Raw genomic sequence first — 121896 nt, forward strand, 5'->3', positions numbered from 1 at the left:
AAGTCTCTGTGTGTGTGAGTGTGTGTGTGTGTGGCAAATGTTTGCCTACAATAATGAAATCTAAGCATAGATTTTAATATTGATCAATTATTTTATGCCATAAAAGCGATATGACAAAATAATTATTATATTTATATTTTTTTATTTATATTTTCTATTTATATTTATATTTATATTTTTTATATTTTTTATTTATATTTATATTATTTCATGCTAAATTTAAGTTCACAAAAAATGCATTTATATTAAAATAAATTTCAAATATTCGTATAAAATTATTAGTTAATTTCGAAAAGAATATTATTAAAAAAAATACATTTAATTACTAAAAGAAATTGTTATATAATTAAATAGCACGTACATGAATTTAACGAGCCTTGAATTGTAATTTTTTTAGCAAAATAAATCAAAATGTTTATGATTTTTGCTGCTGCCAACACTAATTATGCATTTTTTTTATGTTTAATGTTCTCAACGTTGAAATCCTATATCTCATTAATTAAGCTACAACTAGAAAATGGGGCCAGCGTTGGCTATAGAGTAACTAAATCTTTTCAATGCTTCATGCTACACACACACACACACACACATACATATGTATGTATATGTATTATATATAGACGGCGCCTGAGCTCTGTGCACGGCGTCGTTGGCGCAGCTGGAAACTTGTATTATTATTATATATTTCGTATTTTTTTTCTCTTTTTTTTTTTGTAAATCATTAGTCAACAATGTGTTGCAAGCTGCTTACCCAGTCTGACGCGCGCTCGCTCTTGCTGTGAGTGTATTAAATTAGCAGCAGATCAGCAGATCCTCTGTGCGTGGAAGGAGCTGCAGCTAAATGCGAGGCGTGTGTGCTTTAAGGCCGGGGCAAGGCTATATAAAGTGAGATTGTGACACATTCAAGAGCCAACAGCAGCAGCAGCAGCAGCAGCAGCAGTGAAGCAACGCTTTTTGCTGTCTAATGATGCCACTGCCAGTTGCCACACAGACACAGCGAGCGAGAGAGAGAGAGAGAGAGGGAGGGAGAGCGAGAGCTTCTCTTTCCGTTGGCAACATTAGGCGTAACGCTTTTATGTGTGTGCACGTAACGATGCTTACACAACGTTCTAAGGCAGCAGCAGCGGACACATACACACACATACACACACACACACACACACGCACACACTAAGAGACACACACATACATACGTACAATGAATGTCAAGGCAGCAGTCGTTGCGTTTTGAGCTTTGCGTTTACGTTTTACGTTGCGTTATGTAAGCGACGCACAAATGTATGCTACGCTTTTTGATGGCCACACGCAGGCTCTGCCCACCAACCTCCTCCCCCACCCACCACCCGTACAATGTTATTTTTGGCCACGCAACTGTAGCGCTCGCTCGTTTGGCTTGGCTTCTGACTTGCCCAACCGACCGACTGACTAACTGACTGACTGACTGCCCGACTGACGTCGACCCCCCGTCAAAAAGCCATGAGCGTCGCCACTGCTGCTCCTGCTGCCAAATTAACATGACGAAAATGTGACAAACAAGCTAAAAGAGATGCCGAGATAGATGCCACAAGTTGTGCTTAAGTTGTTCAGGCCAAAGGGCCAAAGCAGCGAGCACAGTGAAAACTTGTGCACCACATTTAAAAGTAGATTTCTCTACTTAAAATATGCATGTTTATAAAATATTAAATACATAAATTTTTTGTTTGTTTGCAGCATACTCAAATAGTCATAGTTTAATATCTGTTCAAAATGTCTGTTGTTTTGTCGTTAGCTCTTGTTGTTGTTTTTGTTTTGGTTTTTGTTTTTGTTTTTGTTGTTGTAGCTGCTGTTACTAGCCACAAAATCCCTAAAGTGATTATATTAATACAACATGAGCCACAAGTGTGCTGCATATTGAGGCCCAAAAACCTCAAAAACTATAACAACTTTACACACACACAAACGCAACAAATGCTAACAAAAGTTTTGGCATTGTCTGTGTGTGTGTCTTTGAAACAAATCAACATCCAATATAAAATATACAGCTTGCTTTAATACAAAATTTAAGCAGCAAAGAAAATGTTTTTCAAAATAATATACAAAATTATTTAAATATTTAAAAGATTAAGTTAAACATGAAACTTTGATAAAATGTGGCATTCGATACTTTTGCAAATATGCGTCGAAATGATCCATTTAATATTTTTCAATATTTTATAACTTTTCGGTATTTAATAACTTATTTTTATATTATTAGCTTGCTGTTTGTAAATTTGATAATGCTTTTAGAAACTTATTATTTTGATTTAATTTTAAGCTAGTAAATAAATTTTTTTAGACTTGAAATTTTTTTATATTTTTTTTGGTATTTTTTTTTTAGATTATATATATAATCAGCATATTATTTATTTATAAATTAGACTTACCACAAATTGAGTAAATATTGAATATGTTGTAATATATTTGAATATTGATATTGAGTAAGTTAAATTCGTCAAAGCAGAGCTGCAAATTAATAAAATAGTTAGTTAGTTAGTTAAAAGTTATAAATATATATCAGTCAGTTGAGCTTTTAGTTGAGTTGAGCAGGCAAAAAGAAAAGAATTTTGTGTTTGGCTGTTGGCCTTAATTTGGTAAATCAGGCAATGTTACAGATGTGCGCATAGATTTTTTTGTTGCTTTTGCTCTTTTGCTTTATTTATTTACTTTTTTTTTTATATATATATATTTTTATACTTGTGTGAAGGGCGTTGTTGCTGCAGTGCAAATGTTGTCTGCTCTTTTATACGCAACACATACAAACAAACATAAATGCATGTTCCAATGTGTGTCAGTGTATATGTGTGTGTGTGTGTGTATGCATAAAGAAATTGCCCCATAGCTGTGCCTAATGAACTAAATTTCCATTTCTTTGCTTCCCAGTCGTCGCTTTTGCGCTCTCTCTCTCTCTCTCTCGCTACAACTCTCGCCTACAGTTGCCGCCTCTGGAGCCTACATCCTGCTTATTCACACACATACACTCGCACTCGCACTCTATCTCTATCACACTCTCTCGTCCTTTTTGGCATTATGTTTTCTGGTTGAGCTGCTTTTGAGCCGCTGCTGCTGCTGCCAGACCAAACAGCCTGAATGCTTTGATAAGCGCCAAGTGGCGAGGGCGAGGCAAGAGGCGGAGGCGCCACTAATGCGACTCTATGCCACACACACACACACACAGTTGGTGTTTCCCACATTGCTGTTTACTGCGCCCACTGCGGGGCCGTTGTGCACATTAACCTCTTTGTTAATCATTTATAAACAAATGCAAATAATGAAAAATACAGAGACAGAGCTTTCTGGGCCCAAAACCTACCAGGCCTGTCTACCAGGTAAGCCAATGCTGTCAATCTAGCGCTTTTATAGCTACTACAAAAATAAACAAACAATAGCTAAAGCAATTGTTAAATAATAAATACAAGTTAAGCTAGTTTTGAAAAGTTGTATGCATTAAAATAAATAAAAATAATAATAAAAATAAATAAAAAAAAGAAAAAATAACTTATAGACAAGTTGCAGTTTGTTATCAAAAGCTAACACTTTTTTTTAACAGCAACTTAGCCAAATATAAGTTATAAACAATTACTTAAGCACTTAACGGGCAATGGATTTAATTTCAAAAGGTCACAATGCACTCAACGAAAGTTGCATCGTTAGTCGTGCATTAATTTCAAATAAAATATGCATTGATATAAAGCTTTGTGTTCCATTAACGTTAAGAAAAGTTAAAAATACAAAGTGCTTGGCTAATTAATATTGTAAATGCTGCTTATTTTTTTAAACTACACAAAAAGCTGACAGCACTGGCAGCTTGGACGACGACGAGTCAGGTGAAGTGAGTTGAGCTGCGCTAAGCTGCGACTGAGGCTGCGGCTGCGGCTGAGGCTGAGCCGTGTTGGGGGTCGGTGATATGGAAATAAACAGCTAGCAAATGAGCAGCAGGCGAAACACAAGCGAGTGAAAAGCATATAACAACAGCACAGAGAGAGAGAAGAAAGGCTTAAAAACGGCAAGGGCAAAGCCGTTGCAAGCCCAAGGTGGGCACACGCGATGGCCAAAGAGTTGTCATTGCAATTTGCAAATATAATTTTTAAGATATAAATTATTATTGCAATGGCAACTTACAGAGAGAGAGATAGAGCGCTCTCTATTGAGAAACCTGAGCATAAAACTAATTAAAATTGCTTTTACTATTTATTCATAGCTCTTGCATTTGCTCGAAACTAATCTGCAAGTCAAACTATTTTCTAATTGGCAGAAGTCAAGAGCAAAATATAATTGCAATTAATGAGTGACCTTCGCTAGAGATTGTGTTAACATATATATGCCATATACTGTAGGTAGCCATAAGCTGGTCACGCGCTCTGATTCTGTTTGACAAGGACTCTCCTCTCTGTCAAGCATTTGTGACTTGACTTGGCTACAACTTTTAATCAATGCTTAAAAAACTGAGTGGCTCTAACAATAGCAATGGCTGGGTGGGTGGGTGTTGGGCGTGTTGCGTAGGCTGCTCTGCTCTGCTCTGGCTCAAGCTTTGCGCTCTGACCTCTCCGGATAGTGATTGGGGGCTTGTGGGTGGCTGGGCGTATCTCAATTACACGACTGCTTTCATATGCAAAAGATTCCAGTGGCGCTGAAGCGCATAATTAGTTTGCCTGTTGTCTATTGACTTGGCTTTGGAAATTGCCTGGCTCTTGGCTCTTGTTGTTGTTGTTGTTGACCAGTTTACGTCCGTTCGTTACCTAGGCCAACATTCTACGCTTGGCTCTTAATGATATTTTAATTAATTATGTGTCGTTCACAAGACTTCTGATGCAGAGAGAGAGAGCAAAGAATTTATAATTTATTGAAACTACAATTTAAAGTTTATGTTGATTGCCTTAACATGATTAACGTTTCCCTTTCTTGACAGCTTTCTTAACAAGTAGGTTAATGAGATATAATATATATATAATTTAAATACAGTGAACAACTAGTTTTTTCATAAGTTTATTATATACAAAACGGGAATCGAAATTGTAAACAGCTTGGGCATTTCTTCAGTTTTATTAGTTAAAATATTAAAATAAATAATTTAAGCAGTTCTTGTAATTCTAATTTTAAGAGCGTTGCTTTTATACAATGTTTACTGTAAATTACTTATGCACTATTTCTACTCTGATCTAAATAGGCATTGACTTTTTCTATAAATGCGCTTGACATTTTTATAATAGGGCAAAGTACAATTTCTCAACTATTTTTACTCACTCTTCGATTTTGTACTTTTCACAAATTATAAACAAAGCGCTAGATTTTTTTTGATAATTGATCCAACAGTAAGTAACTTCTGCATACGCTGCTCCTTTTAATGGCTTATGCTAATGTTTGAAGCAAGGTCATGCCACAGCTTAAAGTCTTAAAGGACGACCAAGCTCCTCTGCAGCAGCAGCAGCTATTGCCGTCTGCATTTGCTCCACAATGCGAGACACAACTCGAGAAGGACATTAAAGATCTAGACACTATACTCCAAATATTGCTGAAGCAACCTTACTCAATGTCCATGGATGAGCAGCTGATAGATGAGCAAGACACAGAGCAGCAGCAGCAGCAGATGCTTGATGAGAAGAGCACGCTGCATGGTAGAAAAGTTTTGAATGTCCTGCTCAAACGACTTTGGCGTCGTCGACGCGCCGAAGCGCTCATACTGAATTGTCTCCTGAAGAAATATAAGGAGAAGGTATGTCCATATCTCTTTTTGCACAAATCGAAAGCTGAAGTCAAGACAAGCCAAATATCTGCTGAGACTATCGACTCTTCCAACTTCCGACTTCCGCCTGTCTAACTTGCCTATTCTTCTCTTCTTTTGGCAGTCACGCTACTTACTGGATAATCTCTATTTGCACAATCGATGGATTTGGCGTCAGCAGCAACGTGCCGATCGTCTAGCCCTGAAGCTGAGCAAAGCGCAGATTGTGGCAACTCAAGCTAAGCTATTCAATGAGACTATGGAACGCCAGCGTCGCAAGGAGCTGGACGCCCTCACGCAGGACTTGAATAACAATGCCGAGGCCTTGCTGCTGTCGCGACGTGAAATGTTTCGTGAATTCGCCAAGTTTCGTGAGCTGGCCAAGCAGTTGGCCGATCTGCAGCGAGAAAATACTTGCAATGAAATCTACATAGAGGAGCTGAAGGAACAAGTAAGCCAAAGACTTTTATTTCAATGCCAAGTAGTCATGATTTCCATTTCAGTTGCTGCTTGCTGAGCGAAGTTTTCCGGCTGAGCACATTGAGCAGCTGCTGCATGATATCAGGGAAATCAAGCAGTTGGCCTATAGGGTGATAATTGAGCAGGCCAAGAACTACGATCAGTCAATTTATGAATTAGAGCTGTAAGTTGGCTTACTCATATATTAACCAATCTATATATCTATATATCTGTTTAATTCTTAGAAAATATACACAGCTTTTGGAAAAGCACCAGCGATCCCAGCTGAGCATAATAAAGCGTAAGCTGAACGCTTTAGGGAATCTACTCTGTTGTTTATTTGGTGGTCGATTCCTGCGCATACAGTGGCCCGACTTTCGATTTTTATTATGCAAACTTGTTGGCAGTTTTCTGAACTATATGTGCGGGAATTCAGTCAAAATTAAAACTTTAATTGTGAGCTTGCCACTGGCATTGGTTCTTATTGGATCCATATACTTTGAAGGCAAACTGTGAGGACTTAAAAGTGATGCAGGTTATGCGATTTTTATGCAATTTCAAATTTTAATTAAAACAAAATCAAAACGTAAAATAAAAAATATATATATTGTATTAGAAACCAACTGTATAACTTAATATTTTTTCATTCTGTTTAGATGTGCTGAATGTGCTGAATTTGCTGCCTAGTGTTATCGATCGACCAATCGACGACTAACAATAACAAATGCAATCATTCTGTATAGCGTTTTGTTTTTATTGTTGACTTAATTAGTGCATAATAGGATTGTTAATAAATTATTGTCACACATATGGCGGTGTGTAAACCACAAGCAAACAGTTTGTGACATTTGCACAGCTCGTCGCACAAATCAAGCTAGGAATGAAAATTGGAATTGTTAATGAAATTGCCAACAACAACAAAATAATAACAACTAACACACACACACACACACTAACAGACGTGAGAAAATATGGCAAAAGGTGCAAAACCGCAGCGAGACTTTAATTAAACAAAATAATTTGATGCATTGTAACTGAATATAGTGTACATATGTTTGTTTGTTGTATATACATATATAAATACATTTACGTGTGTAAAACTATCAGCAAATAACAGAGTCAACTGTTTGTTCTGTGTATGCTTGTGCTCATATGTATTCCAAGTACAACTAATTAAATTATACAGTTATAAGCAGCGTGAGCTCATGGAAAATGTCGGAAGTATTATCAAGTATTATTAGTTGTTGCACAAGCTACAATTGTAGATACATATGTAAACAGTGGCTTAAGTTGAAAAGGTATCCTATAGAACCTTTATACTGATAATTGCTCACTTTTTATAATAAAAAATTGCAAATAAAATTAGAATCATCTGCGCAGTGCTTTGCAAATTGCAAACTTGCAGTTTGGTTTACAGTTAAGCAAGCACTGCATATCGAAAATACACTCACCCGCTCTCGCTCTTTCTCTCTCTCTCTCTCTCTCTCTCTCTCTCTCTCTCTTCGCGCTGCGCTCTGCGCTTTTACTCTCAGTACAAACGAACCCCTGATTGTTGTTGTTGTTCTTGTTGTTGCTTGCTGTTGTTGTTTGCCTGATAATCTGTTACACATTTGTCCAAAACGCACACACCAGAAAAAAAGCGCACATGCAAAAAAAAAACAAAATATGTTTAAAATAACGCACACAAAGGTGCGATCATCTCATTGAATTGTATTTATGCTGCCGTTTACTTTTCATTTCATTAGTTTAGTTTAGTTGTTTGCCTATTTATTTATTTTCTATTTCAATTAATTGTAGTTTGTATTTATTATTTTGTTTAGCAACGCTCGCGAGTCTAACGGCAAAAGCTCTGGCAAAGCAACTGGCCGGCAAGCGAGCGAGAGAGCGCACGCATTCTATTATCAAAGAACTCAAGTACTGAGCGGAGAGAAAGAGAGCGCGCGCGCCACTCTCACTCTCGGCAGCGAGTGAGAGTAAGAAAGAGTGCAAAGCAGGTATGCGCTAAAGGCGATACAAACATATGCGTGGGTGCCTGATCTCAACCAAAGACTGCAAAAATTTGATTATTATTCTGTAATGCACACACACACACACACACACACACACGCACACATAGAACATAATTTGTTTTCATGCTGGCGATTGTGTGAGTGTGATTGTAACCGATGAGTGTGCGACCGCTGTAACGGAGGCAATTGTTTGTTATTGTTGTTTTTATTGCACAATTCCACACACACACACACACACATGCATATGCCGTAAGCATTTCAGAGGCAAACAAACCATAAGAATGTGGAATGTGCTAACTATGCTCGACTATTAAATACCCTAAGTGCAAGCCAAAAAAAACTTGCAAATCAAATGCGCATATTTGCTGGTACATTTAATTGTATCATAACTAATTGTTAGCTTAGATTTGCTGTAGTCAATATACCCGCTGCTAATATGTAAATTTACTGCTGGGTAGACGTGTTTAAGATCAATGTACAAAACGTCGAAACAAGTGCAAAAAGGAAACAAGTGTCTGCACTAGTAGAAAGCAATGCTACTCAAACTGTTTAATGCAGCTCGCTCTGTGTCGTCGCCTCCTCTCTCTCTCTCTCTGGCTCACTCGCTCGTTTGCACACATCGAGCGAGAGATAGAGCGGCCTGTTAATTTGTGCTTTAATTTTATGGCCTTTTGCACAATTTACTATAAGATTGCCAGGCAGGCAGGCAGACAGGCCGGAGCTAACACCTCAAGTCTCCTTTGTAATGCTCCCCGCCTGCTCTCTCCCTTTGCCAATGCCTCGGCCTCTGCCACTGCGTCGCGCTCTACTCTATATATCGTCCTATTGTATTGTCGGCGTGCGCACAAGTAAATTTCTTCCAATTTAATATTTTGTTTACATTATTTATTCATTTACTTATGTATGCCAGCTTCAGCATCTCAGCTATACACAAACATTTGTATGTATTAAGATTTATGTTTGCTTGTAAGTTATAGATTTGTTTATTTGCTTGCAAAGAATTGATCTTGATTTACAAATTCGAAATTAATAACAATTGCATTTAAGTTTTAGTTGCACACTTTTTTTTTAAATTACAAACTGTGTTTTTACGTGCATTACAATATTGTAAATATTTAAACATAATAAAAAACAATTAGCTTTTTATTTTTCGAGAGCTCTAAACATAAAAATTGTGTTTTCTTTTATTATTAACATTTGTCGTTCTTAATAAACCCAGATGCTAAGTGTGATGTATTTTAGAATAATACTGGTTGAGCGAGCAAGAACAAGAGACAGAGAACGTTGGGCAAAGACAAATGCGAATGAATGCAACTACTAACTGTAAATGCAGCTGCGTGGGCGCATGGCCAAGGACACCGTTGCCTCGAGAGTAGTCGTAGTATGATGATGAGGTAAGCGCTAAAAAGGAGGAGCGCCAGTTGTTGCCTCTCATTTTAATTAGTTGTTTTAACGAAGGTACTTAATTTTTTTTTTTCTTTCACTTTCTGCCCTGCAAATACTTCAATTGCGACAATTCACACGCACACATAAAAACACAAAACACAAGCTGCGTGGGAGAGGATAACGGTAACGGTAACAAGACCGCCATAGAACGCTTGCTGGTGCTGGTGCTGGAGCTGGAGCTGGACACTGCATTTGGAATCTTGTGGTTTGCTTGTTTGTCAATTAGTACTTACCGCTACTTTTTTGCCACTGACTGTAACTGTTGCTGTAGTTGTAAATTTTGTAGTTTTGCTGTGTTTTTTTAGTTCTTGCTTTTTGTTTTTGTTAATTCTGCTTGTTTTTGGTTTTGTTAATTTATGTAGATTTCTGCTAGGAAGCTCTACACTTCAATTCATTTGTTGTTGAAACTGTTTATAGTAAACACATGAAAAAAATATGCAAGAAAAAAGAAAATGAAAACAAACAAAATGAAAACAAACAACAAAAAAATGCTCCACGCTGTTATTTACACGCGCCGCGCGATAATGTAACTGTCAGGAGCAGTAAGAGCAACAACGAGAACAACAACAACAACAACAACAACAGTAGTGGCAGCAGCCTTATTTTTAATGGCAGTTGCCGTCGCCGTTGTTGTTGTTGCTGTTGCAGCAGGAGCAAAGCAAAAGGCAGAGATTGAGAGTTTTTTATTGTTGCCGTTTTTGCATTGCGCCTTTTCACTTTGGCACAGCCTTTGCACAGTTGTTGATTTTTTTTTAGTTCTTACTTCGCCTGGTTCACCACATTTAGTTTTTATTTATTCTCATTGAAGTTTTTCTTTGGTTTTGTGTTCTGTTTGGCGCTTTGCAAATGGTTTGTTTTGCGCTTAGGCAACCGCCTCGCTCGACTATCTTTGGTGAACTGAAACTTGCGTTTGCGTTTATTTACACGATGACGATGACGTTGTCTTATGTGAAAAGCTTTCGGCCCGCACGCCCACCTCGCATTCGCAATAAAACCACCACCGCCACCACCACCTGCGGGTATACGGCGAATAAAAAGCTCTACAAGTGCGACGAAGCAGCAGCAGCAGCCAAACATTTTATATGTTGTGCTTGCTGTCTGCTTTGGTTTCTGAAAAACAGTCACGTTCAAGCAATTAGTTCAGGTTTAAATTTAACACAAGCATTATATTTTACAGCTAAGTGTACATGACTTTTCTAAATTATGCCTAATTACAGCTGCTTATATTGTTTTATCAAATTTAGGCATGCATTTTTTGAAAAGCTTTTCTTACAAAATGCACCCCGAGTGTGCGAATGTGTGGGAGGATGTCCTATGCGCGTGTGTGTGTGTGTGTGTGTGAGTGCCTTTGCTTGTTTTTGTTTGGTTTCTGAGCTGGCGCTTTAGCCAAAGCTTCAGCTGCATTTAACGCAGCTTTTGAGTGGGTTTCGGCCACAGGTGCGAGCGAGATGCGTGCACGTGCTTTTGTTTTTCGTTTTAGGTTTGGGTCTTAGTGTTGGGCAACGAGCGAAAGCACGTCAGGTCGCAATTACCAGGCATATAACGGCTATTTCGCCGCTTTTACAGCTGCTTTGAGCAAACGAGCTTATTTATGTTATTTTCTCATATGTTTGTACATACAAACAAATGTAGTATCTATTGCTTATGACTGCTGCTGCTGTTGCTGCTGACCTTACCTTCAGCAGAAACCAGCGACCGGGTGACCGGGTGGTGGCGAGCCCAGTCATCGGGCAGCGCAGATTAGGCGCCTAAGCTTTTGTTTGAGGTTATGTATTGTGGCCGATGCACGTTCGTGTTTACGTACCGCATCTTTTGACCCTGACAATGAGCAAGTGCCCCTGGGTGCATGGCATTACTCAGTATGTATTCATTTAATTTAATTTGCAGCTTAAGCCATTTAACAGCCAATGCAACAAAACCGTTACGGAAAACAAATTCACACGCCCATCCACCCCCCAGCAATAGCTGGCGTCTAAAGTCTTTTGATGTACTACGTCAACTATGTAACGCTGATTGTCTGACTTTGTCCAGTCAGCGTCATTCGAGGGCACGGACAGCGGCAAGCGCTCGCTATAAACTACTTATATTGTTTGCTTCGCTTTAAGTACACTTAAGCCGGAGCTTAAGTGGATTAAATTTTTGCTTTTTCCATGGCTTCAGGTGCAAAACAGTTGCCGTAAAGGCAACAGTAAATTGAAATGTATTTACATTTATGTTTCTAAAAGGCAAAGTCAACACGCAGGCAACAAGCTGCATTTTAAATTAAGCGCCCAGTGCTGCGACTATCGATAACATTGCTATCAAGCGCATTAGCTGTCAGCCATGAGCACATATCAGCTGGCACTTGCACAACAAATTTTTGGCCGTATTTATTTAACTCCATCTTGACATCAATAACTTAAAATGCGTTTAACTAGTGTGTTGTTGAAGAAAGTCAGAAGCAAGTAAGTAAATCTAATCATATAGCTATGATGATAATCTAATAATTAACATATCTGAACAGGCGTATTATGGTGGTGCTTGAGAGCGCAGTGAGTGGCCATCAGTTCAATGCGTTCCGGGAGCGACTGGCGGACAAAATCGAAGTAATACGTTTTGATCCTTATAGTAAGTAACTTTAAGATTTAGCTATTGCAGCAACTGTTTAAAATTTCTTATTTATTTGCAGTTCAGAGAGAAAGTCTATATCGCGAGCGCAAGAAGATTCGCAGCGCGGCTTGAATCAAACGTTACGTTGATCAGACTTATCATAATTTGTTAACAATAGATTCCTTGCATTGGTTTTTTTTATAAATAATACATAGCTAAGTCACATACAAGTGTCTCTATATATACAAAAAGTGCTAGAGCTTAAAGTAAATAACACAACTTTTGAGCACATGTGTTGTATTTATTTATGATATAGGAACAGTCTGAATGGATGTATGATACATAATGAATTACAGGAAGTATGAAGACGATATGATTACGTGCACTTGTGGTACATGACTTAAGTCTGTTTACATTTTTTTGTGTATTAAAATTAATTTTGATTATGATCAGTGTACTAGAGTAATTTAATTATTCAATACAATCAAATTACAGCTTGTTGAATGGCTTTTCGGTCATGAGCAGTCCACGCTCCCAGAGCGCAGTGACGACCTCAACACGACGCTCGGCGCTGCGAAGCGGCAGCTGTGACACTTTGATGTATTTGGGATAAGTGGTCAGCAGCAGCTCCACGGCGCCAGCCTCTGTGGGCTCAATCTCCATAAAGTTCGCCTCATATTTGCAGTACTCCAGGGCATTATCCACGTAGTAATAAATGCGCAAACTACTATCCTCGGCCATCAAGCGCAGTATGTTGGCGCGCAGCAGACGCACGCTGGTTTGCTCCGTGATCTCGTAGTCACATAGGCATTGGCCCAGCGAATTCGTTTCGCTGCGTGAGCCAAAGACAGTGCGGCACAGCTCCTCTGGCAGTAGGGTGGGCGGCAGTGCCTCGTGCTGGTAGCGCTTCGCCAGCTGGTCGACAGCATTATCGATCTGAGAATCTGTTGGCATTAAATATTGTGTCACCATGCGCTTAATCTGGGCCTGCATTTCAGCACGCTGTGGAGTTTTCTTGGTGCCATGTGCTAGACCCAAATGCTGCCAAGTATGCAGCGGCAGTCCACGACGCAAGCTCAGATGTTGCTTAACAGCACGCTCCAGCACTGAGGGCATGAGGTGCTCCATTAGATTAGCATACGCCTGCTTCTGATAAACGCTCAGCGTGATGTGCAGTGAGTGATGTTTCTTCTCGGTCAACGCCTGATGCACAGTGCCGCGTGGAAAGTAGAGTATATCGCCGGCTTCTAGCACACCATCGAAAATAGGAGGACCCAGCTGCTCGGGCTTTAAATTGGGCGACGATACCAATGCTAGCGTCTCGCTGGGCGTAGGCGGCGAATACAAACGCCAGCGCTTGCGTCCCTCTACCTGCAACACAAAGGCCTCGATGTCATCATAGTGCGGCGCAAAGCCTTGACTCTTGGGCGGCGTAAGGTAAACATTGGCGCCAACCAGACAATGGAAGTATTCCTGCAGCACGCTGCACACCTGACGCAGCTGCGTCAAGTAGCTACTTGGGTTGAGTATGCGCACGCTGCAGCCATCGCCATAGAAGCCCCACACCGCTGGCGGCATGGCGCGTCCATCTGGATTATGCGTTTCACGTACGCCATCCTTGTAGCTAGTTATGTCAATGTTGGTGGTGAATTCCAAATGATTACGCAGCAGCATTTGGTCAATCATTTTAAAGGAGATCAGCTCACTGAAGTAAGTCGGATGTGCGCGTTTTATATGCAGAGCATTACGCTCCCAATAGTCCGAAAAGAACTTGGCAGAATCCACTGGATTTAGCAACCAGCGGAGCACGCGCTTGCCTTCCTCCAAGCTGTTGAGCTCATGCACAGCTGGCCTTGCGCCATTTGCAACAGCCTTAGCATTGGGAGCAGTCTTAGCATTGGCAGCAGCCTTAGCATCAGCAGCAGCTTTAGCATTAGCAACTTGCTTTTCTTGTTTATTCTTTGCTGGCAGCGGGCATGATTTGGTCGCCATTTTGTTGGTCACTGCTGCTGCTGCGCGCGCGCCCTTCAAAGCTGTAACTGGCGCATTTTCTTTCGACTTCTTTGACGGCATCGGACAGCTTGGAGCTGCACCACGCTTTGTAGGCATTGGACAGCTAGGTGCTTCTGATCCTAAGCTCTTACGTTGTGGCGACTGCGCCTTGGGCTGCTTTTTGTTGTTGTTTTTATTATTATTCATATCACCGTCAAACATAGTCTGACGTCTGCCTTGATTTCGAATAGCCGGCATCTCTGCTTCAATGCTAGAAATTGTATTATCGCTGCTGTTGATGCTACTATTGTTGATGCCGCTGACGCTGCTGTTGCCGTTACCGCTGACGCTACTACTATTGATGCCGCTGCTGTTCTTGGTGCCACTGGCGCTGCTGTTGCCGCTGACGCTGCTGCTATTAATGCCGCTGTTGCTGCTGAAGCTTTGACTATTAAGCGTATACTCCTCGCTGAATTGATCCTCGTCGCTGTTGTAGCTGTCAAAATCGCCGCCAGTTCCACTAGTGCTGTCGTCACTTCCACTGTCATCTGCAGTTATATTGCTGCTGTCATCTGCCGTTATATTGCTGCTGCCACCTGCCGTTATATTGCTGGTATCAACTTGACTGTCGCTGCCTGTGAAATCGCAGCCATCTTGGCTGCTGTCGAAGCTTTCATCGCTGTCAGCGCTAGTGGCGGCGCTGAGGCTGCTATTGTTATTGCGACGTTGACATTTATTGATCAATCTCCCCATTTTGGCAGCCAAATCAGCGGTTGTGTCCATCTTGGGCTCTTTAGTTTCCTTTTTTTTCTAAATTTATTAAATCAATGCTGCTTTAGGGATATCTCCACACACACTGTCTAATGCTTACCTTTTTCTGCTCTTGCTTGCCCTTATCCAACCGTCCTTTTGGTGAGACACCGTTAATTTTTTGCTTTGGTGCTGAATTCTTCATTGGCTTCTTTGCAGCCTTTTTCTTCTGTTGTTGAGCGCGTGACTTAGAGCCGTAAGCCGAGAATGCTGATATATCGTCCGACATTTTACGATTTTATTTAATATTATTTGCTTTATTTATTCTTCTTAAAATGTTATAAACGAAGTTATACGCACGACAGTAGTTTTAAAAGTAATTTATTTAACAATGAAATTCCTACACGTGCCTTGGTGATAACAGCTGAGCTGTATCTAACTATCGATATGCATATCTCAACACGATATTTTGTGCACTGCTTAACGATGTATTCCAATTGCGTTTGAAAATTTACAGTTTAATATGTTTATTAAATACAGCACTGCGTTTTATATTATCTGTATTTAATTAAACGAGCTTACTGTGCATGTAATTTCAAAATACAGTTTGGCGCCCACAGCTGCGTGGTGGTAGGCAATAGCAACGTGTTTACATTTCAGGGGTATATCGATAGCCGGCGTTTTATTATTGTTTTGTTTGTTGTGAAATTGTTGCGCCATGTCTGACCAGGAGTTGGCCCCTGAGTCAGGAATAGAAGTTGCTGAGAAGGAAGTAACACAGCAGGAGGAAACAGCAAGCACATCAGCAGCCGCGGCGGCTGCTGCTGCAGCAGCTGCCTTGGAATCACAAGAGGATGAGGAGTTGGCCAATTTGGTAACCGCTGAGGAGTATCTAATGCGCAAGGATGTGGTCCTGCTGGAATATGAGAAACAAATGTTTTTAGATCTCGTGCATACCGACGGTCTGCTTGTGTGTGCCAAGTAAGTGCGAGTTTTAGTTAATAGTTATTAATTAATTATTGATGCTTTTTGTAGAGGTCTAAGCTATGAGCGCGTGCTGCTCAACCTATTGAACGTATACAGCGATGCGGGCAATCTGCTACTGGTGATCAACAGCTCGGACATTGAGGAGCAGTACTATAAATCCAAGCTGGAAAGCAAGTTTGTGCATGAGGTGGCCAATACGGCACAGGAACGGTTAGTAAATAATTTCATTGAACACAGTATTGAATTTTATACTTGCTTTATATGCAGAGAACGCGTTTATTTGGAGGGCGGCATACAGTTTATTAGCACACGTATTTTGGTTGTGGATCTGCTAAAGCAGCGCATACCCATTGAGCTTATCACTGGCGTAATTGTGCTGCGTGCCCATAGCATCATAGAGAGCTGCCAGGAGGCATTCGCACTGCGCTTGTATCGCCAGCGCAACAAAACAGGCTTCATTAAGGCTTTCTCCAGCAGTCCCGAGGCCTTCACCATTGGCTACGCACACATTGAACGCACCATGCGCAACTTGTTCCTGAAGCATTTATATATTTGGCCACGCTTCCACGCCACAGTGCGTGCTGCCTTGCAGCCATGGCAAACCCAAACCATTGAGCTGCACGTGCCGCTCTCCGTGCACATGAGCTCCATACAAACGCACATCTTGGATATAATGAATTTTTTAGTGCGCGAAATCAAGCGCATCAACCGCACCGTCGACATGGAGGCGATCACCGTGGAGAATTGTGTGACCAAGAAGTTCCATAAAATATTGCAGGCGCAGTTGGACTGCATTTGGCATCAGCTCAACTCACAGACAAAATTAATTGTTGCTGATCTTAAGATACTGCGCAGCTTGATGATGTGAGTTTTACTGCTTGTTAATATAATTTAATAATTAATGTTTGCTTAGCTCGACCATGTATCAAGATGCTGTGAGCGCCTATGCGCTGATCAAACGCTATCGTGGCACAGAGTACGCCATGAGCAACTCGGGCTGGACGCTGCTGGATGCTGCCGAGCAAATATTTATGCTGTCCAAGCAGCGAGTCTACAATGGACAAAATGGTAAGCACCAAATAGAGTGAGAGAGAGAGAGAGAGAGAGACATATTAATTTGGATTTGTTTGCTTACAAGAATTTGCGCCAGAGCATTGCCCCAAGTGGCAGCCACTGAACGAGCTGCTTACAGTGGATATACCAAGTGATATGCGTAAACGCTTGGGTGCCAATCATTTGCAGGCACCCAAGGTGCTGATACTCTGCCAGGATGCGCGCACCTGCTATCAGCTGAAGCAGTATCTAACACAAGGCGGTGCACGCTTTCTGCTGCAGCAGGCGATGCACCATGAAGTGCACGTGGGCAAGCTGAACGAGGAGTTTGCGCGTCAAAGTCAGGCCAATGCCATGGCAAGCAATGCAGCGCAGCCAAAGTCGAAGCCGCAGCAAGCAGCAGTGGCGCCAGAGCAGCCACAGCTGGATGAGCTGACGCAGCTGCTGCTCGACAACGATGCGGAGCAACTGCAAATGTTTGAGGAAAGCTATATGCTGACCATGACGCAGACGCAAGCGCCGCTCAAAGCGGAACCAAATGCAAATGAATCTATTTTTGAAATCATACCCGAACTGGAGCAGTTCGATGTCTCAGCAGCGCTGCAGGAGCAGCGTCAGCCTTGCATTTGTCTGCAGACCTTTAAGACAGAGCGCGAAGGTGCTTTGGCATTGGAGCACATGCTGGAGCAGCTGCAGCCGCAGTATGTCATCATGTACAATACAAATGTGACGGCCATAAGGCAACTGGAAGTGTACGAGGCGCGTTGTCGCCGCCCGCCCGCTGAGCGATTGAAGATCTACTTTTTGATACATGCACGCACCGTGGAGGAGCAATCATACTTGACTAGCTTGCGGCGTGAAAAGTCCGCCTTTGAGCTAATCATTGATACCAAAAGCGTAAGCACACATTTGTTTAATAACTAAAGCTTTATATATGACAATTTATGATTTGCAGAAAATGGTCGTGCCTGAGTATCAGGATGGCAAAACGGATGAAGCCTTTGTGCTGTTCAAGAGCTACGATGATGAGCCCGCTGGCAATGCGCAGACACGTCAAGGCGCCAATGCAGGCGCTGCTCTAACCGCTGCACGCATTACACCCAAGATTATTGTGGACATGCGTGAATTTCGCTCCGATCTGCCCTGTCTTATACATCGACGTGGCCTGGAGGTGCTGCCCGTCACCATTACCATTGGCGATTATATTCTGACGCCCGAGATTTGCGTTGAACGCAAATCCATATCCGATTTGATTGGCTCACTCAACTCGGGGCGGCTCTACAATCAGTGCGTCCAGATGCAGCGCTACTATGCCAAGCCCATTCTACTCATCGAGTTCGATCAGAATCGTCCGTTTCATCTGCAGGGCAAGTTCATGTTGTCACAACAGACAACGGCTACAAATGCGGATATTATGCAAAAGCTGCAGCTGCTTACCTTGCATTTTCCCAAGCTGCGTCTGATATGGTCGCCCAGTCCTTATGCTACGGCCCAGCTGTTCGAGGAGCTCAAGCTGGGCAAAGAGGAGCCAGACGCACAGCTGGCCGCCAGCCTGGGCAGCGAGGAGGCGCTCACCGACGCCGCCGGCGACCAATTGCAGTACAACAATGCCATACACGATTTTCTGCTGCGTCTGCCCGGCGTGCACACGCGTAATGTGCACGGCTTGCTGCGACGTGGCGGCAGCTTGCGTCAACTGCTGGAACGCACTCAGACAGAGCTGGCGGATCTGCTGCAGTCAACGGAGAGTGGCAAGTTGCTGTGGGATATTCTGCATGTGGCGCATTTGCCGGAGAAGGATGAGGTGGCCGGCTCGACGGCGCTGCTCGCTGCCAGCAAACAGTTTGGTCATGGTGCACACAATCGTTTCCGCAAGGCCGCCGGAGAAGCCAAACGAGGCGCCAGGCGTTGAGACGTCTTATAGTTTGTACTCAATTTGGATTTTGCTTATATGCTGCAGCCTACTGTGAAATTGTATTAATATATTAAGTTTATAGTAATAATTAATATTTATAGTGTAAGCCAAACTTTTTTTTTTTTGAGTACAGTAAACTTTGTTGTTTATTTTTTCAATCCTCAGATTAGCATTAGACCTTTAACTTTCATATGCAGCTTTTGTAAGAAGAATTTTCTAAATCAAAGTCAAATATTTTTGGCAAAATATAAGCAACTACTTGGCTTAGTCTCTTACACTTCACCAAATTGGATGTAAATATTTATTATAAAATGCTCTAATTTATTCTTTTAACACTAGCAATGGAATACTTGAGTTATTGATTTTAGTATTTGATTATTTTTGAAACTTTGCAATTGCCAATCAAAGTAACGTATTAAGATTTACACGGACAACTTGCGAACTGCTTGGTGACTCGCCAAGAGTTCAGACACAACTGACCTACGTGATGCCTGGCAGCCTCACACAAACTTCGATGTATGTGCAAGAGCCGTAGGTGAGAGCGCAAGCAGCTCAGAGAGCGTGGGCGACAGTCAATGCGCGGGCTTAGCTTAGCAATAGAGAGAGAGAGAGAGAGAGAGAGAAAGCAGCGCTGCTTTCGTTCGTATGCAGTCGATCGCTCTGAGCTGCAGCTGCGACTGAACGAGAGCGTCGCCATTTTGTTGCTTAGAGAGCGCATCGTACGATTGTGGGTGGGCATGGGAGGTAGACTGTCTTCAGGCTAAGCTAAACTTCAAGTGATTTATTGATATTGAATGCCGTGGTTATTCATATTGAATGTCGTGCGTAAATAAATAAATTAATGTAATTAATCAATAAAATTTAAGACTCTAAATATTTTTGTAGGACAAAAAAACTTGTAGTATAACGTTTATAGTTAAACACTTACAACTGGCAAACAACGATTATTGTTAGTTAAGTAGTAAGGAAAAGTTTTCAAACTTACCAGGCATAGTAAGCTTTAAGTAATAGTTATATGTATCCAATATAACAGAATATGGAGTATTATAATTTATAGCACTGCAGCTGATCAACATTACGGATACTTGTTATTAATTATACGCGCGTTATTTGCTTTAAAAAATGCAAGCAACTAAATATTAAAACAAATTGCTTAGTTTTTTCAACTTGTTTTTGTAATACGATTTAATTGGAGCCAGCCTGCAAGTATAAAATATTCATATATATATATATATATTTGTTGTTTTTCTTTCTTTTTTTTTTATTTTGATTTTGGTTTTATTTGAAATACGCAGACACAAAAATTATTAATATGTGAGATTATTATTTATTTACTATGTATTTGTTATAACAGATTTGCTTATTTTATCCTTTTTTGTTTCACTTTTTCATGAACTCGTGGCATATTCTTTTATTCTCAGAGTTTAACTAATTAATTTATTTTATTTTTTTTTATTTTGGGTTTTTGTAAAACACACAATACAACTTTTTGTATTTGTTACTTTATTTGATTTGAGTTTCGATGTTAAAGCTAAGATAACTGATGTATTATATCGGTTTTAATTTTTTATATATCCTATGCTTTTGCTATAGTTGGGCTTGTTTACTTTGCATGATTTTGTTCACTTTGTTGAGAAATTTCATTTGTTTCGTTTCAAGAATATTTCGATACATGTTAGTTAAATATACTTGACTTTGTTGTTTAATTTGTTTAAGTTTCTGTAATTCTGTATATTCAATGTATGTATATTTGTAAATATATATTTATGTAGATATATAAATTTGCATGTGCGATTATTAAACATTAGTATATATGTATGCAACTGCTAAGGTATAATTCATTATGAACGCGTTTCCTAACGGTACTATTCGAGTTCGAAACACACACATACAATTTCGAATATACATATATATATATAAATATACGCGTTGCGAAAACATTTAATTATCTGTACTGAGAACTTATTGTTGCTGCTAAGCAATAATTATGCAATTGATTAATTATTTCATGTTGTATATGCTTAAAAAGTTTACCTACTAATGTTAAACAGGGCTGCATTAGCAAATGCACTAATACATGGCATTTACTATTCGAACTAACTGAGTTACGCATAAGTTTATAAAAATCCCTTTTGTTGGTTAGCTAATTGCTAATAGTTGAGTTGGTTATAAAAAAAAAACTATTTAGGCAGCCCTGTGACATGCTATAACATTGTTAATTTATAATTAACTATAAAGTTCCATGCTTAAAGTTTTTTTTTTTGATTAATTACTAATTAAAGAATTGCTAAAGCGTTTTGCCTTCTTGGTGTTTCGGGGTTTTTTTTTTTAAAATAAGAACCCATTTGTATTTTTTTTTTTTTTGTGTGTAGTAAACTATTTGTTAAGTCTAGTTAAGTTAGGTTTTATATAAATGTTTTATAAGCGTTTGGTAATTGGTGTTTTTTGATTTAATATGAAACTTTAAACTGTAAGTTCAACATTTTGCTGTTTTAAGCTATGGCATACTTAATGCTTGTTATCGGTTATCGGTAATCGTTTGTGCATTTGGCAATCTTAAGAGCGAAATTTAAGTATTGTATTCTACGTTAATGTTTATGTATATATCACTTTACAGCGCTTACATAGAAAGAGAGAGATATATATCTTATATACGATATAATGAGGTTTGTTTTTAAAGTATTTCGCTTGCTTGTGTGTCGAATGTTTATTGCTTATTCAGTTCGATTTTGTTACGCATTTGCTGTTTCAAATATATTGAGGAGATTGCAACGGAGGCTGAGGCAGGGGCAAAGGCAGTTATGAACTAAATAAGGCTACAACTGAACATCAATACAGCTCTAATACTCTAAATGCAAATATGTTTGTATGTGTTTAACAAATATTCGTTCGATAGTTTACGTTTCGGTTACTTTCTTTGTTTTGTATTTGAAGCCAGGCTTCGTTCGGCATTATATTATATAGTAAATAGTATAATTGTTATAGTTCTTCAGTATAGACTAGCTACAGTTTTTTTTTTTTTTGTTTATATAATCGTTTCCGTGGGTGTCTGTTCGCATTTACATATAAAAAGTTTCTGAATTGCTAACAATTTCGAACTCGAAAAACAATAATTAACGATAATGGCCTTACAAAGTACATTACCAACACATGAATACACATTTGCTTGATGCTTGGATGTCTTTTGTCTGTTTGAACACGTTAGAGTGAATGTTTATTGTTATATCGTTGCATACTGTTTAATTGCTTTGATTTTGATTTTTAGTTCGGTTGTGCGATTTGTTGTTCTTGTCGTTTTTTCTCTCGGTTTTAATTAAGGCTTTGTAAATTGGGTTTACAATAAATCTAGTGAAAGTTAAAAAAAAAAAAGGAATGGAAATCAAAATTGTTTGTTTTTCTTTTAATTACATTTTATAAAATTTTATATTTTTTTATGCTTGTATACAAATATAATTTGTGTGTTTGTTTTTTTCCATGTATGATAATCAATAACAATTTAAAGCACTTATGAAAATCATAAAATAATGTATTAAGTGTATACAGTTTAAATTTAATATGTACTATAAAAATGTTAATTTTCTTTATGTGTGTGTGTGTTTGTGTGTGGGTGTTGAATATTGCAAAAAAAAAATAATAAGAGTAATGCTTATGTTTTATGTTTATATTTTTATGCACACACACTGCTGCATAAACTATAACTTAAGAAATTGTTATCAATCATTTAAACTTAATTATTTGCTTTAACACAATTAATTTGTTAATTTACATATTCGTACTTTGTGTGTATCAAAAAATATTATAAGTGTTATTAAATGAAAAATTAACACAATTAAGATAGAGAGAGAGAGAGAGAGATAGGCGACTAACATAGAGAGATAAATACACGTTATGACAATGAGTGTTACACTATACGACAAAATTTGTTTGTTGTTGTTTTTGTTGTTTAAGGCATTTTACAAAAATCAATTAAGATATTGGCGTTGGGCGTAGTAGGAGCATTTTGAATACCTTAGCTCACTTAAACTATTTATAATTTGCCGTTTGCATTGCAGACATGAAATAAAAATAAATTAAAATGCTTATTAAAATTATAGATTATCGTTTTGCTTAAACATTTAAAAGCTGTTCCGTACATTTGAATTCTGTTCGTGTTAATAATTTTCTTCTCTTTTCTGTTCTGTTCCATTCTACTTGACGCCGTTTATCTTGAATCACATTCAATGCTTATTTCTTTGTTAAATATATATTTTTAAAAAATTTTATATTTTCTTTCTTTCTTTGTTAATCAACACTTAAAACACTAAAAACAATATGCTCGTTTAATTTTAACACCTGTTTGCTGCGCATCATACAATATGATTTATCTTCATTTAGTTTTCATACATTCATGTTTACAATTTTATGCTTGGCTTAGTCATTTGCTTACAACAACTAATTTGCGTACTAAGGGCTAGAGGACTTGGCGGGCGGGGCTTATAAAACAAACAAAAAAAAAAGCACATATTTAAGGTATTGTTTAACAGTACACACAACAAATAAAATTAAAGGTACAACAAAGTTAATTATAAAATTACGAAAAAAAAAATCATATCAAATAATAATAATAATTAGTTAGAAATGTTGCGCTCTTCGAAAATTACAATCACGATTGCATACAAGGTAAGAGAGTGCGTTGATTGTATGTATGTGTGTAGGTGTAGGTGTGTGTGTGTGTGTGTTGATGGGTTTAGAAATTCATTTGTCATGTTTTGCGCGGCGGCGTCGGTGGCGGTGGCAGCGCAGGCGCAACGCTAGCAGCAGCAACATGCGGCGATTGCCTCAGGCTGTTGATGTCTTTGGGAATGTTTTTGTATTTAACTGCAAAATGATAAAAATACAATTATATAAATGCATTTAATTTGTGCTTAGAGTTGTTGCCTTACCAGCTGCTGCAGCTGCCGATGGCGATTCGCAGTAAAAATTTGATTTGCGCATGTTGCTGCCGTTGCTGCCCAGCATGTTGCCATTGCCATTGGCATTGCTGCCGTTGCTGCAATGATGACTGTTGCTGTTGCTGCTGCTGCCATTGTTGCTACTATTGTTGTTGCTGCCGCCGCCGCCAACAATATGTGGCGTTGGCAGCGGTTGCTGCAACTTTGTTGCATGTTTGCTGGCAGCGTTTGTTGCTGCTGCTGCTGCCGCTAAAATTGCCGCCGCTGATGCCTCCGCGGAAGTTTTAGTCGCTATTAAGCTTAGATTAGAAATTGCTGGTGGTAGTGGAGATCTTTGTGAATCGCTGCCAATTTCGCCGGTGTATCTGCAAATTTAGGAAAACAAGCATTAAACTGTTGCTTACAATTTTGTTTTTCACACTAATTCAACTCACTTGATGTTGGTGTATTCGCGTCCAACCTGTATGCTCTGCACCTCGGCCCGCTTCCGTGCAATCAGCGTTTGTATATAATGCTGCACGGCATAGTAAACAAACTTGTATTGCGCCTCTGTCTGGACCATGCCCGAGCGCTGTGATCGCACCATTTGAATTGTGCGCTGTATATCGATTTCAGTATCCAAGCCTGCAAGAAATAGAGCGAGAGAGAGAGCGCATTGCATTAGCTAACAGTTTTCAATAGCTTAACATAGCTGTTAAGTTAAAGTTAGACGCAAGCTGTGCAGCTTGCACTGCTTTATGGATAAAAAGTTATCACAATCTAATTTCAAAGCTAGAGTGCTACAATTTAATGCATATATTAAAAGTAGCAATACATAATTTTATTTTTTTTATTTTCTGTTTAGATCAAGTTTTCAATCCCTCTTCATCAAAGATTATTATAGCATTACAATATATTTGTTGATCAATTTAATTAATTTGCTAGTTATTGAAATCATTTTGAAAAGAACTTGATGTTGTTCTATATATAATATAATATATAAATATATAATTATTTATTGTGCTCATTAAAAATCCACACGAATTTCAAATATTTAATAAAAACCAAAGCAACAAAATAATTGAAATTTTAGCCAATGTGCATTGTTAAGCTCGCACTGTTATGTTTAACACAACTGCTAACTTAACATGCACTGCTCTGTTCTGTTTAACACAACTGCTAACTTAACATTCACTGCTCTGTGCTGTTTACTTCTGTTCTGTTAACTTACCATGGCGCTCAATTTGATCGAGTATCATGTCAATGACAATAAAAGTGCCGGTGCGTCCAATGCCCGCCGAGCAGTGGACACAAATGGGACCCTAAAGTAGCAGATTGCATAAATTAACAAAATAAATTCAAAAAGTATTTGCTGATTGATTACTTACGGGCTTCTCGCCGGCTTGCACCAGATTGCTCTGCCTGCTGTTGACGTCCTGCAGGAAGTTGAGCACGCAGCCGGGATCGGCGGGCACGCCGTGATCGGGCCAGACTTGAAAGTGATAGTGGTAGATGCGTCGCTCGGGCTGGTCGCGCCACGAGAAGAGAAACTCGCGCAGCGTATAATCATTGGTGGAGTTCTCCTTGATGCACTGCACCTTGGCATGGCCGAACTGCGTGCACTGACCCTCGTCGGGCCAGTAGCGTTCGCACTTGGTCTTGCCACGCTCCATCTCCTTGGTGGTCATGACAATGACGCGCGTGTTCTCCTGCCAGATCATGTTCCAGAAGTCGGTCTTGGTGTGCGTCAAGCAGCCCTGGGTGGCAATATAGGTTTTGAACATTTCGCGCTCGCTGTTGAGCGTGCCCAGCGAGATGAGACTCGACGAGGCAATGGACAGCGGCGGTGGTGAGCCATCGCCGCAGTGTTTCTTCAGCAGCGCCGCCAGGCAGCCGTTGATGGCCGCCTGGGCGGACGATGAGGAGGAGGAGCCAATCGAGCTGGAGCAGGTGGCGTTGGTGGGTGTGCCGGGTCCGGTGGCCGAGCCAGATGTCGAGAGCGATTCGCTGCGCTTGTGCTTAAGCGAGTCCGACTTACGCATGCAGGTGGGGCAGTTGGTGTAGGGCAGGGTGGCGGACTTGACCGCACACTGGACACACGTCTTGTTCTGTTGCTGGCAATTGAGGCAATTGCGTTGAGTTATCGCCGCCGTGCAGGCCGGACACGAAACGCTCGACGTGCTGTTCAGGCTCTCCGATGAGCTGCTCATGTTATAGGCGTCGCCATCGGTGGGCAGACGAATATAGTTGGCATTTATGTACTCCGCACCCGGCACACTGCGCTCCACATCCTGCAGCTTGACACGCGTGTGATCGTCTAAGAGAGCAGAGAGTTAGATTTGCATAGCTAATAACTGGCAGCTTCACTTACAGGGCAATATATTGCGATAGCGATTCTTTTGCCGATTCTCATCCTTGTAGCCCTCGTGGCGCGAGAATGTGTCACGACTGTCCTGCTGCAGCGACTCGAACTCCTCCCAGAAGCCGCCCTTGACCAGCTGATCCACGCGCGCATTGATGCCCGCCGCCGTAATCCTCGTCGCATTGAAGGGCTGCCTCAGGTGCACCACAGTGCCGCAGGTCTCCACCATTGGATTGCGCTTGTAGTGATCGATGAGCTCCGATAGCGTTGAAAAGGGTTCGCCACCGCCTACGTCGTATTTCTTATCCTGCAAAAACAACAACAATATAAAATAAAAATCAATGTGCTTACAGCTCGGCAGCAGACCAAACGTGATTGAAATGTAAAATCACCACACACACATAAAATTGAAGTGAATTGAAGTGTTTTTCGTTGCTGGGGATTTACTTGGTGCGTTAAATTTATTTTATTTGACAGCAATGCATAAACATTAGGCTGGCTCAGCTTAGTTCATATTAAACTTTTCTCAAGCATAGCCAACAATTCTCAATGTCATTTAGTATTAGAATTATTTATTTATTAAGTTAAGGCAATAAAACAAAGCAGAGCAAGCCAACAATACGAACTTATTAAGTGATTATCTTTATCGTAAATGAAATCAGCTTGTCGCTTAATTATACAAATATGTTTAAAAAATTTTAATATTTTTTTTTTATAATTTTTTAATATATAAAAATTGTAAGGCAAATTCCTAGAGCAACCCAAATTTTTTAAATATTTATAGTAATGAAATTTAAAAAAAAATCACGCAAACAAATTTATATTTTTTATTGGGTTATTCACCACAGCCTACAAAAACTTTTGCTAAATAATTTTGCAGTTAACAAATCGATACACCCTAATATATTTATATATATAGTTTATAATTGTTAGGTAAATGTAATTTACACTAAAATCTCATTAGTTTTACTTTTTCTGTTAGGTTTCATAAATTGGCGAACTGCTTAGCATTGAGAGACTGTTAAGCAGTTGACAGTCTTTTAAGCAGTGCATTTTTATTACGCATACGCGGCATAGTCACATGCATTACAAATATTGCACGCCAAATGGATAATAGTAAACAAATATATGTGCATATAGCAACAAATGTGGAAAAAAAAGAACATATAGTGAGTTTTTATAGTATATGCGCATTTAAATTGCCAACAACTACTAAATTCAAGGTCAAACGATGAGGAACTTTATGAGCAGAGCCAAGTCGTTTGCATTACTTGCTGCAGCACAATATAACAAATCAATTCATATATTGAGCGTGTGTATGTGTGTCTGTTTCATTGTCACTTACCTGCCATCTAATCATGACATGCGTCACTTTATCATCTGTGCGCACGGATAGAACAAAATCACCTGGTTTGCTTTGAGATTCACGCACAAGAAACGAACCATTCTTGCCACGCTCCAGTATCAGTTTTTCAGCTTCCTTGCCAGAAAGATTGCCATGAAACCATCTGCAAAAGAGAGATGCAACTAGTTGTTTAGTTTAAGGTTAACTTCCATTGCATTATATGTGAGAGACTGACTGACTAATTTTTCAGCAGCTCTGTTGTTTGTACTACGTGCGCGCTTGAAATGCAACTATGAACTGCTAAAAAAAATTGCAAACACACACATTGGGGCGAGAGAAGCGCGCTAAATGACAAGCAACAACAATTACGATGACGATGACGACAACGCCAACGACAACGACGACGAGTAGGAAACTAACAGGCCCAGGCCAGGCCAGGCCAGAGCCAGGCTATAGTGTAAATAACAAATACGAATACGCGCACGAGCTCAAAAGTGCACAGCACGAAGAAAACAGACAAATGCAAGGCAAACAACAACAACAGCAATAGCAACACAGCACTTACTTATAAGTAATGCATATACGACGTGTGGAAAGTGCAAGTTGAATTTACAATTTATTTTGTGGTTGCTGTTGTTGCTTGAACTTGCTTATAAGGCAATGGCTGTTGTTGCCCAGGCCAAGCTAGTTATACAAATAAAGACATATATATACATATAACTACTATATACGTTTATTTGTCTAAGCAATTGCCAATCAATAGCTTGACACAGTAAGGCAAAGTAAACGCTTTGAAATTTGCACTGCACTGCACTGCTTAAGCAGTGCGCACTGCAAGCAAGCAGTCACACAAGCAGTTATGCCCGCCAAGCTGCACTGCATGCAAAAATTCAAATTTAACGGCTTAAACAAATTGCAATTGCTTGTTTTTTTTATTTGCTTGTTTTTTTTTTTTATTTTGGCGTGAACTACTTAACATAAATAACACTAACTCAATAAACTTGCTTTGAATTTCAAATTTTTTGTTTTGTTTTCATAGTTCGACTTGACAACGAACTAGTTAATAGTTATAGAGTTCGACGGCATCTTTGCAATAAAAAGCGTAAATCGAGCATAGACATATATAAACAAATCAATCGCATTAAATTGTACTTAAGCCGGTTTTCATATCTGCTTGTTGTTGTTGTTGTTGTTGTTGCTTTTGGGGTCATAGTTATCATAAAAACATGTCGCTCAATGATCACACACATATATAACATATATATACTATATGTTTATTGATTGAAATTGTTGTACGATTTATCTTCCGTATAAGTTTGCTATTTATAGTTACAAAAAATCAAATGTACACCTGACTCAACTTATTACGGCTCGAACATTAGTCAAAGCGTGATTTCAATGCTGATCATTACTTTGTTACATATTCAAGGTAAATTTGCCCCTGCACCCCCCACCCTCGCCCCTTTCGATATGATAGTTGTGATAAGAGTTGAGTTGAGTATTTTTAGTAACGGAAGTCAAAGTCGCATATCATAGATTTCTTATCGCATTATAATTTAAATAATTTGCTAAATTCAAATTAAAATGTTTGTCAACGCCATTAAAAATTAATTGCTTTGCATATTTTTAATTTTATTTATTTTTTTTTTTTTTTGTGTTATTTTAACTGCGCAGTGAGCTTTGTTTGCTCTTCTTTCTTTAGCTTTTCTTTAGCTTTTTGCATAATGGAAATTGACAGCAGCTTGTTTATTTAACCAACAATTTTAACAAATTAACACCTCTCTTAATCATTCTCTCTCTTTCTTTCTCTGTCTCTTTTGCTTGGCAACTTAATCACTGTACATACAAAAATGTTTAATTCAACTTTAGGTGAAATTTTGTTTACATAACATAAAGTTATTAATTGTAAACTCAATTTATTACACATGTATCAAATTGCTTTCAATTAACTTGCACAATTATGCGTAGTTAATATAGAAATTTAAACAAATTGCGACGAAAACAAAAAAAAAACGTCAAAACACTGCTTGGCATTGTTTTTTGCCTTCGGATTCAAGTGCAAGTCTCAGTTTTATGCCCTTTTGCAAATATGGGAGCAGTTACAGTTGCTATGCATATATAAACAATAATATACACATGTTAAAGCCTTATAGAGCAGAGAGCTGCAATTCATTGCAGTTAAATAAATTGCGCTGTCTAAATATGCAAGTTGCTCATTAATTGTTGCGGTTTTTGTTTCGTTATGAATTTGCACAAATTAACAAAGCTATGCGAACAACAATAACAACAGCAATAAAAAATAATAAAAAAAACTATTAAAAATATGCAAGTAGTTAATGCAAAAAAAAAAACACAATTTACAATTTGACAGAATGCACTTGTATTAATAATAGGTATGCGCGATATTAACGGTAAACAGCGAAATGTGCAACGAGTGGGAGAGCGCGGAAGTGCCAAGCAGTGCGCAGTGCAAGCAGTTGACAAGTTCAAGTTGGTACATTGGTTAAATTCTTGCGAAAAAAAAAACGAAAAATACTTCTAAGAAACTCTGATGATAACGATAAAAACAAAATTGCAGACCGACAGACAAGGCAAACAAGTGATAAGCAAAGCATACAGTTGAGCTTGTTGCTCTCTTATCTTTGGACTACTGTATTTATGATGCTGAGAAAACATGAGTGAAAATAATCTAATTAGTAAGCCAGACGCCGCTAGTCAAGGCACTAAGTGCTAAAATCAATATGCCAACAAACAAATATTGCACTAAAGTAAATCGCAGTTCACAAAGCTAACTTGAAATTTTATAGAAATTGGCTGAAATGAGTTCGGAAGTTGACATTTATGGTCAAGCTACGCATAAACAAGCAAGAGAGCCTCAGCATTATAGAAAATGCCAATACGAAGGCGTTTGTTTACCCGCACGTTGACCATATAAACAAATATATACATATATATATGCATATATATTCAAAGTAAAAGCCATATGTCATTCTATTAGAATGTTTCCCCCTCTGCGTTTGCTCAATCATTTTAGCCTCATGTTTTGCTTAAATATTTACACATTTGCGTGGCAATTTTGCGTTTTTTTGAGGCACATGACAATTTTTGTTATTGTTTGGCTTATTAGGCGCTTGTTAATGCCACCAAAGCAACTGCCACAATGGAGAGTGGAGCAAAAAACAACAGAAAACAGTTTAATTTGCGTAGCGCACGCGCCAGCAAAAAAAAAAAATAAATAAACGCACACTAATCAATTTTTAGAGCAGGCACAGCTTACTGAATATAACTCAAAATCTTATAGAAATATAACTGCTATGTGCATTAAATATTATTACATAAAAGAAGAGTCGAATTATTTGAAAACTGTGCGTGATTACTAATTAAAATTACTAACTAAAGCTGCAGTTTTTTGCTATAAAAATGTTAATGAAATTTAAATTAACCCTTGGAATGCCTAAAAGTATTTAACGTCACATATTAAAATTTATGTAATTTTAAATAACATTTTTTACATCAAAAATATATATTAATTTAAATTATTTCAGAGTTTTATTTTATTCAGTATATCGAAATTCATTTAGAATTTAAAAAAGTATAACAAAATTAATTAATTGAACGTTACACTATTTTTGAATTTAAATTATTACGAAATTATTTATTAATTGCACGATTAGAATTATTAATTTGCTAACTGTAGCAAAGAATATTTTTTTTTAATATTTTTTTGCCGCTTTTATAAATTTAATTTGAATTATTATTTAACTGCTTCATTAAAGTTTTTTTTATATATTAGAAAAGTGTATATGCTAGTTGGTCTTGGGCTGTGAACTTACGTGTAACCGTAAAGCTGGACACGCATATTGGCCAGCAGCAAAGCAAGCAGTTTATCGCTTGCGCCGCCGACAAAGCTTTGGGCAAAGCTGGGCGGTGATGCTGACCAGGAGAGGGGCGTGACCGGATAGGAGGCGTTGGCGTACTCATTGCTGCTCTGACTCAATTGGCTGGTGCCGCTGCAATTGCTGCCTCTTTGCTTAGAGGATAGCTGCAGATGCAAGGATTCGGTGGAGGAGCAGCTCGAGGAGGCGGTATCGCCAAGTGTGGGGCGACGGCGATGCAGACGCCTGTGCTTGTGTTTATTGTTGAGATTGTTGTTGCTGCTGCTGCTGTTGTTGTTGTTGTTATAGTTGTGTTCAACGCCTCTGATGATCATTGCCAGCTCATCGTTGCTCATGCAATTCTCATTTGTTGCTGCTGTTGTGTTTGCTTGGGATGCATCGGTGTCCGCCTTTGTCTTTTGACTCTTGCTGAACTTTGACTTTGTGCTGCTCGTTGTGCTCCCGAGGCTGTGACGCGTTCTCCCGCCATTGCCATAATGCGCCTGCATCGCTCGTTCATATTCGAAATTGCGCTGCTTGTTGTAGCAATTGTTGTTGTTGTTATTATTATTATTGTTGTTGTTGTTGTTGTTGTAGACCTGCTTCTCCTGCAGCTTGTGGTTAACCACATTGCCCAGCGAGTTGGACAATTTTTCCAGGCACTTATTAAACAGCATTGTTAATAATTTTTAATTCTTGCTTGCCACTTGATTAACTTAATCGACTTTTGCGTAACTTGCTGCACACTTGTTTACAATAAATAAATAAATGTGTTTTATGCGCAAAAAAAAAAATAATAAAAAAAAAAGTAATAACTTGCAGCTTGTTAAAAACGCGTTATATAGTTTTTTGTTTTATTGCATAAGAACTTGCTTTGAACTATGCATACAATAAATTGTTGTAGTAATTGTTTTTTTCAGCGTATTTATTGCACAAACTTTTTGAAAACAGTTAACAATTTGTTATCCTTGGCAACAGTTTTGCTGACAATTGTTGTTGTTGCTGGCTTGTTGGACAATTTCTTGGCTGCTGCGGCTGCTTGATCGTCCAGTCGCGTTTGTGCTGCAATCAAATGCTCCAAAACGAATGTAGCCGAAGGCATAATAGTTTTAACAATTTGTTTTTTAAATTTGTTTAATGTTGGGAACCACTGTTAAAGCCGCTCACGCACTTGTTTAATTCAAACTGCTTGAATGCGTTGCTTTACTTTAATTTACTTTACTTTGCACTGCTTGCGCGCACGCGCTTTACTTTACAGTTTACAGAAATACTTTTTGCGCTGCTTTGCGCGCTCTGCTTGTGACGCTGTTGAAACTCAACACGAGAATGAAGCTACAGCAGCCAGGTGCTAAGCTTTTTGCTCAAGTCCGTTCGTTAACGTGCTGAGAGCGAGACAGAGAGAGAGATAGAGAGAGAGAGAGAGACTCGTTGACTTCGTATTTTGCGCCTCGTTAGCTGCTTCGTCGTTAGCTACGAGCTGTTGTTCTTGACTCGCTTTGTCTCTTTTATAGTTGTAGTTGTGTTTTTTTTTTTTTGTATAAAATATTTGCTTTTGTTGCTCGTGCGTGTGTAAATTGCCGCTCTGCCGCTCGGTTCTAAGCGCTCAGATCGTGTGCTGTGCCGTTGAATGAATGAATGTTGTCTGACTGCGTGCGCGGCTTTTTGTTTTAAATCGCAAAAAAAAAACAACACACACACAAATCCTCCAAAAGCCTCCAAAAGCAGCAACAGCAACAACAACAAGAAAACTTGTCTTCAAGCTGCCGCTGCCCCACGCCCCTGCCAACAACTGAGTACGTAAACGTAAATGCAATAATCAAAGACATCGCCTTGTTTATTGTTGTTTGGAGGCGTTGGCGTCAGTCAATTGTTATTTGCTAATTGCAATGCCTTCTTTCACTTGAGGCGACCGTTGTGTTGTGCACTGCTTGCTAAAGTTCAATGCTTGCAGCATTTGAAAGTTTTGTATTGTAGAACTTTTACTTTCACTGCCACATTCTTTAAGGCGCACACTAAAGTTTAATTTGTATTTATTGCTTAACTTAGTCATACTATAAGTTTATTTTGTGTGGCAGCGGAAATGAAATTGCAAACGCTTAACGAGCAATTTGGCGTGTGGGGGGCAACCCCCCCAAAGACACAGTTTGTAACAGAGCGAGACAGAGAGAGAGAGAGAGCGTTGGAGTGAGCTACGGCGCAGACGCAGACGCAGACGTCAGCGCCGACGAACGTGCAACGCATAAAATTTGACAAAAATCTTATGACGACGTGCGACCAGCTTAAGGAACGCTCACCAGGGTTGGCAGCAGGAGCGGAGCGGAGCGGAGGGTTGTGTGCTTATGACTATTAAACTTGTGGGGAGCCGACGACAACAAAATTTTGACGGCTTTTCGCGCGCCGTATCTGGAGATTTGTTGGCGATGACAAACCGACTCAGGCCTCATCAGCGAATTTCGTTGGAACAGCAGCCATACGTCAAACTCAAAAGTCTCAGCCACAACAAATAAAACAAATATTCAATTGTAACTTTGAGCAACTTACATTTATTTGAAAGTAAATCAAAACTCGTGGGAATATATTTTGAAACAACTTATTTAAAACAAACTTGAGATCACCACTTTAAATTAGAAATTAAATGCGCAATTGTTATGAGTAATGCAGAATTTCAAAAACTCTGTGTCAACAACGATTTTGGAAAAGTTTCAGTGCAGGTTCAAAGAACTTTTAAATTTGTTTATATTTATTTCAAATAAACGCTGCTAAGGGCTCATCCATAGAACGCGCAGCGACCTTCGCTAAACAACAACAATATTAATTAAAATAAATAAAAAAAACAACAATAGCAGTAAACAGATTTGGGCACGACAAGCGACAACAACAACATGAGCCCAAAAAAAAAAACAAACAAGCAACAAAAACAATAAAAAAAAAATCAACATAATTTATTGTTAATAACATTGCGTTAATATGCAAGACGCACAACTATGCAAAAGACGCTTACGTCCCGATTTTTTTCAAATCTGCAGCACTTTGTTTAGTGGGGCGCGACATTGAGGCGCCACCCCCAAGCTGCAGGGCTAGTAACTTTGACTTTAAATCAGTTACTATGCACGTATTTGGCAGGAAACTAAAGAAAGAGGCGGCATAAGCATGAATCAGTCTATGATTCATATTTACAAACTGTAGCATATATTTGCATACTACCTGGAAATCAAATAAGTCTAGTGATTCAACTAAATCAGCAAGACTTGACAAGCGTATTAAACAATTGTTGCTTAAGCTTCAAAATAAAAATACTACGCTTTATAGTTGTGCCTAAAAATTGAGCAGCAACGACTGCGTTGATAGTTGCAATCGATAGTATCGATATCATTAAATGATTGTTTGTACATTTAGGTTTAAAATTGTTTTATTGACATAACAAAAATCTTTGTAATCCAACGCAACAATGTTATGCTTAAAATAGTATTAAAACTGTTTTTGTCGCTTAAGAACAGCCAACAATAGTTGTAAGACATAAACATTTACAGCATCGTAAGACATTCGATATTATCGATATAATAATTCATATTTTCTTAATCATACGATATAATGCTAAAAATAGTATTATTTGCTTTCTGAAAAAAACTTTTTTGTCCATGTGATTCGCTTGACTTGACTTTTTTTTCATGGGTAATTTTTGTACATAGCATTTATATTTAGCTTTAAATTTTTAGACGGTATATTTCCGCCCATAAATGTTTTTGTAGCCGCGTACTTAAAATATAACTTGTATCTTCTTATTGATTTATGTTTCTTTTGATATATGCCTAGAGCTATAACTGTCTCTAGTTTACATTTTGAATGTACGTGCATAATATAAATAACTACTATATATAGTCGGTAGTAATAGTACAATGGGTGAATGTAAACCAGGTCATTGCAGTCGAAAAGAAGAAAAAGCTGTTAATGCTTTCTATAAAATAAATTGCGCGTTGCCATTTTCCGGGTTCTCAGTTCAGCGATTAGGGATATGTCGCCGTATGTGAAGGACAGTTATAGCCTTTCGCTTAAATTGATTTGCACGTTTTTCCGTTTTGAACTCGTGCCGAGGGATTTACCTGAATCTATAATTTGTGCATATACAAAAAACTATATATTTATATATATATATATGTATATTGTAAGTAATAAACGCTGCGTTTCGTTTTGTTTCGTTTCGTGATTTTTTGTTTATTTGCGGTTAGGCGCACGTTCCGGAGCTTTTCGTGTGTCCGTAGACCGTTTAGGATTTATGGTTTGCTACACGTACGCCCTATACACGTCTATATAATATATATATATATATAATTGTGCTCATTAATAAGCTTCGTGCATACGCATTGCAGCTAACAATATACAAAGTTTTAGTTACAACTGAACTAGTTACGATCGGTTGCTATATAGCGCATGATCGGCTCATGACTTGTTCATGAAATTCAAATGTCAGTCTCTTTAACAGCACAGAAATTTACAGATCATCGTGTAGATCACTTATATAAGTCAGTCAAACTGTAGTAAATAAAAACTGCGTCATTTTCGATAGACAGTCGAGTAAACTTGGCTTATAGCATGTGATTATTTCAACAGTCGCTTAAAACTTTGATCTTTAGCTGATGTTTATCAATACATTGATACACTTTGATGTAGACAAAATTGTTCTAGGGCTAGCTTAGTGCTAAGCAATAGAGAACAGTTCGTAATTATAACTATAGTTGTATTTAAGCTCATAGCGCCATCTAGCGGCAATACAATGAAGTAGAAGTATTTCTATGTATGCTCTGATTTTCTTGTTTATTGACTCAAAGTGTATCTACAAGTTGTTGGCAGCCAGCTTTAGCTTGCTTGAAATTGCTTTATAATTAGATAATGAAAATCGATTTGATGCTTAGTGAACTCAATGGCAATTTTAATTGCATATATTTATACTGCTATATATGATCAAATTTAGCAGAGTTTGTTACATTTTCTGGACACAAAGTGTATAAAGCAGTTGGTTGCCCTATAATTATATATTGTAAACTGCACGGCAATTCAAAGTGTATAAACTAGTCGATCATACAAGCAAGCTACGCCCATTATCTTGCTTTGCCCGATATGTAAAATAGTTCATACAAATATATATATATATATATTTATACATTTCTGAGTATATATGATAAAATTCCAATGAAATTTTGACGTCAAGGCAAGTACAGGATGTCGAAAAACAGTTTGAGTGGGTCTATGTGACTCTTGGCACGCACCACACAAAGCACAAAAGCGGGGCAAACTGCCTGCATTGAAATTATATGCTAGATGAGCAATTAATATATATATATATATATATATATATATACGTACGTATACCGTTTACGGCTTTAGTAGAAGCTGTCGACCGACGTGCACGGCATAATTGAAATTGAAATTAACATTTTCGTTGTAGGCTTGTCTTTAATGGCAAAAAATTGAAAACATTTAAGAGCAGCGAGACAAAAGCGCCTAAAGTGGGTTCTAAACGGGGTGGTTTACATAGTGTTTAGCTGTTCTACGCCTACGTGTCGCTCCATTATCTAACACATAAGCTGAAAGCTTAATTGATTATTGTCAGATTTGTTGTTTAGCCAGGCACTCGAGACTCGAGACGCTTTAAGTGTTAACGCAAAGAAAGTAATGCAATTTAACAATTATCAGTTAGTAATTGCAGCTATTAAATGTTTGCGACTCTCGAGACGCAGAGTTAACAATTTAATTGCTAGTACGTTTAAATTTATTTCAATTTGTTTACATTGCGTTTTAGTTGCATTGCATTGCGTTTGTTTTTTAGCTAAGCTACAAAGGTCAAATGCAACAGGTGTGGGGGGTTTTTTTTTATGATAAATGATGCAACAAAAAAAATCTTGAAAAAATTACTGTACATTTTCCAACAAGTTTAGATAGACTAAAAACAAAAACAATGATTTGCAATACATTAAAATGAGCCTAGACAATTTAAAACAAGCTGATAACTTAAACCAAGTTAGTATTAAGTTAAGTATATTTTATTAGAATTATGGCCAAACATACTTTGGCTACATAGTTTAATTAACAAACTTTCTAAATTCTTCCTCTACAAATTCCTAAAATTAAAATAACGCTACACTATTTTCAACAACAACAATTCAACAATTTATCCAAGCGTTATAAAAACTATGGCTATAAAAAAATACGCTTTGATCTATAAATTCATTGGCTATATAGTTTAATGAACAGACTTTTCAAATACTTTCTCTAAAAATTCTTAAAAATATTTGCATTAAAATTAAAATAACTTTACACTATTTTCCACAATTCAACAATTTATTCGAAATAAAAATACGCTTTGAGCTATAAATTCTACATATTTAACCGTTACTGCCTCCCCAAGTACTTTCTATATAAATCCTCAAAAGCATTTCCTAATGGCAATTTATCTGCTTACTTAGCTAACATATTTTCGATATGAATAAAAGACGTCATCTGAAACTTTACGAGGGCGTCTCTGGTGACGCAGCAGCCGCAATTGACGCTGAAGATCACTAATCAATAAATTCATAATTAAGTGTACGAATTACGAGCGATACTGCATTATACAATCGACTTTGGCGATTTATAAATATTTATACGTCGCTCTGTTCGATGTTAAAAATAACCAAATAAAAGAATTACAGCTCAGCTCTCGACCCAGAGAACGTCACAAAACAAACCAAAAAAAAAAGAAAAAAAACATCAACAAAGCCGCAGATTGTCGCAGATTTAGTGGGCAAGGGCTGGGGGTTGTTATAAACATATAACTGAGTGGTGAGCTGGGGGGAGGGGGTTGCACAACGTCATTTGCTGATGCTTAACACAGTTAAAAGATTTTTTTTTTGAAGCGCTGCTTGCGCTTGGGCTGATGAGGCGTCTGTGTATTTTAAGTGGCGCGCCAAAATTAGCCAAAAAATAATAACAATAACAATATGAGGCGGTCAAAGTCGCAGGGCGTGGCCGCGTGACTGCAAGAAAAGGTTGCTGACCGTTAGGATGCGGAAAACGCAACAACAACAACAATATATGACACAAAGACAACAAAAGCGAAAGATAGAGAGAGAGAGAGAGAGTGTAAAAGACGGAGAGGGACGAAGAGTGCAGTAAAGTGCAGGCAAAGCGAATGGAATGTAAAAAAAAAAAACATTTGACAGGCAGTCATAAAAAGAAATAAAAGAAGAAAGCAAACAACAAAATGTTAATAAGCAATAAATAACAAAGATGCTTTTTGCAATTGTATTTGTGTATGCCAGCGTATACATGTGTGTGTGTGTGTGTGTGGGTTGCAAACAGACAAGAGCGGTCGCGACAACAACAGTGCACTGCTTGGTATGGGCATGGTGGGTGTAGCTGCGTATATTCATATACGCAACAGGTGTGTGCACATGTGTACGTGCTATAGCAGTTAGACACACACACACACACACACACAAGCAAGCAAGCAAACAAACGCACGCACACATAAGCGTTAAGTTTCATTTGAATTTGGTTGCCAACAGCATTTGACAAAAAAAAAAGGGGGAAAAAAACAAGCAGCAACACTGATAAGTGTGCCTGCCTTAACAGCTAACAGCGCAATGTTTATGCTACGTTTAACAGTCGCTGTAAGTGCGCTGTTAACGCCAGCAGACAGCGCGTCGCGCCTCTGCGCTTCTTCCTCGGCAATTGGTCAAGGCAGCGGAATTTGCAAATTGTAGTATTGTGTGTTTATTTACTATTTCATTATTTTGTCAACAAATTACATGCGATATATACATATATGCATATATATTTATATATATATATATAGCACTGTATGACAATTTGATGCGTAGCTTTTATGCTTAACGAGCCGAGTGCAAGTATTTGCTACACGCTGCTTTAAATTAGCCACATCTATGTATTATCTGTTGGAACTGATAAAAATATGCATATATGTATAATGATAATGCAAATCAAAGTATATTTATATACAGCAGACAGTAAATATTATGGTTGAGTACGACAAAAAAAATTCCGTTCATTAGATATACTTAGTTAGCTAAACTAAGCAAGCCCAGCGATAACGTTGCCCAGATTACGCATAACTGTACAGAATTAATTCCAAGGCTAAAGCCAAAGCAGATGTAGGCTCATTAACATAACATTGGCTTTAAATTCCTTGCACATTTCCTTCTATTATGCCCCCTGCATAATGATTTGCTAGCTCTAACATAATTTATAGCAAAATTTATAGCATGTTACTTTTTTTTATTCATAGCTCTCTATTGATTCGATATCTCATGCCAATGATAAGCTCCTTGGTATCTTTTATATTAAAAGTCAGCAACGTTCACTTATCTCAACATTTGCCTAAGCTATCAAAATATTGCAAAAATAATATTCGCAAGCTCAAATTGCATAATTCACTTGTTGATTGAATTGCATACATAACTGTATATGCATGTGTATAGACTGCATGGCGACAAACGCTACAGATATGATTATATACACACATACATTGGCAGTCAAACTATCTATCTATCTATCCAGCTGATAAGACTGTAACAACAATTGTATATGTTTATAAATAAGTGTCCTACCTTTCTGTTGTGGGCTCAGCGCATATGAGCGGCTGTTTAAGCTCTATCACCTGCCCATTCTTCTCCTTCAGCTCACCGTTCTTCTCATAGTACTGTACCAGCTCCGGCAATGTGGCAAACTTTTCACCTGCAATTTGTGTGTTTACATTTTACAGCATATTGACTTTTGTTTTTTTTTTTTTGCTACCATTACTTACCACCATAGAGATCAAAGAAGTCACCATTATTCTGTATTTTAATGTGTGTTACTTCGTTGCCCCGGCGCACGGAGAGAGTGAATGCGCCGGGATTTGATGAGGATAGACGTGCTAGATATGAACCGTCGAAACCTTGTTCCTGCAGCAATTTTTCAGCTTCGATGCCCGTTATCGTTGGGTGGAACCATCTGTAAATAAGCATACACATATAGTATGTATATATTAAGCCGATTCCCATGCATGTATAGACAATATACAATGCACCATATGTACACTGGATACACGCACATGTACATCTGTTAGTATGGTACATCATTTATCACGTGCATCACATCATCATCATGTACATGCAAACATACATACATATGTACATATGTATGTCTGTCTGTCTGTATGTACATAAGCGGCTGTTGCTGCCTTCATTTACTTTTTAGCACTTTGTTGCACTTCGTTTTTATCAGACAGTGTTGTCGTACTCTTCTTCTGTATTTTATTTAATTTTTTTCATTTTTTTTTCTTTTTTTTACTTTGCTTTTTTGATTTTTGTATATACTTATACATATGTAAATAGCCTCAAAGCGTATCTGTCGGTATGTGTGCGTTCGCTGTATAATGTGTGTGTGTGTATATATGTGCTTGCAGTGCGTGTGTGCGAGTCTTCAAGTCTGTGTGTGTGTCGTTTTTCCTATTGGATTTACCTTCGCGATGACATTTTCTTATTAAACGCGCACTTAACTAACAAATAAATTTCACACTTAACGAAACAAAAAAAAATAAATAATTAATTTTTGTGTATATGATTTTGTTGAGACTTATTGTTTAGGATACAAAAAAAAAACTATTTTTTGATTTTAATCACCGCCGTGGATGACAGTGAGTTGGCCGCAATATGAGTGAAGCAAAAGAAAAGAATAGTCGACAGCAGACTATCGAAGAAAAGTATCGTACGCTATAATTGGCTGTTAGGTTAACATAATCTGTAGTACTATCGACTCTGCTGATGTGGCTACATTGTAGTGCGCGCTCAATTTGAATTCAAAAATGCTAGTTCTTTTTTGGATTGTTTTGTTTGTTTTATTCAAGCAATTTAAAAGTTATTCCTTTTTTGTATATAGAGCATTGCATTGCAAGTGTACATATACTTATAAGTATGTATATATGTATAATGCATTTTATTGTTTGCCTTTTACTAATTTATCAAATAAATATAACTTCCATACCTTTGACTTAAATATGGACATTTTCGATTAATTTACAAATACACTCGTTTTAGTTTTCGCTGAGAGCTTAAAAAAATTACGCACTTTTGCTATTTGAATTTGCATTTTAGTAAATACTATATGTGTGTGTATATATATTTGTTTTCAATTACAATTGATTATAAAGCGCAATCATTTTATATTTGTTTCGTTACTATATATTTTTATGCAGCTTATATGGCTTATTAATGTCTTTTTCATATATGTATTTTGTTTGTTGTGTGAATTTTGTTATGAAAGGTACCTAAGATTTGCATTAAATACATTTATAATAACTTTTCCAAATAGCGCAAGTCGACACTTGATAAAGTTGCATCAAGTATTTGTTTTCATGGAATATATATGTATATTGCAGATTAAGCAAGCTTCGGTTGCCCGAAGTTAACAAATATTTATTATAGATTTGTTCTTTGTATGAAATGTGAGAGATGATATTAATGTTATTAATTTTGTTGTTGTTGGACTGTAAAATGCGCGCTTAAGTGCATTAAATGTAAGTGGTATATTCATTTGTGGCATAAATAAATAAATAGCAATGTGAGCCTCACTGAACTCTTTATATTTTTGCTTTTAACTATGTATTTATTTATGTATGGTATTATTTTAATATATAATTGTATATATAATTGTATTTAATAATGTTGCATGTTTGGTAAAAGTAAATAACACAGCGTTTTGTATGCTAAATTAAAAGTATGCACAAGTTTTAATTCGATTTGAACAAATATAAAAAGAAAAAAAAAATAAACAAGAACAAAAGCATTTTATGGCCTTGAGCTAAAAGAAAACATTTACAAATAAGCATAAAATATAACATAATAAAGCCTATGCGTATAAATAGAAATTAAAAAAAAAGAAATTTTTAACAAATTGCAAGCATATTAATATGTAAACCTGATGCTGTGAGCATATAGCGCAAAAAAATATGTAAGACACACAACTTGCAACAAAAAGATGAAACTTAAATTACATTTACATAGAGACTTCAATTACTTTGAAACTTGAAGCTGCGAAAATATACAATCTGTAGCTTAAATCGATAGTTTTGCTTAATTTGTTTTGTTTTGTTGCATGGCAAGTAAATGTTTTGTAAATTTCTAAATTCTTATTTATAGAGCTAACACATACATTTATTTAATTATTTATGAAGCTGCTGCTGATGACTGCGTTTTAAACAACATTGACTATGCCATTATGTTACATACATATGTTTGTTTATATATTAATTATATATGCGTGTGTGTTTGTGTTTTGCTGTTAATAAGTATTTCAAATAGCTTGAGTATTACGTTTTGGAAAATGCGTGCTCTAGTTACAAATCCAGACAGCAATAGTTAAACGTTACAAATATATATATCTGTTGTTGTTTTTACATACTTTAACGTTAACAGTTACGCAGTTACTCGACATAAAAGCAGTTTGTTTTCTTTTACTTGTTGCTATATTTTCATACATTAAATCGAATGCTGTATTTGAAGCTGTTTCGCGATTAGTACAACTAGATAAAATTAAAAACTAATCATAAAGTACATATATAATGTATATACTCGTATAAACACAGACAAAGAGATAGAGCGTAGTAATGTAATGTTTGTTGGTAGTTTTTGCAGCTTAGTTAATCATCAACTAGTTTTTCATGTTTGCGTTAATTACTATATAGATGCACAAGTCGCTTATGTAGGACAGAGCACCTTTAATATATAATCCGTTAATAGCGCCGGCACTGTTGGACTATCCTCATTTATAGCTTTGAGTACTGCAAAGCAAAAAAAAAAAAAACAACAAGAGTTTAGCATTTGTTATAGCAAAAGGGGAATGCATTACTTACTTTTGATCAAAACCTGCAGCGATTGATTGTTGGGTGTGCCATTCTCCAGATGATACGGTATGACTGTGGTCAAGTACTTAGGCTCTGGACCTGTGTGCATCGAAAGCTGCATTAAGCCAAAGGAGCTACTTTTGGTATTTAATTTGGATTTACCTTGAAACTTGCCGCGCTTCTTCTCCACATGATACTGACGACGCTTGTTCTGCACGGCCAGCAGCAGTGAAATGAATGAATTCTTTAGCTCCTTTTCATATTCGAGCTCATCGCGCAGCGCCAGCTCATTGATGAGCGTCTCGCTCAGCTCCTGTATAAGCATTTCCATATTCATGTGCAGTTCGTTTAGCTGAGCGCTGCTCAAGTATTGCAGCTCTAAAGAAACAATCATCAATTAAATATTTATGCGAATATATATTTGACCAGATTGTCACTTACTCTCAGCATAGAGCGGAGCGCCCAGCACTTCGCGCGCCTTCTCAATCGCCTCCGAATCGCATGTCTCTGGCTCCTCCAGTGGCGTTGCCGCCTCATCCATAATGTCATCGATCTCTTTGATCACCTCCTCCACCGTTTTAATGGGCTCCTCGACATCGCCATCGGCATGCATATCGTTCAATATCAATGCATGCATATCCAAATCATTGGCCACCGCCTCATCCTCGCTGGTCAAATCGTTAAACTCATCGCCAGGCGTTTGCCCATTCAGCTGCTGCTGCTTTGAACGATTCTGTCCCAGATTCAGTGTCGGCATGTGCATCTGACGTGTGTACGACTTGGACCAATCGATGGGCAGTATGTTGCCAAAGTTTCCGGTTATGGTCCACCACATTCTGCAAAAGAAAATTCACAAATATTAATATACAACATGCCAACGCTCGTTCTGACAAACTGTCTGACAGCCAAATAAGTCAAAATTTTGTGTTAGTTTCAGTTTTTGTTTTTTTGTGAAAATATTTTACACCATTAGCTATATAAGTATTTATGGCCTGCACATGCAACAAGAATTTCTCGGCAAATGTTTTATGTGCCACCCAGCACCAGCCCCTTTAGCCACCCACTGGCCCCATCAAAGCAGCACCCCCTCAAAAAGGAGAACAGCAACAATCAGCAGCAGCAGCAAGTGCCACTCGTTATGCGAGTTTTGTGTGTAAAAACAGAAATAACAACAACAGCAACAACAAAATAGCAATGAATAGGGGCATGTTTAAATGTGGTTCGGGCAAACTCGACTAACAAATACGCTTTAAGTTGCAATAAAAAAAGAAACTGAAACTTTTAGTTAAGTGAGCTAATAAATTACTTAAAATTTAATAGTTGCAATTTTTATATTTCATATTTTAATCTTTATTAATTATAATACGCACTTATTAATTAAATTGTAAGCTTTTTAATAGCAACTGGTTTTCAATAATTTTTTAATGTATTTATTTTTTATTAGCAATAACTTAAATTAAAAGACAAAAATTGTAATCTACTGTGCTTTGTATATTTTTAATAAATATTAAAACTAATTTGTTGATATATTGCAACATTTTTTTTAATTTAAAGTGCAAAGACAAGCCATAGTTAGCATATATATTTAATGCCTAATATATGCATTAGTCGCACAACTACTTCTTAGTTGCAAGCTGCTCGCTCTGCCATTTGAATTTTCATAGGGTATGCCAGGCTGGCAAAGTGGCACAATAAACTGCCGCGAAATGTGCTTGCTGACCACTTAAGCGAATAGCAGCAAATGGAAGCCTCCACCCTCCCCTGCGTTGCATGTGGCAAACGCAGTAGGAGGCACACACACACAGCTACAAAATGCCTCATTAGACAAGTCGCCTTATAAGATGAGCGGCAAATATGCAAATTAGTGGCAATTATTTAAGATTGCAGCGCAGAGCAGACTTTTCTATTTTTTTTCTGCAGTCGACTCAAAGACAGAGGCGCAAACTCATTCGTCAGTTGATTTAGATTTTGAAGCACAAAGTCAGTGTCTCAAATTGCCATTGGCATGCTGCCCAAACTACACTGCAAGAAACTTTAAGCGACAAACAACTAAATTTGAAATTACAAAAGTTGCAGTTATTTTTGTTTATAGTAGAAGAAGCATAGCAAGAGCACAGACGTTGCTATAGTTATGTTCGTCTGTATGAGCAACAATAACTCGGACACTACAATAGCTAAAGCAACCAAATTTGTTGCTCCTAATTTCAAAGCAATTTGTTTATAGTTTTGCAGCATTTTTTCTTTTCCTACTCCTCAGCCAATCGAGAAAAAAACCGAAATAAATTACAGTTAGTCTTTCAACTTTTCTTTTTAGCGCTACCAAAGTCAAAGTGTATCTAAAAATTGTTTTAAAATTTTTTATTCTGTTACATATTTTCTTGCAGTGCATTGTTGTCTATTTGTTTTTTTTTTCGCAATAGTTTTTCCAATTAGTTTTTACACTGTGGCTCTCGAGACAGTTTGTCTGCGCTCTCGCATGTAAATTTATTTATTTTTTTTATTTTTTGTTTTTCGTTCATTTGATTGTTTAGTTTTCTTTGCTATCAAGTTTCATGATCAATGCCAATTCATTTAATTGCCTTTATTTCTTGCATTTGCGCTGTTTGTGGGCTTATATTACAACAATTTGTTGTTGTTTTCGCTAATTATGCGCGCTCTAGATTTTTGTTTGTGGGTGATAATTGCCTGCATATGATGATCAAGCAGATGATGATGATGTTGATTGAGATGAACATTTTGCACTTGAACGATTTAACAGCAGACAGCAAATGCCGTGGCGCATGATTTATGCAAATTTCGGAGACTCTGTAGAAATGCACAATAGGTCTTTTAGTTTAGGCACCACTACAATTAAATTGTTAAGCTGCTTACAAATTGTTTGTTAGTTTTGCTTAACGCTGCTAATGCTTTTAACTTTAAACTTAAATTCTTTGCTAAGCCAGCTGAAGTATTGAAAACAGTTTTCAACACAAACATGTGCGAAACATGCGTTTTTAAAAAAACGTTTAGTCTTGTTGTTTCTTTCAGTTTGTTTTGCGCGACACTCGACAGTCGCATGCGTCAGGTAAATGTATATAAATAAATATATGTACATAATATACTATGCGTATACGTTATATTTTTATATGCACACTGTAAATGCTGCATGGGCTGTGCGGCATGTTTATATAGAAGTCGAGGCCGTACCAATACATTTAATTTATAGCGCTTTACAGCTGCACACATGTGTATATTGATTATATATATATAGCAATAAATATGTATAAATTGCTGCTGCTTTGTGGGCAACACTTTTGGTGCGACACGTTGCGGGGCCTTTGCTAATCTTTAGCAATAATAGTGGCTTATAAACAAATAGCTATGAATGAATATGCAAAGATTTTCAGCTTAAATAAATGTTTACCATTGCATTTAGACATTATGCATTAAAAAATATATACATTAATTAATTTTGCAACACAAAAATTTCAATTAGTTTCTTGTTTTATATTTTTTTCAAATTAATTTCACCACAACTTTTAGCTTAAACAATGACAGAAAAAAATTACTATTTATTATTAAAAATAAATTTAGCTAAAAATAATTTAGTTGCAAATTTTTTTAATTCTTATTGTATATGCTTATTATTATATTATTATTTATAAATTCAAATTCAAAAGTGCATAAAATATTTATAAAAATTAAAATCATTGCAACATTTTTTTTTTATATGTAATGCGTTGTTTAAGTATTACTGCTTAAAAAAATAAAATTGCTTGTTGCTAAATATTTGCTACGCCTTATTAAATTCATTTCATATAACTGCAGTTGAAGCATTTGACAGTCAAGTCAATAAAATTGTCGCTAAAAACATATTTGTAGCCAAAATCATTAGCAGGCCAAAAGGCCATTAAGCTTAAGCTGGCTAAAATACAAAAGAAAAAGGTTTCTAGCACGGAAGTTAAGGCCATTTATGCATATGAGGGAAAGACGCATTTCCGCTTTGTCATAAACACAAAAAGAAATATATAAATATATGCCTAGAATAACTTACAAAGCTTGTCAGCTATGATATCATTAATTATGACGCTCGACAAAAAAAAAAAGAAGCAGCAGCGCTGAGAATTTTAATACAAATTGCTGCAGCGCACAAATTGAAATTTCCATCAACGAGATGCTGGGCAATTAAGCAGAAAGAGCGAAAGAGAGAGGGAGAGCACAAAATTCCAATAAAAACGAGCGCCGCCTGCTATAATAATAATAACAAAAGACGAACAATTCAAATGCTTTTGTTGTTGTTTATTGCTGCAGCAGCTTTGGGCTATAGCCAACTTATCAGTTGAAGAAGAAGAAGCAGCAGCAGCAGCAGCAGTTTGAACTGTGAACTCTTTTATCGCCCCAGCCCTGACCGCGTTGCACAGTTTGACAACAATTAGCGGCATGAGCTCACTTTTGCCACATGCGGCAAAAACGAGCTGCGCATATATTTCCATATGAAATGTATTCAACTTAATGAATTTTAATTGCTGCGCTTAGAGATAACGCAATCAATTTGTGCCCCAAACTGATGAATCAGTCGCTATATAGCTAATTGTCTGTCTCTCTCTCTCTGGCTCAGCTATATGATGAATGCCACAACATCAACGTCAACGTCAAAGCCAACGCCAACACGCGCTGCCCACGCAACGTTGACGCTTTTTTTGTTTTTTGTTTTTTGTTATTATAATTGTTCATTGCTTGGTCAGTAGTTTGGTTTCTCTATTATGCTTATTATATATATTTATTTGGAATTTTTACTTTGCTGCCTCGACCGACTCTGAATTGGCATTTGGAAATGTTTTCCTGGCTGCGGCGCAGACAAACGCACAAACAACTTTCTAATGCGCTTAACAATTGCGCGATGGCACCCAAAGAGATAACAAGCGTTTGCATAAATAACAACAACAAAAAATACAATATACAAAATAAAAAGTAAAAAGCGCTAGCGTACTGTAATTAATAATTTGTAATTAGTAATAACTAATGTTTTTAGCGTTTTTTCTATGCTTATATTTTACTATTAATTGTGTTATATTTTTGTTTTAATACTATTAATTTAGTTAAATTGTTTTGCTTGTTATTGTTATGTTTTTAATTTAATTTTATTTTTTTTGCATTTTTTATTTTTTAATTTCAATACTAATAAAGAATTTCTTTTGAATTTCTGTTGTTGCGCGAGCTGTTATAAGCTATAAATAGCTAACAAATGCACTGAGCGAAAAGCTTAGCCATATAACTCTTTTTAAAATATGTAAAAATCTAACGAAAAGCAATATCAGTTAAGCAATTGAATTCATTTTGTTAAATATTTTATTTAATTAAGCTAATTGTTGATTCAAACTTTTCTTAACTGACATTTAATAATTGATTTGATATTATTTTATTTAATTTAACTTTTTGTATAATTTATTTATATGTTTACTTCAATAAATAATTTCTTTGCACTTTTTTCGCTAAACTAACACATTTAATAATTGATTTATTATTATTATGAATTCAATAAATTAATTTTTTTATATTATTATTATTGCTATTAACTTGACATTTTTTAATTTTAATTTATTTCGTAATCTGCTTTTCATTTCATTTAATTTTGCTAAAACTTAAAGTTTTATTTTTTTCCTGCTTGACGACACAATTATTATTAATGTTGTTATTGTTGTTGTTGTTTAGCATTTGTTTGTTCACACGTCTTTTGCATATTTAATTAATTATTTTGATTTGGGAGGAAAAGCGCTGCTGGCAAAAGAGAAAAGCCACGAAATTTGCAACGAAAATGGAAAAGACAAAAAGTATGAAATATATAATTTTTTATAGTTTGATATTAATAATTGTTTATGCTTGCCATGGCTGCTCTCTGTGTGTGAAAGTAACATTCACTGCATAATTGCATTAAATTATGCGCAGGCATAAATATTTATAAGCCAGAGCGCTGCAACTAAAAAATAGAAAAAACAAAAAGTAAAACTACAAAAGCATTCTAAATTTAGTGCTGCACACTTTGCGTTGGCATCGTTGAATATATATATAAATATATATAGAGATAGATAAATGAGGACACAAGCATTGACAAGATAAATCAAAGTTGTTGTGGTTAGTCGCCTGGTTTTGTTAGCTGAAGCAACTAAATGGGGCTGGGGCTTGAGGTGGGGGTGGCAGTCAAGGCTATTTATAATTATTTATGCTTAATAGATGTGGCTTCATTATATGTGGGCTATTGGAGTGAGCGGCAGAGCGGCATGTGCTATGGCTTCCCATAACTGCCAACTGACTGTCAGTTATGTGGCCCATAAATGTGGCCAAAACACACAAGCGTAGAAAGCAAGAGGGCGAAGCAAAAAAAAAAACTAAACAACAGCAATCATTGTAACGTAGCGAGACTTAAGCGCAGCTTAATGATCATTAGCTTAAGTTGAAAACAGTTAACAAATAAAAAAAGACAAACAAAAGTTTCTATGCGCTGTTTTCAATCTATTTGCAAAATCAATTTATTTAATAGCTCTAGCCCATTGCTTAGTCCTTGCCATGTGGCATGCCCCAGTTAGTGCCACACACACAGAAGTCAATCGATTTATATATATTGTATATTTTAATTGATAAAACAATGTCAATCATTTATTTTTGCAGCTGCTTATGTCAGTTAAACAGACATTTTTTAAATAGTTGCAACTATTTTATTAAAGAGCAGAACTTATTAATTAAATATAAATAATAAATAAAATAAAAACAAACAGAACAAAGCTTAATCTTTGCATTTAAATTTTTATAACATTTAAACTAAATTTCAAAAACTTCAATTCTTAATTTAAAGCTTTAAATACAGCAAAACAGCTCAAATAAATAATGTTTGCATTTTAAAAAATTAATTAACAACATGCGCATTCTTAGCTACAAAATGAATTAAATTTATGCAGACTGCTTATTTGTTATGTTTATTTATAATTTAGCAATATTCTAAAATTTTAATAATTTATTGCAACTAGAAAAGCTTAGAGCGCAATCTTTTATTTTAATATTATAAAAATTATATAAAATTTATATATACATTTTTTTAATCAAAGCGTTTAATGCAAGCAAATTTCATTTTCCAATTGCTGCCAACTTTGCGCTTTAAGTTTATTTTTATTTCTAAGTTTGCTTTGGCAATAGAAAAAAGTGTTAGATGCTGCCAGCAGCTTGGCTTTGTCCTTGACTGACTGCCGCCTCTCCCCCTTGCTCTGCTGCTTCTTTTTAATATTTGTAGACTATTGTTGTTGTTGTTGTTGCTGCTGCTGATGATGTAATGCGCGTTCGTAAACATTTCAACGTCAATTTGGGTGTGCGAAGCTGAGTTCGTTAGTCATACACACACATATATATATATAGTAGATATATATATATTGGCAAATTTTGCAGTTAGTATATATATTTGCATATTTTTGGGGTTAGGCAAGTGCAATTAGCTTTCAACTTTTTGAATGCAAAAAGGTTATTGTCCTTTAACTTGCTGCTGCTCTTGTTGTTGTTGTTGTTGCCTGGACAGGAAATGACTTTCAAGCAACCCCAATAACAACAACAAGCGGCTTTTACAGCGCTCTCTCTCTCTCTCTCTTATATGCATGACTCATACGACCCTTAACTGCTTTTGGGGTAAATTGGCGTCTCTATTGCCGCAAACAACCCTCGTCTACAATTTTATTATATGTCCTCTATATTGTTGTTGTCTGTTCGCTTGATATAACTGCATTTAAGCTTGCAGGATATGTCAACAGCGACTTCCTGCAGGCTACAAACCAACCAACCAACCCACCCACCCACTTAGTGAAGCCATCAAACTCGCCGACCCATGCCTAATACTGTTATGTGACCCAACTGCAATTTGCTAGCGTCGTCTATTATTAAATTAAGTGCAGCTGGGCATTGTTGATGAAAAGCTTGAATATTAAATGTACTATCGATAGTATCGATAACACACAAACACACACACAGACCTAATTGAACTTAATGAACCCTAATACGAGGCTAGCAAATAGCTTTGGCTAAGAACAAAAAATTAATCATTTCATTCTTTTCGCACTATTAACTAATTAATTAAATATAAATATTTAGAATTGCTTAATAAATATTTTTACAAACCGTAAAGCGATTGCCTTAGCTTAGAATTACATAAGAAAATCTCAAAGCAGCTGCTTGCTGCAATGTGTTGCAAGCTTGTAATTAATTTATTGCCACGCACATTTGTGGCATAAACTGGTTTTTAACATCGCTCTTGGCTGGCTGGTCAGGATTTGTAAACAGGACATTGAACTTAGCTGGAAATTGGGTCGTCTGGCAAGCAGATTGAGCTGACAAGAGATCGTTAATTGACAATTATAAAGAAGAAAAACGACAGGCAATGGAAATTGAAAATGCAATTTCAATAGAACAAAAAGCAAAAGCAAATTGTAAAGAAAATAAAAGTCAAAGTTATGTCAACGCGAAGTTGAAGCATGTGGTCAATTTAAGAATGAAACGACCAGGGGGGGGGAGCTCAGCTATTGCGTGTGCCATGCAAATGGCGCTTAAGTGAAAAAATAAATAAACAACTAACAAACAAATAACAGAAACCGGAAAGCGGTTTTAGCGGTTTGCTTTTGACCATAAGCGGCGACTGCAGTGCACAAAAGCTAACTGTTGTTACCACAGGGCAGTTAGTCAGGGACGGGTGATGGTCTGAGGGTTGCATGCGGCAAACATATGGTTAACTGGCACAAATGCATGCCACATGAGGATTTCTACACATAGAAAATGTCAAACAAACGGCTAGGGTGGCCCGTCTTCTATTGTTGTTAAAGAAAAAAAATAATAAATTATTTTTGCAATTATTTTATACATAATCCCAAGCAAAATGGAAGACTGCACTGAATTAATGCAATTTCAAAATTTGTAGAATTTCTATTCCTTTTTTTTTGCTTTAATACAAGCCCAAAAAGAAGTTGCAAGCAGCTACAATTAACATATAATTATAATAATATATATATGTACATTATAAATTCGGCATACGAATTCGAATATCTAACAATAAGCTATAGCTCTGAAATAAAGCGTTAACCTTAGATTTGGGCTAAAGATTTCAATCAAATTTGTCATGAAAATAGAGAAATAAATTTTATAAAATATTTTGAATAATCGAATTTATTTATTAAGCCTTTTAGAAAAATTACTAGCATAGCTGATAAATTAGAATTTTAAATTGCTTAGCAATTTTTTGAAAATATATCAAACTTAGAAAAGAATTTCACAGCTTTTATTGAATTAGTATTGCTATAATAAACGCTAAATCTTTAATTATATAGTTGCGACCTTTAATAGTTGGTGAAACTTCATTAAAACCAAGGTTGTTAGGAGGGGAGGGGGGTGAGGGTTGGGTAGAACAAAGAGAACGCATTCAGACGAAAGTATTTAACGCTTAGCTGGCTCAGCACAAAAAGCAGAAAACGCGAAGAAGAAGAATGAGCGTTAAGCAAAGAACAAAGCCCGGCTCAGGCATAAAAAGCGCTGACATTTGCAATTACAGTTATATGTAGGCTGCAACAGCAACAGAGCAGAATAGAAGAAGACAAAGAGAAGATGCAGCAACAACAATATACAGTGCATAACAAAAGTAAGTGTACCAAAGCAAACTAATAGCTGCTTGAATAATAAAATGTTGTTTTCAAATTGAGAAGTTCATTTTAATAAATCAACTATGATCAAACTAGTTCATAGCTCAAAGTAAATGAACTAAATAATGATTTAGGCTATGAATAAGATATAAGAGTTAAGTAATTTATTTACTGACTTATTGTTGTATTTTGAGTTATGAACTTTAAGTCAAAAATGGTTCACAAAGCTCTCAAATAAGTTCACGCTGAGAAAAATAAAGATAATTAAAATAATACAGATCGACAATTCATAGAGATACATATATTATTTAAATAAATTAAACATATATAATAAAGTATTCTTTTTTAATCGGGTTATGAATGAGATTTTAGGTAATTTGTTTACTGATTGAATTTTGAGCTATGAACCTTGGGCGCTGAACGAATGAACCAAAATAGTTCACGATGAACTGCATTAAGTTCACTTTTGAAAGAGATCTTTCAATGAATATATAAAAACAATATTTAAGCTGCTATCAAAATTTCTCCAACTTATTTATACATTTTTCTAAAAATAAAGCTACAAAATGAACAAAGCTTTCAATATGCATAAACTTATGAATAATAGTGTAAATCTGCTGCCAGTGAGCGTGCATACTATAATTAATATTTTTCGAAAATTGAAAAAAAAGCAAATTTGCATTTGAGTTGAAGTGAAGTGAAGTTGAGTTTGCATAAATGTGAAAACAGTTTTAGATAGTATGTCTAATTTGTTTTTGCACACATACAAACATAGATAATTATTAGTAATTGTTTACACATATATACAGTGAAGACTGTCTGTGCATGAACCAAAAAAGCTGCACACGCGATTATCAAATTTATTGGCTGATGTCAGCAATATGTATGTCAGACAATAACAAAAACAATAATAAATTTATTTACACAGCAAATCTCACACTCTGGCGCTCACTCTCTCTCGCTCTCTCTGTTGTTGGAGCTTCCTGTTTGACGCAGGCAAATGCACTCACAAGTGCTATCAGCTCTAGTTATTGTTATTGTTGTTGCTTTACAATTTTTACGCATTCAATTTGCTTTGATTACGACTTCCCTCTCTATATGAAAATAGGGCAATTGTTTATCAACATTGAAGGGTGAAGTGAACTTTTAACAAGTGCGTTGGTCAAGGGTTTCAACTTGTTGTTGTTGTTGTGATTGTTGCTGTTGCAATGTTGCAAGCAAAGTCAAAGTTAATATTGCGCTTTAGACAGCGGCTCAGCCAATTTATCGATCCAACAATAAACAGCCCCCGCTTGTGCTCAAAAAAAAAAAAAAAGAAAATCCAGCTATAGCTTCAGTCAGGATTACGTCGTGCTATGGCGCCAGGGGTTGGATGTTACGCCAATGTTACGCCAATAGCAAGAGAGCGAGAGAGCGTAGTAGAGAGAGCGAGAGCGCGCATGACTAACGCATGCGCTCAAACTTTATGCATTTTATATAATTGTAAATAATAAAAAGGCAAACTAATCATTTGTATTACTTACTGGCATTCGTTCATTATCTCCTCCTGACTGCGCACCTGAACTGGCGCCAGCTCCTCGACATTTTCCTCATAGTTGCCAAAGCATTTGGTTATCTTTTCATCGAATGTGTTGACCAAATCCTCGAGACTGCCGCCAAATGTTTCCGTAAAGTTGTCCACATTGTCGGCGTTAGTGCGCTTATCCTGATTATCGCCACCAGCGGCAACATCGCTCAGTCCCAGCTCCGTTAGATTATGCGTATTGCAATTGGGACTCAAGTCGCCGCCATCGCCAACGCCGCCGGTTGTTGTTGCACCGCCGGCGCCGGCGCCGCTGCTGCCATTTTTACTCATGTGTGCATCACGCACTGCGTCCTCAAGCAGTCGCAGCTTATCCTGCTGCTGTTGCTTGGCATTGGCGCCATCCTTGAGATTATTGCGATTGAGCGCATTTTGATTCGAAATGAAATCGCAGCCGCCCCACTCGTCCGTCTCCTCGAATTTCGCCAATGGAGCCTCAAATTTAAGCTCGGCCATTTTTGTGCCGAGGTCACGCATGGCACGCGCAACAGCAACAATAAACACACACACACACAACCAGACGCTCTGAGTGTGAGAGAGAGAGAGAGTCAAGAATAAGGAGTTTTGCTGCTGCTGCGCTCCGTTTGCTCTCGCACCTGAATTTGTTTTTTTTTTTTTTTCTTTTTATTATTTTGCAACCCCTAAAAGTTTAGCACTTGTCACCCCACTGTCTGTTTTTCTTAATTTTTGCTTATATTTTGCTAACAAAATCAAGGCTTACACTGTCTTCAAGCTGCACACGAAAAATAACAACAACAAAAACAATAACAACAATGTTGTTTTGAGAGGCGTCTCTTCTTTTCTTTTTTTTCTTTTGCGTATTTTGTGTTTGTAAATAAAACGCGCCCGCAACGACACTCAAGAGCACGGCTTATAAATCAAACAACGCAATCACGACTTTTGTTTTAAATTATCAAATCAAATAAAAGCACTAATTTGTAAATATATGCAGCAGCATCAATCGACCCGTTGCCGAATACAAAAACAAATGCATACACACCCAAAATGCAATGCGTTTGGTTTTGTAAACAGCGTCACTCGTATTAATTAAAGCAATGCACTTTTATTAACAAACACGCAAAAGTATTATTATTCGCTCACTTTATAGCTTGTTTATATTTCAATATAAAAAAAAATATTGCTCGAATGCGCGACACACGTCCAGCCTGTTTCACTTTTTAATAGAAATTAAACATTTTTGTAAGTGCGAGTGAGAAACAAGCCGCGAGAGTACGGTTATCATGCGAGCAGTGCAGCAACATGGTTGGAGTTCGACTCAATGGTTCGCCCCTCAATTGTGTATGAGTTCGACTCAAATGTTCGTCTTTAGACCAGAGACCGACAAGTGCGGCCAGAAATAATGGGAGCAGGATGCCAATAAGAAAAATTAAATTCGTGTTTTATAAGACCGAAGTGAGCACTGTAATGTTAATGTTAAGCAGAGAATGTTAAAAGCAACGCCTCTAGAATAGCTCATTTCAGACAACACATCTGAAAATGAATAAATTTATATTTATAATATTTGCAAATAATTAATGGCCATAAATCTAACACATATAAAATAAAATGAATAAATAAGAGATCTTGCTTTAGTTGCACTGTATAACATATGTTACGCTAATAAACGCTGTTAAAGTACATATATTTGCCTGCCACCACAAAATTTACAAAGCGCCAGCTTTTTTTTTTTTTTAAATTTCGCGCTGAACAGCACTTTTCATAAAGTTGCATACAAGTGACAACAAACTTTTGTGATTTTATATTCAGTTTTATTACAATATAAATTAAAATTTATATTTAATAATACAATATTAGAGTCCAAGTCCTAACATTTTATGCTCTTTGTTTTTAATTTTATATATTCTTTGCATACTATCGAAGCACTTTGCCCAGTGGCATTTTGAAATATTAAGGATTTTTTTAACATGGGCAAACAAAAAAAAAATACATTTTCTTTTTAGTTGTATGCATTTAGCGTAGTAAGTAGGACATTTTAGCCCAAAAATTAACTGTGGGTTATATCTCATTTGTTTTAAGTGCTTTTGCATTCAATAACAGCATTTGTTAAACATGTTTATTTTTTCGCATTGGTTAAGAGAAGCACATTTTTAATAGTTTAAGTTTATATAAGGCTAAGCTACAACACATGCGTTTTTCGTATTGGTTTTTAGGTTTCTCGTTTACTTCAATCTTAAAAGCAGATGCAGTTGTGTACAAATTTGTGTGTGTGTGTCTTTGTTGATTAAGAATTAAAAGTAAAATAAATATTAGTATGTAAATTAGATGCTACTAGAAATGCAAAACGAATCTCCAAAATTCCACAACAGCACTTACAAGTCGTTTGCTTAACATTTAAATTACACAAGAAAAAAAGGAGATACATTGTAATAAAAATAAAATATTATATTATATAAACGTTGATATCAACAACTAAACTTAAAATGTTAATTAGACAAGAAAAAAAAAAAAGTAAACATTATTATTATTAGTTTCTTTTTATATGAGTAAAATACATAAATTGGTTTTGGTGCGTGTTGTATTCTTCTTCTTTTTGTTTTCAATAAATATTTTCAATAATACAAAATTAAATACAGTTTTTGTGGCAACTATTATTATTATTATGGTTTAGTGTTCGTTTGTTTTTCTCACGATTAAAATAAATACATAAGTAATTAATAAAGTAGTGGTAATTTATAGGCTGCTGTGCAACCGCTTAGAGAGAGAGATAGATAGAGATGTGTAGAGTGTGTGTGTGTGAAAGAGATAGCAAGATTTGTTGCAGCTGCACAGCAGACGATGAAATCAGAAAATGGAATCTCATATTAAGAAAATATGTTAGTGTTAATGTTTACAATAAATGTCTTTTATTATTGTTTAGCACACGCACACAAATTACAAATGAAAAGTATTAAAAATTTTGTATTTTGACTTCAAAGTGCGCGCTCTCCTGCAAATTGTATAAGTACTAAGCAAATACAATTTGCATATTTGATGTGTGTTTGAAATGTTTAAAAGTAAAGCTTGCCAGGCAGACGGGCATGCATGTGTGTGTGTGTGTGTGTGTAAGTGAGAACGCTAGAAGCAGCGATTAGAAAGAGAGAGCGCTCAGGTGTGTGTGAGTGTTTGTGTGAATCTTTAACAGCAGTCTATGTTTTGTTGCTAAATGAGTTATGTATAAAAATTCGTTATGAATTCTTTGGGTAACAATGCAATGTGTGTTGCCCGTATAAAGTTATAAAACAAATTAAAAATCGAAACATCTCCGTGTGTGTGTGTGTGTATAAAAAAAATAAACAAATATGTCAGACTGTAGATATGATGATATATGTGTTGTAACTAAGCTGCATTAGCTTATAAAAAAAAAAATATAGAATAAGTTTAGTGTGAAAATCGATTTAGTTTTAGTTTTTGCTTTAAATCGAGCTGACATATTTGTTATTACTTATTGTTGCGTGTGTGTGTGTGGTGTGTGTTTGCTGGGAATTTCTAACGTTTGTTATTTTGCGGCTTAAAATTGCAAGACAACATCTCCTCTTTGGCCAATTTGGTACGATATTCGGCCATCATATCACGACATTGTATGGCAATTTCTAATAATGTTGAGAACATGGTCTCGCCACGTTTGCAATACGCATCCTGATCATAATCAACAAAATTGGTTAAATCATATAATGCCTTCGATTCAGCTAGGAAATTCTCCAACGTTGCATTCACACTGCGATGATATTCGACGACCATCTCCTCCGTTTGCTGCAAGTCATCAATGGCCTGATGTTGCACAATCAACTCGTCCGACATTTCGTGTTCCTGCAAAAGACCAAAGCACACAATTTATAAGTTAACAAATTTATTGCAAATGTGACGATTGTTGTACATTTGAAATTGATTTATATATTCCCTACGTAAAATTTGCAATAAAAAAAAAAAAAAGAAAAGAAGGCGCTGCATTTTGTTTGTTGTTTATAAATTAAGCATCAGATTTTTTGTGCAAATTGTCTGCAGATTGTTGCAAGCGCTTGTCCTTGTTGTTCTTGCTGTTCTTGTACTTGATGTAAGCCGCCATGTCGAAATTTCTGACGCCCTTGAACACAGTCACAGTCTTGGAACGCCTAAGCGCCGGCATCTTGGGCAGTCCCGTTTTCGAGTCTATCTCACGGAGAGCAGCAGCCTCCGCTGCGGGCGGCACTTCAATTTTGTACATTGAAATGGGTCCAGGAATTTTGGTTGCACGTTTAGCCTGCGGCATCGACTTGCTTGGAGTGTAGAGACGATTGCTCCTTGCGTATGGCAAAAGCAAATTGATGATGAACATATTCGCTTCCCGTTCCAAATTGGCTTGCTCTTCAGCTTTGGCAATAATGTTATCATTCTTGGAAGTCATAATTGGAATTCAAAGTTTTGTGCTTTTTTGAATAAAATTGAGACACGACGAAAATATTAAAACCGTAACGTGCACCGGAATAGAATTTTGTCAAGTGAGAGAAAACTGGTAGTGACAATGACAAGGAACAAATTTCAGATGAGAGAGCCTACTTGCATTTTTTTTTTTACTGACACTTGGAGTTGTCAAAATCTGTTGAGCCGATAATGATAATATCGATGCTAACAAGTTCTAGTTCTAGTTCTAGTGTTAATATGCTAACTTATAATATAACTTAATAAAAAAAAAAAAAATACACAAAAATATGATTAGAAATATAAAAATGAACTGAGCAAATATCTTTAAATCTATATAGATTACGTAAATTACAAAAATGCGAGCTTTCAAAGTTAGAAAATTTGCTACTTTACTTTGCTTCTTTCATTTCGACTATGAATTGTACTTAGGGGTCTTAGGATTAGAAATTAATAATAAATTGTTTAAACACTTACGCTCAGCGAACTCAGCATGGCCAGATCCATGTTGGCTCCATTGCCGTTCTTGCTGTTATTATTGTTGTTATTGTGAGTGCGCTGCTGCAGTGAGGCATGGTGATGCTGATGGTGGGCATGGTGATGTCCAGAATGTTGCGGCATGCCGCCCAGCTCATCCAGTTGCTGATCATCCTCCTCCTCCTCGTCGTCCATAATCTCAATGAGATCGCTGTCGCCTAGACCAGCTTCGGGCACCTCTTTGACCACCAGCTCCTTGACACGATCGGCATAGCGCAGTGTATTCAGCGTATGCTCACAACTGCTCAGACCCGGCGATATCATGGCTATCATGCATGTTTTGCTCTTCTCGCCAATAAACGAATCGCGCAACACTTGCGTCAGTTTGGACACGCGGAACGGCAAATGTGCCGACTGTTTGCCCAATGCTCGAATGCACTCCTTGAGTGCCAGCAGCGATTTGTTTATCTCGGCGCCCTCCATGCGCGTCTGCCTGTCCGCCGATGAGGTGTCGACGCCACGCTCATTGCCCGCCAAATCGATGAACGAGAATTTGCCGTGAATCTTGCTGCTGCCCGCGGGACGCAGCACAATTTGAAATACAGCATGGGAGCGCGACGAATTGGCATTGGCCGAAGTCTGGCCCGATGTGCGCGCCGCATTGCCGTGCTGTATAAGCTTGAGCACCTCCTCGACGCCGTCCACCACCTTCTCGGTGAGGCCAACCACTTGCACCTGTTGCTTGCCGTCCTCCAGCACGCGCAGCTTCTGTTTATCCGCTAGCAAATCAAAGACCTAAAACACAATTAACACGATTATTAATTTCATATATATATTAATTGACTAATTGGGCACTTACCTTGCCGCTATAAATCTCAAAGAAGCTGGCCGAGACGACAAGATTGAGCGAGCGATAGCGTGGACCGCTCAATGTCATGAACACATCCTTGGCTGCCATTGCGTAGATGCCATTTTTACAATCCTGCACCTTGCCATTGAACTCGCCGCCCATGGTATGTGTTTTTCCAGATCCAGTCTGGCCATAAGCAAAGCAAGTCGCCATGCCACCTTCGAAGATGGTCTTAACCAAAGGCTTTGCTGTATATCTGTGCCAAATATAAAAACATAAATTAATCATTTATGGTTTAATATAAAGAATTATATGGGGGCAAACTACCAATGACATATTAAAAATGCAATTAAAATACAGAGACAGAGAGAGAGAGAGAGAGAAAATATATTTATTCTTCTTTTACTTTTTAAAGCACTATCAATTTTAAATATTTAGATTAATGCTTATCGTCGACTATTCAAATTATTTAACTATTAAAAAATGAATACACTAAATATAGAATAATTGCTAAATAGTCTTATGCCTAGAATAGAATTCCTAGCTTAATATCAATTTCATTAAAAAAAATATGAATAAAATTAAGTCATTTTTTTGTATAATAAAACACTTTTTGCAACTCATGTTTAGTCTAATAAACACAAAATGACATTAAAAATCTCATTTTATAGCTGTCTAGTTATAATTTGTTAGCAACTATTAATAATTATCATTCTTTCTAATTGTTTTTAATTGTACGCTTTAGAACTGTTTAGCTTATTAATTTAATGACAAATCTACTTGAATTTTTTTTAGCCATTTTAATTAATAATTTGCTTTATAGCCAAATTGCATTACGCATAATTTTTATTTGATTACAATACATTTTTATATTAAGTATTTGCAACTGTCTATTGTTTACAAATAAATTGATTGAAATCTAAAGCGCATTTGTGTTTCACTCACACATAAACAAAGGCTCAGAGCTGTTATCAATGTTAATGAGAGTGCGATTAGCGATGTCTTAACTACGTCTTGGCCAAGTACGTGGCGCAGTTATTTTCGAATGCCATTGACTCATGCGCGGAAATAAGCCCAAAGCCAATGGCAAGAGAGAGAGAGAGAGAGAGAGGGAGAGAGTGAGCGCTAAGCAATGCAGCGTCATCGTCGAAAGTACGTTAATGATATAGTTTATGGCATAATGATATCAAATTCACTTGTAGCCAGCACGCCGTCATTGAATAAACAAAAGGCAATGAATTTCCTTATAAAAATGACAAACTCAGTGAGGGATGACGTCGACTTGGCAAAAATGTAGCTCAAAAGACGTTACGAAAGCAGCCAACGGTTACTTTTGCGAATCAAAAAGGAAATGAATAGGCAGCAAGACAGTTGTATACTCTATAAAAAAAAAAAAAGCTGAGAGCATTTTATTAAGCAATAGAGTGCAGCTAATGCAAGTAATTTGAAATATTTAAATATTTATAGAGTATAGCAAAGTGTGTGTCAGCAACAAAACAGCAAATTCATTGAGGCGGCCATACACACTTATTAAAAATTGCAAGAAAGTTAAGTTAACTGAGTAAGAAGAAGAGCGAGAGAGCATGAGCAACTTGGCAAGTCTTTAGTCATACAAGAGGCAAAAAAATAATGAAAGATAATATAATATATATAAAACATAGCTTGGCTATTTCGGGAGCGACCACTTTGAGTTTGCGCATGAGTCATTTAACTCGAAGTGTTGCTGCTGCTGCTGCTGTTGTTGTTGTTGGAGCTTGACTTGGTCGCCAACGCAACAAAAACAACAAGTTTAAATTTTGTTGTTTAGCAACACTCACAGCTGTTGAGCAAGTTAAGCATATAAAGCTTATTTCAAGCAGATGATTTCAATTTAAGCAAATTCCTAGTCTTGAAATTTAAGACGAATACAAATATTTCTTAAAACATTTCTAAAGCTGACATATAAAACTTTCAAACAATATTTATGTTTCCCAAAAAAATGAGATTTCCGATGAGTTCTACTCTAAGATTAAAAATATTTACTCATTGAGAGATTTATAGGAAATTAGTTTTGAACTTTTAGACTACAAGCTCTACTACTCAACGTTGAAATCTTTGGCACAATACTAAAGTGAAAAGTAAATGTTTAATAAACAAATAAATATGTGTTAATAACTGTTGTCAACTCACCTGTATACCATAGCATTGTCGCAAGTATCGTTGAACGCGTAATCGAAGCGAAATTTGTGATTTTCTAAGAATTTGGTTAAATCAACTTTGTTGCGCGGCTCATGCACCATGAGGACATCCTTGCGGGGCACCGATATGACATCGATCTCCTTGCGTCCTACTTCCTTGCGGCTAAGCGGACGCTTGCGCACACAAACTGTAATCTGATGATCGTCGATGACTTGGCCATCGAGCAGCGGGAAAAACTCGAGTGTGCTCTGATATTCGCGTATCATTTGCGCCGTTTCCCAATTGGGATTGCCGGGATCTTGATTCATAAGCGCAACCTTTTCCTCCTTAATTTCAGCTTGACGTGCACGACGCTTTTCACGATTCTCCTTGAGGCGTTCCACTTCCTTTAAGGCATGCGAACGCCGCTGTCCCGTTACTGAGCTCGCCGAGGCAGCAGCCGCGCCAGCGGCAGTGCTTGCTGTGGTTGTGGCTGTCGAATTGTTTGCCGTGGCAATGCCTGTAACTGTGTTGCGATCACTGTTGAGATGATGCACCGCATTGCTGCTGTTGCTTGTGGGCAGCGTGGATATGGTGCGCGTTTGTGGAATCGGTGCAGCACTGGTGGACGAGCTTTGGACATAGCGTGGACGCATCAGGCCTGTTGCTGTTCCTGTTGCATTGCCATGCTGGGTGCCGACGGCTGTCTCGTTGATTTTGTTTAGCATATTGCTGGTTAAGGTGAGGCGTGTTGTTTGACCACCGCCGCCTCCGATTGTGGACTGTGTGGGATTGCGCGATAGATTGTTGGGCGCTGTGGCTTGCTTTTTGGGCTCCGGAGCTGTATGCTGTGCACTGTCCGCACCCTCAGAGCTGGCCAGCTCTGGATTTAGTGACAATATGGCATCCAGTTCAACCTCCTTGCCTTTGGTCTCGCCACGTTCGTACCATTCTACGGTAATGCAGCGCGCTGTGGGATTCACTTTGGATACCACAGCTCCATGCACGCGTCCATCTGTGCGTTTGATTTTAACGCTTTGTCCAATGCTAATCAAATCCATATTTGGGCCTCAACTTTGCAATGTGTATATATGTGTGTGTTTCTTTTTTGAGTGTGTGTGTGCGTGCCGCTTGGTTTCAGTTCCGTTGATTTTGTTGTTATTGTTGTTTGGTTGTTGCCGCTTGTTCTCTGTTGCTGTCTGCAAATAAGCATTTATTAATTAAAACTGCCTTTAACTTTAGATTATTTCTTTAATGCAAAAGCTACACAATATCAACGCTCAGTGCAAATCATTTGCGCTTACTCACACACAGCTGCACAGCTACCATACAACTCTAGTTGGTTTCCCAACAACAAAAATAACAAACTTAACAATAAAAAAAAAAAATAACAAATCAGCGTTGGCGCAAGCGAGATAGCACTATGCGTTAAAATGGCTGCGCTCACTAAAACTGACTTAGTTGTTGTTGTTGTTGTTGCTTGCTGCTTTTGGAGCGCTGCTGCCTCAGCTGCTTCTTCTTCTATGTCGAGGTCGTGGCGTCGCTTTTGCTTATAATTCAAATGTTTGTGTGTGTGTTAAAATTCAAATGCCCAACTGTCACTAAAACTTTATGTTTATGCTAAGCCGCCAATTTCGATTTTTGCGCCGTTTTTTTCTTATTGTTGTTGTCTTGTGTTCTTATGTTTTGCGACGCTATGCAGCACTGTTCTCACACACAGGCATGCTGATACACTCGGGCTTCTAGCTGTGTATTGTTTGTGTGAGTGTGTGCAAGTGCCAAAAAAATAAAATAAAAGGAAAAACAGCAAGCTAATCAATGCCAGCGCGTTTTACATTGTTAATGACACACTCAGGCACACAAACACACATACATATGTTTAAGTGTTTGCAGCGGTCAGCACAGCAGCTTTACGTCATGCATTGGCGGCCTGCGGCTCTCTCACGCACACATACACAAACAAACGCGGCAATGTAAATGAAATTTCGCAAAACTGCAGCCAACACAACATTTTACATGCATATTGTACGTACATCTGTTGTATGCACATACATACATATGCATGTGTGTGCATCTGTCTGCTCAATAGGCTTTTGTAATTCACGCTCACTCACCTTAGCTTGTTACTATTTGATAGCACAATCCATAAAATATTTCGAAAAAAAACTGTTTCCCTTTTTTGTTTTTTTTTTTTTTTTGTAAGTAATCACAACTAGTTATCACAAATGCGTATTCTCGGTATAAAGTATTTTACACAGCAACATCGACGACCAGATGTCAACAACAAGAATTTTAGTTCAGCTCACTTCGCCATTGTATTTTTTGTTGTCAGCATAATGGCGTTTTACAGCACTTGTTAAGCGTTCAGCAGCGTTCAGCGATTTGCCGTTAAAAATTGAATTATTTTGCAAACTGTTTGTTTTTGATTCGAATTTACTTAGAAAGTGATGGCAGCTGTTATTTTCAAATATATTCTAAACAATTTGTATGCATTGTGCAAGCAACGCGTATTAATAAACAGCTGCTTTTTGTGTTTTGGTATTTTGTCAATATTTAGCGGCAAGCCGGTAAAGTGCAAGTGTTGTAAGGCATGCAATAATTGTGGGGCATGCGATAAGTTACAAGTGCTAGTTAAAATAATATTTAATAAATATGATTTTAAGCATGAAGTAAGTTAATTTTAGTTTATTTTTAAATAAAAATTGAAATATAAATCGTCCGTGTCAATTACGTACTCAATTAGAATATTCACTAAATTCGTCGTGCGGCCACCACAATTACAGTTTTAGTTGCATATGTATATTCGTGCGGCACTCACTGTCATCCAGAAGGTGGCTATAGTAAAAAGAAGAAAGCAGCGAAAAAACGTAAAAACAACACAACAAATTGTTTGGTAATTTGGAAAATATAGATTTTGGTAAGTAAAGGCTGCACTTGACATCGCGGCACATGTTTAATATACACATGTATGTTTGTTAACAAAAACAGCAGCAGCAGGTGCAACAGAATGGACATTATGGACATACAAGCTGTCGAATCTAAGCTTAGTGACGTCACAGTGACACCAATACCACGCTCCCAAGTACAAAACTTCTACAACTATCAGCAGCAGCGCGAACAGCGTGAACAGCAGCCACAAATACAAATATCCGCCATACATCATTCGCGCGGTGGCAACAGCAGTAGCGGCAACAATAACAACAGCAGCAGCAACAATAGCAGCCAAATGGTTGCCAGCGATTATTCGACCAATAACAGTGGCAACAACAGCAGCAGCAGCAAACGCGATCGTGCAGCAGCTTCAGCTGCCGCCGCAGCTGCAGTAGCAGCCTTACAATACTCGCCACAATTTCTCCAAGCCCAGCTGGCGCTGCTTCAGCAACAATCAAATACCACTGCCACACCATCGAGCACATCCTCCTCGTCCACATCAGCAGCAGCGGCAGCAGCTGCTGCAGCCGCAGCAGCCATTTCACTAGCCAACATTGCTGCCGTTTCAAATGGACGCAACAGCAACAGCAATGCAAATCTTAATAGCAACAGCAGCAACATCAACGTCAACAATCTTGGCTTGAATCTCACACAGTCGCAGCTTAAATACCCGCCACCATCAACATCACCGCTGGTAACCACACAACAATCGGCGAATATAACCACACCACTAACATCCACCGCCAATCTGCCGACGGTGGGCAGCCAGCAGCCAGGCAATGGCCTTAGCAAGTACGCCCAGCTGTTGGCTGTCATTGAGGAAATGGGCCGCGACATACGTCCAACATATACGGGCTCGCGCAGCTCCACGGAGCGTTTGAAGCGCGGCATTGTTCATGCTCGCATTCTAGTGCGTGAGTGCCTCATGGAAACGGAGCGGGCGGCACGTCAATGAGTGGAGGAGGCAAGCGGCCAGTCAACACAGTCGCAGCAACTCAACTCGCCAGACTAACTTAAATCTACTATTAGCAGCAAATACTATCAAATACTTGACCATTGAGGGCACTGACAACTGAAAAACAAAAGAAAAAAACAACATGAACTCAACTCATTGCAAGTCGCATTTTTTTAATTATTATAATTTTGTATACCTTTAGTTTTCTTTTATTTTTTTTGCCCAACATTTAAGTTTTCAGTTATTTGCAACACTTAAAATGCAATTGGTTTATATATAGGCTGCCCTCTTAGCCAAAGTAACTAGGCAACTAGGCATAAACTAATTTGTTGCTTAATGCAAAAAACTACGATTAAATTAAATTAATAAATCACTTATCTATGTGTAAGTTTTCAATAGTAAAATTCTTTTGTTGCCTTTATGAGTTTATATGTGTAGCTTTATAACTATATATACATTTTTTTTAAGCTAAGCTGGCATCGATTGCCGCCGGACCATAGTGAAAAGAGATGAAAATTGTTTAGACTAGCTCAGGTTATACAAGTTTATATATAACACACACAAGTATACAAAAAAAAAAATATATATATATAAACGAATGTAACTCGAAATTCGTCATCTTTTATAGATGTTTATCTTAATAGATATATATTTATATACACATATATCTGTAGATCTAAGTCTAGACTAAGCAATAGCTATTTAAATATGTGTATGTGTATTTGTATGTGTGTATGTGTTGCAGCTAACAAAAAACAAAAAGAAAAAACCGCTCACTTTGTATACCAATACTATATGCTATAATATATATGTATACAACAATTGTAATAATATATAGAACAAATGCAGTTCACTGCTGAACAGTTGAGGGATGTTAAATGTCTAAACAGCTATTTTAGAAAAGTATACAAATGGCAACTACATATATATACAAGCGATCGGCTATGCACTCAGATATATATATAGCTCTATATATGTTAGACTAACTTTATACAATTTAAATTGGATTAGAGCAAGCCTTACAATTCGCATTTCACACAAAGTTAAGCTGACAAGAAAAAAAATGATTCGAAATCCAATGTGTTCTTTGTAACGTGTGTTCACTGTAGCATGCAATCTATGTATACACATATAGTTATAGTTAAAGCCTGTATACCAAACCATTGTCGTAATAAAATTGATACACCTTTTTTTTTTTAATTTTTTTAAAATAATACAAGAAATCTTTTTAATTACGCTTCGCAAATAACTTGCTCACAGCAAGAACCCCAGGGTTTAGTACCGTCTTCCTCGATGCGGGTGCATTTTTGGGTAGGAAGTATTACGACGGGCGCTGGGCAGCTATAATTTCAACGTTATATGTATATATATTGCATGTATATATGGTATATGTAAAGCTTACCCTCCCATAGCAGCTACTCCATCGGCTTTGCACTCAAGCTTTAGACATTTATCCTTGGGCTGCATCCATTCACCCACCTTCAGCTGTTTACCCTCAAATTCACAACCAGCTGCAAGTTTGAATGGAGTTGGAGACTTAAATCTTTTTGTCTACTCGCAGCATACTCACCACCAAATACAACGGAGGCCCACATGACCACCAGGCAGACCACCAATTTTAGAGCTTGCATGTTTGTCAACTGATCTGATTCTCTAGCCAGCGCAGACTGTTTTCCAACCGAGCCCAAGGCTCTGCTTGTGGTCTCGATAGCTGTTCCGATGACGTAAGCTTCACTTCCATTGGTTCCGTATCAGCTTAGCTAATGCAATTTGTGTACATCTAGTAGGAAGTAAATAAATCAAGCAAACAGCTACGCTTATTTTTTTTGTTAACACACTTAAAGTTTTATTGCAAAATATCCGTTATAGTACATACATTTTTTATTTTCATGTTTTTTACAGTTGCTTTTTTATACACTTTGACTTTTTTGTAAAAAATGGAAAAGGGTATTATGAAGTTGTGCAAATGTATGTAAAGAGAGAAGGAGGCGTGTTAGCCCATAAAGTGTATTCTTGATAGCAAGACAAATGAGTCGATATTAGCAATTATGCGTTCTGTTACGTCCGTCGTCGTCAAAAACCATAAACTGGGAAAAATATACTTAAAAAAAGACAGAATTTCTGATAGACGTGTTGGGGACTTTGTTCTTGATTAAAGCGTTAAAATATTGACATATATGTCAAGCAAGAGCGAGAAGGCAGCAAAAAGGAAGAAGAAACTAAGTAACCTAAGAGTGCAGTTCGCTACCTTGTATTATTATATGATGGGTTCGATCGAGACCGTTTCATTCGTAAACACTCGGCAAACGGTCTTTTGAGCATGTATGTATGTGTGTTGTGCATTTGCATACCTATGCATTTACAGCAAGTCTGCGAGAGTTCTATTGTCTTCTCCCTTCCTCCCTAATGCTTTCATGTCACAAAATATTAAAGGCAACAACATAAGGCAAACGCAACAACAAAAATAAAGACCTTTTTGCTTGGTTCGCTCTGACTCTCAGCAACTGAGCGACGAACGGTTTTGTTCGTATCGAGCGGTCGGACAGAGGCCAATTCGTGTTCGACGCTCTGCTCGCAACCCGAGAGCGGGAACGAAACGAAGTTGCTGTCAGCAACTTGCTGTTAAGACACTGAGCGATTCAATCTAATTTTTTTCGAGCACTTGGCAGAACAAAACTAAGACTACATACATATGCACTGATCACGATCGCGCCATCCGTATACGCAACTGAAATTGAGGCTGAAGCCAGCCTATGCTTATTACGTGGCTATTTAATGAGCAGCCTACAATTTTTGTGAGGGATGTCAAATAGACATCCGTCGAAAGTACAATTTTTTGTGCGCCATAGAAATATGAACGAAATATAAAAACTATTAAATATTTTTTTTTATTTATTTATAAAGAGATATAACAGTTAATTTAAATTAAGAGCTAGTGGTGAAGTTTGAGCTATGGGAGCTGAGACCTTCAGCTCAGGTTGTTCAATATTGCACTATACATATTTACAATATATTTAGTATTTTCTTATTTTTTTTTTAATAAGCATGTATAATCTACAAACGAGCATTGGAAACCTAACCTAACCTAATGCCTTAATCATAAGGAATGTTCTACATAATATTTTTATATTTACATAATTTTATTTACATGATTTCAATAAGAATGTAAGAATATGAGGCTATCAACAGATTTTGCGCATAATCTATTTAGTTTTTCTGTAATAATATTTCCCGCTAATGAAAATATTCGCTCAGCCGCTGCCCTACTGGCCGGCATTGCGAGGACCTGCAATGCTAGTCTTGATAGGAGCGGGTAAGATTTTTATTAGCACACAAATCCACTCTATGTCTGGTATATCTTTCTACTTTTTCTGCCGGCGACTCGCATTTAGTGTCATGTGTTGTAGATATGCTAGAACAGAAGTTGTTGGTGACACGCTCTCATTATGTTCCATTTTTGCAATACAAAATTCCTTGATTTCCAGATAGTCATCTTGTAGCATAAGTGCAAAGGGCGGGTAAAGAAAGAAAGCTGCCTTATGCCACACGCTTAAGTTTGGTAGCCACATTGACTCCACATTTTCAATAAAATTTTCTTTGAGGCATGCAACGGGATTGCATGTCTGATGATCACGGCCTAGTTAACTCTAGTACTTTGTAAATTGAGGGCAGTACTAAGCACAGAGATGCCGAGCTGCACGTTTGTAGCTCCTTGAAAGTTCGTTAAAAATTTTGCAGCAATTCTACTAAGCCTCGCAGCGTGGCAATGTTATCCTCCTCCTCCCAGTTATCCACGATAGATTTCAGCATGGTGTAGTTGAAGTTCCATCTAATTGGGCATGCACTTTTCAAAGACGTACCGAGCTTGTGTTGCAGATTAGCCTTTTTAAATTATTTAACAAGCTTCTTGCATGCGTTGGTTGTTTCATCCAGTTCCATTGCCGCTTCAAACGATTTTTCCAATACATTTGAAAACAAATGACTGCCACAATTAATTCTTCAATGCCTTCTTTATGTTAGATCCTCTATCCGTAAAAAAAATTTACGTCGTCTACATTGTCTACGTTGAATTGCCCAAACAAGCTTTTAATTTTCCTCAATATGTTGTCGCCAGTTGATTTTTCAAGTCCATTGATTTCAGTCCCATAGTAATGTCGCACAGATCATAGTCGTTTTGGAAATTGAATGTAACGTCAAGGAAATTTCTCTTCACGTATTGGTCAGTCCACATATCCATAGTGGCAGATGCTAAAGTGTTAAAGTTCAGAACATTCCATTTGTGTTTGTCGATGTGGGCGGTCAGCGTACGCAGCATCAGAAGTGGACCAAATGCTTTGATACCTCGGTAACCATACTATTTCTAGTGTCGTAGGAGTTTTGATCAGGGCTTGCGATGATAGAACGAATCGACTGGAAGAGTCCAAGAATATATTTGATACCATTGTGAATAATAATACATTCAAGGGTATTTCAATAATACTGTTTCTGAAAAAAACCGATTTGCTGGAGCAGAAAGTAAGCAATCCGGAGACTGATATACGCGGGTACTATCCACAGTTTAGTGGCAATCCACACTCGCTGCTAGATGTCCAAAATTTTATATTGCAAATGTTCATGAGTGTGAGGCGCAGCAGCAGCACCAGTCGTATTTATCATCACTTTACCACTGCCATAGACACGTGCAACATCAATGTGGTGTTCAACTCGGTAAAGGACACAATACTGCAACGCATTCTAAACCAATTGATGCTATAATAGCTTACCACACACCATACCACGGACCCTTATTCATCAGCAATGAATCTTACGCCAGCAGCTTTGGCAAACACACACAATATACTAAATACATATATGCTGATCGGTGAGAGAACACACGAAGCACTCTTGCGACAACAGTTTGAACGGGATATTTTCTGCGAGCAACAGTTCTTTTTGGGACTTTTTGCAAAAGGGGACCACTTCTTGCGAGCCTGGTATATGTATCCCACAGCTTTACAAACTTCTCATTGCGTACTTGGAAGTAGTCATGTTTTCTGTCTTGTTGTAATGTCAAGGTATACTGCTAAATATTATGGATGTGGAGCCTGATTTTCTCCTATTTTGCTGCTGCCAAGTTGACTATCCAGTGGTGTTCAACAAATGAATCTCTTTATTTTGTCAACCAAGGATGGAAGGATGGAAACAGGAATCCACATAAAAAAAAAAAGCGCCAAGCAACGACGCGCGGAAATTCAAAGAAAGCAGCGCGCCAAACCAACGACGCGCGCACAATCAAATAGCGCGCCAAGAAAACAGGTGATAGACCATCGAGGCACCCAACAACCCTGGAACATCAGTGATCGAGCACAACCACAGTGATCGATCACGACAACAGTGCAATCGAGCACAACAGCAGAAATCGATCAGAGCAGCGACTGCGCAGCGGAAGCTCTCGATCGGGGAGTCTTGTTTGAACAGTCCAAGAGAGCAGAACATTATTTATTTTTTCTTATATTCTGCGTGCTTTTGTTCAAAATGTAAGCAAAGCGCGTTTTTCTTATGTGATATATACTTATTGATTGATGCCATGGCAGCAAAGACGAACCAGATCAGCGTCATCATCATCACATAAGATCATCATGTTTTCCATGATTAGGCGTGGTGATGGTCTATAGAAGATTTCGTTCGGCACAATACAGCTGTGTCCCGCTTAATCTCGGCTCATGTTTTTAACTGTCCGTCAAATCTGGATTGTAAGAAACAAATGCATATTATCTATCGATGCCAGAAGACCTAGAGATGCACTGCATTGTCGCAATTTAAAACCTGCTCAGCTTAGCTGGGAGTGGCATTCAGCATGAGCGTGGCTACATTGGAATTTCCTACAAGGCTAAAGCTACAAAGGGAGTATTGAGATGAGGTTAGCAACCACAGGGAGAAACAGTTTTCTGATGCTTTTGATTATAATGGTTATTCTGATGATCACTAGCATTTTATTTATTTTTAACAATTTTTAAATATTTTTTTAAGTATTATTTATAGGCTCTGCAAGTTGTGGTCTCAAAGAGCGATAAGCTACCAAGTGTCTAATCAAAAGTTCAAAGGACCTTATGAGTTCGCTATACTTACCTTTCGACAGTTTCGACCCAATACAAAGTTAATTTATTAATTAATTAATAAATATATTGCCATTGTTTTTGCCATGACAATTTATTTCTTAATTTTTCAGCATTTAGGAGTAGGGCAAGTTGCTTTCTTGCCAATAACTGGCTACACTTACAGCTACTAAATATTGCTTAAGAATATGATATATTTAATATATTTTATATAAGCAAATCAACAACAAAATTCATGCAACACAATGATCAATTGAGTTTTCAATCCAGCAGAGCCTTGACCAGTCGGCAGTGCTCTTCACCGCAAAGCAGCAGCACATCCGTGGAATTGTTGAGCTGCGCTCCGGGCGCTATTAAGGGCCAGGACCATTGAAGCTCGGCCTTGAAGCCGAAGCTCAGCTGCTGCCAGCCCTGTGGCGGCGCATAGTTGAGCAAGTAGAAGTTCTCCGAGCTGGGCGTGCTGAGGACCAGTAGATGTGGCACTTGTTGCACGCCAAACGGCAGCAGCTGTTGTATGCGCGCTTGCAGTCGCAGCTGTTGCAAGTGCGTGAATTGCTGTGTGGCAGCATCAAAAGCAAGCACCGTTATATGCTGGCACTGCAGACAGCTGAGCAGTAGCTGTGGCTGTGGCTGCAACTGTGGCTGCCACACAGCCAAATCGTAGTCGCCTTCGATATGTTGCAGCAGCTCAAAGCGTTGCGTCTGGGGATTCAAGCGATGTACAGTGACCACTGGCAGATGCGCCAACAGGCCGCTCGTGAGCAGCAACGTCGTGCGGTTGTCGTCGTCAAGTGGCAGCAACTGCATCAAGCGTCCAGCGGCAGGCCGCAGCGATTGCCAATCACGCAAGCTGCAGTTGGAGTGCGTTACATGCAACACGCGCACCTCGTGCGGCGTGCTAATCAACAGCAAGCTGTAGTTGCCAAATTGTGGCAGTTGCAGCGACTGCACATGTTGCCGCAAGCCCAGCGTATGCGTTGCCGCGCGGCAACTCAACTTGATGCGACTTCTGAAGCGCTGAGCCTGGCAATAATTTTGCGCCTTGATGCGTATGAAGTCGCGCTGCAGTTGCAGCCGCTGCCGCTGCTGTGGCAAGCTTACATTGCGCAAATGCACGCGCTGTGTGGCATACGAGAGTTGCGCCTGCAGCTCATGACGCTCGCAGCTGCTGCGCGGCGGCAGCAGCATCAGCGTTTGATTAAGCTGCAAGTTGGCATGTGGCAGAGCGTGTGGCATCAACTGATAGCTGGTTGCATCAAACTCCAGATAGAGCAAGCGTTGACTGCGCTGCTGCTGCTGCAGCTGCGTCTCCAAGCGCTGCAGCTGCAATGCTGTAGCAGCAAGCAGCGGTGCTTGCAACATGCCTGCCTCAAATGCTGCCGCGTCCAGCAGCAAGCTGTCGATGTTGTAGTTGCGATTGGTGAAGATGCTTTGCATATAGGACTCGCTCAAATCTTTGCCATTGAGTCGCATTATATGCGCCGGACTGCGCAGCCGTATGCCGCCCTGGAAGGTCTTGGCGCCAGCAACAGCCTGCAGCTGTGTGGCACGCTTGTATAGCACCTGCTGCAGCGTAATGTTGTTAATGCTGCGCAGCAGCGTCTGCGCGCCCAGCTGCAGCTGCTCAAAGCTGAGCTGGCCATAAAGCTCCAGCGGTGCGCCACGCAGCGGCACGCGTTGCTGCAACAAATAATCCAAATGCATGCCATTGAGTTCAGCCAATTGCAGCGCCTGCGACACAAACAGCTGCTGCTTGTGCAGACGCACTGCTGGCCATGCACTGGCTGCCAGTGTTGGCTCAAAGATGCCGTCAATGGGCTTGCCATTGAGTTGGCCCTGCAGCCGCAGCTGGCGCACAAGCAGCGGCTGCTGGAACTGCAGCTTGGCGGCAATGGGCGCGCCACTTGATAAGCGATACAGTGAGTCGTTCAGACGCTGCAGATCGATGCCATTGAGGCTGCCAAACTGACTGCGCGCTGGAGCGCGTAAGCTGACGGCGCTGACAGGCGCCTGCAGCTGCAGCGGCGTCCACACTTGCTGCTCTGCGGGCGCGTAACGCAGCAACGCATCCGCAGCTATGTGGCTTAGATTGAGCCGCTTGTTGAAGCTGCGCACGCTTTGCAGCACTCCCAGCTGCGCTCCTTGCAGTCGCACATGTGCGCTTATGGCTTGCGCAGCGCCGCGACGTCGCACTGCATGTTGCTGCAAATAGTGCAGCTCAGTTGGCGTCGCTGGGGCATGCAGCGCATCACCTAGCACTATGAGCTTGCGCCAGCGTTGCTGCCGCTCCAGTTGTGTTTGCGGCTGCGGCAGCTTTAGGCCGCAGCTTAGACTGCCGTTTAGCTGCAGCTGCTGCAAGTGCCATGCACCTTGCAACTGCAACGCGGACTGGCGCGTGTCCACAAAATCTGCAGCCCGCATGCCATTGATGCTGGGCACATCCAAATTGCTTAGCTGCAGTCGCTGAAAGCTGTAGTTGCCGCCTATGCTTTGTGGCATGCCACGCAGCAGCGTGTTCTGCAGCAGCAGCGCTGCCACATCGACGCCATTTATGTGCCGCGTTTGTAAATCGCTGCTGAGCTGCACGGGCTGCAAGAAACGCTTGCGTCCTTTGATGGCAGCGGGCGGCGCTCTGCTCATCACCAATTGTTGCACATACGCCGTCCACTGCAGCTGATTGAGTTGCTGCAACTGCAGCGGCTGCTCAAAGCGCACGTTGCCCTCGATTATGAGTTGCTTCTGTTGCAGCTGCAGCTGCGCGTTCTGCTGGCTCAGCAGCACATCGAACTGAAGTCCGTTTAGTCGCTGCATTTGCAGTGATTGCAGTTGCGGCATTTGTGGCAGTTCCAGACGTTGCACGCTTTGTGCGTGTGTGGCAAGCTGCGCCAGCGGCAGCTCGTTCAGCTGTTGCAACTGCAATTGCTGTTGCACCTGCAGTCCCTGCTGCACCACAATGTTGCCAAAGCTTTTGTCTCCTCCAGTGAAATTCGCGTCTTGTTCTGACTTCAACAGCAGCTCGCTTATGTTGCAGCCATTTAGCTGGGCTGTGGCAAGCGCCTGCAGCTGCAGTGGCGCCTCGAAGCGCTTGTGCGACCTTATAGTTGCCACCTCGCCTTGACGCACTGCGTCCCCTGCCAGCTGTGCCAGCTTCGAGCTATAATTGCTGCAATACACATTTCCCTCAATGCTGGCATTCATAAATATTATATGCAAAGCTTTCTCCGATGTGGCAGTTGCACTTGTTGCATTGCCGCCGCTTAGCAAGTGTTGCAAAGTGGCATGCTGGTTAATATGCTCACTTTTGAGTTGCGGCATGCTGACTCTGGCGTTGCCAAAGCTCAGCTGGCTTAAGTTCTGCAAGCAATCTCGAGAGTTTTTAAAAAATTAATTTTCTTTTATTCTGTTCAACTCACCTGTGGCGCCTCTCGCAGCAAATACTTTGTTGCAAGTTCGGTTTTATTCAAGTTGATGCCGCTTAGCAGCTGCAGCAGCGTCTCTTGCGTATCGCGCCTCAAATTGTTAACCGTTAGCGAGCCAGTGATCGTTACTGTGCCAGTGTAATATTGCTGCAACATATTGTGGCGCTCACTTGGCTCCACTGTCAGTTGACGCGCCCATTTCGTTTCATTTGCCACAAGCAAATCGCCTGATACGCTCAACTGTTTGATGCTCACTGGTGCTGCAAGTAAATCAAATAAAAATATATATGTATGAATAATATAAAATATATAATAATAAAAGCGCACAGTTCAAATTGGCAGCAACCAACGTATTAATATATATTTTAATATATTTAAATTAAATTCAAATTAGTAGTAGGAAAAAGAATAATATTAAACAAAGTGTATAAAACAATATTAACACTCAAAATAATAAAAGCAAAATATGAGAAAAAAAAGGTATAAAACAATTATGAATAAAAAAAAAACTAAAACAAAAGAAATCTATTTGTATATGCAAAACAAAAAGTGAAAACTAAAACTATTTCATCTTGAAACTTGAAGCTTATTTCATCTTCACTTGAAAAGAAAAAAAAATTATATTGACACACAAAATATGAATAGCAAAATGTAAATAAAAAATAAAACAATTAAAAAATAATATAGACACATTTTATACATAAGATAATAATAAAATTAAAATAATAAAATGTAATCAAAATAAATAATGAAATAAAATGGTTTTAATATAAAATAAAATGTAAACTTACTTTCAATTAAGGTATCGTTGTCGCCGCGATAAACAATGTCCTTAGCAAAATCCAGGCCATTGACGAGTTTCGCTTGGACTTCGGTGGCATAGAATGCGGACATGTATAGATTGGACTGGACCACTTGTGGCTGCCGCAAATTGAATAGCTGCCGCACCACCAAGCCATTGAGCAGCTGCGTCTCCAGGTTCACCACACGCGCCTTCGACTGCACTATGAGGCGTCCTTCAATGCGATAGTCGTGGTCACGTGAGCGTAGATAGAGTGAGTCATAGAAATCAAACCAGGAAATATTGTTAATGCGCTCCACGTGCAAATTATGCACCACCAAGTTGTGCTCCGACTGCAGTGGCGGTGGTGGTGCTGCTGTTGAGGATCCGCTGGCGCCTTTGTAGTTCTCTGGCGTTAACAGCTCCGGCGTCTGCAGCGTCTTCGTCAGCAGCGGCAGCTTAACGCTTAGTATGGCAGGTGTCTGGCTGCTGTCCAAGGAGTGACCTGGCAGCAACGGCTCCGCATAGACGAGATTCTGCACATGCAGCCGCTTCACCTTGAGCGTATCCTGCGCATTGCCAGCGCCAAAGGCTCGTCTGGTGCGCGTTCGAGGCAGCAGCTGTTCCCGCAGCTGTGCCACACGTTGCTGCAGCTGTGTGGGACTCTGCAAGTGATGACTCTGCACATGCACATGGTCAATGCGTCCGCCTACACGCATATGCAGCGGCTGCTCCATGTCAAACTGCAGCAAGGGACGCACCTCTGCAATTAGTTTCTTGTGTTGCAGCAACAGACTGCGCAGCGCATTGATCTGCTCCTCGAACTCATGACGATGCAACTGCACGCTGCTCAAATCTGTTACAAAATTATTCAGTTACTATTTGTATATTATTAAAAAATATTTTACCATCATTGCGCTCCGAGCTGGCGCTCAACGTGTTTGTGTCCAGCACGCCAGCCAGCTGAACCATGCGCAACATCATGTCGCCCTCACTGCTCACATAGCTCAGCACCACGAAGGTTTCATTGAGCGGGTTGCGCATGCTGAAGAGACCACTGGGCGCAACTGTGCCAACACCGAAGCCACTGTAGCAGTCCAGGCGATGGCTGTTGAAGACCAACACCTCGCCATTCTGACGTGCCCCAATCAACAGTTGACCCCGATTGGTGGCGAGTAGATGGGCGAACTGCAGCTGGCGCAGCACATGCTTGCGATAGACGACAAAGTTGCCCTCGACCATGCGAAAGAGAATGCAATTGCTGGGAGAGGAGGATGAGTTGCTGCCACAAGCGAGCAGCCAGTTGCGTCCACGAAAATGCGCCGAATGAATTTGCTTCGACTGCAGCGTTAAGCTCTGACGTCGCTGCAGACGCAACGTAGGCGTCTCTAGCTCATAGATGCTGAGCACAAGCTGCAAAAGAATTTGTTAAGCGGCATGTCTATTATATGTACAGTAAACATTCTATATAATGTAATTTGCACATAATATTCGAAAAATATTAATATAGAGCTTGCTATAATCGAATGTTGAGATGCTTATATAGAATTGATTACTGTACTTGGACTGTACCTTTGACTGTCCACGCAGTGAACGTCCAGTGATCACATAGATGGGTTGTTGTGCCAGCACTTGGAATGCTTTGATAGCCGGCACAGTGAGCTCCTCCACGGGATTAAAGTAAGAGTCCAGCCACTCCAGAGTTCTATACACAGATTCAATCGCATAAATTGTAAGTTTTAGTTGTGGACTTCACTTACTTGAGCTTGTGCTGCGTTTGTGTGTACTGCGCTGCCAGCAGCAGCAGCACTTGCTGCTGCGTGGGTTTGAGCAAATGCAGGTGCTGCAATTTGCCTGGCAGCGTCAGCTGCTGAATGGGCTCAAATTGCAGTTGATTGCTATGGAGCAGCGCATGCTGCTGCAGCTGATAGATCTCCATGCTATCCTCCAGCGCCACGGCAAGCAGCAAATACTCACGCCAACTGATGACGGCGGCGGCCAGCGCCTCCTGCTGGCCCACACGGCCAGCCAGCACGCCCAGACGCACCAGTCGCTTGTCCTGGCTGCTCAGCTGCAGCTGGAAGAGATCGCTGCCATGCAGCACCAAGAGCAACTGCTGCTGCTCCTCACTGAGCACGTGCACGCGCCGCTCGTGCCGCAGCTCCATGTCCATAAAGGGCAAACGTATCTCCACGCTCAACATGCTGCCGTTGGCATCCTTGCGGCACACGCTGGGTAGCAGTTGACCCTCGCCCGCATGCGCTTGTCCCTCCAGCTCCGTTCCATGGCTCTGCAACTCGAAGATGGGCTTAAGCGTTTGTTTAATTATAGTAAGCTTTGCTATTTACCAGCTTAATTAATACACAAATTAGTAAAAAACACAACTTCATTGACAACATTAAATGCGCAGCCAGCTAAACTTTGAACAATTCACAACTTTTGCACACGTTTTTCTATCACGTTTTCTTCTCCCTCTCCTTCTCTTTTCGTGCATGCGTGCAGAGCCAAGTTTTTGCTATTGCGCTTCTCCACATAACAGTTATTACTTTTTATTCCTTATGCTACTGCTCGCATACTTTGCTTTAGCACAGTGGCGCAAACTCTGTTGAAAATTGTCAATTGTCAGTCATTGCTAAAATAAAAATATTAAAAAATAAAACTTTTGTATTTTTAAACTCTCAATTACCTTGAGCAGACATTTGTGTAGTGTAACAAAAATAAGAATGCTGCGCTGTTAAGTCAATCAGCTGGGATCATTAGTGAAAGTCATTAAAGGCATTTAAATCGAAGGCATAAATATGCCAGACTTTGCCACACAGACGCCAGCCACACTCTCCGCCGCCTGTCATCATGCGTAGGGAAAGAGAGAGAGAGAGAGAGTAAGCTAGGGAAGCAAAGTCACGTAAAAATAAAATATACTGCATGCCATCAATATGTAGCCCGTGCTTCGATCTCCGCAACTAGATGATTGAGAGCCAACAAATTTAAACTGCCACAGACAGCCAGAAAGAAAGAGAGAGAGAGAGAGAGAAAGAGAGGGACTGAGATCAAAAAGCACATAAAATATGCACCCTATGTTCACTAACTAGAAACTATACATAGCGCTCAAGCTGCACACACTTAATGTAAAGCATAAAAAGTAGTATTTGTTTTATGCTTTTAGCCAGCTTGCAGCCATATTGTCAAAGGTCAAACCCCCTGGCAGCAGATGTGCCTTTAGCAGCTGTTCTTCATTAACGCTGTAGTATGTCGGTTGGCCAATTTTGGGCATTTTGACCATTTTGAGCTCAAGCTTTCGTGACTAATTAGCGTAATTTGCGACGTCATCATCACGACCAGTCTGACCTCGAATTTTAGCACATAACACATGTAGTTTATATCCAATATCCAATATCTAGCTGCTGCCATACCTTTGAATCAGTTCTGGTCATTTGTGTGCTCGATGAGCCTACTGAGCCGATGCTCCATTGTCATGCATTTCAAACATCAGCGAGTTGGGAAAACTGATTTGAGTGCTTTTCAATTAGAAGCTCGCATGCGATGCCAAATGGTTCGTTGCCTCGACTGTGGGCAGACAGTGGGTGGTTCCATATACGCACATAGATATAGATACAGTCAGCGTAACTTTTATTCGCATTTTATTTATTTGTTTGTTGTTCAAATTCATACAGGCAAACAATTTTAATTCATGTTTTGAAACCAAAAGAAATCATAGAAGAGACCTAAATTATAGGAAATATTGCAACTTTTTTTTTAATAGTGGAGATATTATTGTGCATACATACAGTCAGGATCATAAGTTCTATATATGACTTATTTTTTAAGGTGCTTGTGTGTACGAATAAATGTTGTGCTCAGTGTATAATAATCTGTAGAATATGTGCTTATAGGGTTTATAGATTATATACCTAAGAGCTTTTTTTTTAATTAAATATAAATATTTATTTGAAAATATGAAATTTTAATCAAAAATAACAACTGAAGTTTATTTTCCATTTATTTTTATCCATTTCTTATTTATGCAAGTCATTATATATTTTTTTTAATTTACTGAAATGTTATTATAAAATTGTACCAAATGACTGATGAATTTGATGCATCAAAATGTTAATATACAAAAGTTTTGTATGTATGTATTTATACTCTCATAACTCCTCTTAATTAAATTTTGTAATATAAATTTTATACGAATTTTTATTAATCAATGTTCAAATAATATTAAGACTTGAAATTTAAAATTTTTGTGTAATTATTATTCTAACATACACAATATTATTTACAGGGTATCAAGCAGCGTGGAAATTACTTTGTTAGCTTTCTGCTTGTCGCAGGGTAAAAACTCAAAAGTAAAGCATGCACACAGACAGTCACAAGAGAAAGAGAGAGAGTGTGCAAGAATAGACATGCTGGCAGTGAGAGAGCGCGCATTCGAGAGTGCTTTGAAGTGCAGGCAATGAAAGTGTATTTGCCGGAAAACCAAAACTCAAACAGAGAGTGGAGTGCCAATAACAGAGAGAGAGAGAGAGCGCCAGCGAACCGACAACAGCAACAGCAATAGCAAAAGCAACTGTGCGATGCGACAAAAGCAATAACCAGAGCAAAAGGCATAGGCAGCAAGATCGCAAGCGGGCCAAACGCTCTCGCTCTCATTGTCGCTATTCGCTGTCGGCGTCGCTGCTGCTGCTGCTGCTGCCGCTGGGGGCGCGCTGCATGGCGGCTTCTGTTTCTGACTTTACTGAATCATTGTGAATTTTCCGTCGTGTACGCCGGACGTGCAACTGCCGCAACGTAAATTTCCCCCAAATAAAACGTAACGCGCCGCGACTCGCGAGGCGCAACAAACATTTAAAAATCCAAGCGTGTGTGTGCTCCACATTTACTTTTATTTTTATTTAATTTTTTTGTGTGCGTTTTTTTCATATAATACGATTTGGCTAAAAACATTTTCAACTTAATTGATAATGAATCTAAGCAAGTGCGACAGTTGTGCCAACGGCCAAAAGCGCATGCAGTGAAGAGAGCACAGCTGTAAACTATAAAAATAATACACACACGCATACGCACGCACACATATGCATATGTATGATTGTATGCGTGTGTGCTGATGTGCTAATGATGCGGAAACCCTAGAGCTGGGAGTTAGTCCTGCTTGGAGTTGAACAGAACAGAACAGAACACACACGAACTAGTGCACTATATAGAAAATGAAATTGTGGAAATCAAAGAAACCCATAGGCGGCTGTGTGCCGGGCAAGTCCAGTGCCTTGAAGCAGGAGCAGGAGCAGAACGCCAAGCAGCAGCAACAGCAACAACAACAACAACAACAACAGCAGCAGCAGCAACAGGAGAGCAATGGCATTGCGCTGGCGCCCATGCTATCTGGTAAATATATATATATATATTTACGATTGAACATATGTACTTAAATAGAGCGCCTAATCCCAAGGCACGACCTCGTAAGCCCATTGAACATTGTCCAAAAAAAAAAACACACACACAAATTGTTAGTCTTGTGCCCTAGTACTCTAAGCGATTTCCCGTTGCCTCAGGGTTATCGCATTTCCGCTCAAGGTACGCTCTACCTCCCCCCACCCACCCAAACAATCGAACGGCCCTCAAGTGCTTTTAGCGTGGCGTTTCTAATAATTTTCCACGTTTTTCCCCAAGCATAACGCAGACGCCCAAATGCGTAAAACCGTAAGATACGTACGCTTTAACTATATAGCTATATATATTGTTTGTATGTGTGTGCGTGTGTGTGTGTGCTGCTGGGCCAGTCAGTCGTCTTGGCTGGCAACTTGACGACTTGGCCGACGCTTTCAGCAGCAGCAACAACAACAACAACAACAACATGTTTGACATTTTCAATTAAAAATAATTGCTCGCATTTCGTTTTCATTTCAAAAGCTAAATTTTCACTGCAATTTGTCAATTTCATGTGCGTGTGTGTGTGTTGTTTTGGGTGTGCCGCTCTCTCTCTTTCTTTATCTATGTGTGTGTGCATGGCATGGAAATTGCAGTTACAATGACCTGTCTATGGGCTCTGCCAAAAGTTGCGCAGATTCTTAAAAAATAAGCATAGAAAAAAATAATTAATATTACGATTTTATTTATTGTATATTATGCAAGTTTAACAAAGCGCAATAATAATAAACACAAGCAAAATGCATTTCAAGATTATTATTTTTAAATTCAATTCCATATTAGTTTCAAAATAATAACAAAAAAAAACTTTTATTGCTTATATTTCACAGTTTTAAATATACAGTCCAGCTTTAAATATACAGTCTTACATTTTTATTTTATTGTTTTTTAAAATGTAATACAAACACTTCTAATTGTTTATTTATATTTCCCAAAATATATAGATTCAAAAATAATACAAGAATATAATTTTTTATAGTAAATATATAAATTTCTTGTATACTGAAGTAAAGTTTTAATTAACACTTTTATTATAATTTATACAATAAAATATAATTTGATATACATGCACAATTTTATATTCTAATAAACCATGAATTAAATCCAACATTAAAATAACGCTCCTAATTATTAATCTTAAAATAGTTTTAATTTTTTTATATTATTATATTATTTATATATTTTTGTTGAATTTAGTTGCAGTGTGAATTATTCATTTATAGTTACCTTTAAAAATTTTCTCAATATGCTTATATTTTTTAATTGTAATTGTTTTATTTAATACCAAAGTGTGTGAAATATTTTCGTATATATATTTTTTAGTTTAATGGAGTTTAAGTACTTTTATTTCAAACCATTACAACAACAATAGAAGTACAGTTGAGCTTGCTCTATGCATGGCAAGTTAGCAATTCTAAAATTGGACTAAAGCTTGAGTTACTCTAGACTCAATAGCTGAGATTTGCGACTCACGACTTACGCACAGAGCAGAGCAGAGCAGGGCAGGGCAAAGCTACGTGGATTAAATTTAAGCTTTAATCATGACAGTTGAGAGAGTTATGGCACAAAGCGTTTAACCCTCGACCAAAAGGCGTATGCCGCACATAAATGAATGAAAAAGATACAAAAGTATCTATACAGCTACTTGCAACTGCACAAGCACAAGCAGCGAGTGTGCGTGTGTATGTGTGTGTGTGTGTGTGTGTGGATGGGAGAGCTTAAATTGCATTTGATGAATTTATGGCATGGCAAGCGTAATTAAGCATTTAATTAAATATTTTTTGTTGTGTTGCGGCGCATTGTTGGCTGCAGCTTCTTCCATTGGGTTTATTCCTAATCTGCTTGCGCGGAATGCCACAGATTGGCGCATTCAGTTATGCAGCAAGAGCAGCAGCCCATTAGCAGCTAACAGTGGCAACAATGCATGTGTGTGTGCGTGTGTGTGAGATATATAGACATAGATATCTATGTTATATCTGGCTGGCAATTGACACAAACAGTGTCGGCTACTCATTCGCATTTGCTTTGACTCTTTTCAATGCGCGAACTGTGCCCAGATGTCATTTGTTTACACAGCGGCAATAATAATAACTACAACAACAACAACAACAACAAATAGAACAACAATGAACATATGAGTGCAGTGCTTCTATTGTTGTTGACACTTCACATCGAGAGCGCGCTCGAGTGTAAACAAAGCCTGTGAAAATCGAAAGGTGTTTGCATGTCAATGAACCGTCAAGCAAATGGCAGCAGATTCTATTCGATTTCTCACATGAGTGTGTTAGGTCCTTCAACAACAACAACAACACCCCTCTAGATTCTATATTAGTGTTGAGTTCGGCAATCCATCATGTCATATTTAACTCTCAACAAGAGCTCAACATTCTCATCAATCGGCAATGCTATATCGGTTTCTATATTTAGTTGTCTTTATATACGGCAATGTTAATTAATTAATTAATTGTTTGATTGAAAATTAAATTGTGAAAAAAGCAAATTATTTGATTTATTTTACGTTGCTCAAAACCAAATCATTACAAAATCTTTTGAATTTAACTACAGTAATTGTATTTATAATATATATAGTTAGCATAATAATGTATAGTTAGTCAAATTGTTTTGTATATTAACTATAAATTAGATTTTTATTAATCATAATATTAATAGTAATAAAATACTTACTTTTTAAAGTGCAAAATAAAATTTATAAAATTTTTATGAGCTCTTTAACAATTACAAATATTCTATGAAATTAATAATATAAATAAAAATTTAAAACCTTAATATAGTAAAAATTTTAAAATTAATCAAAATTTATATGCATGTCTTTGGCTTTTTAGCTCATGCTATTTATTTATAGCCAAGTTATTTCCATTATGCCGCATTTATTGATCATTCTGTTAGTTGTGCATAAGTTAAGCCTAAATGCTTCATAAAAATGACAAACTGACGAAGCGAAACATTCTATAAAATTATGAATATAGAAATTCGAAACATGCTGCTGCTTGTTTTTGTCGATTTTTATGCCTTGCATGTTTCAAACTGAGCGAACATTGAACATTGGCAACAGCAACAAAATATCAGCAGAAGAAGAAGAAGAAGCGCAATATGCTTTTGCTCAGCAAATGCAAAGGAATTAACTTTATGAGCCATAAATTGTATTAAACAAATTTTGGTAGCGTATTTTGTATATTTTGAGGGTTGCATGCAACGAAATTTTAATTGCCGCTTGAAATAGACTTTGCTTGGCAGTCGAGTTTCCATCAACAGGTCATTTAAATTGTTGGCGACACTTCATTGCTGATGGGTTTATTTTTTGATGGCTTCAAGTACGCAACGAGGAATTGACAGAGAGTGAGAGAGAGAGCACGAGAGATTGGGAGGGAGAAGTCTTGAGGGGTTAGCATATACGCCAGGGAATATTCTCATGCACTCTCGTCAAGCTGCAACTGGGGGGGCGGCGGCAGATTAAGGGGGAGGTGCCCCGCACTGACATAGACAAGACGTCGCGCCGTACACTGAGTAAACATTAAAATGAGAAAAAAATGAAAATTGTTTTCCCATTCGACATGTGAAAAATTGCTGAAATGCCACAATTTAAAACAATCGAACATTTTGTTGTGCCCAAGCGCTTGTATCTGTGTGTGTGTGTGCATTTGTTTTTGTTTTTTTTTTTTTGCCAAGTATAAACAAATGCGTAGAGCTGCTGCTGCTGCTGCTGCTGTTGCCATAAGTGCGGTAAGAGCCACAGAAGTTGCCTCAACAGTGTTTGACGCAATTGAAAAACCAAAATGAGCACAGCCCGACCACGCCCCCTACCTCCCTACCAACGTGTGTGCTCATTTCCCCTTTTTGTATAAACATCAGCAGCAGCAGCAGCAGCAGCAGCAATTGCAGCATTTTCTTGTTTAAACACACGCGCGTCTGCAATTTTGAGTCTGTTGGGATTTGCTTTTGTTTTTGTTTTTGATCGCTGAAAAAATCCTTATGGGTGTTGTTGGTCTCATTAAGCTGCCACGCCAAACGGAAGCAGAATCGCGCGACAACTGCAACAGCAACAACAGCAACAGCAACAACAACAACAGCAGCAACAACAAATAATAACAACAATAAAAGCGAGACTAAGCAGCTGAAAGGCAAATGACATTGACTGCCAGCATAGGCACAGTGGTAAGAACTAGAACAAATTCTAAGCAAATTTGTAAATTGAACTCTCTTTAGTTAAATATATTCATAATCATATCATATATATATAGCCATAGACAATTTAATTTGAAAAAAAATTATATTTCAAATCAAACTCTAACCCCAAAATCAGCTTCGAACTTGTTTAGGGTATAAAACTTTCTATTTTAAAGGCAAGAGCTACATTTTTAAATATTTTTAATGAAATGCAAACAACTCTTAGTAGCTTTACAAGTTCTGCGCTGCCTACGATTTGATTTGAAATATTTTTAAACTAAAATATTTGAAGATTTCAATGGCAACTGCATATTTAACGTATTGGCGGCAACGCTGTGTGCATAACTATAACAAGAACATATATTCAGTTTAATCAAATCTATAGTTGACAGACAGTCAAAAATTCAACCCTAAGCCATAAATTAAATTTTTTTAAGAAATTTGTTTGTAACTGTTATAAAAATATTTAAACGTTGTCAATACATTTATTAATGTATTATTTTTACAACAACATTTGTTATTTTTTATTGTACTGATGTAAATAAATTTTTGTTTTTTTCAGTTTGAATTCAGTTTGGCTGTCGCTCTTTTTTGTTAGCAAATTTAGCTTGTCTTGACCACTGTGCCTGCATGTTTGTTTTAAACTTAGTTGCTGTTATCGTTGCACTTTTTGTTTAGTGCACAAAAGTTGGCGTCAACAGCAGCACTAAACACTAATGAACTCGAAAATCTATTTCGAATTGAAAATGCATAAATATATAAGAGAAAATTCGTATCACACCCTAGACTGCACACACACACACACACACATACGTAGAAGCGAGCGAGGGCTATGAACATTTTCTGCATCTTTTGGTCTTGAAGGCTTTGGAGGCAGAGGCAGGGAAACTGTCACAATTTCAACGTTGCAAGCTATATATAGTAATGAAAACAAAAACAAATACAAATAGAATATACTTGCAGCCCCGATGAGCATTAGCAACATCATTATTATCTTTATGCAGCAGCTACGATTAATGTAATTTGTTGTTGCAACTTTTTGTTGCTTTCGTCTGTGTCGTCTACCGTTCGGATTAATTTGTATAGCGCTTGTCCCAGACGCTCTTTGCTGAATGCAATAGCAGCAGCGACTACATAGCTCCAACCAGAGATACATTGCTCACAGCTACAGATACAAAGATACAGATACATATGTATCTTTGTCTTGTTGCCGTTGCTGTTGCCAGGCGCAGCTCTGAACTGCAACAGCAACTGTCGTCGATTCCTACAATTGCTGCTAACGTTTCAATTATGAATTGCTGCTATTTTTTTTGCTTTAAGCTAAACATATTTTTGAATTAGTTTTAATGCACATTATTTATATAATTATATATATTTCTTAAGCTTTGAAATTGATTTAAATTCCTTTAATTAATTAATCAATTACAAAATTTAAAGTATAAAATTTGCTTATTCTTTATTTATTTTTGAAATTAAATGAATGAATGTTTTTATTTTATTATATTTTTTAAATTAAATTAAATTAAAGGTCTTCATTTTATAAAGAATTTAATTAATTTTCTTTAATTTGGAATATTTATTAAATTTCAAAGTGTAATTTCTTAAGCAAACTTAAATATTTAAATTTGTTAATTAATAAAATAAATATATTTAATGCATAGTTATATTTACAAAGAAAATATTTTTTTTTTTAAATATATAATTTAATATTTTGTTCTATTAATTATGCATTAATTGAGTTTAAATGCAATAAAGGAATATGCAGCTCCTATTACAGATATTAATTAAATTAATTTCTAGCTTGAACCCATTTCAAATTCATAACGCTTCAGTTACAGTGCTGGCCAACAATTTACCCCCAGCTCTCAGTTTTCGTTTCTCAATTTATCAGGGAACGCCTCTCATTGTGTCAATAGCAACAATTTGTATATCAAACAATAAACAAATTGCAGCTGACTGCGTCGCTTATCAACGAGACAAGAGAGAAATTGGGAAAGTAAGCCCGGAGAAATCTCAGTACACTACGTGCGGGGTGTGTGTGACCGGCGATTGGTTATGGACGATTAACATTTTGGGCACAAAAATCTGTGCCCCTTGTTGTTGCAGTTGTAGTTGCAAGTTGGATAAATAAGATAAGCGCTAAACTACTTTAGCATGAGTGGGAATTTGTTCACATTTTTGGACAAGTATGTGTTTTATTTAGTGAGTGGCGAGGGGCAAGTGGCGGAGGTGGAGGGGCGTGTAGACACTGTGTCGACTTCAATGCGCATAAATCAATTTTGTTGCAAGCTGCGCAAATATTTCAGCAGTGAGAAAGAGAGAGAAAAAAAGGCGTAATAATGAGAGTATACACTCGCATATGAATAAAGTTATATGTGTGTGTGTGTGTGTGCAACAATATGTGGCATGTACGAGTGTCATGAGGCATGACTCTTGTCTGTTTAACCCTTTCGCTTTTTTGCTTTTGCTTTTTTTCTGCCCTGCAGCTACATTTCAGGGCTAGACAACTGCACTTAACAAATTCATGTTAATTTTAGTGTACATAGTAAATTATTATAAAATTTAAATAACATTTATATTTGCTGCTTTAGTTAACATACAAATGTTAAGCAGACAGTGCCTCATATTTTATATATAACTGTTAAATAATGTGCATTAATTTTATTTTAAATAATTTGCATAATATGAAACTAATTAAAATAATCTTTAGAGACTATTTCAATTATTGCATAAGCATTTATTTTAATTAATATCATAGAAAATAATCAGTAATAAATTGTATGCATTATACATTTTTTTTAGTTATTTTTTTATTTAAAAAAAATGTTGCTTATTATAATAATTTCAAACAATGCTACAAAACTTTTAGGATTCAATTCTAAGCCAATAAATAAATAAATGCATAAATTTTCAATTTAATTGATGGCAATTGAAATTTTATAGCTTTAGTTCCATAAGCTGTGGAGTTCGGCTCAAGCCGCAGCTGTTTGCTCAGCCCTGGGGCGCTTTTTTGTCTTTTTTCATAGCATTTATCAAACAAATGTCAACATTTTGCTAAATACTCGAGGATCTCAATGCAGTTGCGCATTCGTTTTGTATTTGCAAAGGGGTCGCCCTCGGCTCTGCCTGCCCCCGTTTGTGGCCTGGGGCTGTTGCACTTTGGCTGCATCCGTTGCCCTTGTGAGAATGACTGCGGTTGCGGGTGGGGGGCAGGGGCAGGGTGTGGGGTGTTGAGGGGGTGAGGTTGCAACTTTGCCTGGGCAACGCCTTGTTTTGTGCCGCTTTGTTGCGGCTTTATCAGATGTTGACATTTTTCGTTTTTTTCTTTATTTTTTTTTGCGCGGAACCACACTTGAGTTCATTTGCAATAATTGGTTTTTCTTGTTGTCTGCCACACACACACACACACACGCACACACAGATACTGTTGCAACAACTACAAATATTCTAAATGCATAAGGCGCAGTAGAGTTGTGAATATTTTTTGACATATTTCTAGCGTAAACGCATAAAACGAAGTAGTAAACACCCACCCCACCCCTGCTGCACCCTACTTGAGGTTAATGGACACTTTGGGGTATTGGGGACAGACTCATTGTATATGCCACAATTTGTTGGCTGAAAGTTAAACAATGCCAATGGCCTAGTTTACAACTACGCAACAAACAATCAATCAATCAATCAGTCAGTCAGTTAGTCCATAAATTGCTTGGCCCATATACAGTAAAATGCTCCATGCACCTGTCAAACTATCCCAGCCTGGCCATATGCCCAGCATACTCTAGTTTAACAAACAGACATCTCAACTTGGGGGCAGCCAGTTGAGTTGAGTTAAGTTGAGTGATGTCTATTTTCAAAGCAAATGTGGCAAAGCGATTTTGCTTTTGCGGCAAATGAACCGCAAATGCCAAGACCCCCCTGTGGGCAAACGATCTGTTTCTTTCTCGCTCTCTCTATCTGTCTATCTCTCTCTCAAGTGCTGTCAGCTTGAGTTGCTTAGCATTTTAATTTGCCAGGATTGTAATCTAACTGCACAAACGTCAGTTAGTGTCAATGTCCTCGTCCCGCTCTACCCCCCCACCCCATTAGACTTTGCGGCTGAGCGCTATTTCCGCCATTTGATCGCAACTGTCGCCGATAAATTTTGCATGCTAAAGGCAAATGCCAAAAGCCATAAGCAGCAGCAGCAGCAGCATTTGGCCATAAAAACTGCTACCAAAAATAGTTTTTAATGCTCCAGCTGGCCATAACATCTTCAACTTTACGCGGCCAAATGTGCATTTTGGCAAATTTGCCTGTTAGATCTCGAAGTTTGTTTACGGCAAATAGCTTAATCGGTTTGCTTAGCATTGCCTTAACATCTGTTAATATGCACGCTATTTGGCATTAATTATAACAATTTAAATTAGCAAAGAAATTATGCAAAACACTTGCGACATACAAAAATATCTTTTTAAAATTAAAAGTTAGATTGATTGTAAAGCACAGCTTAGTCGCTTAGCCCTGTTTGTCTGTATGATAGTTAAGATCTTAGCAACTAACAAATAATTATACAAAATATTTAATATGCTTATACAAAATAGTCAGCTGCTATTTTTAAAATTATTTTAAATTAAATATTGACTGTACTTACGAATATATATATAAAAATGTATACAATGTTGCATACAATTTAAATAGAATAGGTTGTACATAAATAAAGCTAAGATCTTAAATAAAAAATAACAGTTTAAAATAGTTTGAAGATACAACTTTGATTTATTTAATTAATTAATTAATAATCTTCAATTAAATACGAATAAGCCAATTATTTTATTTTCTAGTTTTGCTCTAAATTTGTGTACTTAACATTTTTTGTTATTGTTTTTATAGCATGTACACAAGTTTATTTTATGAATGAATTGCAGCCTAAAAAAAATAAATTATTTGTTTCACAAGAACTTCAGGCTAAAACACACACACACACACACACACACACACACACACATATGTTGCAAGTATTTATAACTGCCAAGTGTTCTACACAATTTCCGCTTTGTGTGATTGCGGCATAAGACGCATGCCCACCCCCCTCCCCCCCGCCCGTTTACTTAAATTATGTAAGAAATAAAAAGAAAAACATTAGCATAAAGAAGATAAATAATTTTCTAGCGCCGCGCACAAAGCAAACTGTAAATATAGAAAAATATGAGAGACTTCAAAGCACACACACACACACACATACGCAAAAGCTAAAAGTGTGAATGCAGCATAATGTGCAACCAAATGTGGCACAAAAAAAAAATGAAAACTAAATGCGCGCAAATTCAATGAAAATAATAATAAATTCAATGCGTGCGCAGATACAGAAACAAAGCCAACTAGATACAAATAAAATATAGCGCAAATGTTAAACACACACACATGTGTGTGTGTGTGCTGCAAGATTTGTTGCTGTTGTTGTTGTTGTTGTTGGGGCAACGCAAATGAAGCGAAACGTGAAAATTTTTCAACATTACGTTTTTTTAGCTGCTGCGCCGCCCTTGTCTTGACTTTTGTATTTGTATTTCCATTTAAATTTTCAGTTGTTGTTGTTGTTTTTTTTTGCCTAATTATTGTTTTTGTTGTTGCTGTTTGTGTTTTTCATACTCGGGCGGGCATTAAGAAAAACTTTATGCGCCATTGAAGCGTTCGAAAATAAAAGTCGCATACGCAGCCAACAACTGCTTACGTCAAAGTCGTAAGTGTGTGCCCGTGTGTGTGTGTGTGTGTGTGTGTGTACACCGGCAACTGTCACAGATTGCGCATACGCCATGTGGTACACGAAAAGATTCAAATATATTTATTTCATTAAATCGTATACACTATAATTTGAATTTTGGAGGCTCTCTCTCTCTCTCTCGCAATTTATAACAAATAAATATTTATATGGCTGCCTGGCGCTGTTTTTAATCAATTCTCAAGAATCCAGCGAGTAAATAATGCCCACAGCCGAGAGGCTAAAGCTCTGGCAGCTGTATCATAAAGATTAATTGACTTATTCAGTGCTTTATTAAATTTGCTTGCTAAACATGCTTATGGAATTTTAATTAAAGTACTGAAGGTCATTGCACATTTGCCACATGGCTTGGGCTAAGGGTCCCCCAGCTGGGCGTGGCCGCATTGCCGGAAAAGCCGCCTGATATTTTGGCTGCTTTGATGTTTTTTTTTTGGTTCTGACTGTTGAATTGAAGAAAATTCGCAGGCATTGCGGACGTTGTACGCTCTGCTTGCCACTGGCGAAATTATGAGGCTGAGTGGGTGGGGTGGGGTGGGGTGGGCTGGTCATTGACCGTTGCTGTCTTTGTCTTTGGCACCTTTGATGTTGTTGATTTTACGCCAACTCACTCATCATCTTTTCCACGCATTTCAGTTGACCGCGCCATGAGCCCCGCACAATCGGAGGACTCGGGCCTTGCCCCAGAGCGTGGCACCACCTATGCCACCATCACGCTGCCACGCAACGCTCTGCACCTGGCCATCAGTTTCGCAGGTAAGTCCCCAAGGCGCATATATATGAATATCTATATATAATATATGAGATTGAATCGCATTTACAGTCTAGCCCGCATATTGGGCCATTCAATTTACAAATCTCTAGCTCGATTATAATTATTTCTCAAACATTTTTGACAGCTGTCAGTGGAAATTAACAGAGATTTCCAATATTTGTAATCATGCTAAATGAGGTTTTTTTCTTTTTCGTAAGGGTTGTCTATGCTGCAAACACTAAACATGTGGGTGCAATATGGCACAGTGGGGCAAAATGTGTTGAGAAATATATAAAAAAAAAATTCAGAAAAATTTATAATTTATTTAGCATTGCACAATAATTATTAAAAATTTTATTTTTCTAAATATTTAGCTCAGTTTAAATACTTTTTTGTAATAAATTTCTTTCAACGTCGAATACACGAAATAAATATATAAAATTAAAAAAAAAACTATTAACAACAAAGCTATGAAAAATATAAATTATATTTTTTTATTGTTTGTATTCTTATAAAATCTAAAAATATAATTTAAACAAACAACAGTAACTGCAAATATTTTAAATGTCATAATTAAAAAATTTTGTAAAACTTTATACATGTTGATAATGAAATTTATTTACGACTATCATAATTTTTCGTATTTATTTGTATTAAATTCTGTGTAATATTTCAATTATCTTTTTTTTATTATATTAACTCGTTTTAAATCGAGAAATATTTAGTATTTATTTTATAAACGCTGAATTAGTTTTAATTAAATTCAAGATTCAGCGATACGACATAAATTCGCCTTGAATAATTGCACTTGCCCCACTGTAGCTTAAAACTCTTTCTATATTGTAGGCAATTGATTTACATATGGGCTGGCCCACTGTTTCCATTTGGAGTATCTTTGGGGTTGCCGATGGCCTCAGCCATAGCCACTGTGATCTTCAAGCCAAAAAGTGGGCCGATATGATTTAGAATGCGGAACGCGTTCTTGTCGATAGCGCATTGTGTGCTTGTTCATATTGCTCGCTACATACAAATTATTATTATTATTTTTGTGGTTGTTGTTGTTGTTGTTCTGGTTGTTGTTTTTGCTTTAGTTGTTGTTGTCGCCGCCGCCAAAATAAATCATCATCATTCAAAGCTGCTTGAGCCGAGCGGCACGCCCGCACCGCCCCCCTGCCCACTGGCGAGCAGGCGTGGTCTGTCGACTGCCAGACATTATAATAGATATAGCGTCTGCCCGAACGACAACGCATCTGCATATAGTCTACGAAATTTTGTGTGTGTTTTTTCCGCTGCCCTGACTAATCTCAACATGTTGCGACAATGCGAACACATTGGCCACGGCTAACCGCCGACGATTCTGTCTGCCTGCAATCGCCGGGGTAGGGGGTGAAACTGTTGGCTTGTGTGGGTGGGCGCCAAGGGAGATTAACCCCGGGCCGGGCTGCTCCAGTGCCCAGTCGGCGAGTCAAAGTACCAAGAGTTGTACCAAGTCCGACTGACGTAAGCGTCTGGCCAAAGTGACGTCTTGTCGTCGTCGTCGTCGTCGTCGTCGCCTTCACGTAATTGTGGCCAAAACGGAGGCGGTTTTAGCTGACTTTTTTGCTTAGCTGGCAAGTTGCCAGTTTGCCAGTTCGCCAGTTCGCGAGCTCATCACTTCGCATGGCTGCCATGCCCTGTAGTTTGTCATAAACAACAAGTCGGCCATTTCGCTTCTTAAGCATTCATTAATTTATGCGTAGCTTTATTATTACTATTATTATTATGATTTGTATATTTTCCGCGTAGGATGTTGCCGGCCATAGTCGCATGTAGAGTAGACAGAGTCCAAGGCAATTGCAAGTCGAGCTGAGCAATGGAATATTAAATTGTAGATTTTACCTTCAGAAATTTTAATCATATGCTAATTAATATATAAACCCAAAAACAGCAACAAATGTTCGATTCTAACATTTAAATATTTTATTTAGCTCTCTTATCACTTTTAAAATTTATGTTTAAAGTAATTTTCTTTTTAAATTTTAATTCTTTAATTTGATTACTTTATTGTATTTTATTTTCGTTCTATATTTGTGTTTATTATTTTCTATTAATGCTAATCATTGCAAGCAATATCAAATATTAATAATAATTCTGCTCTGCTCTTTTTTTTGTTTAGAACGCAATGATCTTTCCTATCCGCCCGTAATTGGCGCACTCAATCCCGTGGGTCATGCAGCGGACTTTTTGGCTCCCGGCGATCGCTTGCATCAGATCGACGGCATCTCAACCATAGGTCTAAGCAATCAGAAGATTATGAGCTTGCTCTGTGGCATCGGTGCGGATGCTGCGCCAGCGATTGTAGAGATTGAGTACTCCCTGCCCGAATGCAGTAAGTATAAGAGAGTTTAATAGATAAAAGCAAAGACTTTACAATAAGTAATCTCTTCTATTCTAGACTCTATTCTGTATTCTATTATATTTATTGGATTTATTAGATTTATTAGATTAGTTTCTATAATTTATTCTATTCTATATATTTTATTCCATATTCTATTCTATATTCTATTTTATATGCTACTTCATATTCTATTCCACATTCTATTCTATATCCTATTCCATAGTCTATTCTATTCTATATTCTATTCTGATAAAAAAGCAAAGACTATACAATAGTCTATTCTATATTCTATTCTATAGTTTATTCCATTCCATATTCTCTTCTATATCCTATACTCTTTGATCAAAGTTACTGATCCTTTGCTTGTTCACTTGCAGCAGTTTCCCAAAATAGTTTATATGTGAGCTCGAAGCTGGCGCAGATTACGGTAGAGCGGGAGAGCGGCTGCTTGGGCTTGACACTGCGCGGAGGCGCCGACTATCCCTTGATTGTCACACACGTGCGACTCCACGGGCCCGTCTACAAAACGGGGCGCATCAAGCCCGGCGATCGCTTGCTGCGCGTCGATAACGTAAGTGTCCCAGTGTGTGTGTGTCCCAGTGTGTGTGTGTGTGTGTGGCCAAGATGGCAGACACCTGCCCGTAGACAGACAGACAGCTTCCGCTATCCGTTTGCTATTTATGTCTGCATATAAATAGTTTGAATATGCATAGAGTTAATGCTCCCTCTCTCTCTATTCCTCTCCCTCTCTGCCTCTCTGCCTCTCTAGATCTCGCTCATTGGCAAGACTCTAGCTGAGGCACAGCAGATCATCAAATGCGGCCACGTTTCCGGTTATACCAATCTAACCATTGAGTATGACGTCTCCGTCGTGCAGAGCGTTGAATTCTCCATGGGGCCGCTGCTCATTGAAATCGAACGCGCCCTCAACGACAAATTGGGCCTGGTACTTTGCAATTATACGCCCAACACAGCCCTGGTCATGGGCATGGGCATGGGCAATGCCTCCTCCGCCAGCACAGACAAAATCGATGAGATCTGCCAAACGGGCATCTATATAGCCAGCATATTGCCCGCCAGCATTGCCGATCGGTAAGTTCTCTGGAGTTTTGTCCTCTCTAGCCCCCAACTTAATTTATTTGATTTGCTACTTTGCCAGCTGCGGCGCCTTATCCGTCGGCGATCAGGTGCTCTCCATTGATGACACCATGATCGAGCATTCGGTCTACAGTCCCGACGAGGTCATGACCATATTGGACACCAGCACTGGACGCGGCTACACTCAGATGCAGATCATGCCAGCGCATGCGCTGGCGCGTCGTGGTAAGTCAACCACCCACCCCCTCAGCCGACCCACTCAACTCAACTCAGCTCAGCTAGTCTCGATTTTTGGCTATCGGAGCAGCTGCATCATTGGTTAGTCCCAAAATGGCAGCACAGTGGCGTGTAGGCGTCTGGCTAATGAACAGCGACAGCTTCATGGCTAAATGACTACCAGCGAGGGTGGCTACAACAGTTGTGTAGTCAAAAGTTTAATTGAATTAAAGATTATAGATTCATTAAATAGATTTTACTGTTTTATAATATTTGCTTAAATTTGGTTTATTCAACTCAAAGAATTAACTGAAATGCATAATATTTAGTTATATATGATAATATATAATAAAACTCGATAAGCAATTGAAACGAAATGCACATTTAGTTCATTTTAGAGTAATTTATTAATCAATAATCATTAGGCAATATTTTTTATGTATATATTTAATTGCTCACAAATACTGATAAGGGTGCAAGCTAATAGGACATAAAATTAATAAATAAAATTGAAAAGAGATTACAGATTATATTAAAGATTACACTTTAATTTTCATAATATTTTACTAATAATTGTTATTGCTCACATTGAAACTAAAAAAAATTAAAAAAGATTTAATAGTTCACATTAAATTCAAATACGAAATTAACTAAAATTAAGAACTTAGTTCAACTTGATGCACAAGTTCAGTTCATTTTTAAATTGTAAATCGTTCATATGAGTAGCTCAGTAAATTAAATTGAGAAATTGCTGAATTGATTATTAACTTAAAAGCTTCGCGCAACCCTCGCATGCCAATCAAGTTGAGTGCCTGCCCAGCAAGCAAAGCGACAATGGGGCAACTGCTTGGGGCTACTTGTGGCCCATAAATTCTTGAGAGCAAGATCGACAGGAAAAATAAACAGAGACCGCAGCAGCAGCAGCAGCAGCGACACTGACACTGCACACATGTATGCATGTGTGTGTGTGTGTGTGTGTGTGTGTGTGTGTCTATCTAAGCTAGAGATTAGAGAGCAGCGTTATTCACACATGGCCATCAGCCCAGCGAGCGTTAAAAGCTTTGACCAAAATGCAGACAGCTGAGCACAAAGAGAGAGCGAGAGAGATCGAGAGATCGAGAGCGTTGGGCAACTAAATTTAGACTCTTATGCTGGTTTTCGTTTGCCTTGCAGGTCATACCCAATTGGGTAGCCCCAAGTACAGCTTCAGCACGCTGGAGTCGCGCAAGTCGACGACGGGGAGGCCGCGTCAGCGATTTGTGCGCAAGAGTTCGCTGCCCATGGAGACGCCGCCGATGACGACGACGACGACGACGACGACGAATGGACACTCGAGCAGTTTGGGGGGATTGTGTCGCGCCGAGAGCTTTCCGGTGCTGCTGGACTGCAGCCAGGGGGCGGGCATTGTGCTGGGCGCTGCCAGCAGCTGCGGTCGGGCCGTGGCCATTGCCAAAATAGTGGCGGACTCGGTGGCAGATCGCAGCGGCTGCATCCAGGCCGGGGATCGCATTGTGGCCATCAACAAGATGTACAATCTGGATGTGCTGGCCATGCGGCAGCTGCTGGAGGGCCAGGGGCGTGGCAGTGCGGCGGCCAATTGGCTGGAGCTGGAGGTGGAGTTCGATATGCCGGATGCGGTGGTGCCCTCCAGTGGCGTCTTCAATGTCAAACTGCTGCGCGTGGGCAAGTGCGGCCTGGGCCTGAGCGTCAGCGGCTCAAGCCATGCGGGATTGGTCATATCGGATGTCAAAATGGGCAGTCCGGCTCATCGCTGCGGCTCACTGCGTCCGGGTGACATATTGCTGGCTGTGGATCAGCATGCCGTGCAGCATTTCAATGTCGATGCGCTGCTCAAGGAACTGCCCACAGGCAGCAGCAGCAGCAGCAACAGCAGCAACGGCGGTGGCGACTATACCACCTTGACCATCAAGCGTGTGGTGCTGCCCGATTTTCTGCCCAATCCCATCTACAGCAACTGCAGCAATGGCGTGACCAATGGCGAGCCAAGCGACTTGTATAGCAGCGCCTACGTGGCCTCCAAGTACGCCGAGGTCAAGTACAACGACTGCATCTCGCTCAAGTCCAGCACGCCCCAGCCGGATTACTTTCGAGCTGCCAGCAGCTTGGAGGATGCCGGCAGCCTGGTCCAGCTGCGACAGAATGGCGGCTGGCCAAGCGGCAGCAGTCGCTCCTTTGCTGCTGCCGCCTCCGCTGCTGCCAACACCCAGAGCCTGACCACCGAGCTGCCCGAGGAGGAGGATGAGCACGGCGAGACGCCGCACTACGGTGGCTACGAGCTCAATCGCTATGCCAGGTAAGCCACCCCCCCACCCAACCCTTGGGATATCCCAAGCTTAGTTGCCAAACTGTAGTTTGAACTTTGTTTTCAGCGTCGACTGCACCGCGCTGCCGCCGCCCATGGAGAGCAAAGTGTACGGATCGGCGGCCAGCTCCAGCAGCAAGAGCAGCGGCAGCAGCTTGCATCAAATCATCTTCACTGTGCGGCTCGAGCCCAAGGGCGGACTGCTGGGCATAACGCTGGCGGGCAGCGAGGACATCACCAAGCCCATCACCATCAGTGGATTGGTCGAGGGTGAGTCTGAACAAACTAAAAAAATAAAAGAAAATATATTTAAACAAGCAGTAAATTAATAAAAAATAATCATAAATAAATAAATGCTAATATTGCTAAATATATATGATAATGATACAATAAATGTACAAATTATGTTAATTAAAGTAACAACAAAATAATGTAATTAATTCAATCAATGTTGTCAAAAGTAAAAATAATAGAATTCAAACTAAAAACAAAACTTAAATATGTAATTATACAGAATTTGAATGAAAAATAATAATAATAAATAATTAAAGTAACAATAAAAACATAATTCATTTATATATATAATTGAAACTGTTTTCAATTGTTTAACATAAAATATATATAAGAAAAATAAAAATCAAATATCAATATGACAAAATGTATAACAAATGTCATTCTAGCTAAGAACAAAGTTTTGAAATTAACTAAAAAATTATTCATGTTATTTGAAATTATTTTACAAATATTAAATTACAAACACATGACAAAATTTATAAATATCATTTAAACTAAAAGCTACAAATATTAAACAAACCTATATGAATTATTTTCAAAATTGTTTTTTTTGTTAAAGCTTAAAAATAATTTTACGCAAATTAAAAAGCATTTCAAATAACTTATCAAAAATATTTGGAAATATTTCTTAGAATTGTAAAATAATATAAAATCAAATGAAAACAAATATATAATTGTGATGAGGATTTATTATTTATAATAAATGATTTCTTACCTTTGCAGGTGGCATCGCGCATAAGAACGGGCAGATCCATGTGGGCGACCAGCTGCTGGCGATTGATGAGCACTCGGTGCAGGGCATGCCGCTGTCGCATGCCACCAGCTTGTTGCACAACCTGGGCGACCTGGTGGACTTGAAAATACTGCGCAGTCACGATATAAGCAACAGCTCCGCTTTGCTGCCCCAGACGCAGGCGATCTACGCCAAGGTGCAGCGTCGTCCGCGCAGTCCCTCGGCCAACACTGAGGCGAGCAACGCCAACAACAGCAATGTAAAGGATCAGGACCAACAGCAGCAGCAGCAGCAGCAACAGCAGCAGCGCATTTTTCACGTAACGCTTTACAAGGATAAAGTTTACGATGATTACGGCTTCTCCGTTAGCGACGGACTCTATGAGCGCGGCGTGTTCATCAATCGCATACGCAGCGGCGGTCCGGCGGACATGTGCGGACTGCTCAAGCCCTTCGATCGCATAATGCAGGCAAGTGAAGCAATTGCCAATCCAAATTGATTGAACCCATTTGATTGATATTGAAATTTTTCTATTTGCAGGTGAATGAAATGAAAACGCAGGACTTTGATTGTTGCCTCACTGTGCCGCTTATAGCGGCCGCTGGCGACAAGATCGAAATGATAATGCAACGCAGCGAGTGAACCTTGCCACACCCACACCCACACACACACACACACACACACATACAAATGCAGCTAACCAAAAATATAAAAATTACTCTAAGCTTAAGTCTTAAGTCTAACTACGCATCAATTTTTTTTTTCGTAATCTTTAACTAGTTTTATCATTAAGCCTAGCGCTAAGTGCCATTTAGTAACTCACTAATGTCACATAGTATACAATATGTCGTACAGTATATATTTATATAGAGAGAGAGACAGTCGACGCTTAGTCAAATGCTGAGTCAGAGCCCACTGGACAAATGCCTTCATTAATTCTTAACGACAATAAGAGTCACATCACCCCTGTGTGCCTACAGTTGCAACTACAAATTGTCTGCCAATAACCAAAAAAAAACAACAACAAAAAAAATAAAATAAAAATGATAATGTGTTTTATTTGCTTAATTCTAGACTCATACAAATACGAATACAAATACATTTGTTTATTGCTAAATAAATTACTATATATGATAAAAAAAATGCACAAGCAAATGCTTGGGCGTGCGTATATTTAATTAAGCCACTGTGCAGCACTTTGTAATTCATTTTTCAATTTTAGGCAAGTCATAATTGTGTTAAAATTTGTTTAATGCCAAGGTCGTGCTATAGCTAAAACATTTCTAGAGAATTCTGTAGCAGCCCTGAGGTGTCTAACGAAATGGGTATTTTTTATTACCCACTCTATATAATTTTCCAGAGTTTTTACTAACATTTTCATCATCAGAATGGGTGCTTTGCTGTCCCTTCTTGCCTTCAACTGTCTACGTCCATGAGCTGCTACTGAAAAGCAAAGTAATAAATCCGGAAATACTAGAAATTTAAAATTTATTTTCTCGAAACTTAGGTCAACCGCTTGTCTAAAGAATCTTAATTGTAAATGTTTGGTTTATGTTTTTAGCAACAATTACAAACTAATTAAAAACAGCTGAGTGAGCAATTTATTTTTATAATTAAAACTCCGTTTAGCTGCTAGTAAATATATTTAATTTGTTTAGACTGCAGCCAACAGCTGTCATTAGTGATAAGTGGGTGGGGGGTAGGTATCAATAATATTTTGTTGTTCTAGGTTGCAATACGTTATTTAATATTGCACTTTGATTTCGTAAACAAAAGTGTGTGCGCAAATGTTGTACGCAGAAAGGTTCTCGATGTCAACGCCCGTCATAAATAAATCAATAACAAGAATACATATTAACAATAAACAATAAACACTGCACATTTGTTGACTTCGATTGGATTTCCTTGTTTGTTGTTTCTAAGAAGAAGCAATGAAAGTCAAAGGCAAACTGCAATGCAACTAAGCGCAGAGCGAGAGAGCGATAGAGCGAGAGAGAGTGAGCGAGGGGAAGAGAGCTGAGAGAGCGGGGCTGAGAACGCGTAAACAAAAACAAAGTACACACATACATATGTATGTATGTTCACATATGTTGGCTGGCTGGGCTGATAAGAGCCCTGAGCTGGTTTATTCTGAACCCCAGATTGACGTCAATGGCAAAGCTGAAATCCTGTTGGGGAATCAACGGCAAACAGCCCGGTAAACACCTTTGACTGTCCGAGCTCTGTGTACTTTGGACAGCCCAAGCTCGCTGCTGATAAGTGATAAGTCCAGACATTGACAGCACCTGTGGCCTCCCCCCATTGGGATCGAGCGAGCGAGCGAGAGAGAGAGAGCGAGAGAGGCTTGGCTAGCAGCATAGCTTGACACAGTTTTATTTTTAGCTCAGCGATAAGCCCGAGCGGATATAGACGGCCCTGCTATACGCTCTCTCCACTCTCTAAACTAATTGCTAATCTCAAATCCTTGCTCATTGCGCTGCTCACTTGCAGTTTGCTTAACTTTGCAGCAGCGGCAGCGCGACTTTGATCTTCGACTGCAGCGACGCCGACGCTTATCAAAAAGTGCAGCGCGCAGAGCGACGACGCCAGCGTCAGTTGTACTTTGCACGAAAGAGCGAGAGCGCGAGGCGCACGCGTTGCGCGATAAGCGGCAGCAGCTTGAGCCGAAGCTGCGACGCAGCCGCAGACTTTGAAGCATAAAAATTGCGAGAACTGCAGGCTGATCGTTTCAGTTTTGAGTTGACCGCCAAAGTGAACGCACGTAGGCGCACGAAAAAAAAAAACGCAAAAGTGTGTGTGTCGAATTTGTAATCATAGAGAGCAGAAAAGCAGGCACACAAGCAATAGCAAAAGCAAAGACTAAAGAACGTGAGCAGATTGATATTGATCCGGGAAGCAAATAAAAGAAGCACACACACGCACACGCACACACACACATGCGAGTGCATGTTTAAAAGAATAGACAATTGTGTATTGTGTTTGAAATTGAAGTGGACAGGTGCGCGATAAGATTAACTGGACTTAACTTAATTAAAAGCACAAGCCAACGACGACTTGAGCCCAAAAGCAACAAAGACAAAAACTAATAAAAGACGTGATAAATTATGTAGACTGTCGCCGTCGCAGTCTCAGCAGCTAAATCATATAAACAAATAACTTTCAAAGTTCAAAACTTCAACATGTATGTGGCCAACACCACGGGCGGCTTAATGCTGCAGACCATGCTCTACTTGGCCAATCACACGAGTCGTGCGGCAGTCAACACGCTGATCGATTTGCCACCGGCGCCCAAAAGCGGTAAGTGCCCCACCTGCCCCAGCCACCTGCCACCTGCCACACAGCCAGCTGGCAATAGCTATAATTTGTTAAAGTGTCTGCGACTTGTTTCTAGAACCGCAGACAGCGGTTGCAATTAGCGCTTAAATGGCACAGCTTGCCAACTCATGTCCATGTCTAGTCTATTGACTAATACTCTAGACACACACACACACATGCATACATAGAGTTATCTCTTAGCATACAGCTTCTTCAGTTAGTAACCAGCTCAGCTCAAACCCAAATTCCCCATTAATAGTGATTGACTAATCAAAATCTTCAAAGTTCTTTGCCATTATCTCTCGCTTGGCCTCGCGTGTACTTTTAATCAGCTGAAGCATTGAAATATTGAAAGTCTTTTTTTTTTTTTTTTTATTGTCATTAGCTAAGTGTCTAAAGCACTTTAAAACATTTCTCAGCTTTAGTTGTTGTTCGTTGCTTCGTTTTGTGTTGTGCAAACAATTTACTTAAAACTGTTGGGGGGGGGCGCGTAGGGGTCAAGGGAAAGCAAACTGCACTGCAATTAGCTTTGAGCCTATAAATAAATGTCTTCCGGCTTAGCAAAAGACACTGGCGATAAGACTATATTTAAATTAATGACATTTTAGCGCTGACCTGGCCATTGGTCTGCTGATCAGCCAAGCATAAGCCAAAGCGTCATGCGCCGCTGCAGTTGTCGCTCAGGCGAAGGTTAAGTCTTGGATACACGCATAGGCATTGCTTTCGAAATCTCTGGGCAAAATCTAGAACAAACTGCAGCTAGAGCTTATGCCCTTCAGTAAGCAATTGGAGATTTTCTTGCTGATTTCATCAACGATAATCAGTGCCAGGCAATTCGCCAACGCTAGCGATTGCAGCATTATAAATTAAGTAATCAAGCACTCGAATTGCAGTTTATTATAAAATACACACAGAGATTGGGACTAACTAGTGATTGGCAATGAATTCACCAATGTTTTCACCAAAGTTCACCAGCGAGCTCTACTGTAGCTTTAGCATTGTAATTTGTATTATATAAAAAGTATAATTCTAACTAAAGTCTTAATTCACAAAGTGCTATGAATTTTTGTAAACTTCAAGTCAATTTTAATTTATTTTGCTCATTAAAACTTTCATAAATTTAATTTCACACAATGTTATGAATTGTAAACTTCAAGTCATACTAATTACAAAAAAAAAGAGTCTTAACGTAAATAATAGTAAGCTAAAATATTAAATGGATTATAGTAAAAATAAAATAAAATTTAATCACACTAGCCTAACGCTTTGAACGAATAATATTTATTTAATAATCATGCAAATTGAATGAATTGAATAAACTCATATTTTAAATCACTTTAAATATTTTTTTAAATTTAAAACATTTTAAATCACAAACATAATATTTTTCAAACTAACATTATTTCCATTATTAAAAACTAAACTAAGCATTGTGCAGACCAATAGGCTTTCTCTTTCTCTCTCCAACTGTCTCTTTCAAAACAATATATGATCTTTATTTAGTTTGCTATAAGAGCATAAATATCCCCATTGTGAAAAAGGCTTTTAAATAAAATAAATAATAATATTTGTATTAAATTAATTTAAATATTTCCTTTGCCTTTGCAGACATAAACGAGGTGAAGTGCTATGGCGTCTACGGCTGCTTTCCCATCAACGGACCCTGGAACACGGTGACGCGGACTATCAATGTGCATCCACAGAAGCCCTCGGAGATCGAGCCGCACTTTACGCTGCACACACGGCGCGGCATGGATCAGCCCAAGTATATAGATCTGAACGATCCGGATAGCGTGCAGACAATGGGGATAAATCCGCGTGGGAAGATCTATTTGCTGGTGCATGGCTATCTGGAGTCGGGCGTCATACCCTGGATGACGGACATGGCCAAGGCGTTGCTCAAGCATTGTCCGGAGCACGAGTGCGCCACCATACTCATCGATTGGGGCGGCGGCGCGAGTCCGCCGTATGTGCAGGCAGTGGCCAATATCAGATTGGTGGGCGCCATAACGGCGCATGTGGTGCACATGCTCTACGAGGAGCTGGGTCTGCCCAATCTGGACAATGTGCACATCATCGGGCACTCGCTGGGCGCGCATTTGTCCGGCTATGCGGGCATGCATTTGCAGCAGGACTTTGGCTTGAAGCTGGGCCGCATCTCGGGGCTGGATCCGGCGGCGCCACTGTTCACGGACACGGATCCCATTGTGCGCTTGGATCGCTCGGATGCCAAATTCGTGGATGTGACGCATACGGATGCAAATCCGCTGATGCGCGGCGGCTTGGGCATTATACAGCGCCTGGGCCATGTCGACTTCTATCCCAATGGCGGCTTCGATAATCCAGGCTGCGACAAGAAGCTGCAGGACGTGATGAAGAGCAGCCGCAAGGCGACGCTCTTCCTCACCATGCAGGAGTTCCTTGGCTGCAATCACATTCGCAGCGAGCAGTACTACACGGAGAGCATTGAGAGCAAGTGCCCCTTTATGGGCATCACCTGCGAGAGCTTCGACGTAAGTAGCACACCCGATTCCAAATCGAATTGGCGCTCATATAAAATTTGAATTGCCTTGCAGAGCTTCAAGGAGGTCAAGTGCAGCAGCTGCGATGAGCCAGGCCGTCTCTGCATGCGCATGGGCTTCCACAGCCAGGAGGACTACAGCAGGCAGCTTGCCGCAGGCGCCATCAAGCCCAATCAGGAGCCACCCGTGTTCTATCTGATGACGGGCGAGCGTGCGCCCTTCTGCCGGCTGCACTACAAGATTACGGTGCGCGTGTCCAGCCATGATGAGAGCACGCTGCATGGCGGCGAGGTGGGCACCTTGTCCATACGTCTGCATGAGGCGCACAGCAAGCTGAGCACGGAGCGCATGAAGTTCTCATCCAAGGCCATGTACTTTGAGCCGGGCTTTGAGTATACAGCGCTGCTGCCTGGCAAGGAGCTGCATGATCCTGGCCACGCCACTGTCTTCTGGGAGTACCAGACCAGTCCCTTCAATCCACTCACTTGGCGTATACTCAGCTCGCCGCGCATCTACCTGGAGTACATCCTAATCGAGTCGCTGGAGTCGAGCGATGTGTATCTAAAGCTCTGCCCGCTGCATGAGGACGCCATACGCTCGGGCACGGAGAACGTGCTGCACACCAAATACTGCAAGGATTAAGCTCCAGCTCCAGCTCCAGTGGTCGTCTAGCGTTGAAAACAAAAAGCTTTTCTGTGAGTTTGCCCAACAGGCGGCAACGGATATTTGCGCTTAGCTTGTGCAACAACCGCAGCGGTTGGTGTCTCTACTGCTGCTGCAGCAGTGACACCAACTCATTTGGTATTTTCTGCTATAGTATTTTTTGCTTAGTGCTTTTAGTACAGTAAGTTGTTTAAATACAATTTACTTTGTTTTTTTTTCTAAATTCAAATTTAGGGGCGGGACCGTACGTTATTTATATTTATAAGCATATGCTTAATTTAATTTAACTTAAAATGTTTTTTTTTTTTTGTTTGTTTACTACACCTAAAATATTTATGAAGCTATAAATAAATGCTTAAATTAAAAACGAATTTGTTGTGCTGATGCTGTGCTATGTTTTATTGAAAGAAAAAACACACTTGAGATACAAATCTGATTTCTAATGAATTATATGCATATTAAGCAACACATAGTTTGCATAAATTAATTTTCCAGATCCTTACCAATATATTTGTATTTGTATTTGTATTTGTTGTTTGTTTATGTTTGTTAATAATTTAAATGCTTATCGCTGCGCTTGTATCTAACACGCATGTATCTTTTACACATAATTGATATTATCTACATTTCGATTTGACTTTTTTCATTTCACCTTTGCTTTTGTTTTTGGTTTTGGTTTAAACGCATTCCAAGCTGATCATCATAACATGTGGGCTCACACACACACACACACACAGATACACACATACAGTTGCATTTGCTGTTGACATTCTTGCGCTCAGTTCAGTTAAGTTCGTTTCTTTTTTTTGGGGAATTTCTTGGAATTGCTCGTGTATTTTTTTTTTGTTGAGAACCTTTTCATGTTTGTTGCTCTTGCTCTTTTAGTTTTTTTTTTGGTTGCAGTGCATTTATAATGCTAATCGACAGCCCAGCACTTGTCAGTGCCACGCCCACTGCTTGGCCTGGCCATTAGCCAGTTGGCTTCAATCCTTTGGCTGCTGACGACCTCTGCAGTTTTCAACTTAATTAGTTCACCTCACCTATCCCACCGCCCCCTTTTGGCTGCATAAATCACACAGCTCCCAATGCTGAGCTGAGCGCCGGCTGAGCGACATCAAATGAAACTCAAATCAAAATGTCATAACTTCCACAAGACGACACAAGCGACAATACGTCAACATGGCAGCCCCCCAGCCCCCGAACCCAGAACTGAGCACACGGCAACGTCTCCGCCCGTTTAATTAGTCAACCCCTTCCCAGCGCCGCGGCGACGCAAACAAATCACATAATTATGATTGAGCGCAGCCACTGACACCAGCGCTGCCAACGCCGACTCCAGCTCCAGCTCCGACGTCGTCAACTCTTGCTTTTGCCTTTTTTGGGTGCCGCTGCTTTTATGAGCGGCTGGCGCATAAAAATAAATCTGCCCGTCTTACAGCTGCCGTAATTGAATGCAAATGCCCAATCCAAAAATATGCTGCGCCCCCCACCCACTCCCATGCCCTACGCCACACTCAGTGCGTAAAGGCGACAATCTGCACCGTAAATTATCGTGTGTAGGTGCTACAGAGCGAGAGAGCGAGAGAGAGAGAGAGAGAGCGCGACCAACCCCCACATAAAACAAGAAGAAAACATCACTGGATGCTCCATTGTGTTCGCTGACGATGCGTGGAAAACTAATTTTCCAACCTACAATCCCCCTCCCCCCCACTCGACTGTTTCCCAGCCTGCGTCTTACGCTTTTCCTGTGTCGTTTATCTTATGCACAATTTTTTGATATTCATAATTTGTGGCGTGTGCTCCGGACTACTCCGGAGTACTCCTTGTGTCATGTTGTTAAATTGCACCACGTGTTTTTGATAATGACGACATAATTATAAGACACGCACTAGCTTAACAGATCCCACAAAGCAATTATGCACACACACACACACACACACACATGTATGTTATACGCTAAGACATTGCATATGTTGCTGATTGACAGATTGAATAAATAGAAAATAGTCAACAAAAACATTTTTATTATGATTTTATATAATTGTATTTATCACAATTCATAAATTTAGTTATGCAACTCTGTAGCAGTCTAGCCCTTTGATGTATTACCAGTAGCTAGCTTAATCGCTAGCTTAGGCTCTAAGGGCGAAATTGATAGAAGTACCAAAGTTATTATGATCAAGTTTTTATATTATTAGGATAAGCATAAGAAAGCTTAAGCCACAATGAAATTCAAAGTTAGATAATTGTAAGTACAGCTATTTAAGTAATCAGCATTACTAAGCCGCAAACAAAGTTGCATAGGAAATTGGAGCGTTTTTAGACATAGAATTTCTAAAGAACTCATTCCTTTTGATTAGTTCATTACTTAGTAAGTTTCCCAGTCAAGTGAAAAAGTATGCAAATTTGTAGTTATTGATGCTAAAAACAATTCTTAGCTGAAAACATTTGTAATATTTGAAGAATTATAAAATTTAACTATCAAATTTGAAGCTTCAAAGTTTTGCATTCTTCAAAAATTTCTATGCAATCCTATGCAAGAAACCAAATCCAATTCTGTGTGCTATACATATTACTTTTTATAATTAGTTAGCTTAAAAAGTCTATAGCACTAGTAGTCAGAACTTACATAAAAGTTGTATAAAATTCATTTTTAAATAATGCTTAAATTGCTTAATTACTTATCTCAATCAATAATTTTCTTTTACCATCGGCTGTAGTTATTTAATTATTATACAAAATAAAGGTGCGTAGTAATAGCAACTAAGGCCATCGACTATAAGTTAAATGAGAAAATTAATTTTCATAAACAAACTTTCGTATATTTGTTGCCCATATAAAGTAAAAGGTTCTATACGATATTGAAGCTTGCGTAACTTGAGAGCATTAACAGCTGCGCTGCGCTGCTCTGCTCTGCTCTGCTCTGCTCTGTTGATTTACCCCTAGTTAGGGTTATAAACATAATAATAATAGTGCGGATATATGTCTGGCACACAGCACAGAGTGGGGCTTGGAGTGAGGTCCTTGCACAGGACACATGAAAGTGAAAATGAAATGACGAAACTGCGAGAAACAAAAGTAAGAAACGCTTGCGGTCATTTAGAGCACTAATTTAAATATCATTAGTAAACAATTAAAACAAAAGGCTGGCAGCAACAAAAGCTGAGCCACGCCCCTTCATAAATGTCAACTGACGAAACAACAAAGCGACAGTGAGTTGGGGGGGTTGGGGGGTGCGCATAGAAATCAAAGAGCGAAAACAATTTTGTGGCTTTTGCCAAAAGTTGTGACAGGCAAAAGGATTTTGTTTTGTTTTGTTTGCTTGTTGGCTTTACTCCTTTTTTAATTGCATTTTATATATAATTTGTCAAGGAAAAAAAAGAGAACTAGAAGAAGAAGCAGCAGTAATAACAGAGGGTAGCCCAAAACGTGCCTTATCATGGCCCAAAGGACGCACACAGCCTGTGGCAATTCGCAGGCTGCGGCAGACACGTGCCACTTAATGTGGTATACCGTTATATATGCCACAAAAATGCGCAACCAGCAGCAGCAGCCGCAGCAGCAGCTCACCTGATGTTGCTTTCCCAGGCGCAAATGATGCCAGCCACGCCCACATCGCCCACTGCATAGAGAACAGCTGAGCGTTGGCAACGGGGGCGGCGTCTAAATGAATGTAAGTCTGTGTGTTTGTGTGTGTGTGTCTGTAACTTGATCCTGCGTGCTTGAGCATAATTTGTTATTTTAGCTAACGCATTATACTTCCCCAGCTATGCCACTTTTCCCTCTCCCCCCTCTCTCTCTCTCGCTTTGCTTACTGTTGCTTGCGCCAACTTTTGCGTTTGTACTTACCAAGTAAGCATGTTTGTAAGCTATACACACGCAGTTCTTTTGTCAGCGCATCAGCAAAATATCGATTACATTCGCTGAAACGCCAACAACAAACAACAAGAAGAAAGAAGCAGCAGCAGCAGCAGCAGATAAACAGGCTGCCCAAAAAACAAAACATAATCATAAATAAGGGTAATAAAATTGATGCTCAGTTGTCGCTGCTGCTGCTGCTGCAGCTGCTGCTGCTGCTGATGGAGACTCGCAGACCTTCAGCCACAGCCTCAGCTCTAAGAGCAAACATATAAATTTTGGCGATCTGGCCATGTTCCCCAAATACTCATAACATTAACTCAGCTCAGCTCAGCTCAGCTCAGCTCTGAGTCGGACAGGAAACGGGCCAGCAGCTCTTCTTTAATGAGGCCAACACGCTGCATCCACTTTGGGGTACACAGACAGTGCAACAACATTTCGTACTTATCAATTATCAATGACAAAGATTGTGGCAACTTCAAGTGTTGAACTAAGCGTAAGTGAATATCTAAATATTGCTTAGTGACTGTTAATTTTATGCTCCAGCCTCTGTTGCCATAGCTAGACCAGTAAGTAGCCTACAATTTTATTATTAATAAATAGATTGATGTTCAAGATCTAACTAAATATTAAGATTAACTAAAAATAAAAGTCCTTTGTGCAACTTACATTTTTAAAAATACTTCATATCAATGTATATGTTTTTAAATTCAGTAGCCTAGCCTAGCCCCATAATATATTTATTCGAAAGGCCGAGTCAGCAACTAACCAAGCTAAAGACACGAAGCTTAGCACACATAGCTTATATTCGAAGTAAATCAAGCTTATTTTAGAATTTCAGTATTTGGCCGCCTTGTCATACAAATCAAGAAAAACTGTAGCAGACACAGCTTTGAAGATATCAAATTACGTTCGGCTATATGCAAAGCTGATAATCATGTTGCCGCTAGTTCAACAGACTAAGTTCGTATATAAGCTATATTTAATAATTTGTTTTATTTGCTTGTTCGAAGTACATTTCATAAGCGACAAACAATAATGCAGCTAATTAAATAAATAAAAATTTGTTTGATATAAAGCTTAATGTGGGGCTGCCAATTAAAATGAAGTTTCGCTCTTTTGTTGAATAATATAATTTAAGATTTAATTCAAAATTAGCTGCTGCACTGAATTCGACAGTTTATTGTGACGATTCAAACAAATTGCATTAATTTAATTGAATTTATTGCTTGTAACCAGTTTCATTAGTCTAAATATATATTAAATAAAATATTGAATGCTTAAGCAAAACAACGTATATATGGATATGTACAAGTAGATTTACACATATGTATATTTATATTATTTAAATAATTAGCTAAACATATGTAGACAGAGATTTTGTAACAATTTGTTGTTGAGTAACTTTTTTGTAGCTCAGTCAGAGTTGTGGAAGGACCAATGATCGTCTATAGATATATCTAAAGTATTTTATATTGCTTGTAGGCACATATAATATTTAATATTTAGCGTATACAGCGAGCCGTGTGTAATTTACAGTGTGTACACGATTTGTTGGCAAAGCCGCTCACAGTTGAGCGGAGACGGAGACGGAGCTGGGCCAAATGCTCTTTTTGTTCAAAAGTATTTGTTTGTTTGTTTGTTCGCTCATTGTTTTATATGTGGGCATTGTTTGGCCATCAGGGGGCATGGGAATTATTATGAATGCCATGGTTATTAAAAATAATATTCGCAGGATAAGCAGCCAGGCATGCCGGCTAAAAATAAATGGCCGGACTTGAATGAAAAATAACAAAAAGCAAACAAGTCGAGTCGAGTCGAGTGGAGTGGAGTGGAGTGAAGTTGGATCTTATCTCGCATCTCGGCATTAACACTTCGGATTTCGCTCTGAGCTATTGTACTCTTCACACACACACACACACACACACACACACATCCGCACACACATACATAGATGGCACACAAAATGGCAGCCCTAGCCCTGTGGGCATTTCACTTATCAGATTCAGCGACAATGAAAATTTAGCACCTTGAATTACAATACTCTCTCGCTCGCTCTCTCTCTCTCTCTCGCTCTTTCGCGCTCTCTCTTTACAACTTCTCAAAGGCATTGGCATTGGTAAGCATCTCTCGTGTCAAGCGCCAAACTTGCTTGGCCGCCTGCTCCAGCGCACTGGGCGACTTGCCCTTGAACATATCCAGGCTGGGCAGAAAATAATGCGGACAGCGGCGATATTGCAGGCAGGAGATCAACTGCAAGAAGATCCCATTTAGCCGATCGCCCATGCAGCTCTCATCCCACTCAAAGTCACGCGGATGCTTCTCGCACTCGTAGAGCAAAAGATTCTTCAAATGATATGCACTGATCGGATTCCCAGGCAACTCCAGGTGGCGATCACGCAGCGTCTTCAATATGCTCAGGCAGCGACGTCGGCAGCCACCTTTGAAGTACATACAGTTAGTGTATATAGTATATATATGAATGTGTTGGCTAGAGTGCAGATTTTTAGTTCATTTGGTTGAATAAGTTGGTGCATTGTTCTGATTATTAATAGCAATAGCTGAGTTACGAATCTCTAATTCTAAATAATATTAATAGCTTCTAAAAATATTTAATGTTTGCCACTTTGTAGCTTAGTGAATGGGCTTACTAATCAGTTCAATTGTTTATGCAAGTTAATCGTTATGAATATGTTTAAATTGGCTTGCTACAAAATATACGATTACTAATTAATTAGCAAAACAAGCCAAGATTAATCTATTTCGATTATTCTGCATATATATCAGATACTAGTATTGGAATAAAATTTGTAAGCTTAAGCTGGAAAATTACATTTGTTTTTGTCTAAAAATCAAAGAAATATGAGAAAATTAAATTAAAGAATTTATTTGTGTGTAATATTAAAAATTCCCAATTTACTTTTGATAATAATCACTCTATCTATATTCTACAGCTCTCTGCTCTTTTCTCTAACTAAATAATTAATAAAACTTCGAAACATATAGCAACTAGTTAAATAAGAATAACATTAACTTGTTATTCACTTCGATATAGCTTTTTATATACTTTAGTTATCGTATGTTGAAATATCAAATTTAATAATAGAGTCTTATTTGATCTTTTTCTCTGCTTTAGATTTAGCTTAGAAAGTGTTGGATGCTGACTTAAGTGTTCAAGCTACGATATTTTTCCCATATATGAGAATCTATAGATTCATCCAAACTTGAGCACAGAACTTAACTCAGATTAATTTGAAATAAACGCAGCTAGTTTTTTTTTTTAGATATTTTAGCTAATGTTGCTCTCTTTCTCTTCCTCTTCCTCTTACCTTGCAGCAAACGGTTCTCCGCCTCGAAGAAGCTCAGCACCCAGGCATCGCCCTCCATGCTGGCCGCATTGTTGTTCTTGTTCTGCATAGCGATGCTCTCCTTGGAGAGCAGATCGAAGCCCTCGCTCTTCACCTCGGCCACCAGATTGGGATGCGGCCAGGGAATGTGCGCCATGGGCCAATGGGCCGCCGAGCGTGGCCAGATGCCCGAGCACTTGAACGCCGGCGTTATCTGGACCACGAAGCGTTCACGTATGCGCAACTTCACCTCCGTGCTGTCGCCCATCATCTTGACCATGTCGCGATAGATGCTCTTCTCGCAGGCCTGCGCCACCAGCGTCTGGAAGCGGGCGCGTATCTTGCGCGACGACAAGTAACCCGACGCTGTGATGAACTCCACCCACAGCGACATGGAACGCTTGCGTCCATCGCTCAGCTTCAGCACCGCACAGCCCGGCAACGTGCCGTCGTCCACAAAGTTGAAGACGCCCATTTGATTCAGATAGAGCACAATCTCGAACTCATTCGGCGATATAACCTCGACGCCTTCGAATCTGTGGACAAAACAAAGTTCGCGTAAGTACAGTAGCTGTTAACTGTCTACACACATGTCCAAATTGCCACAGGCAGCAAACTGAAGAGAGAGCCGCTGCTCAATAACATAAAACATGCAATCTCATCATTATTTATGCTTAGTCATGCTCAATGCACTTACACTGAAGCGAAGTTACAGCAACAAATGAGCAACAAATATTTTGATATATAATCTTGGATCACATAACAACAAATTCATAAAGCGGCAGCTACTTTATATTAAAACTAAAACTTCAAGCAGTTCAAAACTTAAATAGATCTGCTCATAGATCTAATTGGGAAAGTTTAGTTCAATATAATAATAATGCTATTATTTAATGAGTTATTAGAAGACATTTTGATATATATAACTGTCAAAAAAGCAGCTACCAATGGTATACCAATAGGCAGTAGAAAATTCCAATTTCCCAAAAATTCGAACTTTCGTGCAAGTCTTAGTTTTATAATTGGTTCCAAACGTTACGAATCTAGTTCCATTGCCTAACATTTTAATCATTTCGGACATTTGTAATATCAATTCATTATGTTCTATACGCTATATTCAAATGCCGTTTAAGACCCAATATGTTTTGAAGTTATCTTAACAAAATCGCCTACAACATTACGGGCTTATCGGGAGCGTAGTGACCGACTTAGAGCCAGTGTTTGAATATGTAAAAGTGTAATATATTTATTTGTTAATTTTAAGCTAAAAACTTTATATAATTTTTATTGTGCTGCACTTGAAGACAAACAGGGTGCAGCAATGAATTTACTTATTTCAAATTTATTAATTTAAAATCTTTTGTTGGTATTAAGATGGCTTAGTTATAATTAATACTCAAAATATAGTTTGTATATTATTATTAACAATTTTCTTGCATAATTTTTTACTAAATTTCACATGTTTGTTTGCATACTTTTGTCAACTAGTGTACACATTTGTATTTTCCTATAGTTTTGCAATAGAAATTTTGTCTCACTCTCTCTCTCTCTCTCTCTCTCTCTCTCTCTCTGTCTTAGACTCACCTGCCATTGCACTCGACCAGGCTGGAAATGAAGCGCGGCTCTTGCAGTTCCACCTCCTTGAGTATATCCTGAACAATTTTGCAGATTTCGCGTATGGCCGTCGCCGTTTTGAAAATGCGCGTCTGGACGCGCTCGGCGCAGAACCGATTCATTTGGTAAATGATGCGCGTCTGGGCGGCCATCATATCCGGCGGCACCAGCATCGTGACGTTGACACGTGTGCTCGAGCTTGAGATCGGGATCGGGATCGGGATCGCACTGGCTGGCGGTCAAGTACAAACGTTTGCCAATTATACGCCGAGCGCGTATCGAAAGATTTGCAAATGGTGGGCGGGATGAGGGGCTGGCACAACAAAGGAACAATTCAATTGTGAGTTACGTTGACAGTTGCAAGTGGCAACAGAGCGGCAACAATGGAGCCGCAGCAGCGGCAGCGGCAGCAACTGGAGCACACACACACAGACAGTAACTGTAACTGCAACTGCAACTGTATCAATATCGGTTGTGGAATCAAGTCGGATTAGCCGCGTTATGGCTTTGGCTTTGGCTTATGCGTTATGCGTTATTGCCAGTCCAGAGTCGTGCTGCTGTCGAATGCTTTTGGCCTGGGCCTGGGCGCTGGCCGGGCCGTTGCCGCTTGCGAATCCGAGAGCAGCGATTCACTCGATTCAGACGAAATGATACGCAGCGACGTCGACGTCGCGCTCTTGTTGTTGTTGTTGTTGCTGTTAGCGTTGTAAATCTCGCGATTATTTACAGTCTGAGCAAAGATAAAGCGTTCGGGCTAAAACTGCAGCCAACTGCATTGCAATGCAACTGTTTGTGTGTGTGTGTGTGTGTGTGCACGCCATTGCTTAAAGGCAAGCTATAGCTTAACAGTTAGCGTATCTATAAGATACAGATACAGTTGCAACTGTCAACGTGTCACGTGACATTGTCTCGTGCCAAAAACAATCGATGAGATATTTTTGCAAAAAAAAAAAACTCTAACACTCTCTCACTCACTCTCGTTCTCTTTCTCTTTTGCTTGCTGCTGACTAACGCGCATTTGTTTTTGTTTTTATTGCGTATCTGACTGTATCTTTTTTATCTGCAAGTGTGCGTGCGCGTATCTATGTGAGCAGGCTATGCAATTGGCTGACACTAGCTCCGCCTCTCACACACACACACAAAGAGCGCGAGAGAGCGAGGCGAGCAACGTCCGGTGTTCGCTTCACTGCGGTGCGCTCTTTGATGTCTCGCTCACGCGCGCGCGCGCTCTCTCTCTCTCACTCTCTGCCTGCCTGTGTGTGTGTGTGTGTGTAAATTTAATTTGTTAAATACATTTTGTGTGTGCCAGACGCCGTCGTACACGAATTGTGTGCAATAATTTATCTGAAATGTGCACTCATTTAGCAACAAGCAACGAGCAACCCTCGTCCAACAAGCGCGTCCAGAGACAGCGACACAGGGCCCAAGACCAAGACCAAGACCAAGCGTGGCGATATCTTTATATCTCACGGATACACACACACACACGCACGCAGTGTTTTTACATTTCCACAGATACTACTACTACTACTCGGGCTGGCCCAAGCCCCATGCATTCTACATTCATAAATATGTCGCCTGGATTAATGTGCCAGTTGGCAATTTCTGACAGCGTTGTTCCCAACCAAAACGTACGCCCCTCCACCCCACTACAGCCCACACGGCAATTGCATATGTATGTGTGTATATAGCAAACTACAAATGTAGCTTTTCGCTCTTGTCTAGTAACCAAAACAGCTGACAGCGTCAGCGTCGTCGTGAACATCAAAGGATTCGTCAAAATACAATTTTTGTTGCTTTCAATTAGTTTAAAGCCAAAAGATTCTCAACATTTGTTTTTAATTTCAATTGATAGGCAACATCAACAAGCTGACATGCAGAAATTCTAAATATTATTTTAAATATTTATGAGCGCTAGACTGTCAATGTTTTTTATTCTATTTTCTATATAAAAGTCTTAGCCAGCAATTAGCCAAAGCTCTTGCCATATTTATTGCATGATTTTCACAGTATTGAGTGCATTCGTCTGATTTTCCATTTCAACAGACAATCAATTGCAAAACAATTGCTTTAAATTATGCGTCAATTCAAATAGCGAAAATACTTTTTAAATTGCTGTCTTATTGATTTATTTTACGCGCACTCAATTGGCTGCGAAATTAACATATATATTATGCAATAAGAGTAAAATATTGATGGGCTGCATGTTGCTATTAAAATTACGCAGCCTCAACTTTTGTTGCATTTTTAAATATAATAAAATATAACTTCTAATACAAATTGCAATTTGAAACTAATTGTTGTACCTTTGAACCTTAACTAATTAATATACCAATTGCTTTTTGTATTTAAGCAAAATATCTATGAGCTTGTCTACAGATATCTTGTTATGAAGTTGATTTAAATGAGCATTAAAGTCAGACCTCTAATCGTTAATGGATGTTGTAGCCTAAACTAGAGAGAGAGAGAGGGAGAGTCACTTCGATTCTAGGGGCTAAGGATCTTGATCTCAGTCAGCTGGCAATGCGCTAAGTTGGGGGCTATTTTCACATGGAGCGTTCGTTAGACAGCGATATCTTTAGATAGGCGCATAACTGCATAAATTTAAAACAAAAGGGCGACATGAGATAGACCAAAACACAAACAAACACACACACACTAACTCATGCGTGTGTGTGTGTATTTCTACTGTATTTTATATATCTTTTAGATCTTTCAGAAATTTGAATATAATTTATGTGCAATCGTCGCGTTTTTCGGTTGGTTTATTTGCCTGCCCCGCGTCTCGATCCCCTGACTCCCGCTCGCTGGCTGGTGTCCGTACCTGTACCGCGATCCGTGTGTCGCTGTTCGGTGCGGCGGTCCGGTCCGGTTTTGGTCCCCAAATGAAGAACGATCCATCCATCTAAACGTTTGTCACTTGCTCCGTTGTCGCCGCCGTCGCCGTCGCAACGTTTGTCTTCTTTTTGCTGCTTCGCCAGCTCTGCTCCTTCGTCGTCTCATCTATGTCTTTGTTGAGCTGCCTTTGTCTTTTGTCTTAGCAGTTGATGTTTGTGTTTGTTTTTGTTTTTGTTTTTGCTGTTGGCTAAAAAGCGTCACCGTCAACGAACACACTCTCGCCCTCCCACCGTGGCCCTCGTCCACTCCTGTCAACCATTGACCATCAACGCAGTCGTTTATCTTCTAGATACATCAGTCTGCTCAGCTGTGCAAGTGAGAGAGAGAGAGAGAGAGAGAGAGCGCAGCAGAACTTCAATGGAAAAGCGAACAATAACACAAACCTAAGACTGTGAGCATGAACATGGCGCTGTTAAGTTGTTGTGCCAAATGTTAAAGCTTTACATACTTATGTCTGTATGAATTTGCATTGTAGGCACTGCTGTTAATGTAACTTAAGTTAAAGTAACGCTGAGCTGCATAGTTAATTATTGCATTTAATATAATAATTAAATATTTGTTCTTTCTTTAGCACTGTTAAACAATTACCATGCTCTACTTACTTTTTAACATAATTGTTAATTTATAACACATTTTAAACATAACACTGCTATGCAGTTTATATGTCTCTGTTTTGTTATGTACAACATTTTAAATAAATGTATGAATTTGTATTGCATTCGTTTTTAAAACTTTGCAGTTAACATAACTCTGTTAAGCAGTTTATTTTGTCTAGTTGCACTTTGAAATATGCTACTTTTATCAACTTCAGATATTGCTAACATGGCACTGCTAAGCAGTTAACATAGCAATGTTAAGTAGCTGAGGCTTTGCTTTAAATATCGCTAAGCGGATTTCAATTCAGCGCGAGTCGCCCTAAACTCGTTTTTAGCCTCAAAGCGTAACTCTGGCAATCCAACTCGTAATTGCATTGAGCAGCGACTGAGCGAGAGGGCAAACGAAAGAGAGACAGAGAGAGAGAGAGAGAGCGAAACATGCGTAAGCTGTGCGCTTTTTGCTTAAGTACAGCTGACATTTGACTACTTTATTGAATTATGACAGCGAACAAATCAGCGACACGAATCCAAAACAAGCTCAAAACTCTGTGGATGAGCGCGGATGTTTCGGCTTCGGTTTGGGTTTTGCTTTTTGTTTTGCTTGCGTTCTTTCGGCTCTCTCATTACGCATGCGCCGCGTTGAGCAGTCAGAGTCTCACATCAGTCTGCGGACTGGACTGCAGTCCGAGAGCTCTCCGATTCTACTATGTGTACATGTGTTCAGCTCCGTCTGTTCGGCATACTAATTAAGCAATGCAATGCGGCACAGCTGATGATGATGATGATACCACACCTCCTCGCTTGGCCTGACTTGGTCAGGTGAGCCGCGCAAACGTCTTGACGAACGATCTCGACGACAAGTGCACGCTAATCACGCAAAGGCAAAGACGAGCCCAAGCGACCAACTCCCAGTCTCAGTACCAGTCCCAGTCCCAGTCTGCGCCCTCAGCTGTCATTTTGCTTAATGTTAATTTCAAATAATATCATAATTTACGAGTATCGATCGTTACAGCTCGCGCTCGCTCGCTTACAATTGTCGCAATTCTCATTTCAAGCACGTACTCCAAAATCGATCTCAATTTCGTAGTTCAGATATCACGCGCAGGCCGAAGATATCTCGACCCCTTATAGGCATGGGCACGCCACGTTCCTCATGCTCTGTCGCTCACTCTCTCGCTCTGTCTCTCACGCTCCGTTTGGAGTGTATATATGGCCAATATAAGCATAAACTGGCCAAGGCGGCGGCCCTTTTCAAACTGCTATGATCATGTTGACATTTCGCTGGGCAACTAACTTAGCTTAGCTCTCCCTCTCTCTCGCTCGCGCTCTCTCTCTCTCTCTCTCGCTCGCTCGCTCGCTTTGCTGTGTCTTCTGGTGGGGTTCTGGGGCTGTTGACATGTCGCTGGTTGTGATTGATTTAGGGCTCGCTGCCTGCTTTTTGTTTTCCGCTGAAGCGCAGCCGTTTGAACCCATTGTTTTTAACCAAAAAAGGGCGTACGATTGTCAGGAATAAAACAACAACAAGAACAAGAACAACAACAACGACAGCGAGACAACGTGAGCCGGAATTGTAGCGTACGCGCAATCGCTTTGGGGAATTGAGACCTAGAGGCTTCTTAATTGATAGAATTGTGTTGGATTAGTCGAACACAATTGCATTTAAATCTCAGAAGTTCAAGCTTCAAGCTTAGTCTAAACTCGAGTTTAAGTTAAATAAATACTACGCTATATCGCTCTACCAATATTTCTTCAATTTGACCATATTCGTTTATAAATTGTCACTATCTATTAGAGATATATATGATTGATATGCGACCCAATGCAGCAAATAGAGTTTGCAGTTAGCTCAGGAACAAGAAGAGCAAATCAAAAAAAGTTAAAAATGAAAACAAAATCGTGTTGACTGAAACTGAAGCTTGAACTGTGAGTAAACATAATGAAATTGCAAAATATAGTTTATCAATTTTAATTAAGGAGGAACAGGAGCTTGAAGCTGGAGCTAGAATTCGAAGTTAAACCAGAGTTGTTGCAATATATCGGTAGCTAAAAATGAAATGTTTATGTTTCAAGAAGTCTTTAGACAAGGCTAAATGCTAATTGTTAGCACTGTGACAAATCAAGCAAGAAGTACAGAAATTCAAAACTTAGGCACAGCACGCCAGACGTTTGTTTATTAATTTATTTAAGTTTATATGCTGGAGCTCAGCGGCTGGAATTAATTGCATCTCCATAGAGCAAAGTTTGTGCTTTGAGTTTAAATAATCACGAGTTGGATTTAAAACGCAATCGATTTATATCTGTAGCTGCTCTCATATTGAACTCAGTTCGGCTGCTGGTGCTAAAATTATAGCCTAATGTTTATTTAAGCCAACAGCCATAGATCTGTTAGCTGGCAACACAGACCACTTGCCGTCTTGTTGTAATTGCAGGCTTTGAGTCATGAGCGACGCTGAGCGAACGATGCGTGCAACAAGTTACCGTTTTAGAATCACTGCTGCCCCAACGTCTTTGCACTTCGATTGCCGTTCGATGTTGTTGTTGTTGCTGCTGCTGCTGCTGCTGCTGTTGTTGTTGTTGCCTTGCGGCGCTTGTGGCTGACTTGTATTAAATTAATATTTGCTTTTTGTCAAAAGACTATAATCAAGCACACTGGCGATGACAGGCTAAGAGGCTCTAATTACAGCTTGTTAACTGATGCAAGGGCCACACAGATCGTGGCTCACTTGGCTCGCGTTTTTGCGCGGCTCTCTGCCTCGCTCTCGCTCTGGCTCTTGCTCTCTCATTTTTATGCCGTTTATGCTAAGTGGCAAGCGCCGACGCAGCAGCAGCAGCAGCGGCAGCAGCGGCAGCTCATCTTCAACTTACAGTCGAGTTTAATGCCCCAGCTGCCTCAGCTGCCTCAAGTTTGATTGAAGTCTGCAAATTAAAATGGCCAAGCAAGACAGTCAGCCTGAGTTTGAGTTTGAGTCTGAGTCTGAGTCTGAGTCTGGGCCTGAATGCAATTCTCACGATTTGGGCGCGTCATTTGCTCTTCATTTGTGTTCGCCTTGGAGTCATCATCAACTTGTAAGCTGCTCATTTGGGGCGTTGCAACAAGTTCAAGTCGCAGCAGCAGCAGCAGCAGCAGCAGCTGATCAAATTAACCATTTAAATAAAACGTTTGTTTTGATTTTGGGGCAACAGCCAAGCAACATCAACTTTCTGTGCTTGCCACATAATTATTATACTTTGTTGCAGTTAGAGCGCATAAATGTTGCCACACAGCCAAAGCTAATTGGTCAACAAGAAATGCTCGACACGTTTTCCAAACAAATATCAAATTCAAATTCAAATT

General features: G+C 38.9%; 14 protein-coding genes across 16 annotated transcripts; 7 read left to right on the forward strand and 7 right to left on the reverse strand.

The window, feature by feature from the left end:
* Positions 1–5232: 5232 nt before the first annotated feature.
* Positions 5233–6815, forward strand: LOC108606331. 2 transcript variants are annotated; one of them, XM_017996355.2, is made up of 5 exons: positions 5233–5327; positions 5387–5728; positions 5862–6188; positions 6241–6380; positions 6442–6815. In XM_017996355.2, the coding sequence occupies exons 2-5, from the start codon at positions 5390–5392 to the stop codon at positions 6710–6712; spliced, it is 1077 nt and encodes a 358-aa protein (XP_017851844.1). In that variant the 5' UTR covers positions 5233–5327; positions 5387–5389; the 3' UTR covers positions 6713–6815. The 2 variants fall into 2 exon arrangements, with proteins under 2 accessions (XP_017851844.1, XP_017851845.1); XM_017996356.2 differs by having other exon boundaries at positions 5247–5327; positions 5383–5728.
* Positions 6816–11895: 5080 nt separating this feature from the next.
* On the forward strand, positions 11896–12529 carry LOC108607182 (39S ribosomal protein L33, mitochondrial). The gene is made up of 3 exons (XM_017997839.1): positions 11896–12095; positions 12155–12258; positions 12320–12529. The coding sequence occupies exons 1-3, from the start codon at positions 12055–12057 to the stop codon at positions 12370–12372; spliced, it is 198 nt and encodes a 65-aa protein (XP_017853328.1). The 5' UTR covers positions 11896–12054; the 3' UTR covers positions 12373–12529.
* Positions 12530–12624: 95 nt separating this feature from the next.
* Positions 12625–15341, reverse strand: LOC108607181 (bifunctional lysine-specific demethylase and histidyl-hydroxylase NO66). Its single transcript, XM_017997837.1, has 2 exons — positions 15104–15341; positions 12625–15042 (listed from the first exon to the last, which is right to left on the reverse strand). Exons 1-2 carry the CDS (start codon positions 15269–15271, stop codon positions 12730–12732), a joined length of 2481 nt encoding a protein of 826 aa, XP_017853326.1. The 5' UTR covers positions 15272–15341; the 3' UTR covers positions 12625–12729.
* A 332-nt stretch (positions 15342–15673) lies between these two features.
* Positions 15674–18978, forward strand: LOC108605687 (DNA repair endonuclease XPF). Its single transcript, XM_017995478.1, has 6 exons — positions 15674–15963; positions 16018–16179; positions 16237–16833; positions 16883–17037; positions 17108–17919; positions 17978–18978. Exons 1-6 carry the CDS (start codon positions 15701–15703, stop codon positions 18932–18934), a joined length of 2946 nt encoding a protein of 981 aa, XP_017850967.1. The 5' UTR covers positions 15674–15700; the 3' UTR covers positions 18935–18978.
* Positions 18979–24298: 5320 nt separating this feature from the next.
* Positions 24299–32106, reverse strand: LOC108605052 (tyrosine-protein phosphatase corkscrew). The gene is made up of 7 exons (XM_017994620.1): positions 32029–32106; positions 31388–31596; positions 27555–27717; positions 26219–26516; positions 25236–26164; positions 25079–25169; positions 24299–24492 (listed from the first exon to the last, which is right to left on the reverse strand). Exons 1-7 carry the CDS (start codon positions 32104–32106, stop codon positions 24299–24301), a joined length of 1962 nt encoding a protein of 653 aa, XP_017850109.1.
* Positions 32107–42338: 10232 nt separating this feature from the next.
* On the reverse strand, positions 42339–55089 carry LOC108606841 (fasciculation and elongation protein zeta-2). Its single transcript, XM_017997332.1, has 5 exons — positions 54472–55089; positions 43749–44143; positions 43470–43685; positions 43317–43406; positions 42339–43244 (listed from the first exon to the last, which is right to left on the reverse strand). The coding sequence occupies exons 1-5, from the start codon at positions 55005–55007 to the stop codon at positions 43162–43164; spliced, it is 1320 nt and encodes a 439-aa protein (XP_017852821.1). The 5' UTR covers positions 55008–55089; the 3' UTR covers positions 42339–43161.
* A 2894-nt stretch (positions 55090–57983) lies between these two features.
* LOC108606953 (kinesin-like protein Klp10A) lies at positions 57984–64732 on the reverse strand. Its single transcript, XM_017997509.1, has 5 exons — positions 64524–64732; positions 62422–63608; positions 60262–60508; positions 59403–60197; positions 57984–58337 (listed from the first exon to the last, which is right to left on the reverse strand). Exons 2-5 carry the CDS (start codon positions 63468–63470, stop codon positions 58017–58019), a joined length of 2412 nt encoding a protein of 803 aa, XP_017852998.1. The 5' UTR covers positions 63471–63608; positions 64524–64732; the 3' UTR covers positions 57984–58016.
* Positions 64733–65194: 462 nt separating this feature from the next.
* LOC108605853 (sericin-2) lies at positions 65195–66419 on the forward strand. Its single transcript, XM_017995663.1, has 2 exons — positions 65195–65326; positions 65398–66419. Exon 2 carries the CDS (start codon positions 65417–65419, stop codon positions 66293–66295), a length of 879 nt encoding a protein of 292 aa, XP_017851152.1. The 5' UTR covers positions 65195–65326; positions 65398–65416; the 3' UTR covers positions 66296–66419.
* Positions 66420–67492: 1073 nt separating this feature from the next.
* LOC108606126 lies at positions 67493–67956 on the reverse strand. The gene is made up of 3 exons (XM_017995981.1): positions 67866–67956; positions 67698–67806; positions 67493–67636 (listed from the first exon to the last, which is right to left on the reverse strand). The coding sequence occupies exons 1-3, from the start codon at positions 67924–67926 to the stop codon at positions 67528–67530; spliced, it is 279 nt and encodes a 92-aa protein (XP_017851470.1). The 5' UTR covers positions 67927–67956; the 3' UTR covers positions 67493–67527.
* Positions 67957–68014: 58 nt separating this feature from the next.
* On the forward strand, positions 68015–71050 carry LOC108605054 (guanine nucleotide-binding protein subunit alpha homolog). Its single transcript, XM_033294416.1, has 2 exons — positions 68015–68019; positions 70660–71050. The coding sequence occupies exons 1-2, from the start codon at positions 68015–68017 to the stop codon at positions 71048–71050; spliced, it is 396 nt and encodes a 131-aa protein (XP_033150307.1).
* A 1581-nt stretch (positions 71051–72631) lies between these two features.
* LOC108605055 lies at positions 72632–79016 on the reverse strand. Its single transcript, XM_017994622.1, has 7 exons — positions 78939–79016; positions 78351–78880; positions 78163–78295; positions 77499–78003; positions 76601–77446; positions 75804–76069; positions 72632–75744 (listed from the first exon to the last, which is right to left on the reverse strand). Exons 1-7 carry the CDS (start codon positions 78987–78989, stop codon positions 72652–72654), a joined length of 5424 nt encoding a protein of 1807 aa, XP_017850111.1. The 5' UTR covers positions 78990–79016; the 3' UTR covers positions 72632–72651.
* A 2256-nt stretch (positions 79017–81272) lies between these two features.
* Positions 81273–100816, forward strand: LOC108607061 (glutamate receptor-interacting protein 1). 2 transcript variants are annotated; one of them, XM_017997675.1, is made up of 10 exons: positions 81273–81972; positions 92591–92710; positions 94864–95076; positions 95466–95656; positions 95855–96177; positions 96245–96408; positions 97573–98713; positions 98790–98992; positions 99740–100218; positions 100290–100816. In XM_017997675.1, the coding sequence occupies exons 1-10, from the start codon at positions 81795–81797 to the stop codon at positions 100389–100391; spliced, it is 3114 nt and encodes a 1037-aa protein (XP_017853164.1). In that variant the 5' UTR covers positions 81273–81794; the 3' UTR covers positions 100392–100816. The 2 variants fall into 2 exon arrangements, with proteins under 2 accessions (XP_017853164.1, XP_017853163.1); XM_017997674.1 differs by having other exon boundaries at positions 81274–81972; positions 95463–95656.
* Positions 100817–102492: 1676 nt separating this feature from the next.
* Positions 102493–106492, forward strand: LOC108607235 (pancreatic lipase-related protein 2). Its single transcript, XM_017997913.1, has 3 exons — positions 102493–103046; positions 104673–105577; positions 105641–106492. The coding sequence occupies exons 1-3, from the start codon at positions 102929–102931 to the stop codon at positions 106226–106228; spliced, it is 1611 nt and encodes a 536-aa protein (XP_017853402.1). The 5' UTR covers positions 102493–102928; the 3' UTR covers positions 106229–106492.
* A 4977-nt stretch (positions 106493–111469) lies between these two features.
* Positions 111470–115652, reverse strand: LOC108605691 (protein mab-21-like). Its single transcript, XM_017995483.1, has 3 exons — positions 115039–115652; positions 113437–113990; positions 111470–112548 (listed from the first exon to the last, which is right to left on the reverse strand). The coding sequence occupies exons 1-3, from the start codon at positions 115239–115241 to the stop codon at positions 112199–112201; spliced, it is 1107 nt and encodes a 368-aa protein (XP_017850972.1). The 5' UTR covers positions 115242–115652; the 3' UTR covers positions 111470–112198.
* Between the last annotated feature and the right edge of the window lie 6244 nt (positions 115653–121896).

This window comes from Drosophila busckii, chromosome X (genome assembly GCF_011750605.1).
Source record: "Drosophila busckii strain San Diego stock center, stock number 13000-0081.31 chromosome X, ASM1175060v1, whole genome shotgun sequence".
NCBI classification, from domain to species: Eukaryota; Metazoa; Arthropoda; class Insecta; order Diptera; family Drosophilidae; genus Drosophila; species Drosophila busckii.

What these genes read in the sequence shown, in the direction of transcription:
- LOC108606331 (XM_017996355.2), top strand. Translation starts at nt 5,390, where the DNA reads ATGCCACAGCTTAAAGTCTTAAAGGACGACCAAGCTCCTCTGCAGCAG. An exon ending in TGAAGAAATATAAGGAGAAG is followed by an intron (nt 5,729 to 5,861) that starts GTATGTCCATAT and finishes TTCTTTTGGCAG; the next exon opens with TCACGCTACTTACTGGATAA. An exon ending in TCAATTTATGAATTAGAGCT is followed by an intron (nt 6,381 to 6,441) that starts GTAAGTTGGCTT and finishes TTTAATTCTTAG; the next exon opens with AAAATATACACAGCTTTTGG.
- LOC108607182 (XM_017997839.1), top strand. Translation starts at nt 12,055, where the DNA reads ATGCGTTTAACTAGTGTGTTGTTGAAGAAAGTCAGAAGCAA. An exon ending in TTGAAGAAAGTCAGAAGCAA is followed by an intron (nt 12,096 to 12,154) that starts GTAAGTAAATCT and finishes ATATCTGAACAG; the next exon opens with GCGTATTATGGTGGTGCTTG. An exon ending in AATACGTTTTGATCCTTATA is followed by an intron (nt 12,259 to 12,319) that starts GTAAGTAACTTT and finishes ATTTATTTGCAG; the next exon opens with TTCAGAGAGAAAGTCTATAT.
- LOC108607061 (XM_017997674.1), top strand. Translation starts at nt 81,795, where the DNA reads ATGAAATTGTGGAAATCAAAGAAACCCATAGGCGGCTGTGTGCCGGGC. An exon ending in CCTGGCCATCAGTTTCGCAG is followed by an intron (nt 92,711 to 94,863) that starts GTAAGTCCCCAA and finishes TTTTTTGTTTAG; the next exon opens with AACGCAATGATCTTTCCTAT. An exon ending in GTACTCCCTGCCCGAATGCA is followed by an intron (nt 95,077 to 95,462) that starts GTAAGTATAAGA and finishes GTTCACTTGCAG; the next exon opens with CAGTTTCCCAAAATAGTTTA.
- LOC108605687 (XM_017995478.1), top strand. Translation starts at nt 15,701, where the DNA reads ATGTCTGACCAGGAGTTGGCCCCTGAGTCAGGAATAGAAGTTGCTGAG. An exon ending in ATACTGCGCAGCTTGATGAT is followed by an intron (nt 16,834 to 16,882) that starts GTGAGTTTTACT and finishes ATGTTTGCTTAG; the next exon opens with CTCGACCATGTATCAAGATG. An exon ending in TAATCATTGATACCAAAAGC is followed by an intron (nt 17,920 to 17,977) that starts GTAAGCACACAT and finishes TATGATTTGCAG; the next exon opens with AAAATGGTCGTGCCTGAGTA.
- LOC108606953 (XM_017997509.1), bottom strand. Translation starts at nt 63,470, where the DNA reads ATGGATTTGATTAGCATTGGACAAAGCGTTAAAATCAAACGCACAGAT. An exon ending in TTGAGATTTATAGCGGCAAG is followed by an intron (nt 60,198 to 60,261) that starts GTAAGTGCCCAA and finishes ATTGTGTTTTAG; the next exon opens with GTCTTTGATTTGCTAGCGGA. An exon ending in CCATGCTGAGTTCGCTGAGC is followed by an intron (nt 58,338 to 59,402) that starts GTAAGTGTTTAA and finishes GGTCTTTTGCAG; the next exon opens with GAACACGAAATGTCGGACGA.
- LOC108605853 (XM_017995663.1), top strand. Translation starts at nt 65,417, where the DNA reads ATGGACATTATGGACATACAAGCTGTCGAATCTAAGCTTAGTGACGTC.
- LOC108606841 (XM_017997332.1), bottom strand. Translation starts at nt 55,007, where the DNA reads ATGCGTGACCTCGGCACAAAAATGGCCGAGCTTAAATTTGAGGCTCCA. An exon ending in GAGATAATGAACGAATGCCA is followed by an intron (nt 44,144 to 54,471) that starts GTAAGTAATACA and finishes TTTCTTTTGCAG; the next exon opens with AATGTGGTGGACCATAACCG. An exon ending in GAAGCGCGGCAAGTTTCAAG is followed by an intron (nt 43,407 to 43,469) that starts GTAAATCCAAAT and finishes CGATGCACACAG; the next exon opens with GTCCAGAGCCTAAGTACTTG.
- LOC108605052 (XM_017994620.1), bottom strand. Translation starts at nt 32,106, where the DNA reads ATGCTGTTTAATAAGTGCCTGGAAAAATTGTCCAACTCGCTGGGCAAT. An exon ending in GTCCAGCTTTACGGTTACAC is followed by an intron (nt 27,718 to 31,387) that starts GTAAGTTCACAG and finishes TCTCTTTTGCAG; the next exon opens with ATGGTTTCATGGCAATCTTT. An exon ending in CGATCAAATTGAGCGCCATG is followed by an intron (nt 24,493 to 25,078) that starts GTAAGTTAACAG and finishes TATTTCTTGCAG; the next exon opens with GCTTGGATACTGAAATCGAT.
- LOC108606126 (XM_017995981.1), bottom strand. Translation starts at nt 67,926, where the DNA reads ATGCAAGCTCTAAAATTGGTGGTCTGCCTGGTGGTCATGTGGGCCTCC. An exon ending in GGCCTCCGTTGTATTTGGTG is followed by an intron (nt 67,807 to 67,865) that starts GTGAGTATGCTG and finishes TCAAACTTGCAG; the next exon opens with CTGGTTGTGAATTTGAGGGT. An exon ending in GGAGTAGCTGCTATGGGAGG is followed by an intron (nt 67,637 to 67,697) that starts GTAAGCTTTACA and finishes TTGAAATTATAG; the next exon opens with CTGCCCAGCGCCCGTCGTAA.
- LOC108605055 (XM_017994622.1), bottom strand. Translation starts at nt 78,989, where the DNA reads ATGTTGTCAATGAAGTTGTGTTTTTTACTAATTTGTGTATTAATTAAG. An exon ending in CACTGCGTGGACAGTCAAAG is followed by an intron (nt 78,004 to 78,162) that starts GTACAGTCCAAG and finishes ATTCTTTTGCAG; the next exon opens with CTTGTGCTCAGCATCTATGA. An exon ending in CAACGATACCTTAATTGAAA is followed by an intron (nt 76,070 to 76,600) that starts GTAAGTTTACAT and finishes ATTTACTTGCAG; the next exon opens with CACCAGTGAGCATCAAACAG.
- LOC108607181 (XM_017997837.1), bottom strand. Translation starts at nt 15,271, where the DNA reads ATGTCGGACGATATATCAGCATTCTCGGCTTACGGCTCTAAGTCACGC. An exon ending in GCAAGCAAGAGCAGAAAAAG is followed by an intron (nt 15,043 to 15,103) that starts GTAAGCATTAGA and finishes TAATAAATTTAG; the next exon opens with AAAAAAAAGGAAACTAAAGA.
- LOC108605691 (XM_017995483.1), bottom strand. Translation starts at nt 115,241, where the DNA reads ATGCTGGTGCCGCCGGATATGATGGCCGCCCAGACGCGCATCATTTAC. An exon ending in CTGGTCGAGTGCAATGGCAG is followed by an intron (nt 113,991 to 115,038) that starts GTGAGTCTAAGA and finishes TTTTGTCCACAG; the next exon opens with ATTCGAAGGCGTCGAGGTTA. An exon ending in GGAGAACCGTTTGCTGCAAG is followed by an intron (nt 112,549 to 113,436) that starts GTAAGAGGAAGA and finishes TGTACTTCAAAG; the next exon opens with GTGGCTGCCGACGTCGCTGC.
- LOC108607235 (XM_017997913.1), top strand. Translation starts at nt 102,929, where the DNA reads ATGTATGTGGCCAACACCACGGGCGGCTTAATGCTGCAGACCATGCTC. An exon ending in GCCACCGGCGCCCAAAAGCG is followed by an intron (nt 103,047 to 104,672) that starts GTAAGTGCCCCA and finishes TTGCCTTTGCAG; the next exon opens with ACATAAACGAGGTGAAGTGC. An exon ending in TCACCTGCGAGAGCTTCGAC is followed by an intron (nt 105,578 to 105,640) that starts GTAAGTAGCACA and finishes ATTGCCTTGCAG; the next exon opens with AGCTTCAAGGAGGTCAAGTG.